Raw genomic sequence first — 123,085 nt, 5'->3', positions numbered from 1 at the left:
GGTGTGTGTGTCGGACGGGACCCCTGCGCCCAGTCTGGCGTGGCTGAAAGAGGGGAATGTCTTGACCCCGCACGCCCCCATCACCCTGCTCAATCACAACAGCACCCTGAAGATCTCCCACACGCACGTCAACCACACGGGACGGTACACATGTGTCGCACGAAACCTTGCGGGGGAAGCCCGGCGACACTTCAACCTCAAAGTGCTCGGTGAGAGAGAGAGACAGAGAGACAGATGAGAGAGACAGACAGATGAGAGAGAGAGAGAGAGACGGAGAGAGAGAGACAGACAGAGACGTAGAGACAGACGAGAGAGAGAGACAGAGGGAGAGAGAGACCGACGAGAGAGAAAGACAGACGAGAGAGACAGATGAGAGAGAAAAACAGACAAGAGAGCGAGAGAGAGACATGACATGCAGATTGTCTATATTCCTTCAAATTCTTTGAAATTTGAAATTGTTTTGATTCCTTCATTAGTTTGTACCTGTGCAATTGAGTGCGTTGTTCCATTATTACTGGCTAATTCTGAACTTAGCCATAATGATACATATAGTATAGTTCACATATAGTATAGTTCATAATAACATACAGTACTGAGAGAGACAGAGAGCCAGAAGAGATGTCGGTGGTGTAAGGATGTGTTCGTGTCCCCGCCACCCAGACCCTCCGCGCATTAAAGGTTCGGGGACGCCCACTGAGGTGGCGGTGGTGGTGAATCACCCGGTGGAACTTGAGTGTCTGGTGGAGGGCATCCCCACCCCCACGCTCACCTGGACGAAGGACGGACGCCCGCTGATCCAGACGGACGCCGTGCGCCTCCTCCGTGGGGGGGAGGGGCTTCGCATCGCCTCTGCTCAGGTCCGACACACGCTAACCGCTCAGGGGGGTGGGGGAGGTGGGGTAGAGGGGGGCAGGGGGGGTATATGGGGAGGGTAGATGGGGGGGTAAATGGGGGGTGGCAGCGGTGAGTTCTCTCCTAACCTCCATGACTCGATGTCACCACAGTACAGACGAGTCACAAGCCGGGTTTCCATCCAAACCTTTCGAAAAAATAATGCGCAATTTCCAAGTTTCGGCAGAAAAAAATGCGAATTAAGCCTTGTTTCCATTCATTACAGTTATGCGAATAAACTTTAGATCACGTGAGAGGACGCCAAACAATAGTGGTTTTACGTCCATCTGGCAGTTACGCATTTTTGCACGTTGAGGTTTTGAAACATTTTTTTTCTTTTTCTTTTCTATACATGGAGAAGTTAAATTCAATTTTTGCTCTCTCCAGAACTGTTTTTGTATGCATTTGCCATCTTTACATCGCGATCATGTACAGAACCACATGACTTGAGGCTTGATACGTCATCGTTTATGCGAAAAACCCTTTTCCATCCAGTTTTTCCGAATTTTGGCGATGCGATAGTCTAACTTTTCCACCTCCTCCTAGCGTAAAAATCTTTTTGCGATATTTGGGGCTTTTTTCGAATTTTTGACTTTTTCCATCCAGCTTTTTTCATGCGCATTTTCAAAATGCGCAAAAACTCAGTGGATGGAAAACCCTCTATAGAGACATTCAGAAAAATACAGTATGATATAAAATTGAATTAGAAACCCATTAAAATTATCCTAAAATTCCTTTAAAATGTAAAAGTGAGAGACTGAATTTCCCAAATTCCTACAAACATCAAGATAAGGGAGACAAGGGAGTCTTAGATTGACCCTTCTGACCACTGTGTGCTGATAAGTGGGCAGAACCCTCTAACGCCTCTGGCCACGTTGCTTGCCTCCGACACACACACACACACACACACACACACACTTGTAGGTGGAGGACGCTGGGAGGTTCAGCTGTTTGGCCAGCAGCCCCGCCGGAGACGATGACAGAGAGTTCCTGGTCAGAGTACACGGTGGGTTCTCCTCTACACATGTGGACACAGCTTCAGAACAGGAGTGGTGGTGTGTGGTGACGTGGGACGTGTGGTGACGTGTGGTGACGTGTGGGGACGTGTGATGACGTGTGATGACGTGTGGTGATGTGTGGTGACGTGTGGGGACGTGTGGTGACGTGTGGGGACGTGTGGTGACGTGTGATGACGTGTGGTGACGTGTGGGGACGTGTGGGGACGTGTGGGGACGTGTGGTGACGTGGGACGTGTGGTGGTGTGTGGGGACGTGTGGTGACGTGTGGTGGTGTGGTGACGTGGGACGTGTGGTGGTGTGTGGGGACGTGTGGTGACGTGTGGTGGTGTGGTGACGTGTGGTGACGTGTGGTGGTGTGTGGTGACGTGGGACGTGTGGTGGCGTGTGGTGACGTGTGGTGACGTGGGACGTGTGGTGGCGTGTGGTGACGTGGGACGTGTGGTGGTGACGTGGGACGTGTGGTGGTGTGTGGTGACGTGGGACGTGTGGTGGTGACGTGGGACGTGTGGTGGTGTGTGGGGACATGTGGTGGTGTGTGGTGACGTGGGACGTGTGGTGGTGTGTGGTGAAGTAGGACGTGTGGTGACGTGGGACGTGTGGGGACGTGTGGGGACGTGTGGTGACGTGTGGTGACGTGTGCCCACAGTGCCCCCCAACATCGCTGGAGACAGCAGTGAGCAGGACGTGGCCGTGCTGAAGAATGGGCAGCTCACCCTGGAGTGCAAGTCAGACGCCGTCCCACCACCTACTCTCACATGGATCAAAGATGGGGTGGCCTTAAAGGTACACACACACACACACACACACACACACAACCCCACACACATTCTACACAGCCTCCCCACACACACACACTCTTCACCTCCCCCAACACACACACACACACACACACACACACACATTCCTAAGGATAGGTGTTTTCCCGACTACCTTTTACATTTTGACATTTAGATTTTCAGCATAAAGCAAACACTTGTATTTAAAGTGCTGTGTTATTCACTCATAGAATAACACAGAATAGAATAGAATAGAATAGAATAGAATAGAATAGAATGTGTCCTGTATGCCAGTAGAGTGAGTCAGAGATGCTGTTGATCTAAAATACTGCTGAAATGGAGGAATCAGTGCTGCTACCTATAAGAAACACAAGTTCTCTAAGACTATAGAGCAGTAGTCTCACTGTTCCTGTCCTCAGACGTCTCCGCGGGTGCGTGTCCTGTCCGGCGGGCATTACCTGCAGATCAACAACGCTGAGTTGGGAGACGCCGCACGCTACACCTGCCTGGCGAGCAACGTGGCCGGGGAGACCAGACGTCATTTCAACCTCACTGTGAACGGTAAGTGAATATGGGTAAGTAATGTGGGAATTTATAGATTTCAGACACAAATGCTGATCAGTGCGTGTGTGTGTGTGTGTGTCTGTCTGTCTGTGTGTGTGTGTGTGTGTGTGTGTGTATGGGTGTGTGTGTGTGTGTATGGGTGTGTGTGTGTGTCTGTCTGTGTGTGTGTGTGTGTGTGTGTGTGTTGTATGGGTGTGTGTGTGTGTATGGGTGTGTGTGTGTGTGTGTCTGTCTGTGTGTGTGTGTGTTGTATGGGTGTGTGTGTGTGTGTATCTCCAGTTGCTCCCACCATCAAGGCTGGTCCTCAGGCCGTGTCTGTGCTGGTGAACCGTCCCCTGGTCCTGGAGTGTGTGGTGAGCGGAGTGCCCACCCCTCGCGTCACCTGGAGGAAACACGGAGCCGTTCTGGCTGCAAACAGCCACAGGTGGGCTTCACCATGGAGACCAGTCCTCACCGTTAACCTCCATGACTACGCCACATCGGTTGACCTCACAACTGTCTCCTCTACCTGGGCAGGTACGCCTTCTCAGAGGATGGCTCCCTCCGCATCCACTCAGCCCAGGTGACCGATACGGGCCGGTACCTGTGCATGGCCACGAACACAGCTGGCACGCAGCGCAAGAGAGTGGACCTGCAGGTGTACGGTGAGGCCACGCCCACTCCTGCACTGGACCCACCCAGTACCAAAGCAGCCTAAACTATACCACTATGTCCCTGGTTCCGCTTCGGTCCTCCGTGAGGTGGCTAACAGCCTTTATGGGTTTTGGCACAGTTGGACTTAATGATTTCAACGTGTGTATAAAGAACTAAGGGAGTGATTTTAACACATAAATCGTGACAGATAAATCGTCGTCCTTTTATAGCTTTGTCATCTGAGTTTTTGTGGCCCCCCCTCTCCTCATTTCTACCCCAGTTCCCCCCTCCATCGCTGAGGGCTACACTAATGTTACGGTGATGGTCAACGTCCAGACCACTTTGTCCTGTGAGGCCACTGGTATACCCAAACCCTCCGTCACATGGACCAAGGACGGACGGCCTCTCAACACCGACCAGAACCAGAATATGTACAGGTTCAGACAGGTTTTCTTCCTTTTATTGTCTCTCTTACTGTCGAATATATTATCTAAATCTCCTCAAGAAAGATCCAATATTCCTGTAGGGTACAAGTGTCATTTGCTCAGTATCTACAGTTGTGATCAAATTTATTCAACCCCCACTGAAATAAAGTGTTTTGGCCAGTTTGACATTGATTTTGATCATTTCAGTCATCTTATTTACAATTATATCAAAGAGGCACTTATAAATTAGACAAACATAACATAATATTTATGATGGAATAACCACAAATGTCTTTACTGTGCTCACATCATTATCAGTTTTATTCAACCCCCTAGTGACATTATTTTTTAGTACTTAGTACAACATCCTTTTCCAGTTATGACAGCTTTCAAGCGTGAAGCATAGCTTGACACAAGTGTCTTGCAGCGACCTATGGGTATCTTAGCCCATTCTTCATGGGCAAAAGCCTCCAGTTCAGTCACATTCTTAGGCTTGCGCACTGCAACTGCCTTCTTTAGGTCCCACCAGAGGTTCTCAATTGGATTTAAGTCTGGTGATTGCGATGGCCACTCTAGAATGTTCCAGCCTTTCATGTTCAACCATGCTCTAGTGGACTTGTATGTGTGCTTCGGATCATTGTCCTGTTGGAAGGTCCAACGTCTCCCAAGCCGCAGGTTTGTGACTGACTCCATCACATTTTCCTCCAAGATCTCCTGGTACTGAAGGGAATTCATGGTACCCTGCACACGTTGAAGCTTTCCTGTACCATTAGAAGCAAAACAGCCCCAAAGCATAATTGACCCCCCGCCATGCTTCACAGTAGGCAAGGTGTTCTTTTGTTCATAAGCCTGGTTCTTCCTTCTCCAAACATAGCGCTGGTCCATTGTCCCAAACAGTTCTAATTTAGTTTCATCTGACCACAGTACACTGTCCCAAAACCTTTGTGGCTTGTCCACATGACTTTTGGCATACTGCAGTCAACTTTTCTTGTTCTTTGGAGTCAGCAAGGGGGTGCGTCTGGGCGTTCTGGCATGGAGGTCTTCGTTATGCAGTGCGCGCCTTATTGTCTGAGCTGAAACTTCAGTGCCCACATCTGACAGGTCTTTTTTCAGTTCCTTAGCAGTCACGCGGGGATTTTTCTCCACATTACGCTTCAGGTAGCGCACAGCAGTCGCGGTCAGGATCTTCTTTCTGCCACGACCAGGTAACGTTTCCACTGTGCCCTTTAACTTGAACTTGCGAATGATACTTCCGATAGTGTCTCTTGGAATATTTAACAACTTCGCAATCTTTTTATATCCATTGCCATTCTTGTGAAGAGCAATAACCTCTTCTCTTGTCTTCTGGGACCATTCTCTTGCCTTCACCATGCTTGGAAACACACCAGTAGATGTCTAGAAGGAGCTGAGTATCACAGTCCTTTTAAATCTGCCTAATTGGTGCTTATCATGCTTGATTGCTGCTCGTTGACATCCACAGATGTTTTCAATACCTGATGGAAAACACTGGAATGAACCTCTGTTCTTAGGAGTGGTAGTCGTAAAGGGGTTGAATAATTGTGTCAATGAAGAAATCACAAAAAGGCCATTTAATACTTTATGACAAAAAAAATTGATGCTATCTTAGTTGCATTTAGTTCTTTAACAAGTCCTTGTAAGATTTCATTATGAACACAATTACAAATGTGCACTGAATTCCATAAAACCCTTCGCAGCATTGGGGGTTGAATAAATTTGATCACAACTGTATATGTTCAGTACGTTCAGTACCTGTATGTTCAGTAATCTAATCATTTCTAATCCGTCTGATCAAACTTTGATATTTTTTGGGCTGGCAGGCTGTTGTCTTCAGGCTCGCTGGTTGTCATAGCACCTACGGTGGACGACACGGCGCTGTACGAGTGTGTGGTGTCCAATGAGGCCGGACAGAAGAGGAGAGCCATCATGCTTACCGTACATGGTGAGAGCCCCCTACCTGTTCCTAAGAGCTATGATTCTGTGTGCAGGATGAAGTTAACAGGTTCGCCTGCCTCTGCAGTGCCACCGTCCATTGCCGATGAAGCGACAGAGCTGGTGGTGAGCAGACTGACCCCTGTGGTCATCGGGTGTACTGCGTCTGGAGTGCCCGACCCTGTCCTGCACTGGAGCAAAGATGGAGTACAACTGGCCAGAGATGGAGACGTGTACAAGGTTCTCCCCTCTGGTGAGTCCTCAAAATCACAGCATCGTAATTCAGCATGCATAATTCTTGTGGGCCACAGAAACACATTCTGGGTGAAGCGTCTAAGAAGTTACATTGCAATATACTGCATCTAAATGCAAGTCTAAGTCCTTCTCGTCTCTCTCAGGTCCTCTGGAGATCACTGCTGCAGAGCTGAGTCACTCTGGCCGTTACACGTGTGTTGCTAAGAATGCTGCTGGATCTGCCTATCGACACGTCCAGCTTGTTGTACAGGGTAATGGGGGCGGAGCCTAATCAAGCCACACCCACACCTACAGCTATTCTTGTATTCTTATTCAAACTGCTCACCAGCTGTCGGCAGGATCAGTATATTTCAAACTGGGGAGGCAGGACGTAGCCGTATTCCATTAGCCTGCTAATATCATGAGTGCTGTCTTAATAACGTAATGGGCCGTTCTGCTTGGTCATTCAGAGTCACCAGTGATCCACACGCAGCCAACAACACTGGACATCATTCTGAACAACCACGTGACGTTGCCGTGTCACGCCACGGGCACCCCACGCCCCACTATCACCTGGCAAAAGGAGGGTATCAACATCCACACCTCGGGTGAGAGTGAGGGATGCTAACCTGGCTAACAGCGACGCTGAGAGCGAAGCTAACCACTAACAGTGAAGCTAACAGCTAAGAGCAAAATACTGGCGGCATGATTTCGTTCACATAAATACCTGACCGGCTTCCGCTGACTGTTGGCAAAATTAGCATGCATGGGTACTTTACCACTTTACCCATGCATGCTAGTTTTGCTAAGAGTCTTAGATTTTCAGTAGCGAAGGGACCGTTCTAACCACCCCCGACACTTTTTTAGGAGGTGATTTCACGATTCTGCCCAACGGTGGCCTGCAGATCTCACGAGCCAAAGTAGAAGATTCAGGAACCTACATGTGCGTAGCCCAGAATGCAGCAGGCACAGCCCTGGGCAAGACCAAACTCAGGGTGCAAGGTGAGGTGGGCCAACCACCACCAGATGGCACATATACTGCTGTACCCAAACCGGCTCCGCCCTTGTTCCCTTGCCAGTCGGGTATCTCATTCTTATGTCGAGTCTTCATTCCTTTCACACAGTGCCTCCAGTCATCAGTTCGAGCACCAGGTCCTACACCGTGGCCGTTGACGGCTCCGTGAGCCTGCAGTGCCACGCCGACGGCTACCCAACACCCGCCGTCAGCTGGCACAAGAACGGGCAGCTGCTGGACGAGACCGTGCACCGCCGCGTCCTGCCCGCCGGCTCCCTGCACCTGGCCTTCGCTCAGGCGGACGACGCGGGCCGGTACACGTGCACCGCGGCCAACGTGGCCGGCAGCAGCAGCTTGGAGATGAGTCTCGTGGTGCTGGGTGAGTCCAAAAAGACGTTAGACATCATACGGGTCTAAGAGGAGGGTTTGATGGATGGATGGATGGATGGATCCTGTAGTTCTCATGATCACCCTTCCTCCTCAGTCCCTCCCACCGTACGTGGAGGCGAGCCCGAGCTGTGGGTGGTGGAGAACACCCAGGCTGTGCTGCCCTGCTCAGCCGATGGTATCCCTCAGCCCAGCCTGAGCTGGGAGAGAGACGGCACCCCTCTGAGCGACGTAGCAGGAGAGTTCACCATCCTTCCCTCTGGAGATCTCATCATAGATGTCGCTCAGGTGGCCGGCAGTTCTCGCTAATAGACATCTGAGAATATCACCGTCCATAATGGTTTTCTAACCTGCAACTTTTGGCATTGCAGCCTGAGGATTCTGGCAGTTACACATGTGTGGCCACCAATTCCGTGGGGCAGGACAGTCGAACTGTGGCCCTGTCCGTGCACACACACCCAGCTTTCTCTGAACTCCTGGGAGACGTGGCTCTCAACAAGGGAGAGCGCCTCCTGCTGACCTGCAGGGCTACTGGCATCCCTCCGCCCAAAATCACCTGGGCATTCAATAATAATATCATCCCAGGTAAAGAGGTCATGTCTCATCAAATAATATTTTATGCTCCAGCAATTATCATCAGACATCTGTAGACATAGTTCAGTGGTGTCAGTGTCAGTTTCTGCCAATCAAGGCATAAATACTTAGAAATATATTTAAGTAACTTGAGTACATGTCTGTTGGTATTTGTCATGTGGCTTTCACCCTACAGCTTTTTGCAAGCCCTTGCATGATGTGTTGACTGAAGCGTTTCATGACGTAACACCTCCGTGTTTGTGCTTGTAGCCCATTACGATCGCATGAATGGCGTGAGTGAGCTGGTGGTGGAGCACGTGCGGAAAGACGACGGGGGCACTTACACCTGCGAGGCGGAGAACCGCGTGGGCTCTGTGAAGTCACTCGGATTCGTCTATGTCAAAGGTACACAACAGTAACACTCTGAATTATACATAACTGCCTCTGAGACACGGCTTTCTGGAACCACCTCCCTAACCAGTCCTAGGAGAGTTCTCCACGGATGGATGGACCCACAAGGATAAAGATCTATCTATCTGTCTCCTGTGGTCCCCTCCAGAGCCTCCTATAATAGACGGAGATGCCCATTCAAATCACATCGAGCCTCTGGGCGGCAACGCCATCCTGAACTGTGAGGTGCGGGGCGACCCTACACCCACCATCCAATGGAGTAAGAAGGGTATCAGTGTCCAAACCGACGCCCGCATCCGCCAGCTAACCAACGGCTCCCTGGGCATCTACGGCACTGTGGTACCTCCAACCACGCCACCCACCTTCACCGACGCACACTGCAGCACACACCTTCTCTCTTAGTTAGCTGTACCAGTCAGCTAGTACCTAATAGGCGTTGTGTGTTGCGTTAAATGATTCATGCACCTTTTTCGTTAGAACACTGTGGAAGTTCTAATGTTGCAGAAACTCATCAACGTAATTTTTCTTCTTTTTTTTCAGAGCGAGGATGCAGGTAGCTATGTTTGCATAGCTACGAATGACGCTGGCATAGTCGAGAGGGCCGTCACGCTCACCTTACAGAGTAACAGCATATATGTCTCCACATTATACACACACACACACACACACACACACACACACAAACATAACCTCCAATGAAGAAAATAGTGATAAGCCAAGTTACAGTTCCTGGGGCTTCTCCAGTGCTGAGCTAGTGTCTGTCTCCCGCGCAGGCTCCCCGGTCTTCACCGTGGAACCCCTGGACACAGTGGTGGACTCGGGTTCCTCTGCCCTCCTTAGCTGCCAGGCCCAGGGTGAGCCCAAGCCCGTCATCGAGTGGACACGTAACGGACGCCCCCTGCTGGGCGACGAACGCATCGCCACGCTGCCTGACGGGTCCCTGCGGCTGAGTGGCACTCAGAAAGAGGACACGGCGGAGTACGAGTGCGTGGCCCGCAACCTGATGGGCTCAGCGTTGTCTCGCGCCACCCTGACCGTGCGCGGTGAGCGTCACCGCCCCCTCACGACGTCGGCCATGTCGGGACGTCAGCAGTTCGTTAATCTTGCACATTCAATTTTGTTTCCAAAATCTCCAAAAAGTGCTTTACATAATACTACATTAAGATCAAATAAAGGATGTGTTGACAATAGATAATAGATCAAATTTACTAAAATAGAGAAGCTATAAAGAACATATTTCTAACATTCTCAAGAAGTCTCCCAGAGTTTTGCTGTAACAGAAAAAGATCAACCAGCAGAGTTAGTAAGAGAGGGAAGTAGCCTCATATATGTGTGTGTGTGTGTGTGTGTGTGTGTGCGTGTGCGCGTGTACGCGTGTGCGTGTATGTGTGTGTGTGTGTCCGTGTGTGTGGGTCCCAGTCCACGGAGGCTTCTCTGAGTGGATGGAGTGGGGGGCCTGCAGCGTGTCGTGTGGTCCAGGTGTTCAGAAGAGGCTCAGGCAGTGCAACAGCCCCTTCCCATCCAACGGGGGGCGCCACTGTATGGGAGCAGCCTCGGAGACACGCAGCTGCCAAGGCAAACCCTGTCCAGGTCAGATCCACACCTCCCACTTAAAGGCACGTGTAATAGTAGCCGCTTGCCTGTGCGTTCACCATTGTCCACGTGTGTGTTTGTGTCTAGTGGACGGTCAGTGGTCGGAGTGGTCGTCCTGGGACGAGTGTTCCCGTACCTGCGGTCAGGGTAACAGGACGAGGGTGCGGGCGTGCAGCAGGCCTCCTGCCCAGCACGGGGGCCGGGCGTGTGTGGGGAGAGCGGCAGAGGCTGTGGTGTGCAGCATCAGGCCCTGCCCCGGTGAGCACGCCACACACACGGATGTGTGATAAGAATACAGGAGCCTGTTTGGTTCACACATGTGCACGCTGGTGTCTGACGGAGCTGTTTTGAATGTCTCTCTGTCCACGTTTGTCAGTGGCCGGGAACTGGGGTGCCTGGCTGCCGTGGAGCCCGTGTAGCGAGACCTGTGGGGCAGGTACGGCCACGCGGGTACGGCTGTGTAACAACCCCCCGCCCTCCTTTGACGGGCCGCCGTGCGAGGGGGCAGACCTCCAGACGCAAGTGTGCACAGAGAGGAGCTGTCCTGGTGAGAGGCCCGGGGGACCGCCACGCTCACACCGCTTCACTGGTCCACACGCTGTGCTGCTCTGAGCTTCTTATTAACCCGACAGGTTCTCGAGATGGTTCTCGGAACCTCAAAACAGGCCACAGGTTTAATGTCTTACCAGCTGAATCAGCCAATCAAAATGTCTCGTTCCTTGGTCACCTGGTTCAGGTTAATGAGGTTCAGGAACAGGACATAACAGGACATAACCTCAGGATAGAACAGGACATAACCACAGGACATAAACCCTGGACATAACAGGATATAACCTCAGAACATAACAGACATAACTTCAGGACATAATCACAGGACATAAACCCTGGACATAACAGAAAATAACCCCTGGACATAACAGGACACAACCTCAGGACATAACCCCTGGACATAACAGGACATAACCCCTGGACATAACAGGACATAACCCCTGGACATAACAGGACATAACCCCTGGACATAACAGGACATAACCTCAGGACATAACAGGACATAACCCCTGGACATAACAGGACATAACCTCAGGACATAACCTCAGGACATAACCTCAGGACATAACAGGACATAACCCCTGACCTGGCTAGGTTATCTGTTGCTAAACCGTTAACTGGATTCCTTTAGGCAGATGTGTTATATTTGACTCATGCTAAACAGCTAATGATGATGCATAACTGTTCCTACTCTACAGTTGATGGCAAGTGGTCATCGTGGGTAAGTTGGGGAGCCTGCAGTGTTTCCTGTGGAGGCGGGACCAGACAGAGGACACGCCTATGTGCCAGCCCCGCCCCCCAGCATGGAGGCAGGCAATGTGAAGGAAACGACATCCATGTTGACTTCTGCAACAGTGAACCATGCCCCAGTGAGAGACACACACACACACCACACACACACCACACACACACACACACACACACACACACACACACACACACACACACACACACACACGTGCCTCTGTTTCAGTCCATGGCAGCTGGGGTCCGTGGAGCAGCTGGGGCAGCTGCAGCAGGACGTGTAATGGAGGACAAGCTCGCCGCTACAGGTCATGTGACAACCCACCACCAGCCAATGGGGGACGAGCGTGTGCAGGAACTGACACGGAGATCCAGAGATGTAGTACAGCTAGCTGCCCTCGTAAGACACACACACACACCATCACATACACACACCATCACATACACACACCATCACAAACACACACACACACACACACACACACACACACACACACACTATCACACACACTACAACACATACACACCATCTTCATAAAGGTCTTCAGTAGCCTTTCAATATTATATTCAGGGCGGGCAGGCAGGCCTGAATTAGATCATAGGACCATTTTAGATTAAATCATAAACGTGTGTGTGTGTGTGTGTGTGTGTGTGTGTGTGTGTCAGTGGATGGTAATTGGGGTCCATGGCAAACATGGGGCGAGTGTTCCTCCTCCTGCGGTGGTGGAGAGCGGACAAGGCTCCGCCTCTGTAACAGCCCGTCTCCTAGCAACCAGGGACGGCCCTGTCCAGGAGACTCCACCCAGCTCACCAGGTGTAACGTCCAGCCATGTCCAGGTGAACGCCACACGTCTGCCATTTTCAATCAGAAACAAAACAGATGCACTTAACTGTGTGTTCAGAAATGAGCCTCCATGTTCCTCTAGGTGGTCCTCAGAAGGCCAGAGGGAGCTTCATTGGCAACATTAATGATGTGGAGTTTGGCATCGCCCTGATCAACGCCACCATCTCCAACACCCCCTCAGGGGAGAAGGTGGTCCACGCCACCATCACTAACGTACCCAGGGGGCTCGGTCAGTAACCGCAGATTCTGGGCTTTCATGCGTGATTAATGCTTAGTATTACCCAAAAAAAACATCTCAGATGAGAAGATCAGAAGGAGTGAATAACTCCTCTGGTATCCAGAGTCGTGCTCTGGTCCGGGCTCATCAGACGGGTTTTGTTCCCCAGGCCCTGCTATGAGGAAACTGGTCTCCCTGCTAAATCCCATCTACTGGACCACAGCCCAGGAGCTGGGCGAGGCCGTCAACGGCTACACCCTCACCAAGGGCTTCTTCAGACGGGAGACGCAGGTGGAGTTCGCCACGGGTGAGCGGCAGGGATGCTACACCACGCACACGCAGCTCGATGCATTTGATAATGAATCACGCTGAGCTCTTTGAGACCAGGAAAGCGCAATGTAACCTTGTAAATAAATGGTGGCTGCCTCATTCTGAGCTATTACCCCTATCCCTGCTCACGTTTTTTTCTTTCTTCTCACGTGTGTTTGCTCACGTGTTAGGGGAGGTCCTGAGGATGACCCACGTGGTTCGCGGGCTCGACGCTGATGGTGCCCTGCTGTTTGACGTAGTGGTGAACGGTCACGTCCTTCAACTGCCCTCCAACGCGGACATCAACCTCAAGGTTGGGGCCACTAGTGATCACGCAAAAGTGAAGGGTGTCAAAAGACAGAAATACAGAACCCAAGGGAGCGTCTGCCTTTGAGCGTGGGGTGTGTGTGAGGGTCTCCTCTTAGTGCTGGGCGTTTTGTGTCCGTCCCCAGGACTACGCTGAGGATTACATCCAGACGGGCCCTGGGCAGCTGTACGCTCTGTCCACACGCATGTTCAGCGTGGACGGTGTGAGCGTACCCTACTCCTGGAACCATACCATCTCCTACGACCCCTCCAGGGGCAAGATGCCGTATCTGGTGCAGACTCTCCACGCCTCTGCCATCAGCGCTCGATACCGCCCCCTACAGGAAGTGCTGGAGTTCACCATCCACGCCACCATTGCGAAGGGTGAGGCACACGTCTGGTGCTGCTGGGGGCCGAGGTCCTGTTATGTTATGTGTGTTCACTGGATCTCTCTGGTTCTGTTGTGTACAGGGGAGCGCAGTAACCAGTGTCCCGCTGGCTTCCTGCTGGACCCGTCTGGACCCTACTGTGCAGGTACAGGCCTTCAGTCACAGACGTTCCTACTCACAGAGCAGGAAGACATCGCCAGACAAGGACTTTACACCACAAACATTAATTTGATACGTTCATGGCGTAAGAGATCACAGTGGGATGATTTTAGTCTGGATGGTATTTAGTCCCGTAGTAGACCCACCGTTGTGCATCGGTGGGGAGTAAGATTGTGTGTCAATGAGTTGCTTGTGATTCGCCGAGTGCTTTTCATTTGTTCCCGTGGTGATGAAGATGAGGACGAGTGTGAGGAAGGCAGACCCTGCTCCCATACCTGCCACAACGCCGTGGGCACGTATTACTGCTCCTGCCCCGGGGGACTGACCATCTCTGCAGACGGCAGGACATGTCAAGGTTCCGACACACACACACACACACACACACACACACACACACACACACACACACACACACACACACACACCATTAACACATAGAGAATTACCTGCAAGCAGTGTTGCTGAGTGATATGTTATTTAATGTAAATAAAACATCTTTATATTCTGTCTCAAGACATTGATGAATGCTCACTGGGCGGGCACGTGTGCCATGACGGACAGGACTGCGAGAACACCATTGGCTCCTACCGTTGCGTGATGCGCTGTGGGCGGGGTTTCAGGAGAACCGCAGATGGCTTGAGTTGTACAGGTTCGTGTTATTACCCTGTCAGGAGGACACTCCAGCTAGATGAAGGTGTTTCAGGGCCACGCCCCTTTCAGATGCTCCAATCCTCACCGTGGTGGCTTAGGGATCGTGTGAGAAGTTCCATCATTTTCGTTGTTGTTTGCCAGACGTAAACGAGTGTCAGGACTCCTCCCCGTGTCACCAGCACTGCCTCAACACCATTGGCAGCTTCCGCTGTGCCTGTGACCCCGGCTACCAGCTCAGGAGCCGCCGCTGCATTGGTCAGTGCCGCCTCTAGCCCCGCCCCCACCTATAGCCCCTCCCCTCCCCATTTAGGGACCGTCCCTCCCTGCCACTGACCTTCTCCTTTGTGACCAATCCTGGTGTGCTGGGTTTACTTCCTCCCTCCAGACATCAACGAGTGTCGACAGAGAGTGTGTCGCTCGGACCAGCAGTGTAAGAACACGCGTGGCGGCTACACCTGCATCGACCTCTGCCCCTCGGGCATGACCAAAGGAGCAAACGGCACCTGCGTAGGTCAGTGTGCACCCACCAACCCCCCCCCCCCCCCGATGCCCCAAGAGACGCTGGGGCAAGATACATGCATGAGCTTTTCCTCTTTCGTATGACGCTATTAAGAGTCCCAGTCGTACAGGTCTTGCGGGGCGTAGTTCTGAAGTTGCGGGCGTAAGAATGAACGGACGGGTGTTGTCACGCTGGCGTCTGCTGTGTGTTTCCCCGTGCAGATGTTGACGAGTGTCGAGACGGCTCGCACCAGTGCAGGTACAATCAGATCTGTGAGAACAGCAGGGGGGGCTACCACTGCAGCTGCCCCAGGGGTCACCGCTCACAGGGCGTGGGCCTGCCCTGCCTCGGTACGTACGGAGCCCCGCCTCCACTCACGCATTGGCTGCCAGCTGTTTCCTGCCTGCCTACCTGTCTTCCCCGTCTGTCTCTGCCCAATCAAACGCGTCGTACTGTTCCACCTCTGTGCCTGCTAGACACACCCCCCCCCCCCCCCCCCCCAGAGATCACTGGCTGTGTATTTCTGCACACCTGCCTGCTTGCTTGTATCGGCACATTGCTTGAGTCCATGATAAACCTGAGAAGCATCTTGAATGGAAGAGAACACTATGCCAGTATTCAGAACTGGGGGAATGGTCCTTGTTGAGGTGTAACTACCCGTGTTGCCCCGTGCGATCGGGCCCACACGGTACATGAGGTGGGAAGAGAAAGATTCACACTGGTACGTCTGTTCTCACAGCAAGGCCTGCACTATCTGTCCTGTCTCTGTCCTGTTCTCTATCCTGTTCTCATGTCACATTTAACCTTTAACCTTTGACTCTTGCTTGGGGCCTTGATCACTGTGCTTTTTGCTCTGGCTTGTAGGACAGTTAAAGTCAGTCCAGTCTCCGGTTGGTCCACACTGACACCGAGAAGCAGATCCACGAGAAATAGATTTAAAGCACGTTTTGTTTTTAAGATGATGAATGAAGACTAGAGTTAGTCAGGCATCTAGTCCTGCCTGTCACACATGCTGTTTTACGGGGTGGTTACTGATCCCCTGTTTCATGTTTCTCTCCCCTCACTGTGTTTCTGTTGTTCTATTCTTCCTCCTGTTCTGTTCTTCTGTTTCCCTGTTATCACACTGTGTTGATCTTTATTCTGTTCCATGATTGGCCTTTGCTTTTCTTTGTTTTTACCCATCACTCTCCCTCTCTCTCTTTCCCTCTCTCTCTTTCCCTCTCTCTCTTTCCCTCTCTCTCTTCCCCCTCTCTCTCTCCCCCTCTCTCTCTCCATTCCCCTCTACCTCTCTCTCTCCCTTCCCCTCTCTCTCTCCCCCTCTCTCTCCCTTCCCCTCTCTCTCCCTCTCTCCCCTTCTCTCTTCCTCCCTCTCTCTCTCTCCCTCTCTCCCTCCCTCTCTCTCTCCCTCTCCCTCTCTCTCTCCCTCCCTTCCCCTCTCTCCCTCCCTTCCCCTCTCTCCCTCCCTTCCCCCCTCTCCCTCCCTTCCCCTCTCTTTCTCTCTTCCCCTCTCTTTCTCTCTTCCCCTCTCTCTCTTCCTCCCTCTCTCTCTCTCTTCCCCTCTCTCTCTCTCTCTCTCTCTCTCTCTCTCTCTCTCTCTCTCTCTCTCTCTCTCTCTCTCTCTCTCTCTCTCTCTCTCACACTCCTCCCTCTCTCGCTCTCCCTCACGCCTTGCTCGGAGAGCAGACATTAACGAGTGTGAGCGTGTGCCCACGCCCTGCGCCTACCGCTGCGTGAACAGCCCGGGCAGCTACAAGTGCGTCTGCCCTCCAGGGCGCCACCTGCTGGGCGACGGCAAGTCCTGCGCGGGGCTGGATCGCCTGCCCAGCTACGAGAGCCTCTCGTACGGCTTCCGCACCTCACAGAACTCCCCCGAGCGCGGTTCCTATGAGCATCGCTACCACAGCCTGGCTTCTCAGAGCTTCCACTCCTACGCTGCCACCAGGGGGCGCAACCGGGTCGGTGGTGCCCCTTCGCGCTCTCGGAGGGCCGCTGCGCCTTGCCCTGGGGGCTTTAGGGCAGGAGGGGGCCGGTGCAGAGGTAACTGAAGCACTGCTTCTGCAAGTCTGGGGTATTACGGATAGAATATAGTGAGAGTGGTGGTTGTATTTATGGTGTTTTGGGATATTTTGGCTCCGTACTCACTGGAATGAAACAATATACATAAAGTAAAATAAAAACCTCTTGGCTTTGATGTCCATTCATATCTGGGGAACCACCAGATTCAAGTTCCTGCAGGAATTACAGCTGTTTTTTTTTATCTAAGTAGAAGGAACCATCAAAGGTTTCTAGATCTTTGGTGATTCTAGATGTAGCATTTGCATCTGGGGCCTGTTGCTCGTCTCTCATCATTTCCTGTAAAACATGATATCAAATCAGAAGACGAGAGAACTTTGCAAGGACCAACGTGGCATGACAAAGACCAACACTGCACCACTACCAGCTTCTTCCCTTTTATTGATGCTAAAAGCCTCCGGTTCTAATAGCACCATCTAGTGGAGATTTTGCCTGCTAACATGAGTGAGCAAACTAGCTGTAAGCATGGCTTCATATCTAAAAATGGTGAATATATGGTGGAATATATGGTATATGGTTCTGTTTTGGGGGACTGGCCTATTGAACTTTGTGTGTGTGTGTGTGTCTGTGCAGATATCAATGAGTGTGAGCAGAGGGACACATGCCAGCACGAGTGTATGAACACACCAGGTAGCCACAGGTGCTTATGTCCCAACGGCTATCGCCTCATGACCAACGGCAAAACCTGCCAAGGTGAGTTCGGGTCACTCTGAGGGCAGCGGGTCGCTCTGAGGTCAGCGGGTCGCTCTGAGGGCAGCGGGTCGCTCTGTCCTGCTGCTGTGTGGAGCTTCCTGCTGGGGACATGGGGCTTAATTAGTCAGATGGGGGGGGGGGGGGGGGGGTGAATTTTTCCTATTTAAATTGAATAATGAAATAAGAATTGAAATCGTTGTCTATTGTCAACCCTCGCGCCGAGAAGACGTAGATGAGTGCCTGGAGCAGAATATACAGTGTGGCGTGAACAGAATGTGCTTCAACACGCGGGGCAGCTACCAGTGCATCGACACGCCCTGCCCACCCCACTACCAACGAGATCCAGCCACAGGGTAGGACCAGGCCTGCCCCGGCACCGCACTTCCTCATAACACTCCATAACGTGTGGGAGTATTTACCATAACAGACACAGACTAAACCAAGATAACACACACACACACACACAAATAAAATCTAGTCCTTGATCAGCACTGTTGTCTTAATTTGTTTTCCTGTTTAGATTCTGTCTGAAGAACTGCCCCCCCAACGACCTGGAGTGTGCCCTCAGCCCTTACGCCCTGGAGTACAAACTTCTGTCTCTGCCCTTCGGCATCGCCGCTAACCAGGACCTCATCCGCCTGGTGGCCTACACCCAGGACGGGGTGGTGCACCCCCGCACCAGCTTCCTGGCGGCGGACGAGGACGCCACTCTGCCCTTCGCCCTGCGAGACGAGAACCTGAAGGGTGTGCTCTTCACCACGCGGCCGCTGCGTGAGCCCAGGGCCTACCGCATCAAAGTGCGCGCGCTGTCCTACGGCCTCGACGGCGGCATCGAGTACCAGACAACCTTCATCGTCTACATCGCCGTCTCTGCGTACCCCTACTGAGAGCACTTTACCACGACCAGCAAAGCAGGGGCAAGGGGGAAATGCGAGAGAACACAAAACTGTGTGTGCACGAGTGTGTGTGTGTGTGTGCACGTTTGTGGGTGTAAAGCAATCACGTGTAGTTGTAGATCCTCCACTTGAAGAAAAACCCGCTGATCGTTTCTGAGATCCATCATTTGGAGCGGAGTTGTGCTGCGTTGCCCAGTGCACTGATAGTTAACAAAAAGGACCTAACATGAACCCCAGGGGCACTCCAAGGAGAGACTGCTTGACACGTGTCTGGACGGTGTAGTGACTCCTGGTGTGAGCAAGCTGGCCAAAGCAGCTAAGCCAGTCCTGCGTGATCCGGACAAACCACCCTGCTACATTGTATAAAAGGCCCACTTTACAGGACAGCCAGGTGGCGGAGAGAGAAAAAGGTATAATTGTATGTGTATGTCTACCTATTAACTTATTGGGAAGTGCTTGAAAACCAGAATGCGAGGCAGTATTTTTGGCGTGTGCACGAGGCAGCGGTGTGTGCACGAACGGTTCTGTGGAGATGTTCTGTGAAGGCTGAAGTTCTGGGTGTGATCCAGAGAGAAGCTCTGTAGTGCTCGTCCAGAAAAAAAAATCAGGGGTGAGCAACATAATCAAAAATAACAAACATAGAATATCCGTCTCAGGTAAGCACTGCCTTCCCTTTAAAAAAAGCTGTTTTGTCTATGACATGGCTTTATACTTTTAATTATGTACAGGAATTAATGTTTTCAGCACAAGCTCATCATACCGGGTTAATATGTTAAATACGATTTTTTTTTTACAATACACTAAGTCCATTAACAAAGATGTATTCTAATTTTATTATTTGTATATAAGCAGTTGGTTTTATTTCTGTAATATGTTTCTATATTGTGTTGTATTCATTTTTTAAAGCAGACAGTAAATGTCCAATCCACAGCTGTGTCCTCTGTTCCCTGTTCTGTGTAAATGGGACACGATGTCCTGTGATCATATGTATAAATCTTTATTATTCCATTTCAAAAACACAAACATTAAAAAGGAATATTCAGTAAGGCAGTTTTAACACCAGTTTGGTTTGTAGACCATTTGCACATGTTCACAAGAGTGTGAAACTCTACTGCATCAGAGAGACAGGTCCGTTAGATCGACTTCTTCAGACACATTTTGTAATCACTAGTTCTCAAAAGAAATGTCGACAGTGATCGTCTGCTTTTAACAGAGAGAAGTTACAAACAGCTGAAAACATGATTTAGTAGACAAAAAACACTTACGGTCAGATCAATAATGACTTTTACGGACTTGTAAGTGCTAGGCAGTACCACGGCTTAAGACGCATACATGGCAAGAGGTGACGACACGGATGACCAACACGATCATTACTAACCTACGATAGCGTTAGCGGTGTTAGGGAAATGGCTGCTTCATAGGACCCCAGGAAGTCGTCCTGAATGAATGCCTGTTCCGAGGGAAGCATTAAAAATTGACCTAGGAAAATAGTAACAGTGATCAGCCATTAGGTGAAGACTCTGCTGTATACTTCACATGTACTGCAAAACAATGTTGGATTGTGTTCCTGTTGTGTAGAAAGCAGCTAAAGCCCTTTGGTTGTTTTTCTGAGCGAATACTGATGAGTTGGGGTTAAGGGTCACGAGTGAGAGGGAGCCCAGCAGACCAGTGGGCCACTAATCCTAATCTGGCCCAGGTGTTGCCAGGAGACTCCCAGGAAGTGACGCAGTAGCCCCAGTGATCCAGCGGGGTGTCCCGCTCAGTGGCTGTGCAGGTCAGGCTAGGACCACAAGCCCAGGACAACCAGCAGGGAGGATAAATACACGTTTTGAGAACAATCGGGGCTCCTCAGGAAGTGTAATGGTGGAAACTTTAAAATCACACAAAAATCAAATCATAATGAGCTACTTGCATTCTTAAGGTGACGAGCCTCAAGGTTTTTCCTGAGAGAAGCTAAATCTACCATAAAGTTAATGGCACCAATATGAGAGAGAGAGAGAGAGAGAGAGAGAGAGAATTTTGTGGGACCACAATACAGAGATGGAAAGATGGAGAGACTGGTTTGGTGAGAGCAGGATTGATGGGGGTTGTTTGTAGCACCCGGTGGGAGTTGTCTTCTTTGTTCTGGATGTACCAGCAGGTGGCGCTCTTGTTGTTCAGTCCTAAAGGTCAGGGAGATGCGGACGCCGCTTAGACGGTCTTCCTGGCGGTCAGCACCCTGACGATACAGCCCACACCTCCTGCACAAAGAGCCTGGAGACAACATGGCCACCATGAGCATCTGTTCAAGCACCAAGATCTTCTCGGTGAAGTGTGTGGCCTGGGGTGCAGTACCTTCTCGTGCCACTGCAGGAGGATGGCGCTGCTGTTCTCCGACGGCCGCTCAAAGCCCTTGTAGATGTACTTCATCAGCAGGTCCACGCTGTTCTTGTCCAGCGACTGAACCCCCTTCTCTACGTCACTGGCTTTGAAGGCGCTGAGAACCTTTAGCACCAGCCCCTCTGCACGGTCCTGGAGGATTGGAGATTAGGTACACACCTCAGCTATGGGCCCTGCTCAACATCAGTGTGTGCTTTGACAGAGTTGATCGTGTAGATGGTGTTCAACAGCATTACTGACAGGTCACTCAACCAATCACGGTTCCCCAGACTCACCTTGACATTCTGGTTCTTAGTATTGATTGGTGGGTTTTTGAGGACCGCCTGCAGAGCCTCCATGAGGTTCCCTTTAAAGAAGTTGTTAGGGGGAAAAACATTCAAAGGGCTGGGAACACAAAAACAATATGGCCTGAACAGCAAGCCCCCATTTCAAAATCAACAAGTCAACAGCAAAGCAAACTTATTTCGTCACAACAACAAACATATTTTAGCCCGAACCCATGAGGAGAAATCTGAGGGCGGTCAAAATCAGGAAATAAAAGTTAATGTCTCCCAAAACTGACATATATGGAGATGACATGAACTTCCTCAAAAATACCAGAGTGGCTCCGCATTCAGGGCGTTTTTAAACGTGTTTAAAGAAACGTTTGCGTGCTTCAGAAACACCACCAGACACCTCCGCAGAAACAGCTGTGAGGAGCCGCCGCGTGCGCGAGGGCAGCCTGTTCTGGAACGCGCTCGCGGGCAAGTCCGAACGCGCTCGCGGTCATGTCCGCACGTCCGCGCGCTCCACAGCACCGTTCCCCGCAAGGTCTGCAGCTGCATTGGGCGTGACTGGACGGACGCCTTCGCAGCAAGCCGTGCGCTTTAATTCAAAACGGCTGTTGAGGACAAAACACTACAGTGATTGTTGCAGCATAACGCAAACATCTGTAATGGGCCGGTCACGACCACAGACTGGCGTTTTGGCCAGGAACAAAAGCTCGAGTGTGTGTTTTTTTGTAGCAGACACGCTGGCTGAGCTGAATGGCCTAGACGTATTTCTGTTTGATGAATTGTTATGTCTACAGATCATCAGAAGCGGAACAGCCATTTCTAACATCGTCTAACTGACAAATCTGCCTGTTAAGACTTAATGTGTCGTGTTAATGATCTATCCAAAGATCGTTTTGACGGAATACTGCACTCATCTCGCAGCTAGATAAAACCAAATCACTGCAAAAACACAGGATGCTTAATTCACTAACTAACGCAGCCACAATAACGATCTTAGATACACTGGCATCTACAAACCGCGTCAAATACCAACACTGTCTAATATAACAGTCCTCGCGCCTAATTATACGGGTTAACGGCAAAGTGCAAACACACATCATGATGTCTGGTCTGATCGCCACCGTGGTCTGATCATGGAAGGATATTGTCTGATGAGTGAGTCCACCTCCGCTTCATCCGGACCCAGCTGGTTCTCCCCTCCATCCTCCTCGTCCACAAACTTGTTCTCGTCGTACTCGTCCACGTCCACCTTGCGGAACCGATCGGACACGGTGTTCTTCGACATGACGCGAGCAGGTCAGAAGGCCTTGGGCGGATGATCTGTGCTCCCCGCTCGTCCGTCGCGCACACGATCCCACCGCTCTGCGCTCGCGTCCGCTCGACGTGCGCCCGCTTCCTCGCTTTATCTCGCCACAGCCCATTTTCCTGCTCGTCGAGGCCACCTAGTGGTGAAATACGAATAATACAACGAGCCGGACATGCCACTGTTCTGTTCTGCTATGAGTCATTATTAGACATGTCGCCGTGCATATCAAGGCCTCAACAAGGTAAAACCTTTTCCATATAAAATCTCTTTAAAAACCTCATTATTGCTTAACTAAGAGTATTAGAAAACACATTTTTATTCACCAGATTGCCTGCGTTTATTCACCAGATACGTCCAGCTCTTCGCTTGAATATCAGGCATATTTAATCTGATAAAATAATATTCATTACAATTTGTCGAAAATTCCAACCTCATGAGTGCAGCAAAGTTGCATCTCACGTGTTCTACCACTAGAGGGCGCGTAAGAGTCTGAAACGAGTCTGATGTGGGGGTCGTGGAGGCTTCACAGCTCATTAAGGTCACGTGATCTTTTCTGGAGCGTTTCTCAGATTTCCTCGTTCCTTTCAGGTATGCATACTACTACTACTACAGCGCCATGCTTCACAGAGGACTCCAACGTTGCTTGGAAGAGCTTCCACTCACAATTTTGCCTTTACAAATCAGTTGCTAGGTCCACAGGACCAACCAGAAGGTGTTGGTTGTCCAGAAACACCTTCAGCGGTTCTTCTTGAGCAGACCTGAGAGTATTCTGGCCGTCGCTCACAGGCACGCAGAGGACAGAATAACAAAGCCTCTGAATTTACTAAGGAAAAGTTCCTGGTGGTGTTCAGCAAACGTGATGCACGGATGTGTCTGCCGTGGGGGTGACTCTACACACATACACACACACACACACACACACACACACACACAGAGGAAGATTATTCATGAACTGCTGATGATCCTCAGTCCTGATCTGGGCTTAATCTGTGTCTGGAGAGTGGACTATTATCTGGCTAATCCTGTGTGTATATTAACAGTCTGCAGTGTTACAGCCGCATGCCTGGTGTGGGCGTGGCCCCGGGACTCTGCAGTGACCTGCCTTGGCTTCCTACAACAGCTAGCAGACCTTTGCTGAGGCAGAACTCGCCTTTCAACACTGAAGGTTAACCATGTGCGAAAAGAGGTGCCACAGAAAGCCAGAAAAACAGTGAACCAGTATGAAAGCAGAGATCTCATGTACTGTGTGTGTGCTTGTTTGTGTGGGGTGTGTTTGTGTGTGTGTGCCCAACAGAACCTGCTCCAAACTTTAATGTCAGTTAATGATCTACCAGTGAGCAGAGGCCTGTGTTAGCAGCTGCTCTGATACACACTGAAGAGATCACTCTTCACACAGACGTGTGTGTATAGCCCAACATCACTCTGAAGGGATCACTCTCCACACAGACGTGTGTGTAACCCAACATCACTCTGAAGAGATCACTCTCCACACAGACGTGTGTGTATCCCAACATCACTCTGAAGGGATCACTCTCCACACAGACGTGTGTGTAATCCAACATTACTCTGAAGAGATCACTCTCCACACAGACGTGTGTGTATCCCAACATCACTCTCCACACACGTGTGTGTATCCCGACATCACTCTGAAGAGATCACTCTCCACACAGATGTGTGTATCCCAACATTACTCTGAAGGGATCACTCTCCACACAGACGTGTGTGTATAGCCCAACATCACTCTGAAGAGATCACTCTCCACACAGACATGTGTGTATCCCAACATCACTCTGAAGGGATCACTCTCCACACAGACATGTGTGTATCCCAACATCACTCTGAAGGGATCACTCTCCACACAGACGTGTGTGTAATCCAACATTACTCTGAAGAGATCACTCTCCACACAGACGTGTGTGTATCCCAACATCACTCTCCACACACGTGTGTATCCCGACATCACTCTGAAGAGATCACTCTCCACACAGACGTGTGTGTATCCCAACATCACTCTCCACACACGTGTGTGTATCCCGACATCACTATGAAGAGATCACTCTCCACACACACGTGTGTGTATCCCAACATCACTCTGAAGGGATCACTCTCCACACACACGTGTGTGTATCCCAACATCACTCTGAAGAGATCACTCTCCACACACACGTGTGTGTATCCCAACATCACTCTGCATGCTTTCACTCAAAGGCCCGTGGCACACTCGATTACTCATGCCTTTAACATACTTTACTCTGGACAAACAGGTCTCTCTGTCAGTCCACATGTTGAATCTATTAATAATTATTGTCTGAAGTCGTCAGTGTCCCGTCAAAAGGCTTTTGTGTCCTACTTCACATCTGGTTCCTGTTTTGGTTCTGACCTTCTCTGATTTCTTCCACTGTCAGTGTTTCGAAGTTTCATTTGTCTTCAGAGCAGTTTGTTCAAAAGTATCTGTCCCGCGAGCGACGGTCATGTGTTGTTTTTAGAAATGCTGCTACATCAGACTTTCACAATATGATAAACAACAACTCAGCTCAGATGACACAGCAGTTTATTTCTGCCCCTCACCCCCACCTCAGTTCCGCCACCTGGAATCGTTAAATGGTATACTAAAAATAAATAAATAAATATCCACACTGTAACTTTATAGGGGTCGTGGTGCTGGAAAATAATGTCTAAGTATTTCTTATTACGCGAACTGCTTTATTTTTAATCGTGGGTCTTAAAGTGCTTCATGTGATTTAATGGTCGTAAAACGCAAGAACGTAAAACCAAGACGACTAGTTCCCCGTGGACGTGTCACTTTGTTTTGGCTCATGAGGTTAGTTCAACAAAAAAATTCGGAACCTAATAAATGAATGGACGTGACATTCACATGTCCATTCATTCATTCACGCACAACCAACCATATAACAAAGTCTTCTGGCTGCTGGGTTGAACTAATGCTAAAGAGTTGCTCCAGCGGGAAGATCTGACGAAAGGTGAAAACGCAAACGTTTAATTGTCTATTAATAGGCTCGTAGTAAGCCTCCGTGTTTGCAGCGCGACGCAACTGCACGCTAAAAGTAGACACGGGATGCGCGCGCGCTGAGATAAGGCTGCAGGAATCCCAGCGCGCGCGCGGGCGCGCGGACACCGGGGTGCGCGAGCGTCGCGGTCGGTTCTGCGGACAAACGCGTCGTAGGTCGTCGGTCACTCCACACGGTGTTGGTCTGGACCTCAAAGAGGAGCCGAGGCGCAGATACAAGTCGGAGCGCACACGGGAGACGGCGTTAACGGTCCCGACGGCACCAACGGCGGTTCGAGTGTAGACGGGTGTACTCGGACTGGGTCGGTGTCAACACATGGACACACAATAACTGACTTATTTTTATAAAGAGTCCCACAGGTCGTGAGTTTTGCGACTGCTGGGTCCGGGCGGGTACCCGAGGTACTGTACCGGGAGACCGGGCTGTCCCATGTCCCGGTGGACTTTCACCGTCCTGCGTCGCCACCATGTCGTCCGGAGCGGAGAAGAGACTCGAGTCCCGTCTGAGGAAACTAGAGTCGCTGATTAAGGACCAGCGGTCCGCGCTGAACCTGGAGAGTTTATTGGTAAGAACCAGCCGGTACTTTGTTCAAACTGTCTAAACCAAGTCATTAATGACCCGGTCCCACCGGCCCGACCTCGTAAACACATCATAACTATTAAATGTTTAGTGTTTACATGTAATACATGTGTGTGACTACATAACACCACATTACATTATGGGAATGAAAGATTTGGACTCCTTCAGAAACGGGAGTGCAGCGTCTTTATTACTGCTGTTTTAGTGTCTACGTTCAACTGTCTGGTGGGTTAATGTTGGCTTAGAATTGAGAGAAAAGTCAGACAAAAAATAAATCTTCATAAACCAGTCTTACAAGGCGGCATTTACCACCACCCCGGTCAAATATCTCAGCTACCTGACCAGTTCTCATCTAGTATTACACTTCCCTAGAGAACCTCGAGTCTATTGCATACAACACAGAGTCAATGAGGACCAGTCCATATGTAAACGAGGCATTTGACCACACAAAAGCAGAAAGCGAGATAAAGGCATATAATAATCATATAGACACATTGGCGGAAGTGGCAAACGTGTGTTTCTCATTCTTATCTCCCTTTAATCTCAGCACGCCCTTGTCTAGAACGTGCCTACCCTGGACTGCTCTACCAATGTGTGTGTGTGTGTGTGTGTGTGTTAATTAACCACAAAGCATCATTCCAACTTAATTACCCCCTGTGCAATTAATAACGACTGTGCCTTGCTTTGCGGCACCTTTAAAGGCGTGTAAACTGTGAGGTGAAACAAGACTCGTGAGAGGGGGTTGCATAGTGAACTTTTCCGTAACGAAATGGCACGAACGTCTGTGTAGTTTCTACTTATACAGGCAAATAATGATGTTTCTATGCAAACAAGTTACAGTGTTCACACAAACAAGTCACCATGTTGTGCTTGTGACAACAGCTTGTGCTGAAAGCAGAAAGTTGCTTCCAGTGTTTTACAGTGAACACCGTGGGTCTAGTGCAGGATACTCTCTCATGTTGTGACATGCCATCAAAGCCAACAGCATCAAGCCTTTGCTGCTAAACAAGTGGAATGTTACTTTAGTACTTCACACACACACACACACACACACACACACACACACCTCACTTTTTGATGGCACAATTATGGTTATGTTCTTAATAAATGATGGCCAGCCCCACTACGTTTAGTAGTGTATGATGTATTTCCGGGTGCGCACGCATGATCAGACGTAGAAGATCTAGCCAGTCCCCTGATGACCCATACCAGCTCAGCTGTGTAAAGGTCAGCTGACCACCCCGTCTAACACAAACTCAAGCTTATCTGTCCAGTCCAAAGTGCTGCTGGGAAAACATTAGGAGACACAGCACGGTTTCAGTCTCTGTTCAACCCTGACAATACTGGTTTGGTTTTTAAATCTATTTAACCTCAGACATACAATCATTTCCCCACTAACTCTGGCTTATCTGAAACGACAGATCGATGAAAATGTAAGTTTTTCGATAATACGTTTCACTGATCCATTTGTGTTGGAACGCTGGACTGAGATGTGTTGCTAGTGGAGTTTGTTTGGAGGCACGTGGGAGGTTCCTCCATCGTGGTCAGCTGCTCTGCTTTCCCTCAGTCGGCCTCCATGATGGCTGAGCAGACCCCCCCACCCCACCAGCCCCCACTTCACCTCTTTATTCTTGTTGCCGAGGGAAACTCCCATTCAGGAAGCTGAAGTCACATCCTCCAATTGAGGAGAGAGATAACTAATTCCAGCATTCTGCACACTTACCACTTCCTTCCGCTGTGTGTGTGTGTGTGTGTGTGTGTGTGTGTGTGTGTGTCCACCGTACTATGACTCTTGTGTGGGGGAGATGTTAATGATGTGGGCGTGTGTTTTTCAGAAAGGTGAGTCAGGGACAAAGATTGCAAACAAAGGGGCAGAGCTCTGTGTGTGTGTGTGTGTGTGTGTGTGTGTGTGTCTGTGTGTGTGTGTTTTACTTACAGAACAAAATTATCCAACAGTGTAACCAGATGCAAGAAAAAAACAGACACAAGAAAAAAAAAGAAACCTCAATTTTGTTTTTGCTTTTTGTAAAGCTGAGACAGTAAAAACCTTCATTCTTGTTTACTGATGTTAGGGCCATGTGTTTATGGCTGGGTTTAGGGTCATGAGTTTAGGGGCGTGGTTTTAGGGCTGGGTTTAGGGTCAGGGTTTTAGGGCTGAGTTTAGGGTCATGGTTTTAGTCTTGAGATTAGGGTCATGGTTTTAGTCTTGGGTTTAGGGTCAGGGTTTTAGTCTTGGGTTTAGGGTCATGGTTTTAGGCCTGGGTTTAGGGTCATGGTTTTAGGCCTGGGATAAGGTCAGGGACGTAAAACAGGACCTTGTATCAAAAAAGAAATCAAGATTCAAGGTTCTTTGCCTTTTGTACAGGCTGTAAATAGGAAACCTTACCGAGCAGTTCAGGCAGGTTGTGAGGCTGGAGGGTTAGTCAGCAGTGTCGTGTAAGCCTTGCCTAGAAGCCAAAGCTAACTGCCCTGTATCATGTTACTGTCAGTGTGCTCTTCTTAGTAAACCATGGGTAGCTATTCCATAATCCCATTTCAGTCTCTTTCCAGAACACCCCACCAGTCTGATAACTGCTGAAGATAAGCTTCGACAGTGCAGAAAGAAGACCTTAGTACAGGAAGACCTTAGTACATGAAGACCTTAGTACATGAAGACATTAGTGCATGAAAACCTTAGTACAGGAAGAAGTTAGTACAGGAAGGCTTTAGTGCATGATGGATTTAGTACAAGAAGGTCTTAGTACAGGAAGGCTTTAGTGCATTATGCCTTTAGTACTATAATGATTTAGTACAGGAAGATCTTAGTACAGGAATGCTTTAGTGCATTATGGCTTTAGTATTGGAAGGATTTAGTACAGGAAGATCTTAGTACAGGAAGGCTTTAGTGCATTATGGCTTTAGTACTGGAAGGATTTAGTACAGGAAGATCTTAGTACAGGAAGGCTTTAGTGCATTATGGCTTTAGTACTGGAAGGATTTAGTACAGGAAGATCTTAGTACAGGAAGGCTTTAGTGCATTATGGCTTTAGTACTGGAAGGATTTAGTACAGGAAGATCTTAGTACAGGAAGGCTTTAGTGCATTATGGCTTTAGTATTGGAAGGATTTAGTACAGGAAGATCTTAGTACAGGAAGGCTTTAGTGCATTATGGCTTTAGTATTGGAAGGATTTAGTACAGGAAGATCTTAGTACAGGAAGGCTTTAGTGCATTATGGCTTTAGTACTGGAAGGATTTAGTACAGAAAGATCTTAGTACAGGAGGGCTTTAGCGCAGGAAGGATTTAGTGCATGTGCCTTGTTGAGGGGATAAATGTGCTCTTGATTTGTGCAGGACTCCGTGAACGCGTTGGCACTAGATCTGAACCACTCTGCACTGAGGAAGAACAAAAACATAGATGTCTTCTTGAACAGATGTAAGTCTCCTAACACACACGGTGTAACATACTGCTAACACACGTATCCTCACACGCTGGCTGAGAGTGAGGGTGTAGATGGGTGTAGATGGGTGTAGGTGGGTGTAGATGGGTGTAGATGTGGACACCTGACACCTGAGTGTATGTTGGTGGTGTCCGTGTAGACGAGAAGGCCATCGGAAATCTGAGGGAGCTGCAGGTGAGACTCGACGACTTCGACCGCATCAAATTGATCGGCAAAGGAGCCTATGGTGCTGTACAACTGGTGAGTAACTGTGTGTGTGTGAGTGTGTGTGTGTATGTGTGCGAGAGTGTGCGAGTGTGGGTGTGTGGGTGTCAGTGTTGGGAACGTTACTTTAAAAAAGTAATTAGTTATAGTTACTCACTACGTGTTCAAAAAAGTAACTGAGTTAGTAACTGAATTACTCTATAGTAAAAGTAACTCGTTACCAGAGAAAGTAACTATTTGCGTTACAGTAAAAAAAAAGTTATATGCCAATGAATAAGGATTTTTTGAAAAAGCAGTTTTCACAGTCAGTTGAAATGAGTACATCAGAAAGGTGTTTAACTTTTGATATTTATTGCACATCCACAGACCAGTGCAGGATAAAATCCTTTAAAATCCCAAATTTTATTTACCAAAAATTATTTGGTAAAATAAAAAAAAAAGCAAAAGTAAACAGTTACACTATATAAAGTGCATTTACATCTATCAAATTAAATTAAATTCTCTCAACCTGAGACAATTGGTTTGTCCACAACAGAAGTAAACTTAACAATAAAACCTCTATTCTTAATTAAATAAATCAAACACCCAGTCTGGTAGACATTCAGGAACTTCAAGTATTTTCTTAAATAATGTTTATCGTTACCTTGAAAATGCTAATTTTTCTTCGGCTTGCACCTGACTCGTCATTTCTGCCTCTACTCCATTTGTGTCGTGTGTCACTGGCGTGCTTCGGCGCGCGTGTAAAAACACTGGCTCTGATTGGCTACCATAACGCTGCCTTAGCCAATCGCTTACTGACTTGTTAAGTTAAACAGGTGTTACCCCGAGAACTGTGACCTATCGAGATCTGTTACTCCTCACTCACCTGGGCAGCGGTCCGCTCGCATTACTGTTAGTATATCAATATATAGTAACGCACCGCTTTTAATGACCAGTAACGTCAACGGCGTTGTAACGACAGGAAAAGTAATTAATTATATTATCCCGTTACTGAAAAAATGATGCGCGTTATTCGCAACACTGGTGGGTGTGTGTGTGTGTGTGTGTGGGTGTGTGTGTGTGTGAGAGTATATGTGAAAAGATGCAGTGTCTCCTTTCTAACGAGGTGCTATCCGTCCTCGGGCACTGACATTTCATCTCGCCATGTTAATGCAAGGAAAGCTGCAACATGTCTGCACCTGCCGACAGAGGGCGGGGAGAGGGCGGGGAGAGGGCGGGGAGAGGGCGGGGAGAGGGCGGGGAGAGGGCGGGGAGAGGGCGGAGAGAGGGCGGGGAGAGGGCGGAGAGAGGGCGGGGAGAGGGGCGGGGAGAGGGCGGGGAGAGGGAAGTACGGGGGGCATCTACTAAGAAAAAATCTTAGTTCAGAGTTCATAGTTCTGTGTGTGTGTGTGTGTGTGTGTGTGTGTGTGTGTGTGTGTGTGTGTCTGTGTGTACACACAGGTGCGACACAAGGACTCCAAGCAAGTGTACGCTATGAAGCAGCTCAGTAAGTTTGAGATGATCAAGCGCTCTGACTCCGCCTTCTTCTGGGAGGAACGCGACATCATGGCCTTCTCCAACAGCCCCTGGATTGTGCAGGCGAGAAACCTTCATCATCCTCACGCTGCAGTTCACACGTGCACATGCGCACGTGCACACACGTGCACTAACACTGATCGTCACTGATTTAAAATGCAAGACCTTGTATGGAGCTTACAGAGGCAGGGGTGCAGACGGCACTGATCCACTGATCTTCAATCCAGCACATTCCCTCCGCATATGCCATAAAGATCACAGGAGTGTAAACGGACGTCCTAGATTGTGAGATGATTAGGTTAGTTAGTGAATAATTAGTGCAGGTCAGGTATGAAATCTGAAGTGTGGACGTATGGAGTGTGCAGTGTGGAGTATGACGTATGTAGTGTGGAGTATGGAGAGTGGAGTGTGATATATGGATTTTGGAGTGTGGAGTGTGACGTGTGTAGTGTGACGTGTGTAGTGTGACGTGTGTAGTGTGACGTGTGGAGTGTGGAGTATGACGTGTGTAGTGTGACGTGTGTAGTGTGACGTGTGGAGTGTGACGTGTGGAGTGTGACTTGTGGAGTGTGGAGTATGACGTGTGCAGTGTGGAGTGTGACGTGTGGGGTGTGACGTGTGCAGTATGTAGTGTGTAGTGTGGAGTAGGTAGTATGTAGTATGTAGTGTGCAGTATGTAGTATGTAGTGTGCAGTATGTAGTATGTAGTGTGCAGTATGTAGTATGTAGTTTGGCTTCACTGTGAGGGTCTCCTGCTGACCAGGCTCCCTGCATCTACAGCTGTGCTGCGCCTTCCAAGACGAGCGCCACCTCTACCTGGTGATGGAGTTCATGCCGGGTGGAGATCTGGTGACGCTGACCATGAACTACGACCTGCCGGAGTCGTGGGCGTGCTTCTACACGGCGGAGGTTGTTCTGGCGCTGGACGCCATCCACACCATGGGCTTCATCCACCGAGACATCAAACCCGACAACATGCTGCTGGACCGCAAAGGGCACCTCAAACTCGCCGACTTCGGCACCTGCATGAAGATGGACAAGGTGTGTGTGTGTGTGTGTGTGTGTGTGTGTGTGTGTGTGTGTGTCTGTGTGTCTGTGTGTGTCTGTGTGTGTGTGTGTGTGTGTGTGTGTGTGTGTGTGTGTTGGCTTTTATTTAACTTTGGAGACCAAATAATCTCATGACAATAATAAAATGTTATGGTTTTGTGGTATGTTTGGCTGGTCCCCAAAGATGATTTTGGACCAAAAATGATGTTTTGATTTGCTATATGCGACAAAGTATGTTCTTGTTAAGACTGTGTTGGTGTATAATAGGATTCTTCATTTACAGTAAGACATAGTGGAAATACCCCTCAGAGATGGTACGATATTTGAGACTCTGTGGGTGTGGGAAAGAGAGAGATGTGGCGATAGAGAGAGACTGTGAGAAAGATGCTCAGTGTGCCCTCTTGTGGAGAGTAGATGAAGTGCAGCCTGTGAGTGCATGCCATGCTTGTGCGTGCTTGTTTGTGTGTTCATGCGTGCCCGTATTTGTGTTTGTTTGCATTACTAACAGTTGCTGCTGCTGTTTTTCTGTGTGTGTGTGTGTGTGTGTGTGTGTGTGTGTGTGTGTGTGTGTGTGTGTGTGCGCGTGTGCGTGCGCGTGTGTTTCCAGTCTGGGATGGTCCGTTGTGACACTGCTGTGGGGACTCCAGACTACATTTCACCAGAGGTCCTGATGTCTCAGGGAGGGACTGGTTACTATGGACGGGAGTGTGATTGGTGGTCCGTGGGAGTGTTCATCTTTGAGCTACTTGTTGGTGAGTAGCTCTCCTCCCCTCTCCTCCCCTCCCTCTCCTCTCCTCCCTCTCCTCTCTTCTCCTCTCCTCTCCTCCCTCTTCTTTCCTCTCTTCTCCTCTCCTCCCCTCTCCTCCCCTCCCTCTCCTCTCCTCCCTCTCCTCTCTTCTCCTCTCCTCTCCTCCCTCTTCTTTCCTCTCTTCTCCTCCCCTCCCCTCCCCTCTCCTCCCCTCCCTCTCCTCTCCTCCCTCTCCTCTCTTCTCCTCTCCTCCTCCTCTCCTCTCCTCTCCTCTCCTCCCCTCTCCTCTCCTCTCCTCTCCTCCCCTCTCCTCTCCTCTCCTCCCCTCCCCTCTCCTTTCCTCTCCTCTCCTCCCTCCCCCCTCCTCTCCTCACCCCTCCTCTCCTCACCCCTCCTCTCCTCACCCCTCCTCTCCTCACCCCCCTCCTCTCCTCTCCTCTCCTCTCCTCTCCTCCCCTCTCCTCTCCTCTCCTCTCTTCTCCTTTCCTCCCCTCTAGTCATTTTTGTGTTCTCTCAGGTGAGACTCCATTTTACGCTGATTCCCTGGTGGGAACTTATGGGAAGATCATGGACCACAAGAACAGTTTGACCTTCCCTAACGATGTGGAGATGTCCCAGGAAGCCCAGGACCTGATCTGTGCCTTCCTCACCGACAGGTAGAGACCACAAACCCAAGGAAGGGTCTTGAGAGACACTCCATGTTTCCTCGAGACATCAGCTTGAGGATAGAAGGAGAAATGCTGCTTTATTTACTTTATTAATCTGTTGTGATCTCTCTGTGATCTCTCTGTGATCTCTCTGTCTCCTGCATTGTGAGGCTTCCTGTCAGACACACACACACACACACACACACACCTCATCGTTTTATAATTACAACACTCAGCACTTACTTACACAAACTCTTACTCACACACACACACACACACACACACACACACACACACCTCATCGTTTTTTTAATTACAACACTCAGCACTTACTTACACAAACTCTTACCACACACACACACACACACACACACACACACACACACACACACACACACACACACACACACATACACACACACACACACCTCATCATTTTCATAATTACAACACTCAGCACTTTCACTGTTTTCACATCTCACCACTCCTGATTATCTGCTTGTTCATTCAGTCAAATCACTCACTTCCTTCTCAAACTCTCACCTGTTGACTGTCTCATCTATTACTCACTCTTACTGCGCACACACACACACACACACACACACACACACACACACACACACACACACACACACACACACACACACACACACACACACACACACACACCAGAACGAATAACATGCAGTGTTTGGCTGCTTGAATTTTTTGTGAGCAGAATAAACAAACTAGAAAACAGGGAGAGGTTCCTCCCCCTCCGGGTTCTGGCAGCAGGAATGTCCCACACGTGGCAGAGCAAGGAGTGTGTGTGTGTGTGTGTGTGTGTGTGTGTGTGTGTGTGTGTGTGTGTGTGTGTGTGTGTGTGTGTGTGTGTGTGTGTGTGTGTGTGTGTGTGTGTGTGTGTGTGTGTGTGTGTGTGTGTGTGTTCTGTGCTAGCTCTTCTATGCTGCAATGCTCCTCTCTCAAGACACACACACACACACAAATAGTGGGATATATCCTTACCACACACACACACACACACACACACACACTGCTGAGGGGAATAGTCCATATAAGAGCGGGTTAGACGTGTGTGCAGTGGGTTGAGGGCTGTTTTAGGTTTTGCACTGTGGCTGTGTGTGTGTGTGTGTGTTGACCAGTGTTTGGGTATGTTCAGAGAGGTCAGGCTCGGCCGGACCGGAGTGGACGATATCAAACGTCACCCTTTCTTCAAGAACGACCAGTGGACCTTCGACACTATACGAGACAGTAAGCATCCCACGTGTTGTGTCCTCTGCTGGAGACCGTTCGTCTGCTCGCTCTGAACACAATGGGCTGATTAACGGGGTGAATGTCTGTCCAGGTTTACTATTGATATTGTGCTAGGACTCTTCTTCATTAACACATACACACCCGTCCACACAAACTAATACACATTAATACATTAATATACATTAATACCATCCAGTTCAGTGAAACCTTTAAATTCTGACAACATATGGATTTGTTTGGAGTGTCTAGTCCTCAGTTGTAAAGACATTGTGTTGGGTAATATGGGTATGATATGGTGTGCTGTGTGTTCTGATCAACACTTTGTGATGTGATTCTAGTTAAGACACGCTGTCGAGTTCTGATTAAAGCACATTGTGTTGTGTGTTTTATGTTTAATTGCTGTTGTGTGACGCTACTCCTTGCTGTTTAGGCGTGTAATTGTGTCGAGTTGTTTTGAGTTGCGTTGTGTTGTGTTGTTTTGAGTTGTGTTGTGTTGTGTTGAAACATGTACATTTTTGGATATGGGTGGAACCATCTGGTGGCCAATGCAGTTACTAATGAGAGGACTGAATCAAAACCACCACTAAATACTCCAGTCACCACTCACTAAGGGACCTCTATCTCCCTTTCTCTCAATCTCTCTCTCTCTCTCTCTCTCCATCTCTCTCTCTTTTCCTCTCTTCTGCTCCATCTCTCCCTCCCTCCCTCCTTCTCCTTCTCTTCCTCCCCCTCTCTCTCTCTCTCTCTCTCACTCTGTCTCTCTCCTTCTCTTCCTCCCCCTCCCTTTCTCTCTCTCTCTCTCTCTCTCTCTCTCTCTCTCTCTCTCTGGTGGTGGTTGTGTATGCTGGGTATCAGAGGCCCCCCCACAGTCTCTACCACACGCTCCCAAATGGCTCAATCTGGTTCCTATTTCCCTGTTCCAAAGCTGTTTTTAGTAACTCTAAAGCAGGCAGTCTGATCTTGAGCGGTGTCTGATTTTGAGCGGTGTCGGATCCTGAGCGGTGTCGGATCCTGAGCGGTGTCGGATCCTGAGCGGTGTCGGATCCTGAGCGGTGTCGGATCCTGAGCGGTGTCTGATCTTGAGCGGTGTCTGATCCTGAGCGGTGTCGGATCCTGAGCGGTGTCGGATCCTGAGCGGTGTCTGATCCTGAGCGGTGTCTGATCCTGAGCGGTGTCTGATCCTGAGCGGTGTCTGATCCTGAGCGGTGTCTGATCTTGAGCGGTGTCTGATCTTGAGCGGTGTCTGATCTTGAGCGGTGTCTGATCCTGAGCGGTGTCTGATCCTGAGCGGTGTCTGATCTGGGGCAGAGGCACCATGGCTACACATAAGTGATCGAGGGAGGGATTAGCAGTGGGAGCTTCTGTGGTAGAAGCCAACGTGTGGTGGGCGGGAAGAGTGCTGATGACCTTTAACCTTATGTGTAGGAGGGAGTGAAAGAAGGTGTGTGTGTGTGTGTGTGTGTGTGTGTGTGTGTGTGTGTGTGTGTGTGTGTGTGTGTGTGTGTGTGTGTGTGTGTGTGTGTGTGTGTGTGTGTGTGTGTGTGTGTGTGTGTAGTAGAGCAGTGGCCAGCTTGGCGTTTGGTGGTTTCCACTCCTTCCTCCAACTACAGTGTGTGCTTTGTGTGATACACACACTGAGCCTTTCAGTTAAGGTTATACACACACATGCTCACACATACACACACACACACACACACGCAAAAGGAGGGTCTTTGCATTTTATATTATTTTTTCTCTGACTCTCACACCATCTCCCTCTTTTTCGCTCCCTCTCTCCCTCTATCTCTCTCTCTCTCTCTCTCACACACACCCTCCCTCTCTCTCCCTCTCTCTCTATCTCTTTCTGTCTCACACCCTCCCTCTCTCTCTCTCTGTCTCTCTCTCTCTTTCTCTCTCTCATCCTCCCTCTCTCTCACACCCCCTCTCTCTCTCCCTCTCTCTCTCTCATCCTCCCTCTCTCTCTCTCTCTCTCTCTCTCTCTCTCTCTCTCTCTCTCAGCTATGGCACCAGTGGTACCAGAGCTAAACAGTGACATTGACACGACTCACTTTGATGACATCGAGGATGAGAAAGGGAGCGTGGAGACCTTCCCCCCCGCACGCGCTTATGTGGGCAACCAGCTGCCGTTTGTGGGCTTTACCTACTACAGAGAGAACCAGTAAGTGTGTGTGTGTGTGTGTGTGTGTGTGGGGTGGGGGAGTAGTTCTGTGTTTATTGGTGCTATAGTTTATAGTGCGAGTTTCTGTGATTAGTATTAAATGTAATGACGGTAATAACTGCAGCACTGAGGAAGACAGGAACAGGAAAAAGAACAAAGAACATTCTAGAGTTTGAGGCAGCTTACTCAACAGGCCACTGTAGCTGTGTGTAATGCTGTGTGGTTATTTTTGCCTTTCTGTTTACACACACACACACACACACACACACACACACACACACACACACACACACACACACACACAGCTCCTAAATAAAGTAGAGCTAAAAGTCAGGAGTTATACGGTTTATATTAAATGCAGTAGTTCTCTTCCCAAGGCTGGTTTCTGCATTTCTTCATGCAGTCTACTCCTTCCTCCTCTCACACTCTTCCTCCTCTCACACTCTTCCTCACTCACCCACTCTGTCTTTCTCAGGTTGTTGAGCAGTAACTGCAGCACGGTGGAAGAAGAGGCTGAGGTTTGCATTGACAGCCCTTGTGAAAAGGTGTGTGTGTGTGTGTGTGTGTGTGTGTGTGTGTGTGTGTGTGTGTGTGTGTGTGTGTGTGTGTGTGTGTGTGTGTGTGTGTGTGTGTGTGAGAGAGAGAGATAGAGAAAGGGAGAGACAGAGAGAGAGAGAGAGAGAGAGAGAGAGAGAGAGAGGGAGAGACAGAGAGAGAGAGAGATTGTGAATATACACACACTGCAAGAATCCTGGTGCAGTCCATGTTATGTATGACGGAGCACGCCTGGCGTATCTCTGCACAGACACCTGGTTGACTGGCTAAATGTCAGCTGAGCTCTGTGCGTCTGTGCCTGATTCCCACAGTGCGGGACACCCCAAATGATCACGGTCACAGCGGCAGTGCAAAGATAGTCACGTTAATGAACCCTCTCTGCAGAGGAATTTCCCAAAGTGCTGCGTGTGTAACCAGGATGGCTTCATCCAGACACGCAATCCTGTGGCCAAGGCCCCCAAAACCGTCCGAGAGTGCAGGATAGTGGCGCTCCGGGGTGGGGGGGGGGGGTTTATAGCAGGAGTCCTCTTTGAGTTGCGCTCCTGATAACCTACCTGCAGTTCCACGTCTAAAGAACACGGCTGCCTGGACTTTGCACTGACCACATCTGATGTTTATTATTGCCAGTAAAGTAATTACTGTCAGCGTAGAAAAACGGGCCAGTTACTGAGCAGCACAGTCATGGTGTCGCGTGTCATGGGTGGTGATGACGTGTGCATGTTTTCACTTTAGCCTGAAAACCTGCAGAAGAAACTGAACAAGTTGGAGGACAAGATCAAGAATGAGATGCAAGCTAAAAAAGAACTGGACAACAAATACAGGTGCACACACACACACACACACAGACACACACACACACACACACACATACACACACACACGTTCACCTAGATAACTCATACAGTCTCTGTTTTTGTCTCAACAGATCCACAAATGATCGACTAGACAAACTGTCCAAGGAGCTCGAGGAGGAGGTAAGAGCTACAGGCTGTGGACGGAGTCGTGCAACCATCCCCAGGTCCTGTGAAACGTCTGGAACACAGTGACTCATGCTTCTTCTGCTTATTAAGAACTCATGTCCATGTGATGTCAGCTCTGAGTGTGTGCATCATGACATACAGGCAGATAAACACTGCGTCTAGCACTGCTACTTAGTTCCAGAATCTTTTACCGAATTTACCAGATTACCAAATTTGTCCAGTGTGGCATGAATGTGCTTTGGTAGCAGTGATGCCAGATAGTTACGATTCTGGACACACAGAAGACGTAGATCCAGAAAGACGAGCACAAACGCAGAAGACCATACATCCTTATTCAGACACATTCATCCACCCTTCAGACTAAAGATTTGCTTTGAAGTCCAGCCAGTTTTGTTCAAGATTTTGTAACCATGAAGAACACAACTCCAGTCACGACACAAACAGCTGTAATGCAGCCACCGTACAGTGGCATCAAACAATAGTTAAACTGTAAAAGATTGAATAATAATGACATCTAATAGTAAATACCTTTAATTACTAAGTGTGGCCAGATGTCCTAGAAGTCCCCGAGCATTTGGTATGTCTGTAGCATTCTTCTCTTGCCCTCCGTTGAAACAGTGCTGCGATAACTTAGCCGGCCAGTTTCATTCTGGTTACCCAGATTTTCTGGTTTTCCGTGTTGGCGTTCTCAGGAAGCGTCAGGTGGGTGAAGAATGTGGAGTTGGTCCATACGGCTCATTCCACAGACGCTCTTGATCATAATGAGGCATATACATTCAAAACACTGCACTTAAATGTGCCCTGAAACGCAAGAAGCTGGTCCAACACTAATATTTTCTGTAGGGTGTTGCACACATCCTCTTGAGGAGATTAAGTAGATACGTTGGTTCCATCTGCTAATGCTGGATGCATGGTTTATGTTAGTTTGAAAGCTGATCTCACTCTGGGTTAGTTTGAAAACTTAAAGCCAATTTTCCTTTCAACAGAGTCACTTTGCACTAAGCTAAGCTGTTTCCACCGACTGTTCCATCTGATTTTGACAGTGCATAGTTTGTTGAACAAGTAATTAAATCTGAATTGCCAAAAGTACAGTGAGACACATAGAATGGCAGAATTTTCCCACAAAACACCACTTTTCTCTCCCTCACCTTCCCCTCCCTCCCTCCCTCTCTCCCTCCATCTCTCTCCCTCCCTCTCTCTCTGTCTGTGTAGACGAGTGTAAGGACTAGGGTGGAGGACTCCTTGAGGAAGCTGGAGAGAGAGAATGCTCTACTACAGCACCAGAACACCGAGACTGTGAGGAAGGCTGAACTGGAGACGGAGCGCAAACGCGGCTTGGAGAATGAAGGTGAGCACACTCTCCTCAACACTCACTCCTCAACACTCACTCTCCTCAACACTCACTCTCCTCAACACTCACTCCTCAACACTCACTCTCCTCAACACTCACTCTCCTCAACACTCACTCTCCTCAAAACCTTACTGAATACTCTCCTCAACACTCACTCTCCTCAACACTCACTCTCCTCAACACTCACTCTCCTCAACACACACTCTCCTCAACACACACTCTCCTTAACACTCCACTGAATACTCTCCTCAACACTCCTCAACACTCACTCTCCTCAACACACTCAACACTCACTCTCCTCAACACTCACTCTCCTCAACACTCACTCTCCTCAACTCACTCTCCTCAACACTCACTCTCCTCAACACATTCCAACACACACTCTCCTCAACACATTCCTCAACACACACTCTCCTCAACACATTCCTCAACACACACTCTCCTCAACACATTCCTCAACACACACTCTCCTCAACACATTCCTCAACACACACTCTCCTCAACACACACTCTCCTCAACACACACTCTCCTCAACACTCACTCTCCTCAACACACTCCTCAACACACTCCTCAACACACTCCTCAACACTCACTCTCCTCAACACTCACTCTCCTCAACACATTCCTCAACACTCTCCTCAACACACTCTCCTCAACACACTCTCCTCAACACTCACTCTCCTCAAAACCTTACTGAATACTTTCCTCAACACTCACTCTCCTCAAAACCTTACTGAATACTCTCCTCAACACTCACTCTCCTCAACACACACTCTCATCAACACACACTTCTCAACACACACTCTCCTTAACACTCCACTGAATACTCTCCTCAACACTCCTCAGCACTCACTCTCCTCAACACTCACTCTCCTCAACATGCCACTGAATACTCTCCTCAACACTCTTCAACACTCACACTTCTCAACACGCACTCTCCTCTACACCACCTGAAACCTTACTCCACTGAACACTCAACACCAACTACTAAACACTCACTCTCCTCAACACTCACTCTCCTCAACACTCACTCTCCTCAACACTCAGTCTCCTCAAAACCTTACTGAATACTCTCCTCAACACTCACTCTCCTCAAAACCTTACTGAATACTCTCCTCAACACACACTCTCCTCAACACACACTCTCCTTAACACTCCACTGAATACTCTCCTCAACACTCCTCAGCACTCACTCTCCTCAGCACTCCACTGAATACTCTCCTCAACACTCCTCAGTACTCACTCTCCTCAACACTCACTCTCATCAACACTCACTCTCCTCAACACTCACTCTCCTCAACACACACTCTCCTCAACACACACTCTCCTCAACACATTCCTCAACACACTCTCCTCAATACTCACTCTCCTCAATACTCACTCTCCTCAATACTCACTCTCAACACTCACTCTCCTCAAAACCTTACTGAATACTCTCCTCAACACTCACTCTCCTCAAAACCTTACTGAATACTCTCCTCAACACTCACTCTCCTCAAAACCTTACTGAATACTCTCCTCAACACTCACTCTCCTCAACACTCACTCTCCTCAACACACACTCTCATCAACACACACTTCTCAACACACACTCTCGTTAACACTCCACTGAATACTCTCCTCAACACTCCACTGAATACTCTCCTCAACACTCCTCAGCACTCACTCTCCTCAACACTCACTCTCCTCAACACTCTTCAACACTCACTTCTCAACACGCACTCTCCTCTACACCACCTGAAACCTTACTCCACTGAACACTCTTCAACACCAACTACTAAACACTCACTCTCCTCAACAGTAACCCTCCTAGCAACTTACTCTACTGAACACTCTCCTGAAGATAGACTACTTAACACACACCCTCCTGAAAAAATACTTCTCTTGAACACTCCTGAGCACTCTACTTAACACTCACTCTCTTCAACACTCATGCTACTAAACACTCACTGTCGTGAATCCCGGCTCATCTAAACACTCACTCTCCAGGACAATTTACACTCTGATGAACACTTTGTGAACATTCACTTTCCTTAAGACACTCATCTGAACTTTCACTTTCCTGTTACCGAACAATTACTCTTTAAAACATTTTCAGTTCCACTCACTTCCCAGTTCTGCTGGTTTACTGACTGCTTTGACCATAGAACTACCTGTTTGCGTTGTACTCATGGTGCCAATAACATAGCTCAAGCCCAAAGCCATAAAATTCTGATCATGCTAGGATTCTGCTTGTGCTAACAATCTGACCATGCTGACATTTTGACCATGCTAACATTCTGGTCATGCTAATATTTTGACCATGCTAACAATCTGTTTGTGCTAACATTATACACCACACAAACATGTTAGCACAGCCAGAATGTTAACATGATCAGAATTTTATCAGCTAGACTAGCTGATAAAAATCTGGTCTTGTCAACATTCTGACCATGCTACAATGCTGCTTGCTAACATTCTCATCAGGCTAACATTTTGGCTATGCTAATATTCCTGCAGTGAGCAGCCTGAAGGAGCAGCTGGCCGAGCTGAAGAAGAAGAACCAAAACTCTCAAATCTCCACTGAGAAGAACATCTACCTGGAGAGACAGGTACACAATGGCCAATCAGAATCAAAAGCACTCTCTCTGCATACATGCAGCAGCGCAAAGTATTGGCTGGAATCCAAACTAATGTTTGATAGCGCCTGAATAAAAGTCTCCTGTCTTGTGTGTGCCTCTGGGTGTGTGCCTCTTGTCTGTCCAGCTAGAGGAGGTGACCGTAAGGCTGCAGGCGGAGGTGGAGGAGGCCGGGCGTCTGAGGAAGGCCCAGGGCGAGGCCACGCGTCAGGCCCAGCAGCTGGAGACCTCGCTGCGGGAGCTGCAGGAACTGAAGTCCCAGCTGGAGAGTGGCCGTCTGACCCTGGAGCAGGACAACCTCCGTCTGCAGAGCTCCCTAGAAGCAGAGCGGAGAGAGAGGGGCCTGGGCTCGGACACCATCGCCGACCTGCAGGGTGAGGGGTTAGGGGGCGAGACGGAGGGAGGGAGGTGCTGAGGGAGGTGTGATTGGGGACAGACGGAGGGATTGAGGAGGAAGGAGGAAGGGTGCGGGGGTGAAAGTGAAGATGAGCAAGGGAATGAACGAAGGAGTCATCATGGAATTTAGTGAGGGAGGAAGTTATCGAGGGAGGGAGAGAAGAAGTCAGAGAGTGAGTAAAGGAATACACGTTCAAGTTTATAAGAGAACAAGTGAGAGGGAATGTGTGTGAGGAAAAAATGACATTCGGTAAAGACGTATGACCTTTAGAAATACCTGGATAGATTTCTGGAGTTCTTAGAAGGATCGTCTTCTACGCTGTCTCGTGTGTTTGTGTGTGTATAAAAGTGTGTCTTGGAGTGTGTGGTTAAAATGAGCGTGGAGTGAGGTTGGGTGTTGTATGTCGATCTCCTCTCTCTCTCCGGGAGACACTGGGCCCTTGTGTGCCTGTGCTGTTTGGTGCCGTTGTGTGTTTGGGTGAGTTTGGGTGGAGCTGCTCACGGTGAGAGTAAACACTGGCTGAGTGGTATTTTCAGCCCCCGGTCCAGAGGCAGGTGGCTGACGTCTTGTCTCACGGCAGAGAGAGCTCCTCTCTCGTTCCTCTCTTCTTTGTCTCCAAGCTGCCCTGAACATCTCTGAAGGCACTGGAAAGACTGAAAGACTGGATTAGTCTTTGCTCACTTCTCTCTCTTTCTCTCTTGCTCTCCTTCTCACCCTTTAACATTCACTCACACGCTCTTTCACTCTCTCACTCTCCCTCTCTCTTCTTCGTCAGCTCGTGTGTCGGGTCTGGAGGAGGAGCTGAAGCAAACGAAGAACTCGCTCTCCAAGGCTGAGGGCGAGAAGAGGCAGATACAGGAGGAGCTCACAGACCTGGAGAAGGTGCGCGCGTGTGACTGTGTGTTTGGGTGTGCGTCTCTTATTTGCGTGTGTGTCTCTTTCGGTGAGACCTCTGTGGTCTTGTCTGTTAGGTGAGGTCTCAGCAGGAGATCGACCTGTCCTTCAAACTCAAATCGGCGGTGCAGCGCTTCGAGCAGGAGGAGGCGGAGCACAAGGCCACCAGGGCACGCCTGCTCGACCACAGCAAGCTCAACCAGGAGGAGGAGGCCAAGCCCGAGGTGCTGAGAGGTGAGGGTCACGCGTGCCATCCGTGCAGACACCTCAGTGTGTGTGTGTGTGTGTGTGTGTGTGGACTCACCTGTGTGTGGACTCACCTGTGTGTGTGTGTGTGTGTGTCAGAAATGGAGCGGAGGCTGAAGGAGGAGTGCTCCTCTAAGCAGCAGCTGGAACACACGCTGGTGGATGTGGAGAAGCAGCGCTCGGCCCTGGACTGTGACTACAAACAGGCCCTGCACGAGCTCGAGGAGCTGCGATCACACAAGACCAAGCTCTCCGAGGAGGTCTGTCTGTCTGCCTGTCTGTCTGTCTGCCCGCCTGTCTGTCTGCCCGCCTGTCTGTCTGCCTGTCTGTCTGTCTGCCCGGCTGTTTTCCTGCCTACTTGCCTATTTTGCAATTTTTGGCCTAGATTTATCTCAAGCAGCGTGGTTTGAGCTTTATGCAGTCTCTCCCCAGAAAGCTCATAGCAGGGGAAGATGCCAGCTCCGAACAGTGATATGCACATGATGGCACATTTTATTTAAACGGAATCTCACATGTTCCTATGCTGTGTTTTGCAGCATAAGTAGGAGTTGATTTGGTCATTTGATGCATCGTTTTATCGACAAATAGTTGATAAGTTGTTTGCATGCTTGTGTGTGTGTGCGCGCGCAGGTGGATGTCCTGACTGTGCGTGTGGAGCAGGAGACCCAGAGGAGGAACCTGTCTCAGGCAGACCTGAAGGCTCAAAGGCAGGAGGTGACCACGCTGCGCTCGTCTGAGAAGCAACTGAAACAAGAACTCAACCACCTGCTGGAGCTACGTCTCAGTCTGGAGAAGCAAAACCAGGATCTGCGCAAGTATGTGTGTGTGTGTGTGTGTGTGTGTGTGTGTGTGTTATTCTAATAAGATTTCCATTAGTATTTTTCTTTATTGTATTTGACTTTGTCTCTGTCCAATCAGGGAGAGGGAAGAGGCTGACCTGCACCTGAAAGAGTTTAAAGACCAGCTGGAGGCGGAGCAATATTTCACGGCACGTTCGGCGTTTCTGTGGCTTACCAGTGTGCAGGAGTGTTTGGGTGGGTGTGGGTGTGTGTGTGTGTGTGTGTGTGTGTGTGCACGTGTGAAAAACATCTGCTTGTGTTTGCAGAACCTGTATAAGACTCAGATACGAGAGCTAAAGGACGAGTGTGAAGAGAAGATGAAGCTCTATCAGGGGGCTCAACAGAGAGTGGAGGACCTGCAGGAAGAGAGGTGTGTGTGTGTGTGTGTGTGTGTGTGTGTGTGTGTGTGTGTGTGTGTGTGTGTGTGTGTCTGTGTGTGTGTTCCTGGAGCGTTTAACATCTGTTTCTGGTACATACTCCTGTTCCTGATTACCTGCTTTGGCTAGGTTAGGGTTCTAGGTCAGGGTTCTAGGTTAGGGTTCTCTCAGCTCACACTCCTGACCACAGGAGTGCCTGTTGCCCTCTGCAGGAATGCTGGGAGCCCCTCAGTCCGCCCAGAGCAGTGCGAGCGTTCTCTCTGTCTCGGGCCCTGAGTCCACGCAGCTACAGTGAAGTTAAAGTGTTTGTGTTGCTTTCATTAGGAGCCCCTGATCTCAGGTCTGTCCCTTATATAATCAGAGGAGAATCAAAGCACATATATCAGTCAGCTGTGGCTGAGGCACTGGTCTATACTGGTGCTGTGTGTGTGTGTGTGTGTGTGTGTGTGTGTGTGTGTGTGTGTGTGTGTGTGTGTGGGGAATGTTTTGAAAGAACAGTTGAGTCCACCTAGTGGTCAAGATGCAGAACAGATTTACAATAAATCAATGGATCCATTACAGTACAGGGGAAGTGGTCGCTTACATGTTTGCATGAAACCATGTGTGTGTGTGTGTGTGTGTGTGTGTGTGTGTGTGTGTGTGTGTGTGTGTGTGTGTGTAGGGACTCCCTGGCAGCACAGCTGGAGGTGAGTCTAACAAGGGCAGATTCAGAGCAGCTGGCGCGCTCCATCGCGGAGGAACAGTATTCAGACCTGGAGAAGGAGAAGATCATGAAGGAGTTGGAGATCAAAGACATGATCGCACGACACCGCCAAGAGCTCAGCGACAAGGACCATACCATCAGCTCGGTGAGGGAGGGGGGACAAGGAACATACCATCAGCTCGGTGAGGGAGGGGAGACAAGGAACATACCATCAGCTCGGTGAGGGAGGGGGGACAAGGAACATACCATCAGCTCGGTGAGGGAGGGGAGTCAAGGACCATACCATCAGCACGGTTAGGGAGGGGGGACAAGGAACATACCATCAGCTCGGTGAGGGAGGGGGGACAAGGAACATACCATCAGCTCGGTGAGGGAGGGGGGACAAGGAACATACCATCAGCTCAGTGAGGGAGGGGAGACAAGGACAATACCATCAGCTTGGTGAGGGAGGGGAGACAAGGACAATACCATCAGCTTGGTGACGGAGGGGGAGACAGAGATAGATAGAGAGAGAGGTAGGTGTGGGGGACCATGGTGTAACAAGTCAGGACTGACCTTTGTTTTCTCTCTGTGTCCCGGTGTCTTGTGCTTGGTTAGCTAGAAGAGTCCAACCGCACTTTGACCGTGGACGTAGCCAACCTGGCCAACGAGAAGGAGCAGCTCAACAACCAGCTGAAAGATCTCCAGCAGCGTGAGTGCCCCAGTGTTTGAAGAGCGATCTCGCTCTCTCTGTGTTAGCCTCCTTCAGTTTGTGTTCGAGGAGCGCTCTCTCTCTGTTTTGGTTAGCCCCCTTGCGTTAGCATTTCAGGAATGCTCTCTTAATGATATGTTTTGGTTATGGGCCTTCAGCTAGCTGCAGAAACTCCTCAGGACTGTTTGGTTTATATCAGCTTGCGCTTCAGTGAGATGTTTGCTAGATGTTTGTTGGTGTTCTACACAGTACACTAGGATGACACGTAAAGCCGTAAAGTTTATAGAATCTTGTAAACGTATCGGAACATTTCCCTCGGGAGCGTTGGACGAGGGACGGCTCGCACGCCGAGGGAACGTCGAAGGAACCGTGGAGTAATGTTTGGTGTTTGTAAACAGAGCTGCAGAAGATGAAGGAGGAGGAGAAGCAAGTGAGCGCCATGAAGCTCAGCTTCGAGCGGCAGCTGCAGTCAGAGCGAACGCTCAAGATCCAGGTGGGTGGAGCTGAAGGTCTAAGGGCACGCCCTCGCTGGGTGTGTCAGCCTCTCACGGCCCTGTTAACACGGCGAGTGTCGGGCCGTGTTTCGGCACCGGTGCACTTTAGATGCTCTGATGATCGTGTTGTGGTTACGGATGTTTATATGGGTGCGTGTGATTCAGTCGGTGATCCGGTTGGGGCTTGTTCAGATCTTTAGTGTGTGATGTTCGTATATGTCTTTCCTCCCTGAAAAGGCGGTTAACAAGCTGGCCGAGATCATGAACCGGAAGGATCTTGTGCGCGGTGGTCACCGTGGCGATGACATCGTGCTGCGCCGGAAGGAAAAGGAGAACAGGAAGTTGCAGTTGGAGCTTCGATCAGAGAGAGAGAAACTGAACAGCACCATCATCAAATACCAGAGGGAGATCAGCGAGATGCAGGCGGTGAGGGAGCCCACAGGAGCGCTCAAACACGGCTCAGACACGGCTCAGACACGGCTCAGACACGGCTCAGACACGGCTCAGACACGGCTCAGACACGGCTCGAGCACGGCTCAACTGCAACTCAAATATGAGCTAAATGCAATTTGAATACCATTCAAACGTGACCCAAAAACTACCCAGATACTATACGAATGCAACCTAAATCCAAAAACTAAATCCAAACTGAAATATGAATACAACCTGAAAACATGCAAACACCAAATAAACCCAGTGGAAGTACAGCGCAAATACAGCAAATACACTTTTGCACACAAACTAATAAATAATCATAATTTTTGCTTAGATACATCACACCAAGTCTATTTACACAACCTGTTCATGCTCAGTTTAATCCTCTGTGGTATATGTACATTATTAAACACCAGCACTTCAGTCCTTCAGTCCAGTAAGGTCATTTCTATGGAATTTCAAACCCAACCAATAGTAGTAGCTGATCTTATGTGTGTGCATGTGTGTGCGTGTATGTGTGCGCGTGTGTGTGCGCGTGTGTGTGCGCGTGTGTGTGCGTGTGTGTGTAGGTGATAACGGACGAGTCGCAGGTGCGTGTAGAGCTACAGATGGCTCTGGACAGTAAGGACAGTGACATCGAGAGGTTGCGGAGTCAGCTGACCACTCTGAGCGTACACTCACTGGACACCACCAGCATCAGCAGTGTAGGCAACGAACAGGACACGGACGAGCCCTACCCAGGTACGCACACACACACACACACATACACACACACACATTTACACACATATACACGCATATACACACATACAGTGGGGAAAATAAGTATTTAGTCAGTCACCAATTGTGCAAGTTCTCCCACTTAAAAAGATGAGAGAGGCCTGTAATTGACATCATAGGTAGACCTCAACTATGAGAGACAAAATGTGAAAAAAATTGAGAAAATCATTTTGTCTGACTTTTAAAGAATTTATTTGCAAATAATGGTGGAAAATAAGTATTTGGTCACCTACAAACAAGCAAGATTTCTGGCTGTCACAGACCTGTAACTTCTTTTTTAAGAGGCTCCTCTTTCCCCCACTCATTACCTGTATTAATGGCACCTATTTGAAGTCGTTAACGGTATAAAAGAAACCTGCCCACAAACTCAAACAGTCACACTCCAAACTCCACTATGGTGAAGACGAAAGAGCTGTCGGAGGACACCAGAAACCAAATTGTAGGCTGGGAAGACTGAATCTGCAATAGGCAAGCAGCTTGGTGTGAAGAAATCTTCTGTGGGAGCAATAATCAGAAAATGGAAGACCTACAAGACCACTACTAATCTCCCTCGATCTGGGGCTCCACGCAAGATCTCAGCTCGTGGGGTCAAAATGATCACAAGAACGGTGAGGAAAAATCCCAGAACCACAAGGGGGGATCTAGTGAATGACCTGCAGAAAGCTGGGACCAACGTTACAAAGGCTACCATCAGCAACACACTACGACGCCAGGGACTCCGATCTTGCAGTGCCAGACGTGTCCCCCTGCTTAAGCCAGTCCATATCCAGGCACGTCTGAAGTTTGCTAGAGAACATTTGGATGTTCCAGAAAAGTATTGGGAGAATGTCATATGGTCAGATGAAACCAAAGTAGCACTATTTGGTTAAAAACACAACTCGTCGTGTTTGGAGGACAGTGAATGCTGAGTTGCATCCAAAGAACACCATACCAACTGTCAAGCATGGGGGTGGCAGCATCATGCTTTGGGGCTGTTTCTCTGCAAAGGGACCAGGACCACTGGTCCGTGTACATGAAAGAATGAATGGGGCCATGTATTGTGAGATTTTGGGTGCAAACCTCCTTCCATCAGCAAGGGCAATGAAGATGAAACATGAGGAGATCTGCATGGAGGAATGGGCCAACATACCAGCAACAGTGTGTGCCAACCTTGTGAAGACTTACAGAAAACGTTTGACCTCTGTCATTGCCAACAGAGGATATACAACAAAGTATTGAGATGAACTTTTGTTATTGACCAAATACTTATTTTCCACCATTATTTGCAAATAAATTCTTTAAAAGTCAGACAAAATTATTTTCTCAATTTTCTTTTCACATTTTGTCTCTCATAGTTGAGGTCTACCTATGATGTCAATTACTGGCCTCTCTCATCTTTTTAAGTGGGAGAACTTTTAAGAACACATATACACACACACACACACTCTACACACACACACTCTACACACACACACACATACACACACACACACACACATAATGTATGTATATATATGTATGTATATGTATATACACACACAAACACATATGCACATATATATGCATATATATATAGACACACACATGTATACACACACACACACAAAATCCTACCCAGTGAAAAAACATTGTCAAGGTCCCCATCAAAGCAGGACGACCCCCGATCCTCTTCTGTGCTGTTTTCATCTTCACCATCATTTCATTTCTTTCTTTCGTCCTGTTTTCTGTTCATCATCTCTTTCTTTCCCTCTTGGTCTTCTTTCGGTTCTGGTTCTGGTTCTGGGTTCTGGGTTCTGTCCTGGGAACCTCTTCTCTGAACATGCGTCTTTCTTCCCTTCCCTCTAACCGCTGCACCCTGCACTTCACCTCCGGCCCTCACGGTGGCGCTGTAGTGCGCATCACTCACTCCCAGACCTCAGAGTCCATGTTGTTCACGTACCAGCGGAGCTCCAAGTCAGTGTGTATCGACACGCGCCCCAGTCGCCCCGCCTCCTTCCTCCCCTCCGACTCCGAGGAAGAGGAGGAGGACGAAGAGCGGCCACGACCTGTACTGGCTCTCACCTACGAGAAGCCGGCGGACGGCGAGTCCGCAGGTGACCCTGCATGGAGGCTGATTTAAGGGCTGGAACACATAGCGTTTGTTTGTGTGTGTGTGTGTGTGTGTGTGTTTGTGTGTCCCCTCACACTAACACCGCACACAACTTGCACTCAGACAGTCTTAGACCAGCAGCCTGTATTGCGTGTGCAGTGACTAATACCGTGTGCTGTCCTGCGGTGTGATATAACTATGACGTGTGAGACGGTGCTGTCCTGACACTGGTGTGACTGCGTGTGCGGGCGACTACGTGGACCGCTAAGACTGCATGTGTGTGGCCCGGCGCGTGTGTGTGTGGCCCGGCGCGCTTGTGTGTTGCCCGGCGCGCGCGTGTGTGTCCCGGCGCGCGCGTGTGTGGCCCGGCGCGCGCGTGTGTGGCCCGGTGCGCGCGTAACCCTGTTTCTTTCCCGTATTTCAGACACCAGTCTAGAGGGTTGGCTCGCTCTTCCCAGTAAGAACTCCAAGAGGTTTGGATGGGACAAGAAGGTGAAAGGCCTCATTGTCACAAACATAAATGTGCAATTTTAATTGAAACTTTAACTCTTGCTCTGTCTAACTACATGGCAATGTGTGTGTGTGTGTGTGTGTGTGTGTGTGTGTGTGTGTGTGTGTGTGTGTGTGTGTGTGTGTGTGTGTGAAGTATGTGGTGATGAGCAGTAAGAAGATTCTATTCTATGACTCTGAAGAAGACCGTGAACAGTCCAACCCATTTAGGGTGCTGGACATAGAGTAAGTCAACAAACAAACATACTCGCATACATACAGAAATGTTGCTGTGTGTTTACATTACATAACTTTCTCATTTTGTGCAATAAGTCTGAAAGTATGGTGGCTGCCAAGGGCCACTAGGTTCACATTCATAATCTAGGGAATGAATGGCTGTGATGGTCCAAACCCGGGCTGCCCCTGGGGCAAATGTGCACTAACACAGTTGTTCCGCTCTGTCCTGATCCCCTCAGTAAACTCTTCCACGTACGACCCGTCACTCAGACCGACGTTTACCGCGCAGACCCCAGAGAGATCCCACGTATCTTCCAGGTGATTAGACACACGCTGACACGGTGTCCCCACAGCGCTGCAGGACAACTCTTTGTACAGGACTACATGTCCGTTGTCCGATTATCTACCTGGTTTTCCTGTCTCTCTCTCTCTCCCTGTCCCGCTCTCTGTCTCCCTGCTCCACTCTCTTCTGCCTCTTTCTTCGTCTCCTGTTTCTCCCCTCCTCCTCAACCCTTCCTTCCCTCCTTTTCTCTGTCCCTCTCTCTATCCTGCTCTCCTCCGTCCCTCCCAGATCCTCTACGCCAACGAGGGCGAGTGTAAGAAAGACCAGGAGGCCCCCGTGGAGCCGTGGCAGGCGGAGCGCGCGCCCTCCATCACCCACAAGGGCCACGAGCTGGTGCCCACGCTCTACCACTTCCCGTCCAGCTGCGAGGCGTGCGCACGCCCCCTCTGGAACGTCTTCAAGCCGCCGCCCGCCCTCGAGTGCCGTCGCTGCCACGTTAAGTGCCACAAAGACCATTTGGACCGCAGGGAGGAGGTTCTGGCACCCTGTCGAGGTCAGGAGGTCACCCGTGCACACACCGCGCTCTGCGGCCGCTCCCAGCGAGCACACGGACGCGGCCGATGGCCTGTCCCGAGTGCCGTCGTAATACTGTCCATAGATGTGTGAAAATTACTGCCCTTCGCATGTTCACTACATAAAAAAAAAAAAATCACCTCTGTGAAGGCATAAGTAATAATGTATTCCTTGTCCATGTTTCACAGATGTAGTGTGTGTCCCAGAGTGAGATTTAGTGATTTAGGATCATGTTTCTGCCTTCATCTTACACATGTTCGTGTGTGTGTGTGTGTGTGTGTGTGTGTGTGTGTGTGTGTGTGTGTGTGTGTGTGTGTGTGTGTGTGTGACCCCCCTGCAGTGAACTATGACCTGTCCACTGCCAAGGAGCTGCTCCTATTGGCTAGCTCCACGGTGGAACAGCAGCGGTGGGTGGGCCGGCTGCTCAAACGCATCCCCCGCAAGCCGACGCCCAGCCCCGCCCTCACGCAGTCTCCGCCCCTCGAGCTGCCCGCCAGCTCACCCCCGCTCTCCTCGCCCCGCTTGTCGCCGCGCAACTCGCCCAAACTCGCCCCCCGCGGGGCCATCAGGGTGCAGAGCAGGGGGCAGCCGCCCTCGGCCAAGACCAGGTGAGGGGGGCAAATTCACACCTTGTTCTGGGGTAATTCAAGCAGAAGAATCTTCCACGGTAGTTTAGTCACACCGCTGAAACATTAGCGCTGTCTGTACCACACACATGTTGTTGTCTCGTTTATTTCAGTGTTAGAAACTCAAATAAGAGGGAATCCTAGATTACAGCATTTAACCTCATAATCCTGCCATAATCCTTCTCACCGGCTCATAAATGAGCCCTGTGCGTGTCATTCTTTCTGCCTCTGTCCCACGTATATATGTTGCCTTGAGCGTTTGACACCAGCGGTTTATTAGAAATGGCTCATAAATGTTTTGGAGCACAAGACCCAAGTCTGTAAACACGAGTAAAACTCGAGAGCTACAGGGGTCCACGGTGGAGTGAATGTGGACAGTCGTGCTGCTAAATGCTCCTCATTTCTGTAATGCTCTACAGCCAGGGAGGGAGTCCTGTCTGTCCTGGCCCCGGTGGGGTTGCGGGGAGTTTGTGCTGGCTTGGCACAGTCACACGCTGCTGAAACAGACTGACGCTAACTTTAGCCCTGCAGTCCTTTATGTGCAGCGTTGAGAACTAACGACCCAGGGCTGGAATCGAGCGCTGAACTCACACAAGGTTGGAGCCCAGCTGGTGTGATCAAAGGGTCATTTCTCTCTTTTGTTCACAGCTTACATTTACCAAGAACATTTGTAAAAACTTGGAAAAATTATAGTAATAGTTATAGATGTCAGTCATAATTGCTCTGGAACCTCAGGTATTCTAAAACCACGTAAAAGGTTTGTGTGGCTACACACATCGTTTGGCCATTGGTCCATTATATGATTCTTGTCCCCATAGCCACACTTCTTATCTTATCTTCTTATCCACATATATACTATTGTGCTTCTCAATCTTTTGAGCACACCTACATAGGCTATCCACATTTTCACCAAATCTAAACTTCTGATCTGAATGCATAATCAGACTCCACGCCTCTGGCTTACAGACCAGTCTGAACAAAGTCAAATGTTGATTCTATAATCTGAATCTTTGGCCTCTGACCTCTAACCTCTCCTAGCTCTGGCCCCATGCTCCGAATCATTCTCCACTGACCTCTTCACCCTTCACCTTTCACCTTCCCCCTGCGCCTGTGTGTGTGTGTGGAGAGTAAGTACCACAGCGCCACCTGTCTGCTTTACTGTTGCCTGCTGCACTTTTAAACCCCTCACCCAGCCTGACCGCTCCAGTGTCTGACCTGTCCAGTGCTTGTGAGATATTGAGGTCTAATTGCAGTACATTTATACACTAACGTTTGAGACAGCACCTAACCTCTCATAACCACATTACATCTTATTCAAAGCTGACCACCCATTCAAATAACCACCCCAGGCTGATTCTTCTGATTTACCTAGAAACACTGCATATACCTCAATATATAACCTCACCCAACTTGTACACAGAGTGGGCTAATGCTAACAACCCCACCTTAATTAAGTCAGTGGATATCAAACATTTAGTTGCATAATTTCTGATCGGCGAGGTTTTTTCATCTGCCCCACACAGTCCTAAAACTCTGCAATGTTTTACTCGTGCGGGTGAACGTGTCACAGTGCGCGAGCAGCGGGTTAGCTCTGCCTTACGTCTGCCTGTGGGAGAATGGGGGGTGGAGCCTATCGGTATCCCAAGATACTCCTCTCCTGTTCCAGCATGTTAGGGTTTGACCTGCAGGACTGGGGTTGGACTCTTCATCATGATGACGATGATGATGATGATGACGAAGATGTATTTGACTTCTGAAGCCGTGCACATCGGCAGGGTAACCGTAGTGACATCTTAACCGCATGTCGGCGTGTACTGTGGATTAAAGTTTGGTGTGTGTGTGTGTGTGTGCGTGTGTGTGTGTGTGTTGTAGATTAATTTCTGTGGTGTTGATAACGCAGAGAAATGAGTGAAACCAGAGTGCAGTGCACATTTGCTGCAGTGATGATGTGTGTGGTGTAATGATGTGTTACTGAGAAAACACATCAACATTGATGCATCTGTGTGTGGTTTTGAAGTACTAATACTCGGTAGACTTGGATGGGTTTCCGTAGTGAACATAACGGTGTGTCATGGCGACTGGATACTGGTGACCCCTCTTAACTTGTCCTGTTAGTGTCCTGCAGACAGGACACCAGGCTGTTTGACGCGTTTGATACGTGACTCATGGTTTTCCTCTTCTGAACGGCACAGCACGTCGTGTGCTAGTGAAGGTTTCATCTTCAGTATGTCCTCCATCTTCTGCTCTTGCAGTTGACTCTGACCGAAGCTGGATCAGACGCTGGATCAGACACTGGATCAGACGCTGGATCAGACGGCCCTGCTCAACAAACTCGCAGAAGATCAGACACTACAGGCGAGAATGCCACACGTCTGGGCGAAAGACCAAGAGGAGCTCTCCAAGAACAGGGGCATGGAAGAGCCTGCAGCGTAACGTTTTAGCACCGCCCACGTGCTACAGTCCCGCCCACACACTCCCGCCCACGCCCCACACTCCTGCCCACACCCCACAGTCCCGCCCACACTCCCGCCCACGCCCCACACTCCCGCCCACACCCCACACTCCCGCCCACACACTCCCGCCCACACCCCACACTCCCGCCCACGCCCCACACTCCCGCCCACACCCCACACTCCCGCCCACACACTCCCGCCCACACCCCACACTCCCGCCCACACCCCACACTCCCGCCCACACTCCCGCCCACACTCCCGCCCACACCCCACAGTCCCGCCCACACTCCCGCCCACACCCCACAGTCCCGCCCACACCCCACACTCCCGCCCACACCCCACAGTCCCGCCCACACCCCACACTCCCGCCCACACCCCACAGTCCCGCCCACGCGCCTGGTTAACCTGAAGAGTAACGTGCCTTTTTTTCAAATCCAGGCTTGACTTTCAGTCTGCCATGAAACGTTCCCAGAGATGTCAATGTGAAAGTGTTCGAAAAGTATTAATACACTGTTTAGTCTGGCTATGTGGGTGCTTGTGATTTGTGTGTGTGCGTAAGTGGATGGTGTAATTTTGTATGTCTGGTTATGGTCTGTACAGAGATACTCAAGGCATCTCTTGGCAGTATAAATACGTACGCTCAAATATTCCTACAAGACCAACACCAAGACCTTTAATTACAAACAGCACATTGTTCGCTTGCTGAATACCAAGTAATATTTAATGAGAAACGCTTCAGAAAGAGACACGTATGGAATTTTGTATTTGTATTTGAAGGAAATGATAAATGGTAAATGGTAAATACGCCTTATTGTAGGACATGTTGCAGCTTGTTTCAAAGAATGCAGTTCACTGCACATTTATTTCATGCATTGCTAATATGTAAGTATAATATGCAAGTACACCTACAAATACAAAGTAGAACATTCAGCTCTGCTCCAGTTTGCTGTTTCTCCATGATTGATGCATTAGAAATGACAAGACATTACTCACTGACAAAATATTGGCTCCAGAAGTATTTTTCTTTTCTAAAACTATCAAGAGCTGGAAATAAATAAATGTTATTATATTATTGTTATTACTTATTTATATCATTTATTATATATTTTATTAATTATTTTCACGCACTTTTTAAAAATCATAGCTGCACAAGATCTATAGAATAATAGAGCTAGATGCAGGAAAAATTATATTGTTTAAATACCTTGTATTAAAGAAAGTACATAAAACTCCCAGCAGGACGATGGTACTGGTGGCCATTATCTGTGGTTACTCGTTACCCTGTTAGCATCACAGTGACACTGCAGCTAACAGAGAAATGCTAATTGTGGACAGCAGGTCAGCCACATGTTGAAAAATGCAGAAGACCTTTGAAAATTACATTTTCCTTGAACCATTCCTTTAAGACTGCAAGTATAACAAAAAATTAAAACCTGGTCTAATACCACCAAATTCATCCAAACAGTAACTCATAATGAGCATAATGAGGTCTATTGAAGATCAGACGTGAGTGCATTTTGTTTTTAAATGTTGGACCCATGAATGTCTGACATTCGTAGTTGTAAGAATGTAATTTTTGGAGATTGGTGAGTATTCCACTTTAGAGCTGGTGGAGAACACCACCCTGTCTGAGGTAATGTGTTAAGAGTGGAGCCGCTGGTACCAGAGCGTACGGGTGCCTGGGGATGTCCTGCACGCCGGGCCGGCTCACGAGTTGGGTTGGTCGGTCTCGGTCAGGACTGGAGTGGAAGGTCTTCGTTCACCTTGTCGCCATGGCAGCCTGAAGGCTTATCTGAGCTTGTCAACGTTGCATTTGTAGAAGATGACAGTGGCCAGGACCCAGCCGTTGAGTGTTGTCATGACTCTTTGGTCCAGGTAAGCACCTCAGACTGTATATACTTACAGCAACACTATGGTTAACACTCACCATTGCCAAATCAATGGTCCAGGCCTTGATGGTGAGAAGTTTTGATGCCCCGATAAAGCTGAGCTTTAGTTAAAGCCAACACTTCTTATTAAACGCAAACCACGCAACCATTGTGATTATCGCGAAGTCATTTTGGTTTCTTAACAAATTATCTGATTTAAATGAGTGTCGTGGGATTGGACAGCGATGTGTTCAAAACACTTCTGATTGGTCAAGAGGATACATGACGCTGTAAATGAGACTCTGTCTTAGGTTTCCACGGGAGTGAAGGATCAAGAGAGAGGACAAACGTCTGGAAGAGACACGATGGCTTCAGAGTGTGATTCTTCTCCCGAGTCTTACTTACACAACACTTGCCATAATGCTAACCAGCAAACACATCCAGTGACCCAAAGTCAGGGTTACCTTGGGCAATAAGAACAGGATACTCCAGGTAGGCAGATAGAGGACATTCATGATACATCTCATATGTGGCAAACACAACATACCTGCAAAAACGAGACACTCAGACGTTTCTGTGAGTACTGAGATCAAAAACGTACAAGCATTACATCCACCAACAAAGAATGCGCGCGCACCCTGACCGTGCACGCGCGCGCACGCTCTCGTGCCTGCTCGAAAATAAAAGTTCCATTTGACCTTTTGAATCCCAGAGAACAGCTGCACGGCTATACTGAGGCTGTGAAGAATGTGCTTCCTGCCCCTTCACCCCCCCCCCCCCCCCCCCCCCCACCACGAGCAAAACGAATAAGGGGTAATTACACAAATGGGCTGCTTCAAAATCAGTTACAGCAACTTACAATTAAAAATAATTGCATAATTGGTATAATTGAGATATGTATAATTCCAAAACGTCTGCCGAGACATTTAATTGCACATCGCCAATTAACTGATTTTTAATTCAATGAATTAATGTACTGCTTTCTGCTTCTTGTGAACACACTGGACCCAGAAGTCCACAGGAACTACCCGCATTAACGCACCTGAACGTGCGGCCAGCACGACTCACGTTGGAAACGAAGCGACCTGTTTTCACGAAGTGCATCTTCCACAGCGCATAGCTGGATAACCCGGCGTTACTGGGCCCTAATGGGGTCCGTTTGTCACGGCAGGGGTTCCGAAGCGCACAGAAGAGACCGCACACGTTTGACACCCAGTCAAGTGTTACAAAACGGCATGCAGGAAGATAGTAACCCTGATAGTTCCAGGAGGAGCGTCTCCAGACTGATACCTGTAGACGACCTGGTCCGGGTTAATAACGCGATTTGCGGGAGCTTAATTATCATACAAATTAACAGGGTGCTCAGGTTGAGAATGTTGAGCAAAAACTCTGTGGCCATCTTTAATGAGTCTGGAGAAACGTATACACTACTGCATGAGGCACTTTAGCGAGAACATTCACAACATTGAGAGAAGATGGTGGTTCACTGTAACACAAGGACTGAAGAACTGAACGCAGTGCTTTTGAGACGTGCTGATCACCGCCTGCACCTTCAGTTATTTATGGAAGCGAGATTTTCCTTTTATAAAAGTATCAATAGGGGGCGCTAGATCTTTACTGATTGTCATTGAGGATTTTTGATGTCCTCCTGCATGTACAAATAACTGCTATTACATTGCATGTACATTAGTTTTTTATTAATGACAGGTGTATTATGACGGGTGAGAAAAAACCTCACAGCCGACGTTAGCTTGTTTGTTGCTATGGTAAGTCTACAGGCTCAGAAACGTCTGTTCTCGAATGAATGAAGGATTCGTGTGAAGGATGTGTGTGTGTGTTTGTGTGAGAGGGAGAGGGAGAGGGAGAGGGAGAGAGAGAGAGAGAGAGAGAGAGAGAGAGAGAGAGAGAGAGAGAGAGAGAGAGAGAGATTTACAGCTCTTTTAAAGCAGGCAGTTCTCTTGACAAGGTTACTTATGAAAATTAAACCTTGTTCTGAGAGCTGTCAGGGATGTAGGGGGGCACATGGACTCCTGCCTATCAGAACACTCCTGTGCTCCATCTTTCAATTCCTGAAATCTGATTTCTCTTCTTTTGGTGTCCTAGGAACTCTCTTAATCTCACACACACACACACACACACACAGACTGTGCATTGGTCAATCCCTTAACTAAACAGTGGCAGGAGTTCAGGACAGAGTTCTAATGACAGACACCATCTTCCCACTGTGAGTTACTAATGAGATCATTAACACCACAACTAGCCCTTCCAAACCTCAGTATCTAGACCTTTCACACATTCATATGCATTAAAATGTCCCTTCATCCAACGCTGACTTTAATGTTAGAGTTAAAGACATTATAGCAAATTCTAATTAGTGTGTCCTTTTTATTATATGCTAATGAAGTTAATCAGAGACCTGAATTCGCAGTGATTCTAGCAGCAATACACAGCCTAACACACACCTACACACAGGCTAACACACACCTACACACAGGCTAACACACACCCACACACTGCATACCTCTTACTCTAACACACATATGTAGAGCAGACTAGCCACAGCATACCATGCTAACATCACTAATTTCTGAATACCCAAGTCAAACATGACTGTAACTTAATATCTCACCTTATTAACAATTCACATTATTAAAACTCACATTTTTCACATGTTGGTGATGGTTATTTTACATCCACCTAACAATCATATAATGGTATTGTCACGTGGCCCCGCCTCCCCCCTGTCAGGCATGGCTTTTGTTTTGTTCTCTGTGTTTGAGTGTCTTTTATTTTGAAATCCCTAGTTGAAATCCACAGTCTCTGTCTTCACACCCCTGCCTTGTTCTCCGCCCCTCGTTATTGCTTTCAGGTGTGTCTTGTTGGGTTCCTTGATTAGTTAGTGTATTTAAGTCCTGTGTTTGGTCTCTAGTGTTGTTGGTTATTGTAAGTCGTGAGTACTGGTTTTTGTTAATGACTTTTGTGATTCATGCTCCATTTTTTCATTTTTGTGTTAGTCATTTATATTAAAACACTTAAAATCTGCATATGCGTCCCACCTGCTTAGCCCAAACAGTTACAGGTATTGTGATTTTTGTGTAGTATAAGCATGGGCATGGTAGTGGGGGGGAAAAGTGGACCTGACTACCCAGGGCCCGAGTAGGGAGAGGGGCCCATTTTGCTCATGTATCTCAATTTCTGGCACTTATAGGGGCCCACTGACATTGAGAGTGTACAAGGCCCAGAATTTGCTGCTATACGCCCCTGAGTACAAGTTAGTATAACTGTTAATAAATTTTTTTTATTCTTATGTTTGCCTCATCCGCCGTGGATATTTCCCAGTCTTGTGTTTTCGGAGCCAGTCAGACATTGGTTAGCACATGCGTGGTTAGCACATACGTAGTTAGAGGTACTGAGAGAATGTGGCTGAGATTATGCCATTAAAACACGTTAACCACTCTGGTCTTCTGACCTTTTGAGGGTGGAGGCTCATGTAGCATCATGTACTGGTCTTTGAGAGTGGAGGCTAATGTAGCGTTGAAGGTGGAGATATTCAGGTGGGTTGTGGACAACACTCAGGTGGGGGGTGGAGATACTGGGGTGGAAACACTCAGGTGGAGATATGCAAGTGGCGGGTGGAGAGTTAGCGCATACGTAGTTAGCACATATGTAGTTAGAGGTACTGAGAGAATGTGGCTGAGATTATGCCATTAAAACACGTTAACCACTCTTACCACTCTTGGTCTTCTGACCTTTGAGGGTGGAGATATTCAGGTGGGGTGTGGACAACACTCAGGTGGGGGTGGGGACACTCAGGTGGAGATACGCAAGTGGGGGTGGAGACACTCAGGTGGGGGCTGGAGACACTAAGGTGGAGATACGCAGGTGGGGTGGAGACAGGTGGAGACACTCAGGTGGAGATATTGAGGTGGAGATACGCAGGTGGGGTGGAGACACTCAGGTGGGGGTGGAGATATGCAGGTGGAGACACTCAGGTGGAGATATGCAGATGGGGGTGGAGATATTGAGGTGGAGACACGCAGATGGAGATCCGCAGGTTGGGGTGGAGATAGGCAGGTGGAGACACTCAGGTGGAGACACTCAGGTGGTGGTGGAGACACTCAGGTGGAGATATGCAGGTGGGGGGTGGAGATACACAGGTGGGGTGGAGATATGCAGGTGGAGATATTGAGGTGGATACACGCAGGTGGAGATACGCAGGTGGGGGTGGAGACACGCAGGTGGTGGTGGAGATACGCAGGTGGAGACAAGCAGGTGGGGTGGAGATACGCAGGTGGAGACACGCAGGTGGGGGTGTGGTATAACTGAGGTGGAGATACGCAGGTGGAGACACTCAGGTGGAGGTGTGGTATAATTGAGGTGGAGACATGCAGGTGGGGGTGTGGTATAATTCCAGTGACTCCCCTCCTGACAGAGCCAGGAGATCCAGATCTGAAATGCTGGTTTTATCTCATGTGTTCTGACAGGCCACAAAAAGGCAAATAAGAATGTGTCAGATTACATTTGAATGTATGACATGAACAGACTAATGAACTAACGAGCACGATTCCTCCTCTGTGTTTAATGGAGGGTGGACAAGATTCACATGGATATTGGTGTTAATGTTTTGTAAAAGCTACCTAGGAAAGAAGACATTGTACAGGCTGATACCCAACACTGCCTAACAGTGTAAGTCCATAAATCACAACCATTTGATACTGTTTAAGGGTGTTTCAGGGTTGCGAGTGTATGGGTATTTCATGATTGTGAGTTTAGGGGTGTTTTGGGGTTAAGTGACTTTAGGGGTGTTTCAGGATTGAGTGAGTGTAGGTGTGTTTCGGGGTTGAGTGAGCGTAGGGATGTTTCAGGGTTGATTGACTTTAGGGGTGTATAAGGATTCAGTGATTGTAGGGGTGTTTAAGGATTGAGTGATTGTAGGGGTATTTAAGAGTTGTGAGTTTAGGGGTGTTTCAGTGTTGATTGAGTGTAGGGGTGTTTCAGGGTTGATTGACTTTAGGGGTGTTTAAGGGCTGAGTGAGTTTAGGGGTGTTTCAGTGTTGATTGAGTGTAGGGGTGTTTAAGGTTTGAGCGATTGTAGGGGTGTTTAAGGGTTGAGTGAGTTTAGGGGTGTTTCAGTGTTGATTGAGTTTAGGGGTGTTTCAGTGTTGATTGACTTTAGGGGTGTTTAAGGTTTGAGTGATTGTAGGGGTGTTTCAGTGTTGATTGAGTGTAGGGGTGTTTAAGGTTTGAGTGATTGTAGGGGTGTTTAAGGGTTGAGTGAGTTTAGGGGTGTTTCAGTGTTGATTGACTTTAGGGGTGTTTCAGTGTTGATTGACTTTAGGGGTGTTTAAGGTTTGAGTGATTGTAGGGGTGTTTCAGTGTTGATTGAGTGTAGGGGTGTTTAAGGTTTGAGTGATTGTAGGGGTGTTTAAGGGCTGAGTGAGTTTAGGGGTGTTTCAGTGTTGATTGACTTTAGGGGTGTTTAAGGTTTGAGCGATTGTAGGGGTGTTTAAGGGTTGAGTGAGTTTAGGGGTGTTTCAGTGTTGATTGAGTGTAGGGTGCATCTTTGCTGGTCGTACTCACCAGTGCCATCACCAGATGGAATAGCACATAACAGAAACTAAACCTTATGACCTCTAGATGGAAAAGCTTTGGACATGATCAAATGATCAAACTGTGCTTTCTCACTTTCTGTGTGTGTATGTCTGTGTGTGTGTGTGTGTGTGTGTGTGTGTGTGTGTGTGTTTTGGTGTATATATGGCATAAGAACACCATCTGAATTGTGTGTCCTCCCCCTTGTTATCTGCCCACTGCTCTGTGACCAGCTGACTGCTTTATGGGAACATCAATAGTCTTTATGGGAAAGCTGGGTAGGGTTGATTTCACTGGAGACACCCTGAGGTACAGGTTAAACAATGCAAACAACCTCCCTCTACACCTGTCAAACACTGTCTTAGGCGTTCTGGCAATAAGCTCACCAATATTTTGGGAGATGCTGTGCTTTTCATGTAGTCAGTATGGATCTGGTATTTGTTTATTGCACTAGCTCTCAGACACAGTAGGCTGTGTGTGACTATACAGTAGGTACCTTGTAATGCTGAGAGTTGAAGCAGTACGCTAGTGTAGATGTTTAATGGAGCGATTTCTCGAGGTATAAATAAATAATAATAATTATAATAATTAGAGGAAATAAGAGAAGAATTAAGGGTGGGGTTAACAAACCATGAGATAGGATGGAGACACAAAACAGAAACAAAAACACAGCTATGTGGCCCTGGACTGATGGGAAGCACAATGCTAGGGGGGTAAATGTGGTAGTTCTCGTCCCCTTAATGTGCTGTGTTGAGTGGCCAACAGGATCAGCAGGCCAGGATGAGTCGGTTTGTGACACTACTGGAGGAGCAGGAACAGAGGGAGATCTGGGGCTGAAGTCAGGATTACACGTCCAGGAGGAGAATGAAGAGCTGGGACAGGGCTAGAGTGCGCAGGAGCAGAGTGCACAGGGGTAGAGTGCCTCTTTATCACTGCAGGATGATAGAGGAGCAGAAACATCTTCTGGGTCTGTCCTCCGAATCCTGAGGCTGAGGGGAGGATGATGATGGTCTTCTCTGTACTCCAGACGATGCTTCCACATGGAGGAAGATTAAAGGTACATGTCTGCTCTCTCTCGTCCCCTGAGATCTGCTCTCTTTCTGCACTCTGTCACTTAGGGACAATTTACTCGGTCATTCATGGCCAGTTTACTTAATTAAACATTTCCTGATTTATCCAGTGTGGAGAAAGTTGCAATATTCAATATAAAACTGCAGCAATAAACAGCTTCCCCGCACAGCGATGTGAATATACTTTTTACTGAATATAACACCATCCCTAAGAGCAAACTCAAATTGCTTTCGAGAGGGAGGGGCCAGTTTCACGGCGTGATTAAAGAGCACCACTTACACACTTTTATAGTCCAGGACCTTGTGCAAAAATGACCTTACTGAATGAAAAGTCAATCGCCACTTTCATTCACTCTGCTTTATGTCCCACTGGACCCGGATGACACCAGGTCCTTGTCTCTCAAGCTTTTAAGTGCTGAAATGTTCAGTTACCAGCAGTGGCTGTGACAGATTACACGATTTGCTGGTCTGACCAGCGGGGAGGGTGTGAGTTATTAAGATTCCTTCCACCGACTCGTCAGCGTCCTTGTTTAGGTGGACGACGCGGGTCAGTTTGCTTCACTGCGGAAGGAAAGACATGGCACAGAGCCGTGTGTGCATTAGTCCATGCCAACAGTCTTCTCTTCGTTCATAGCGTTTCTCTCTTCGTTTATAGCGTTTCTTTCTTCATAACTCACTCACCACAAACCACAAAAAATTGATTTTTGGAGCGTTGACAGTCCTTTACAAAAAGGTCAAGCTACACGTAGGCCTGTCATCCAGCGTCTGCAGCGTGCATATAAACGCGGGATAAAGGACGTAAACTAAGCTTTTCTTGTCTATAATTCACTAAACTAAAGAAAACATTGATATTAATCTGGGAATAAAGAAGGACAAATAAATAATCGTTGTTTAGAGGGAAAGGCTGGTGCACCTTATTAATGAATATATACCTGCATCACAGAGAGAAGGAGAGGAAAGTTGTTTTTTTTTTAACATATTTTTCATATTTTGGTCTCTTGGAAGTTGGTAAAGGTCGGTCTTGATGGACATTATTATTGTTCTCCCAAACTTAATCGCAGAATTAGTCAGTCGCTTTAACAGAAGAAAAGAGAAAGAAAAAAATCTAGTTTTTAGAGAAAAGAACACACGACTACCATTCTCTCTCTCTCTCTCTCTCTCTGTCGTAATTTTCTCTCTCTCTCTCTCTCTCTCTCTCTCTCTCTCTCTCTCTGTCATAATTTTTAATATCAAACTCTGCAATCAGGCTGTAGATTACCGACATTCTCTGTGTTGGAGCTGGCTCTCTCCGTGTGGAAGGAGACGGCTTCATACACCCCGTCATTATCCGCCGACTCTCTGATCTAAATTATAACAGCCGCCATTGTCTCGTCGTGCATTCAGATGTATCTGCATATTTTAACGCGGTCATTAGGTTTGAATATTTCAGTTATCCCAGAGCGGCCGTCTGCACTACACAGTTCACATATGGATAGAACCTTATTTTGACATGCAAATGATTGACACCTGCAATTTTATAAACACGGGCGAGCATGTGTTAAATTAGTTATATTATTGCTATTTAAAACTGTGATGGTCATCAGTGTTAATGTTGTTTGATTATCATACCCATGTTAGCTTAAAACCTCTTAAGGAGGCACGTAAAACACATAGCACACAACCATAACATATATATATATACATATCTTGTTTCTTCGAAATTATCCAGGATAAAGAGAAATGCCCTGAGTTTATAGAGAAGGAAAATGTGAAAATGTGGCTCTGTGCCTGGATCACAGTTCAGTGGACCAAAATGTAACTATATGAGCAAGAAAGCGTATTTTCAAATGTCTTAAAGAATAATTAAATCCAGCAGTGTTTGTGTGTGTGTGTGTGTGTGTGTGTGTGTGTGTGTGTGTGTGTGTGTGTGTGTGTGTGTGTGTGTGAAGGGAATATGCTAACTGGGCTTACTGATTGCTGCTATTAGCAATGACGTCTCATCTGTCCACCCACATGTCACATCTACACCATATCTGGGTCTGCAGCCGTCAGTACACACTAACCAGCACAAAGAAGACCACTCTAGCCTTCCAACACACACACACACACACACACACACACACACACACACACACACACACACACACACACACACACACACACACACACAGTTACTCTCCATCAGGCTTTTAGCACACACGTCCAACTCCTTGTCCCCCTGTTGTCTGACACAGTCTGAAAGACGGATGCTCAGAGCACTGCTGCAAACCTGAACCTCTCTTCAAACTGCACACGCACGTCACACATCTCAGATGCTCGTAAACGTCTGTGCAGAAACGTATTTAGTCAAAGAGCTTTGCTGGAATGTGCAAGATATACAGAGAAATAAACTTTAATTTATAGTGAACAGCAATATTTCAAATCTCATGAGTCTGACAGACTTCATTTACATTATTAGTATATTTAATACCTGCTGAGTTTAATTCAAACTTTAGCACATGCTAATATAGGACAGTTATTGTTCTTGACACTGAAACAGAGTCCAGCACAGTTTTAGTGAGTCCACCGCTCACCCACTTATGTTGGTAAAGAACTGATGGGTTGAAGCAGGTGGGTTTGAGCAGGGAAAACACATAAATGCACTGAACTCTGGTCCCTCAGGACAGGAGCTGCTCACGTCTGCCTTAGAGGACATGAACTCGTGAATTATCCACAGGTCAAAAGGTTAAACAGCCAATAAATGACTCTTTCCCTAAGGAGTCAATGGTACCAATTTATGTCATACAGACACTACACAAACATACACACTAGCTGGTAAAGACAGTTAATTTTGTTTAGTTCTGTCACTCATCTGGAATATGAGTTTAGTGTTTTAATCTGAAGTCTTTTCTGCAAATTCTTACAAACAAATCACACAATGGCAAAATTTGGAAACAGAATTTGAAGAAGCATATAAATGCAATAAAAGGACACGGCATAGAACTGTAGCAATATTGCACTGTAGTATTCACACTGTAGTATTCATACTTTAGTATTCACGCTGTGCTATTCACACTGTAGTCTTCACACTGTAGTCTTTACACTGTAGCATTCACACTGTAGTATTCACCATGTAGTGTTCATGAAGTAGCATTCACACTTTAGTATTCACGAAGTAGTATTCACACTGTAGTATTCACGCTGTAGTATTCACACTGCAGTATTCACACTGTAGTATTCACACTTTAGTATTCACGCTGTAATATTTGCGCTGCAGTATTCACACTGTAGTATTCACACTGTAGTATTCACACTTTAGTATTCACGCTGTAATATTTGCGCTGCAGTATTCACACTGTAGTATTCACGCAGTAGTATTCACACTGTAGTATTCACACATTAGAATGTTCTCAGAATGTTCTACAAAATCTTCTTGGGAACTGTGTAATAGGTCAGAGCAAGACAACTTTTTTGACTGGAATTATGTGAAAAGTTGTCTAAATGTTTGGGGTCATGAAAGAAAAGGTTTACATTGTTTTTTTTTTTACATATTAATTAATTACTTTGTCAGAGAAGACTATATTGAAGAATTAATTAAGAAAACAAACATTATTGTCAAATTTTCAAACAAATACAGCTGTAGCTATAAGCTTTAATTAAAGTAATGTAAAGAAAATAATATGTAACTTGCCTAGAATACTCTGTGGTCCAAACACAGATGGAAATGACAAGCCATAAATACAGTACTATAATTCTAATATAGCTCCATGCCAACATTCAATGGTCTGGAATATTGCTCTACGTTAGTTATGGTTGCATATCTGAATGGGTGGGCCTCGCCCCCCGTCCTGGAGCTGTGGCATGGAGATATCGTTCTGTGGAACCCGACTGGCTCCGCCCCACAACGAGGCAGCAGGGCCAATCGGCTGCCTGGCCTGCCGTTGCTCCGCCCCAGCTTCTTTCGAGCGCAGCGCCAGTAGTTCGATCTCGTGCTTGGCGGCGACGTCGAGCACGCGCTGTTTGCTGTAGAAGATCACAAAGTTGTTGATGATGGGATGGATGGGCAGCGCTATGGCGATGATCCCACACAGGAAGCTGACGGCAGCGTTGCACCTGCCCAGGGTGGTCCTGGGGTAGACGTCGCCGTAGCCCACCGTGGTCATGGTGATGATGGCCCACCAGAAGGACTGTGGGATGCTGGTGAACAGGGTGTCCGGGTGGCTCTGCTCCAGGGCGTAGCCCAGAGCTGAGAAGAGGAAGATGCCCATTCCCATGTACATGAGCAGAAGACCAAGCTCCTTCAGGCTGCTCTTCAGAGCGTACGTCAACGTCTGGAGACCCGAGGAGTGGCGCGCAAGCTTGAAGATGCGTGCTACACGCATGACCCGTAGCGCCTGGACGCCCTGCTGCACGCTGGCCAGCTCCGTCACGGCCGTGCCCAGGTGCGTCAGAACCAACACCACGTAGAAGGGCATGATGGTGAGGAAGTCCACCATGTTCATGAAGGAGAAGGCAAAACGCACCTTGTTGGGTGCTGAAGCCAGACGCAGCACGTACTCTGCTGTGAACCAGACGATGCACACCATCTCGATGTACTCCAGGGTTGGATTCTCCATCTCGTGGCCCCCGTCGTCGTAAACATGCAGCTCAGGAATGGTGCTCACACACATGACCACGGAGGATAGCAGGATGAAGAGGAACGACAGAATCGCCATCGCACGTGCCAGATAGGAGGACTCTGGCTTCTCCATGAGTTTCCACAGGAACATCTGGCAGCGTTTGCCCATGCTGGCTGACGCGGTTCCCTCATCGTTGTGCAGAATCGTGCGCACTTTCTCAGCTATTTGTGCCAGTTCCTCCTCCACTTCATTCAAACCACCTTTACAACATTCGTCGAGGAAGTCCACATCAACTCCCCAGAACTCCATTTCCTTCTTAAAGCACATGGGGCAAATCCCTTTCTTCATGTGCACTTCTCCGTAGTAATACAAGTCTATGATGCATTTGAAAACATCCGGGTCTCTGTCGAAGTAAAATTCACCTTCTCTCGCGTCATAGTCGTCACACAGCTCCCACAGGTCACTGGCATCGTCCGCCGAGCGCGCGGCCAGCTGGGCCAAGCGCGTGTCGGGGTAACGGTGCAACAAGTCAACGCACACAACTTGTTTGACACCGCCTACGTTTACCACCATCTCCGTGTCCTCACTTGCCTCCGATCCGTTACAGTCGGCGTAACGTGTCCTCGGTGTCTCCCACATTATAGCTGGTGTACACAAAAAAGTATTTTAAAAAATCTTGATCACGTAACTTATGCGCGTCTGGAGTCACAGTATGGTGCGTGCAAGCGTTTAATAAATAAAATCTGTGGTAGAAATAAGCGATGATATAAGTATATCCTTCCCCTGGTGGGGGACCATGATGATAACGCGTTCGGCTACAGCAGTTTAATGAAGAGATGGAGGTCAGCTGTCTTAACGTCGCAGGTCCCGGTCCCGAGTGTCTCCGCCAGCCCGTCGCAGGTCCCGGTCCCGAGTGTCTCCGCCAGTCCGTCGCAGGTCCCGGTCCCGAGTGTCTCCGCCAGCCTTTCGCGGTTCTGTGCGTCTCCAGCACCAGTCAGAAGGTCCAAGAGGCAGAAAATGAAAGAGCAGTGTGAGGTAATGTGTGATGTGACGAAGAGATCAACATGTCAGTGTGTTTGTGTGTGTGTGGGGAGGGTGTCGGGGGAGGGGGTGAAAGAAAGTTAGATCGACAGCGACAGACAGCGACAATGTTGAGTAATTCAAGTTTTGAGACCCGACAGCTTACATCAGGTTTACATATACCGTAGATGTACAATTTCAAGGTTTAAAAATTAACGTCGGAATTACATTCAGTTACACAGACAAGTTTAATTTTGCCAATTCAATGTTTAGTGTCTAACATCTGAGCAGTTCACCGACGTGTCCCCACTCCCCCCCCCCCCCCCAAAAGTTCAGTGATTTAGCATTTAAACTAAATGTCCCTCCCATAATTCACAAATGGGAATAACAGCGAACAGCACTAATATTAAACGAGTATTAGTGCCGTCTGCCATGAACTTAACCCAATCTGTGCGCAATTACGCACATGGCACAATGTGCGATTGCATGTGGAAATGGCTCCCCCTATGGACAGACAGCGGGAATTGCACACTGGTAAAATTGTTCTTAAAGTAAAATTCTATGGCTTCATTTCGACCTTCAACTAATATTTTTAGATGGTGAAGTATTTATATATATTAACATTTTAATTACATTCTTGTATTGTATTTGATGACAATACAACAATGAAACAAGCTAACTTTTTATTTTAAACATTTAAAAGATAAATGAAAGTTAATTTTAACTCTTCAAGCCCAGGGGCAAACGTCATCACCTCATTGGTAGGATCTTCTTTATAGCACTGACCTATCAGGAGATGCAATGTGAGACTAATGCAGGCAACATATTTTACATTCAGACAAACACGTGCACACACTCGCTCACAAGCTCATACACACACACACACACACACACACACACACACACACACACACACACACGCGCACACACATGCATGCGCACACACACACACAGACACACACACACACCCTTTGAACTGATGCAGGAACTCTTGAGATTTGCTTTTTGAGATGACCCTGGAGAGATACATAAACAAAAATAAAATGTAAACATACACAAATAGTAAACACAATACAAATAGTAGAAACAAACAAATAGTAAATACAGGCAGACATGTAGAAAACACAGACAGACAAATAGTAAAGACAGATAGAAGTCTGTTTTGTCTACTTCTAAACTTCTACCTTTGTGCCACACACACACACACACACACACACACACACACACACACACACCAACTCTATCTCTGCCATATTTATGATATAGTCAAATAAATGTGAGAATGCAGTGTATTACATAGTAGAGTACAGTAGAATGGAGTACAGTAGAGTACAGCAGAGTAGAGTACAGTAGAAGAGTGGAATAGAATAGAGTACTGCAGTACAGAGTATAGTAGAGTACAGTAGAGTCATAGGTCATAGGGAGTTTTTCCTTGCCACTGTCGCCTTTGGCTTGCTCTTTAGGGATCTGCACCCATACGATTGTAAAGCTGCTTTGTGACAACATGTGTTGTGAAAAGTGCTATATATATAAATTTGACTTGACTTGACTAGAGTACAGTAGAGTATAGTAGAGTACAGTGCAGTAGAATAGAGTACAGTAGAGTAGAATAGAGTATAGTAGAGTACAATGCAGTAGAATACAGCAGAGTACAGTAGAGTAGAATAGAGTATAGTATAGTAGAGTACAGTGCAGTAGAGTATAGTGGAGTACAGTGGAGTATAGTAAAGTACAGTAGAGCGGGGTATAGTAGAGTGCAGTGGAGTACAGTAGAGTAGAGTACAGTGGAGTAGAATAGAGTATAGTAGAGTACAGTGGAGTAGAATAGAGTATAGTATAGTAGAGTCCAGTGCGGGAGAATAGAGTATAGTAGAGTACAGTGGAGTAGAATAGAGTACAGTACAGTGGAGTAGAATATAGTTGAGTACAGTGGAGTACAATAGAGTAGAGTATAGTACAGTAGAGAAGAATGGAGTAGAGTGTAGTAGAGTACAGTAGAGTCATAGGTCATAGGAAGTTTTTCCTTGCCACTGTCACCTTTGGCTTGCTCTTTAGGGATCTGGACCCATACGATTGTAAAGCTGCTTTGTGACAACATGTGTTGTGAAAAGCGCTATATAAATAAATTTGACTTGACTTGACTAGAGTACAGTACAGTACAGTACAGTAGAGTAGAATAGTGTAGAGTACAGTGCAGTAGAATAGAGTTCAGTAGAGTATAGCAGAGTACAGTAGAGTAGAATATAGTAGAATACAGTGGAGTAGAATAGAGTTTAGTAGAGTTCAGTGGAGAAGAATATAGTAGAGTACAGTAGAGCAGAGTATAGTGGAGTACAGTGGAGTACAATAGAGTAGAGTACAGTAGAGTACAGCAGAGCACAGTGGAGTAGAATAGAGTACAGTAGAGTATAGTAGAGTACAGTGGAGTAGAACAGAGTAGAGTATAGTAGAGTACAGTGGAGTAGAATATAGTATAGTAGAGTACAGTGCAGTAGAGTATAGTAGAGTACAGTGCAGTAGAATAGAGTACAGTGGAGTAGAATAGAGTATAGTAGAGTACAGTAGAATAGAGTATAGTAGAGTACTGTACAGTAGAGTAGAATAGAGTATAGTATAGTAGAGTACAGTGCAATAGAATAAAGTAGAGTATAGCAGAGTACAGTGGAGTAGAATAGAGTAGTTCCCCTTGGTGTTGCCCTCTTTACACTCTTCCTCTCTCTACTCTTCTTCTGTGGTTTCCCTCTTTCCTCCCACCAGGGCGTCTGTACCCGGCCTGTTCCATCGTGTCCATCAACTGCCACAAAGTGTCCGAGTGGACACGTGGACAACAGTGATGCATGTTGTACATACCAGAACACCAGGAGGGCCATGTGTGTGGGTACATATCTGGGTGTATGTGTGTGTGGGTGTGTTTATTTACCTCACCTTCCTCCGCATGTCTCTGTGCTGCTGCATAATATATTTGTAGTGGACGATAAGTGATTTGTTCTCCTTGAGAGACTTTTCAGATTGATGAGGTCATCCTGCTTATATTCCAGTTTCTCCTGATTGAGCTGGTAGGTGGACTCCATGTTTCTCGAGAATCCACTCATACACATGAGAGTGTGGCCACACATACACACATACTTGATCCCATAATGCATCTCTGTGGGCCTGATCCGTGTCTGGTATCTACCTCTTCTCACCTCACGTCTCCTGCAACTGTAAGCACCTGCACATCTGTATCTAGCACCGCCTGGTGGGGCTACATTCCTCCATGTCATCCACGGCACACAAACCACAACACACACAACACACATATATGTGCACTTCAACACATACACACACACACACACACATGCGCACACACGCCCGCACACACACACACACACACACACACACACACACACACACACACACACACACACATATATTCAGTCACTGGCCAATAAGTTTTGCACTGATCATTGGCAGTACTAAATATCAGGTTTAATCCTGCAGCGTATGTATTTGAATATTCCAGCTAATATTAGGTCAACGCCACAGCCGATACTGTAATATGTTATGAAGCCCAACTTTAGTTTCAACAGTACAGCAGACATACTTCCTGTCCAGTTTTCTCATTGGCTAACACCAAGTGGCCACAGAACACGGTATCAGTCGCAACTCTGAATCACCTGATCCTCAAGTGTCGAATTTTCATCCAGCAGATTAGCTCTAATGTTCACTGTGTTGTAAACTGCTCTTTCTACACCTGCATTACCGTGTAGAAGACAGCAGAGGGAGACAGCTTTTATAAACCTCGTTATTATCCGCTGACTCTCATTTAAATTATAACAGCAGCCATTGTCTCGACAAGCAATCAAATGTATCTGCATGTCTTAGTGTGGTCATTAGATTTGAATATCTTAGTTATCCCAGATCAGCTGTCTACACACACTTCACATATGGATAGAGTCTTTTTTAGCACAGGCATGACTGACACCTGTCAATGTAGGAGTAGGGTGAATCTGATCATTGTTTTATTATTATAATTATTTTAAAATGTCAAAGTGTCAATGTTTTGGTGAAATAACACACTGTCTAACAGAAATGTGTAAGCTAAAGACCTACTCTGGGCTTGTGTATAAAGAACAGGAAGCACACACACACACACACACACACACATACACACACACACACAAATGTGCAGGTATTGGGTCCTCCAAGACTAGGATCGACCACAACTGCGTCAGAGAGACCAGGTTTTTCACAGTATTTCATATCTATGGTTTTGCTTCTCCGAAATGATTCCACATTCAGATAAATGTCCTGTATTTATAGAGCAGGACAAAGACGGAGGCTTCTGTATCCAGAGTGTGTCTGTGGTAAGCGGAGAGTCATGGATTCCCTGCCCTGATCACAGGTATGTGTGCCACAATAGTAAAACAGTCCTAGGTGAAGTTCAGGACATGTGAGGTCATGTTGTCCCCTCCTCTCTGTCTTCTGTTTAACATAAAGGTCTGTTCAGTCAAGTGGGGACGCATGAGCAGAGTGTGTGACCGGCCAACGTTGGCCTGAAACCTACACCAGTGAGCACAATACTGATCGATATGTAATTAAGACAAAGAGATCCAGACAGACTGCTGGGTGTATGAGTATGAGGTGTGCTGTTCGTTAAGGTCATGGCCCAACGTTTGGGCTTCTCAGCTGTAGGAGGAGGTGTGTCTGTGTGCTGACATCACAGCAGGCAAAACGGGGGTTTGAGTGTTTGAGAGGCCTTACGTGGTGTGTTCATGTACCATACGTTGGAATGAAATGGAAATAATTAGGAGAAATTCATATTTGCCAATGCGTAAAAGAATGATTTTGCAGTGTTTGCATGTTTATGTGTGTGTGTGTGTGTGTGAGAGAGAGAGAGAGAGAGAGAGAGAGAGAGAGAGAGAGAGAGAGAGAGAGAGAGAGAGAGAGAGAGAGAGAGACTGAAGGGAATATGCTAACTGGGCTTACTGATTGCTGCTATTAGCAATGACATCTCATCTGTCCACCCACATGTCACATCTACACCATATCTGGGTCTGCAGCCGTCAGCACACACCAACCAGCACAAAGAAGACCACTCTAGTCTTTCAGCATGCACACACACACACACACACACACACACACACACACACACACACACACACACACACACACACACACACATATGCAGGTCACACATCTCAGATGCTCATAAAAATCTGTGCAAAAAAATTACTTGGTCAAAGAGATTTGCTGGAATGTGCATGATGTGCAGAGAACTACACTGAACAGCAATAATTCAACTCTCATGAGTCTGACAAACACTTACATCACTGCTGCATTCAGTACCTGCTGAGTTTAATTCAGAATGTAACATATTTTAATCTACGAATTGCTTTAGAGTTGCACAGTGTTTGAACAGAGTCCAGCACAGTTTTAGTGAGTCCACTGCTCACCCACTTATGTTGGTAAAGAACTGATGAGTTGAAGCAGGTGGGTTTGAGCAGGGAAAACACATAAATGCACTGAACTCTGGTCCCTCAGGACAGGAGCTGCTCACGTCTGCCTTAGAGGACATGAACTCATGAATTAGCCAATAAATGACTCTGTACCAAATTGCATAGTGCAGACACTGCACACACTTAACACACACCAACTAAAATAATGGGCAATTTGGTTAAATAACTATAGTGAAACAACAACTGAGACAAGTGTTTTTTACTCTTTTCAACAGGTGAGTTTGTTGTTTTGTGGTACATATCTTCCCCACTTCTAGCAGTTTAAACGTTCAGCTTTAAATTTTCCTTAGCTTTAAAGAGCGCTTGTCCCCATAACACAACTCTACCACTCTCATTCTGAACGTATAGTTTTTAACATCTAAATTATATTTTATACAAATCACATGATGGCAGACTTTGGAAACACATAATATGAAGAAGAATAGAAATGCAATAAAAGGACATGACACACAAATGTTGCATTATTCCACTGTAGTATTCACACACTACCATAACACACTCAGATATCTACAGAATCTTCTTAGGCACTGTGTAATAGGTCGAAGCTTGGCCAAGTAGGTTAGCGTTAGGGTTAGACTTGTAGACTAGTTTTGACTGGCATTATGTGTAATTGTGTGCTTGTGTAAATGTTAGGGGCATGAAGGTATTGTTAAAGCATTTTCTAAAGATTCATTTATTACTACCTCAGATTATTTAAAAATATTTATTAATAGGACTCAATTAATTATTGTCAGGCTTTCAAACAATACAGCTGTACCTATAAGCTGTAATTAAAATAATACGTAACTTGCCTAGAGTACTCTGTGCTCCAAACACAGGTGCAGAACAATCACTCGTAAAATAAGATAATAAAACAATAATATAGTTCCATGCTGACATTCAAAGGTCTGGAATATTCTTCTACTTTAGTTATGGTTGCATATCTGAATGGGTGGGCCTCGCCCCCCGTCCTGGAGTAGCTGAATGTAGGTGTCGCTCGGTGGAACCCGACTGGCTCCGCCCCACACCGAGGCAGCAGGGCCAATCGGCTTCCTGGCCTTCTGGCGTCTCGCCATGTGTTTCTCCTTCGAGCGCAGCGCCAGCAGTTCGAGCTCGTGCTTGGTGGCGATGTCGAGCAGGCGCTGTTTGCTGTACAAGAACACAAACTTCGTCATGATGAGGTGGACGGGCAGCATGATGGTGATGAGACCGCACAGGAAGCTGACGGCTGTGTTGCACCTGCCCAGGGTGGTCTTGGGGTAGATGTCGCCGTAGCCCACCGTGGTCATGGTGATGATGGCCCACCAGAAGGACTGTGGGATGCTGGTGAACAGGGTGTCCGGGTGGCTCTGCTCCACGGCGTAGCCCACTGCTGAGAAGAGGAAGATGCCCATGCCCATGTGTACAGTCAGCATTGCCAACTCCTTCAAGCTGCTCTTCAGAGCGTGCATTAGCATCTGAAGTCCTATGGAGTGCCGCGCCAGCTTGAAGATGCGCGCTAAGTGCATGACGTGTAGCGCGTGCACGGCCTGCTGCACGCTGGCCAGCTCCGTCACGGCCGTGCCCTGGTGGGTCAGTATCAACACCAGATAGAAGGGCATGATGGCGAGGAAGTCCACCATGTTCATGAAGGAGAAGGCAAAACGCACCTTGTTGGGCGCTGAGGCCAGACGCAGCACGTACTCGACGGTGAACCAGACGATGCACACGATCTCGATGTACTCCAGGGTTGGATCCTCGTGGCCCCCTTCGTCGTAAACATGCAGCTCGGGAAGTGTGTCCACGCACATGACCACGGTGGAGAGCAGGATGAAGAGGAATGACAGGATCGCATTTGCGCGGGCCAGAACGGAGGACTCGGGCTTCTCCATGAGCTTCCACAGGAACAGCTGGCAGCGTTTGCCCATGCTGGCTGACGGGTTTTCATCACCGTTCACAATGGCACTCACTTTCTCAGCTATTTCTGCCAATTCCCCCTCCACTTCATTCAAACGTCTTCTACAACATTCGTCGAGGTAGTCCACATCAACTCCCCAGAACTCCATTTCCTTCTTAAAGCACATGGGGCAAATCCCTTTCTTCATGTGCACTTCTCCGTAGTAATATAGCTCTGTGATGCATTTGAAAATATTTGGATCTCTGTCGAAGTAAAATTCACCTTTTCTTGCATCATAGTCGTCACACAGCTCCGACAGGTCACTGGCGCCGTCCGACGAGTGTTTCGCTAGCTCTGCTAAGCGCGTATCAGGGTAGCAGTTCAACACATCAGCATAGAGAACTTGTTTCACTCCACCTATATTTACTGCGATCTCTGTGTTCTCACTTGCTAGCGATCCGTTACAGTTGGCATAACGTGTATCCCACATTTCAGCTGGTGTACAGGAAGAAGTAGATCACATAACTTGCATCTAGAATGACAATATGACCCGTGCAATAATTGAATAAATAGAAAATGTAGTAATATCAGAAAATACACATAGAAACGTTAAACAAACTTTTCCCAAGTGAAGGAACATGATTAGCGCCTCGCTTCCTGATGTGGTCATCTGAGCATCACAAATCCAGATCCTGTAATTGTGCTGAGTTTTTTACAGCAGTGTTGGGGTGATCCCAGCCATGGTCCAAGAGACAGAGACAAGAGCAACATAAAGTCATGTGAGAGTTGATGAAGGACTAAAAATGTTTGTATGTGTGTAGTGATGCGGGAGGCGGGGTGAGACAGAGAGGGAGGGTGAAAGAGAGACATAGATAGATAGATAGATAGATAGAAGAGAGAGAGAGAGAGAGAGAGAGAGAGAGAGAGAGAGAGAGAGAGAGAGAGAGAGAGAGAGAGAGAGAGAGAGAGAGAGAGAGAGAGAGAGAGTGGAGTGAGTGTGGGTACGGGAAAGAGTAATCCAAGTTTTGTGATTGAACGGATCAGATCAGGTTTAGAAACATTTCAGGTCTACCATTACAAGTTTTAAAGATTTATGTTGCTATTACCACATTCAAGTTTATTTTAGGTTCCTAATGCAAAATGTAGCGTCTAGTGTATCTGATCATTTAGATTTTCACCTCTCCACCAAGATGTTTAGTGCTTTCACTTTTAAACTAAAATGTCGACGCTGTAGCCGCTCTGGGATCGTGGGGCTTTACGCTGAGACCCCAGACAAACGTATTTTTGTTGCCTTGTACTTGTGACAATGTACAATGACAATAAAACATCTTTCATAACCTTTCATTCCCTCCCATTGTTTGAACTGACTGAACAAAGAGAGCTGATACAAGGTGATATTATCACCCCTGTGGTCAATTACGCACCACAAAGTACAATTACATGTGGACATTTCTCCCTCTGCTGACAAAGAGTAGACATTGCAATGTAGTAAATAAATTCATAAAAATTGACTGCATCCTTTAATGGTATGTAAATGCTTATTCATAAAGTTACCATGGTAATAATTAGCACTCCAGTGTCAGCTGGCTGCTGGGCTAAATTCACCTGTGCCCAAAGTGACAGCCAATCAAACCAAGACACAGATGATTGACTAACCCCAGTCATGAGACCTGTGGTATGCTGGAATCTGTGTCAGTTACATAAATATGTAACATATTTATAACTTACACAAAGATGCATACTGCGTGGCTAAATCATGGCAGAGCAGCAGAATCTGCACGTCTGAGTGGAGTGAGGTGTAAAGTTTGTGGTTGAGTGTCCAGTCATGTAAGAACCCTGACCTGGGGCAGCTCCGGCCTGTTCTGACCCACTACATCCAGGCCTTGTTGAGTTTTTGAAGGAGCTGTTTGTTTTATCTCTATAGACAGTGTTTGTATTTGGAATTTTTGGTTAGATCTGTGACTCACTCCCTTCCAACTCCTTTGAGGAACAACATTTGTTTTAGCTCTGCTGTGTGATTAGTAGGACAGTGTTCTTTAAAAGCGTCCTCTCAAACCTAAACCCTTCAACTTTCAGATTGCTGAATTATTGTTAAATGAGGCCACTGATATGCCAGGGATCATAATGTAGGTCAGATTCTCTCCTTATTTGACTTCAAGATATGGATTTCTGGGTTTGAATTCTCTGTCTGATGTGAATCGATGTCGGCGAGCTGATTATTCACTTTGTAGACCTGGGTCAGGAAGGTTTGTAGACCTGGGTCAGGAAGGTTTGTAGGCCTGGGTCAGGAAGGTTTGTAGACCTGGGTCAGGAAGGTTTGTAGACCTGGGTCAGGAAAGTTTGTAGGCCTGGGTCAGGAAGGTTTGTAGACCTGGGTCAGGAAGGTTTGTAGACCTGGTTCAGGAAGGTTTGCTCACTGATAATCATGGTGATCTAGACAAGCAATAATTAGTGAACTATGCTACTTGATTATTCAGCCCAAGAGTCTGTTCCATGCACCCAACTGGCTGTGGAGGAATTATTTAAGTGGCATGTATGTATATTTTTTTCACACATGCATTGCCCCTCTTGGCAGAGAAGTAACTCAGAGGACTGGCCATAAACTCTACGTCACTGCCATGGTGTCTGAAGAGGAGATTTGTGATCAGGAGTCTCCTGACCCATTGCAACCAGGGGGGTCGCCGACTTATTTTAACAGGGGGGATGCATCCCCCCAGTTGTGTAGTGGGAGTGTGTAGCGGGGGAACAGCGACCCCCCACTTATTTTAACTGGATGTTGCTCTTGCTGAGACTGTTACGTCAAACGCTAGGTTTATACATGATGCGTTAGTAGTTCGCCAACTCCTGGCGATCGATCCCTCACGCTTAACAATTTAGAATCGCTACACCGCCACACCAAAAACGACCCCCCACTTATTTTTTTAGGACTACACCACTGATTGCAACAACCTTCTTTCAACCCAACCCTGGAGGGAGACAATGACCTACTGATTGAGATGATTCTGGTGACCTTGGCAGCTTCACCGTAGCTATCGCTACTAGCTATAAGTAGATTTATGCAGTGTTTTCTTCCATATGGATACGTCTGAATTCCTACAATCAATACATTTTTGATGTTTATTGGACATTAGTACCTTCTGATTCACAATGAAGTCAATACTTGGAATGCAAATTTGTATTGCACAGTGGCAGTTGACACAAACATTAAACATTTCTTTGGCTTTGGGTGGTAAATGTGATGATCTGTGGCACCATAATGTCTAATTCTTGGGGGAAAAATCAACCAATCTGTCTTACACATGCATAAAATTATCAAGCGTAAGTGTGCAGTGTCTGTCGTCAGCCCACGTGGCATTTGATTCTTTTTGTTCTATCGGCCTTACACACGTGTATTTGACTTCCCTTCTCCTCACGTCCTCAACATTACCTGGTTTCCCTTCTCACGTGTGCGCTGCTTTGTTTCTGCTTGTCGTCTCTGGTTATTACTCGAGTTTGTAAGTAGGCCTACTTTTGAATTTTGCTTTCGCTGTTTCTGTTGATGTGGTTCAGTTGTTTTCTTGATTTGTTGCTTTGCTTGAACGTCTTTTGCTTTCCTTTTAGTTAAACGTTAACATACGTTCATTTTTTTGCAGTTTTGGTTATCTTGAAACCTCGACTCTCGCTTGCGTCCTGCCTCGTTTCCTTGCCTTCTTTTACAGAACTCTTCATTTTCTCCTGCAGAACATTTTGTTAAATGTATCTCATCTTCTGAGCCAGAATTTCCCATTATGTAGCTACCATATCACACGTTCATGTGCAATTATGCATGTTAAGAATGATGTAGTGAGTGTTTGATATACGGGAATTTATTTTTCATGATTTATATGTTCTAATCCCTTGTGTAAGTGGTTTCTGTGACGGGCAGGGTGAGCAACTAAAAAGGAAGCGATCACGCCCAGTCTCAGGGAAATAGGATGGTTTAATAGAAAGTTTGCAAACCAAAAACCCGTGCATTGTTCCGAATGAAGGAAATAATAACCAGCAGTCAACTGTTACAAAGACAAGACATATATAGACGAACAAACGACCCTCAGGTGAGACGGATCACGGGTCCCGCCCACCTGAGGGACGAACATCATGTGACCAAAAACAGGACATCTGCCGCTGTAAACGGGGGTGACCGGCAGGGGGCCCCCCCACAACGTGACAGACCCCCCCACCAAAGCCGCACTCCCCTCCGGATGTGCGGCTTACAGCGGCAGCACACAAAACACAACAAAGGGGCGGGAGGGCGGGGACAAGACAGGGACCCGTTCCTTGCCGTCCTGAGCTGAAACACAAAACACATAAAGCTCCTCATCATCGGACGCTGACAAGGCAGGGACCCGTTTCCTGCAGTCCTGGAGCTGAAAACATAAAACACACACACACACACACACACACACACACGTTAGCTCGCCTCCTGGGCGGGACCCTGGACCGACTGGGCCGTCAACAAGACGATAACCACACCCCGGTTGGTCACAGGGCCCTCACGCCCTAACCGGCTTTAGGCTGCTTAAGCCCCACCGCTGTGCGCGGACCGGGAGCACATGGCCCAACAAACGTCACAGGGGTGATGTGTGCAGGCCGCCACACTGGGGTGCGGCCACGGCTTCCACCGACAACCTCCCGAACCTACCTCTTCGCTCGGAGCTGACCCCTGCCCTTTTCGCTAGGGGTCACCCCAGACTCCTGGGGAGTGAACCCCTCCCGGGGCCCCTCATCTCAAGGTGGACTCCTCCACCCAACCCAGGAGCGCCAGAGACCAGGGCCCTGGCAATGCGCATCAGGTACACGCTGGTCACCCCAAGCTCAAAGGGGAGGGTCTCCTCCTGGAGACTCCACTAGGTCCGGGAGTGCCGCAGTCCACCACCAGGAGCAACCTGCAACACATCACACACACACGCACACAGACGACACACAACACATAACGCGCCCTGCCCTGACCTTTGGCCCCCCTTTACCCAGGGGGGAGGGGACCCCTTTTTGGCATGAGGAGACACCCTGCCCATACACCCCAGGCATCCTCTGCCTACATAAAGGGGTACAGGGGTTCCTCCCTGCTCAGGGGTCCCTCCCAAAGGTCAGGTCTCCTGATGGAGTTGCGCCTTCTGAGCCACATGCCGTGGCTCAGGAACCCCATAGCTCCCCCCCAAAAACATATTTAGGGGGGGCCTCTCCGGGGAATAACAAAACAAAAAACACAGACACAACATAAAACATATACGCACCTACGATGCCCTCCGTACCACACCCAGTGGCACGGGACCTCAAATGGACTCCTCCCCACACACAGTGAAGAGGGGCGCAAGAGAGGAATTACACAAAACAAAATCACGCTACACGCTAGGACAAAACGAACACGCAAAGACAGAGAATACAAACAAACGGACAGGACCCACCGATGCGCACGCTCTGTAGAGCGTGACGCACCTACTCCAGCTCTTTCTCTCCCTCACCATTTTTGCAATGGGATCCGAAAATCTTTGGAGAGAGAGAGCTATGCGCGAGCGGCTATGCGTCACACCCACAGCGACGCGGACTCGCAGTCGCTCACCCCTGTCACCACAGGATATCGGGTGAGCGAGGCGAAAAGAGCCGAGAGACTCTCGCGTCTAATGCGGTCTAGCGTGCGGCACGCACCGGTGGACCCGTCTACATAAACACACACACGAACACCACCAGCGAAACACACACACCACGGCACACTCACACACTCGCTCATGTCCGCGTCGTTATTAAAACAAAACACTACAATGTACACACACACACACACACATATATACAGACGATAACGGACAACGGACGAGCGTAATGTGTGGTACCGGTAGTTTCGCTGGGTGAGAGCGGAGTCTACTGGTCCCCAGCTCTAGTCACCTCCGTGTTACTTACGGGTCTCAACACAAACAACATTTAAACACGGCGGGACGAGTGGGGACAGACTCAACACACTCTCGGACAAACACGACAAACACACAGCACGCAGACAAACACTTACCACGAGACATGACCATGAACGAAGGAGAAAGTAAAGGAGATTGGCGGCTTCCGAAGGGTGGCTGGTTATTCTGTGACGGGCAGGGTGAGCAACTAATGCCCGGTTCACACTACACGATTTTAGGCTGGTTTTTCAGTCGCCGACTGATCGGCGACAGAAACTGTGGTCGGAGGCAAATCGGCAATCACTTGTCGCTCGCTCAGTCGTGTAGTGTGAACTGCTGAAAGACGCTCGCCGAGCCGTCGCCGACTGGTCGCCGACTCGTCGCAGACGACCGGCAGATATCTAGCATGTTTAATATCTAGCCCAGTCGGCGACTGAGAGTCGGCAGCAGCGTCTAGCTACAGCCAATGGGAACGCGGAGAGAGAACCGCGGCACCGCTGAAGATATCTGAAGAATGTAAAAAAATTTCAAGAATTCTTTCAAAACAGTAACCCAGCAAACACACAATCCTCACCTTTCTTACAACTTTACTACAACACTGTGTTTAAGTTATTGTGACAGCACTTGAGAAATAGTGCGATTGATTATATATATATGTTCACTGCAACGGAGAGATGAAACAATTCTGGCAACTTGGGACCAGCCCCGTCGACAGGGGGGGACAACCGGGTCTGTTGTCCCGGGCCCTAGGGCCAGGGGGGCCCATCAAAGAGCCCAGCAATTTATTTTTTATTTAAAGTCTATAATTTTTAAATAATCTTGAAATCTTTCATTAATATAAAATTATGTACTCATAATAAGCTCAATGGCTCAAATATATATGTTTTTTACCTATCTGCATATTTTCCATTAAGTGCATACACCCCCGCCTCCCACTGGAAAATGGTTTGATCCAGCACCGACTGTAGCCGGCCGGTATCCGCCCAATAGCGGGAAATACAGTGGTGGATAGTTAAAGTAAATACAGAAATCTGGAGCGCAGAAAAGAAAGGAAAAACATTTACCTGACGAATTTTAAAGTTGCATTGTGTTCCAGGTTTGAAAAGTGCTGGAATTTAGGGTAAAGTAAAGTGCTTGAAATCGTAACTACTTCGTTTCACAACAAATAGCTGTCTGACTGAACAGAATTATTTCGTTTAACGTGCTGGGAAATATTGGTACAAGCGCTTGAATTGAACCCTGCAAACATGACTTTGTTCATTGCGCTGAAGCGCGGCGCGCGCGAAGTTACAAAATTCGAGAGGCGCACGACCTCGCGTGCGCCGCGCTTCAGCGCGATGAACAAAGTCATGTTTGCAGGGTTCATACACCTTGTGGAATTCAAACACTTGTATGTCACTTTCAAGGTCCATTTCAATATTTCCCAGCACGAGCAAAGACACTGTCAGACGTTCAAAAGACGTCCACTGAAAAGCCAGAATGAAAGTTTTAGCGACGTCTTTTTTAAACGTCTATTACTGCCGTTCAGTTGCAGTTTTTGCACGTCCTGACATCCAATAAAGGTCCTAGTCAGACGTTCAGATAGAAAACTCGTCATAGACGTTCATGTTAAGTTAAAAGGTTAAGGTCCTAGTCACACTGTCAGGTTTTGAACCAGTTTTGAAAGTCCACCAGACATGCAAAAATGGGTCTGGACTGACCGACGTGATACAGACTTGATTTTAACGTCTTTCTGACGTCGCATGTTTGTTGGGATAAGTTAAATATTTATACATATACTCGAAATTATTCGCTTTTTTATCACATTATTTAATGGTTGTTTATTTTCAAAACGCCCAATCGTAACGTCTTCACGTTCTCTCATGTTTCATCCTGGAATTACAAGATGCTCGTATTTGTTAACACAAAAGAACTGTTCAGTCAGACAGATATTTGTTGTGAAATGAAGTTACAATTTCAAGCATTTTCAAACACAAAACAACATTCATTTGTTTGTTTATAAAAAAAATAAAAAGTCTTTAAAACGGAAATTAGCACCGTATCTGACTTTGGTATCGAAAATGGTATCGAATTTCAATATTTTTTTAAGTATCGTATCGAAGTTGTAATTCTTAGTATCGTGACAAGCCTATTACACAGTAAAAAAATAATAACGAAAATGTGGAGTACATGTACATTGTTTTTTTCTTCTACGTGGTGTTGCTGGTTCTCGCGAGAGTTTCGTTGTGTGTTCTCGCGCGTCGCCGATCAGTCATGTAGTGTGAAAGCCACAACAACTGAAAGACTCGCGATTACAGCACAACCAGTCATGTAGTGCGAACGGCACAAAAACCTGACGACTGAAAAGTCGTGTAGCGTGAACCTGGCATAAAAAGGAAGCGATCACGCCAAGTCTCAGGGAAATACGATGGTTTAATAGAAAGTGTGCAAACCAAAAACCCGTGCATTGTTCCGAATGAAGGAAATAATAACCAGCAGTCAACTGGTACAAAGACAAGACATATATAGACGAACAAACGACCCTCAGGTGAAACGGATCACGGGTCCCGCCCACCTGAGGGATGAACATCACGTGACCAAAAACAGGACATCTGCCGCTGTAAACGGGGGCGACCGGCAGGGGGCTCCCCCACAGCGTGACAGTTTCTTATTAAAGTATTATGCGCTTTGTAAAAGTAATTGCACGATGGGGAAAATACGGTAGCACGATATATTACGCACATTAAAATACACAGACAATCTACATTTATGAATTAGGGAACACTAGGCTGCTGTTAACATAGGCCCTTTTCACAACAAAACGGAAATACGTCACCGCCGGGTAAAACAAGTTTCGGTACTCGCAGAAGATAGTTGTTGTCAATTCACCTCAGCATGGAGCGTGTGTTTACTTCATCCCTGTCGTCGCTGCCGAGACTGAATTTTAAATACGTTTCCAGTATCGTTGGAGAACATTCAACAACGAACGGTTCCAAGTTAAATAGAGGCTACAAATTGTTTGTAGAATAATTTATTCACTTATACCAGGGTAAGCTAACACCAGCTAGCACTAGCTAGGTAACTAACTATTATTTAAGGTATAGCTGGTTCCATTAGTCATCCTACGGAGTGGTAAAACAGTCTATATTATTATGATATATATTATATTACATATGATACTGACAGCTTTAGTTAACAATATCTAGCTAGGTTAAGCTGGGCATACACTGTGCGATTTTTGGCCCATTTTCAGCCGATTTTTCACTCGTGCGACTATTTTTGCAATCGGGCCGAGTTTCGGCTCAATCGCGTGTCGTGCATCGTATAGTTTACACGCGTAAACGAGGAGCGATTCACACCTCACGACCAACTCCCGATCAGAAATCGCAGCGTCGCAAGAATATCAAACATGTTTAAAATTCAAATCGCTCCTCGTGAGAGTATCGCACTGTTGAAGCAGCTCCACGAGCCGACTCTCCCTGCGATTTAGTCCTACAGTTTGAGCTGGAGCTGAGTACATGATTTAAAATATCGTACAGTGTACGCCCAGCTTTAGCAAGCCAAGGGACATCAGCTATTGATTGTTTGGTTTACATCAGTATCAATAAAGTTCATGACACACACCAAGTTATTACGTGTTATTGTTTATTCAGTGTCCAATATAGTCGACAGCAAAGTGATGGTCAGAGCTGGATGCTACCGAGCAGAGCTGGATGCTAGCGGATCACAGCTAGTTTCAGAGCCGTTTCAGTGGAACAGTTGCTGTCCGCATTTGAAAGAGCAAACTCTCGACTAGTAGATGTTCGTGGTGTACTGCCAGCCGAGAGCTTGCTCTTTTCTAGCTAGATGCTATCGGATCACGGCTAGAAGCTATCGGATCACGGCTAGAAGCTATCGGATCGGGGCTAGAAGCTATCGGATCGGGGCTAGAAGCTATCGGATCGGGGCTAGAAGCTAGCGGATCACGGCTAGATGCTAGCGAACCGGAGCTAGAAGCTATCGGATCGGGGCTAGAAGCTATCGGATCGGGGCTAGAAGCTAGCGGATCACGGCTAGATGCTAGCGGATCACGGCTAGATGCTAGCGAACCGGGGCTAGAAGCTAGCGAACCGGGGCTAGAAGCTAGCGAACCGGGGCTAGAAGCTAGCGAACCGGAGCTAGATGCTATCGGACCGGGGCTAGATGCTATCGGACCGGGGCTAGATGCTATCGGACCGGGGCTAGAAGCTAGCGAACCGGAGCTAAAAGCTAGCGAACCGGAGCTAGATGCTAGCGGACCGGGGCTAGATGCTATCGGACCGGGGCTAGATGCTATCGGACCGGGACTAGAAGCTAACGAACCGGGGCTAGATGCTAGCGGGTAACAGCTAGATGCTAGCGGACGTACGCGTACTCCCAGCCGAGAGCTTGATCTTTCAAACGCGGACAGCAACTGTTCCACTGAAACCGGCTGGGAACAGTAACAGTACCGGGGACAGTAACAGTACCGGGGACAGTAACAGTACCGGGGACAGTAACAGTACTGGGGACAGTAACAGTACTGGGAACAGTAACAGTACTGGGAACAGTAACAGTACCGGGGACAGTAACAGGGAACAGCACCAACTTTTAGCCGCGAGCTTCCTGCTATGTAGTCTGCAGCAGTGAAATGCTGGCTACACACAAAGATGCTCCGTATCTCCGTAAGTTTTCCCCTTCATCCCTCCTAATTGCACAAACCCATTTTCTTTTCTGCTCGTCGTCAGCCGGAAAACCGTAGAAACTGAGATACGACTGTTTTTGCTTCGAGATCGAGCACCCTGGTGCACTGCAAAAGCTCTTGTTATTGGACTCTGCCATTGTTTAATGTGTAACGGAAGTAACTTTACCCTGCAACGAGAGCTTCCGGAAGAAAAAATGCGGAAGTGTGAAAAGGGCCTATTACGTTAAATCTGGCAATACGTTAAAAAAATTCTATCTCTTCAATTTACATTCTACAAATAATATTTCTAGAGTTCTGCTGTTTGAGACGCTGTGTTTCAGTCACAAGTGATTTGTCTCGGTGGAAACAATTATGTTTATTAATATAATAATACAAAAAAGAGTTGTGGTTGTAAATGAAAGATCTGGTTGAAAAAAAAGGTGAGAAGACAATCACTAAAAGTATGTGTCCTCCTCCCAGTTGTCCCTCTCTCCCACCTGGACTCATGCGTACACACACACACACACACACACACACACACACACACCTGGGTTTACAGTACAGAGCTGTGAAGGATCGGAGAGCCCTCAGCACATCGTTTGGGTGGATGAGATCAGTCTCCTTCTCCTCTACTGACTCACCATGGTTCCCCACCAAACCGTCCTGCTAGGAAACAGCAGTGGTGGTGTAGAGACCAGCTAACGATGCCAAACGGCTACAGAACCAGATGAACTAGGAGGTTTCTCTCACCTCTGCCTGGTCCTTATGCTGGTGTTTATATTTCATTAAGAAATCTGCCATTTTATTCACATCCTCTTCACTGTCGATACCCAGTGCCTGCAATAATTTATACATCATTTAGATCAATCTACCTGTACTTACACCAGCCTTGAAGAGCACAGCTGACACTGGCATGCATGGCCCAGTAGAGGGCGCCTAACTGAGTACAGGGACAGGTTATTTCACATTTGTATTTCACCTTCATATTAGGTTGACACCTTACAGATTTGTTTTAATGTCCTAAACTAACAAAGGTAACATGAATAACGTCTAAAGAAATATATTGCTTTTATCTCCATTTTGGACTTAATAAATGTTAACATCCATTAGGCTGGTCATAATGCTTGTAAGTGACAAGGAAACTAATTGTTCTTGTAAGGGTTTGTTGTATGTCCATATTTCACCACGATGTACCATTCTGCAGACTTGACTCTCTATCAGTGGCGTGCACAGACATTTTGGGGGGCAAGTGCTCAGGGGTGGGAAATGGGCACTTCATTATAAAAAAAAATACACGCATATGTTGAAATTTGACTTTTATTTGTAACATTTTCTAAACGTGAGTTTTCAATGGAAAAAAGTCCAACTGATAAAACTGATAAAATCCATATCCAATATTAACTATATACAGTCATTGTTAAGTCCTTCAGTTAACTTCTGTTTACCCTCCACTGTCTGCAGGCCTTGTTGCATATATTTTGCAATTAGTAAATCAATATAGGCCTACAATTAAGACAGTAAAAAGACCAAAAAGTAGGAGAAGGAATTATAGGCTACTGAGTGTTGTCATTACACGAATGCAGATGGGCATTTTTCACAGGTAATGGGGAACATCCCGTTTCTTCTTTCACAAACGAATGTGTTAATTTATGTTGCCTAACAAAACCTATACAACAGAAGACGTTCAGCTTAACACATAGATTTGCAAACTCTACCTTAATTATTTGTATGTGGTCATCCTCACGTTATCTATCATTGATTTGGGCTAAAGCGACTAGTTTATCAGGTGACCAGTCGGCTAAAAATGCTTAGTAGTTTGGTGCTGTATGAGACATTTTACTGCACAAGAACATGATTTCACGTTGGGCTTAGAGGCCAAACGGTAGATTTGACTTGATGTGTATGTGACCTGGCTGGTGGGGACGGGAGAAGAAGTCTATCTGTGACCGTGTGTGCTGTGCTGAAGACGCTTCCTTCACCTCGCTGAACTGAACTGCAGCGCATCTGGTGTTAAAGGAAGAGAGAGGACGGGTGTGTGCGAGGTGGTGGCTCATTTCAGGGCATTGTTTTTAATCGCTCAGGGTTTCAAAAGATCATTTCAAACCAACCTCAGTAAAATGATAATAATAATAAAAATAATTTTAAAAAACCCAAAAAAACCCAGAAGTTTCAAAAGGGCACTTTCGTTGATAAAGGGCAGAGTTGGTGGTGCTTTAGCACCACCTGATGTCTATGTGTGCACGCCAATGTGCGTGAGTGAGAGAGAGAGAGAGAGAGAGAGAGAGAGAGAGAGAGAGAGTGTATGGGGGGGTTAAGTGGTGTGATTCTGAGGAACTGGGGTGAGTTTCCCGAAACGTTCGTAGTGCTAAGTACTTCTTAACCTCATACGTTTCATACGAGGTTACGAAGTACTTAGTGCTAAGAACGTTTCGGGAAACCCACCCTGTATCATTTCAGAACACACACAGGGATGGAGAGGTTGTGTCTTCTGCTGGTTGTGCTCCACATCACTGCAGGTGGGATCAGTTATTTCATCTGTTCTCTTAGAGACAAACTGAGACTCAGTTCTGAGTTCAGTGTTGTTCACATTAGTGACATGGTGTCTGTCTAGTTTAGACTAAGTGTGTGTATAAATGTCCTTATTAACAACAGTATTAGACTACAACTACTGAATCTGTTCAACTAAACATGTAACAGAGATGAATTATTGGATTGTTTATAACCTGCATTTGGAGGCTTATAGCCAGTAGCATTGTAATATTTTCCCTCTGAGTGAAATTAATGTGGGAGCTTTCTGTCTTTCTGCAGGCTGCATGCTCTCTGATGATACGACCATGGAGGTCAAAGGTCACACAGGAGGCTCAATCCTGCTGTCCGGCTCCTGCACTGACCTGCAGACACAACCTCAGAGTTTCACCTGGTGGACTCAGAGTAGTGGACACTGGACTGAAGTGTTCAGTGATGAGCACTACAGAGACAGAGTTCAGTGGTTTAATGAACTCTCTCCTGGAAATCTGTCTCTGCTCATAACTGACCTGAGAACAGAGGATGAGGGAGAATACAGGTGTTATACTGGGAGTGAACACGGATATATCAAATACTTCACTCTGCGTGTTTCAGGTAAACCACTGAAATATACATGACAACATGTGTAGTCGTGAAAAGATCATTTGAAGTGTGAGTGTGTGAAGATGACTGACAGATCAAAGGCTCACCTATGTTTACTGTTTATTATAATAGTTTATTGTCATCAAAATGAAAACTGAACACAATTAGCTTTGTCGTTTTGTAAAATATACCACTGAATATTTTACTATATATTACCGAGCACGCCAACTTGGGGGGCCGTTATCCCGTGCGTAAGGGTCAGAGGGCCCCAAAAATTAGCCCTATACATTTATTTTATATTTTAATTCAATTATTCTAAATCTAGTATTGGATTGTTTCATTAATCTGAAAATCAGCTCAAAACATTTTTTTTACCTATCTTCATAGTTTCCTTTAACTGCAAACACCCCCGCGTCCCACAGACAAATGGTTTGATTCGCACTGACTGTTGCTGGTCGGCGCACAGCAGCGGGAGTTTTAACATTTCTGATACTACACACATCTGATCTAGAGAGATGATGCATAAAAATTGATAATTTTGGAGCATAAAAGTCAAAAATCACAGAAAGATCACAGAGGTGAAGGAGATTATATGAAGAGGTTTTTAAAAGAGCGCAGGGTTTGACTCTGTGAGTCCAGAGATGACGGTAAATAAACAACAACAACGTTGTAGCTCCGTAAAGTTGGAGACCCGATCCGTTTGTAGTGAAGAGACCGAACTCTTAATCCCTGACCCACACAGACCAGAACACCGCAGACACACAGAACTGACCACTGAATTGAGAATATCTGTAAATTTGTGGGTTTGCTACAATTTTTATTACAGTATTTTGTGTTGTTCAATAAGACATTAATTTAAATGATTATGTGATTGCTTGATTGAATAATTGAAGAGGTAGTAAAGGCTGGTACATGTTAAGACTTCATGCCTCTGGGCCCAGCAAGTCTATCAACTGACCTGTATAAGAGTGATATTTTACCTGAGGAACTGGTCTAGGGTGGAGAGAGGTGACTGTGTCTGTGATGTTTTTGGTTTCACATGTTATTTGTTTGTATAGTGAGGGAAACTGGGACACATTCATGGACATCAAGAACGTCTCCAGAAGTGTCTCATACAGTAACCGTCACATCTGGAGTTAAAGATGCATCAGATCTTCAGACTACAGGTGATCTCCCTCTAGGTCAAACCACCTTCTATTTAATCTTCATTCAAGGCATTCTATCATGTGTATATTATGTGTGTATGTGTGTGTGTGTGTGTGTCTGCATTTGTGTATGTGCATGTTTGTGTGTTTGTATATGTGTGTATGTTTGTTTGTTTGTTTGTGTGTGAAGTGTGGAGAGAGGTGACTGTGATGTTTTTGGTTTCATATGTTTTTGTTTGTATAGTGAGGGAAACTGGGACACATTCATGGACATCAAGAACGTCTCCAGAAGTGTCTCCTACAGTAACCATCACAACTGGAGTTAAAGAACCATCAGATCTCTGTTTCTCCCCAGTACGCTACATCATAGGTCAAACCACTTTCTATTTAATCTGCACTCAAATAGCAACATACCCTCTATCCAGTCTAACTGTTCTATGTGTGTTCACACAGTTCTCAGCATCTTGATGGTTTTAGTACTCTGCATACTCGGGATAGAGGCATTCATCCATTGGAAACACAGAGGTAGTGTACACACACACACACACACACACACACACACACACACACACACACACACACACACACACACACACACAGAGGGCAATATGTTTCCATGCCATTTGTGGGTGTTTGAACCGTTAGTTCACTTTCAGTTTGTTTACATTTGTTTTTTTCCATTTTCTTGTAATACCAATAAGACACAGTGCACTACATGGAAATACAGAAGTGTACATACACTATTAAACGTTACATACTAATTAATATCATGTATATGAACCTTATTGTAATTTCTGGTGTCTTGTGCCTTTAGGAGAGAGACGTGGACAGAATGTGGACACTGAAACATCCAGATGTTAATGGTCATGACGGTCAGGTTAGCTCACATGATGGACTGAATTTAGTTCAGCCATGATGGAACAATTTTCATTCTTTGTCTTAAAGGTCAAAGATGGTTATTAATAAAGTGGGTCTGATCTGAGGTCAGATAAAAACTCATGAGTGATCAGAATCTTTGTCTGCTCCTCTGGGAACTAAATGAACATGACTTGTGCAGTAACAGCTGGTTTCTCCTGGTTCTCCTGGTGCCGTGTTGCTGTATTATTTAATGCACTTGTACAGTAGCTGCTTCATTTAGAACAAATGAAAACGTGAAATGTTTCTTCTGTTTTAAAAAGTGCTGCGTCATCACCAGACCTGAAAGACTCCTATTAGAGAGGAGAAGATCACACGTGGATCTGGACCAGCACGCTCCAACAGCACATGAAAACTCGAGATGTTCCAGTGGGAGGAGATGAGCAGGATGTAGAGCACATGTGTCAAACTCAAGGCCCGCGAGCCAAATGTGGCCCGCTGCATCATTTTATGTGGCCCGCATGAGCTTAAAAAACCAAAAAAAAATTCAAATACGTGCAGTGACCAAAATTGTTACACGTGAAGTGACGGCATCTTAACACTGCAGTTTCTGCATCAATGTGATTTTCCCAATAAGTGTAATTGATAAATACAAATAATGATCCCAAAATGTCCAGGAAGAGAAACATAGATGCAGATAGAAGTGTGTTTCAAGAAAGATGAGAAAGAGAATGTTTGTGCTTCAAGGATAAAAACCGGTATGTCTTTTGTGTTATGAAGCGGTGGCGGTTGTCAAAAAGTACAATCTACATCTGCATTTTGAGCCCAAAAACGGAGCTAAGTATGCCAAAATTAGGCATCAAGAAAAACAACAAATTTCTAAAGAATTAAAAGGCAAACAATCGCAACAGAATGTGTTCGCGAAAGCCACAACCACAGTTATTTGATATTTCAAGTTTTGAGCAAAGTAAATGTGATATCTTTGATGTTTGATGTTATTTTTCTTTATTCACTTGGATAGTTTGATCGTTGATTGATGGAGTAATGTGGGTTTCATAACCTAAAAAATGAAAAGGATTTATGTTATAACAGCAACAAGCAAACATATATTTTTATATCTGTGTGTAACTTGAGTGTCACGGCCCCCCCCGATCCCTCCAGTTTGGGCGTGTGTTTACGTTGTCTACGTCTGGTCGTCTGCGTCTGAGTCTCACCACACTTAATGTTAAAACTTGTAAATCTTGTAAAGCTTTGTGACAACATGTGTTGTGAAAAGCGATATACAAATATATTTTATTTGATTTGATTTTATTAATGTTGTATGTGTTGTATGTGCGCTACTGCGCTATTTCGTGTGTAAATAAAATAACGTTGGCCAAGAAACGCTGGATCTGTGCCTCGTCCGGCGCCTTGCGCCAAACGTCACCGAAAGGCCCAGCAGAAATAGGCCCAGCAGGCACCACCATGTCTCTTCCCAATGTAGGTTCCCACAAGTTTGAACGTGCTATATGATGTATATGTGTCACGGTGAGAGCTCCGCACCCCTCCTTGTGGGCGTGTTATGTCGTCTGCGTGCAGTTATGTCCATGTTTGTAGTTCCGTGGCTGTGGGTTGTTTGTGTGCGTGTTCGTAGTCTCACCTGTGCCTTGTCTCGTGATCACTGGGGAATGTGTTCAAGCACTTATTTATTGTGCGTTCGCGCAATGTCTCGTGCTCGTCTTTGTCTTAAAGTTCGTGCCTGCGTGAGTTGACTGTTTTTTGTGTTTGCGCTATCGCGCTGGACTTCACCAGAGTCTTCCTTAAACGTTATATGTTTCACTGTTGCTTCGGTCGTCGTGCCTCCTCCTTCGATCGTCACAATATGATGTTATTTGTTAGTGTAATTTGATGTTGAGAAAACCACTGTCAAGAGTGGTTAATTAATGTTCTGAGAATGAGGAAGTTGAGTATTTTAGTGTAAAATCTTTGACTTTGGTGCGTTAGCGTCACTTGAGGTCTGTGGAGGAATTTTGGTGAATTCAGACTACAGAACACAAATATGTCATTGTGTATGAAGACTGTCTCCTTAATACGTTGTGGTGGAAATTTCAATATTTCCTTTCTTTCCATGCTGTATTGTATATGATAATCATATTAGTCACATGATAGATGTATGAGCTAGAGCTTTTTACCTATATATGTGTTAAACATGTAAGTAGGACATGTCGGTGTCTGGTGTGGTTCAGTAGGCCTTAGAGGAATACTGTCTTTCCTCTGCCACGTCATGGGCCCACTCTGGGTGTGTGATGTTCCTAGAGTGACCTCGCTCTTATCCATACTGGAGACACCAGCTGGTCTCCTAGTCTCAACATGGAAGTGGCCACGTCGGCACTCAGTCCATCATGACATCATGAGGAAGCTGAGTGTGGAGGGGGCATGTGAGGGGAGGGGCCAATATACATCGGTCAAATCATGTGTTAATTATGTCATGTTTACCCAATCATAATTAATCACCTCATGTTCAACTCGTGGACACCGTGTGTCCTTATGATTAAAGTATAAAAGATGAGAGTTTGGAGAGGGAATTAGCTCTTTTTGCAAGTGCCTTGTGCGTTTGTAACAGGGGTCTATGGAACTAATCCATACTTGCTTAATTAATCCATACTTGCTTAATACATTTATTTTACTCTATTATCTTACCCAACTGCTTCTGACTTTTATTGTGCTTACCATTTAAGGGTTTCAGAATTTCAACCACATTTTGGCACCCCAGATGGGACTCCGCGACTGAGGACGGCACACCTGAGGGGGAGATCTAAGCGCTTAGTTCCTGAAGGCCTTACTTCATCCAGCCAATGACAAATTACGTTGAGCGGGACTCGCAGGTGACTGCCTCCTCAGCGCCTGAGTTTTCCCGGAAACGAACAATTGAACCCTGTTGAGTACAAATAAAGTGTTTAGATAAACTTATTGCAGAGGCTGTGACTTCTCTCCTGTGGGTATACACAGGCGACGCCAGACGCAGTTCGTAGGGAACTGTCAGGATCAGGGGATCTAACTCGACAAGAGTCGAGAGGTTTGGCGGTCGAACTCCATGGGGGGTATAGAGGTGGCACCATTGGTGGTTACCAGGCAGGGTAACTGAGTGATTGGGAGTTTCACCCTCGGCTGGGAGTCGAGCACCAGGTGGCCGCGCATAACTGTGGGCTGACAAGCACACAGCTCACAGAAAACCAGTGAGAGTGAAGGTCGCGCTCTGTGTGAGTGTTTGTTGTTCTAGAGAGCGTGAGTGAGTAGTTATCTCTCTACTCAGAAGCAGTAGTAAGATGGGTGGGTGTCATGGTCGTCATACTGACGGTGAAGCCGGTAAGGCACAGCATAAGAGTCAATTTCAAGTATGGGTTTCAAAGTGTGATTTTCCAGGGGAAGGGAGTTTTAACATGGATCGGGTGGCAGCATTGAAACGAAATTTGATAAGAGAACAATTTAATGGGTTAAAAGTCAACTGGGAAGCATTTGACATGTGGGAGAGGGATGCAAAAAGGCGGGAATATAAGTTAAAATTAAAGACCAAATATGAGATTCAACACGGAGTTTCTAAATCTCAAGTGTGTCAAGTGTGTTGCAGATCCAGACCTGTACGGACGTCCCAGGCGACCCCAGCCTGTCCCGACAGCCCCACCTCCTCCCTGCAACGACGCAACCCCAAGACCAGTGAAACCTCCTCTTCCTCCTCCTCTTCTTTCTCCTCCGAAGCGCCCGGTCAGCCCAGTGACGTCGCACACGAGATCACATGATGTGCAGGATGTGACAGACGGGCCAAGCCGAGAAGATGCCCAGCTAATGGTCTGTGACAGCGAGTCGTTCCTGCCCCCACCTCCAGAGGTTCCGGCAACAACCAAAGATCAGGTGACGTGCCCAATGGTGGGGGTGGCGGGGCAGGATGAGCCTATGCTGGTTATGAGAACATGGACTTTAACGGACTCAAAGGAAGTTTTAAAGCAATTCGGACACCCCGAGGACGTGGGGGGGTTGCAGGTTTGCGGATGAACTGGAATTGTTTTGCTGTGAGTCCAGACCGACATCACATGAGTTGCGACGTCTTCTTTGCCTGAAGCTGAGAATAGATGTGGCAAAGATCCGGATGGACTGGCCAGCTGAAAACAGACGGCTGACCAACACAAAGTGGACATGTGTTGAAATCCAGCTGAAGAGGGTGAGTAACCAGAGGACACAGAAGCAAGAAAAATAAAGGCATCAAACATACCTAGCCATGGTTCAAATGATGACGGGCGGTGGAAAAGGTAACGGAAGAAAAGACTGGAAGTGGCAGAAGAAGGACAAACGTGAGAAGCAAGTTTGGCAAAGTCAAGGTGCGTCGACTGGTGACGATCCGGAAGGGTCAGGTAAGACAAACTGTTCCCGTGCTTTGCAATGAAGAAATGCTTTCGCTAACACATGCTGATACTGTTGATAATGATAAAATGCTTTGCAATGAAGAAATGCTTTGCCTATGCACATAGATGCCACATAGATAAAGTGATAAAACCTGCTACTGAGTTTTTGCAAAATAAATGTTTTGCCAAGTGATTTGCCATGTGAAGAGATATATCAACACATTTGAACACCATATGCACTCTGTGTGCTGATAACGCTGATGTTTTCCCATAGCAGAGATAAGCGAGTTTCTGTCAACAGCAGACGCCTCTGAGCTGTCAGAGCGGGCGGGAGCAGTACACAGGGAGGGGGTATTACTGCAGTACACAGGGAGGGGGTATTACTGCAGTACACAGGGAGGGGGTATTACTGCAGTACACAGGGAGGGGGTATTACTGCAGTACACAGGGAGGGGGTATTACTGCAGTACACAGGGAGGGGGTATTACTGCAGTACACAGGGAGGGGGTATTACTGCAGTACACAGGGAGGGGGTATTACTGCAGTACAGAGGGAGGGGGTATTACTGCAGTACACAGGGAGGGGGTATTACTGCAGTACAGAGGGGGTATTACTGCAGTACACAGGGAGGGGGTATTACTGCAGTACACAGGGAGGGGGTATTACCGCAGTACACAGGGAGGGGGTATTACTGCTGTACACAGGGAGGGGGTATTACCGCAGTACACAGGGAGGGGGTATTACTGCAAAAAAATTGGCAGGCCGCCAATTGCATGCTAAGTAATTGTGCAAACCTGTCTTCTGTCTTATCACTAGTTCACAGGTCGGTGTAAGATACCTTGCCTAAGCCATGAGAAGGTCTGCAGCACAACCTGAAGCCGGGGTGAAAGGAGGGTGTTCGGGGTGCCTCAGGTGAGTGGGAGGAGTGCAGATCGGGTGTGCACGCACTCCAAGCACAACAGCTGTCAAGAAAGGTCAACGATCACCCACCATGAACCCTGTGCTCTTGCTCATCCTGTGATGGAGCACAGTGACCCCTCCACGCTCAGCTTCCTCGTGATGGCATGATGGACTGACTGTCGCCGTGGCCACTTCCAAGTTGAGATTAGGAGGGACCGGCCGGCACATCCAGCGAGGTCAGTTTAGGAACATCCGAGGAACATCAGATTAGGACTGAGCCGAGGCCGTCCAGAGAGAAGACAATACACATCTGTGGCCTACTGAAGCCACGAGGATGGCTTCAGTGCCATGATTAACACACATATATGCAAAAGAGCTCTAACATATACATCTAATGTGTTTAATACATATTAAGAAAGCCTGGCATAAAGGGAAATCATAAAATTTCCATCACATCTCTGTGGTGTCTCTTTATCTTCACTGCTGATACACGTCTTCAGTGGTTATTTTAGCAGATCTAGTTTTGATCTGCATGTTCTCGAAAACATGAAGCGGATTCTATTGTGCTGCTCGCTCCAAGTTGTCGTGTACTTTTTGTACTTTTTAGTTTTACTGTAACTATAAAAATGTTTTTGTCGTGAAAAACTATGTTGAGTAACAACACTCAGAGAACTCAGAGAACTGAAAAGTCTGATACATGATCCTGTCTGGCAGCGTGATAACACTTCCACTATATGAATGAACACTGACCACAGATGTGCCAAACACAGACATCTCACCCTGCAGAACTAATTTAAGTGAAGCAGCATTAAGAATTAAAGAATTAAACCCCACCAACCACCACCGCAAAACTGCTACAGCAGAGCAGAGTCACGCAAGCGGACAGCAAGAGTTCGTTATTAAATGTACATTTACAATGTTTCTTGTAAAGGGTTGTTATGAACGAATAAATGGTCATTGGTCATTAAATGTAAATTGACATGTTCTGAGAGCCAAATGTACAGTTCATGTACATTTAATTGGCTAGCTGGGTTATGTGTGTGAGCGAGCGAGAGAGAGAGAGTGTGTGTGTGTGTGTGTGTGTGTGTGTGTGTTGTGTGTGTGTGTGTGTGTGTGGGGGGGGGGGGGGTAAAGTGGTGTGATTCTGTCTGAGGAACTGTATCATCTCAGAACACACACAGGGATGGAGAGGTTGTGTCTTCTGCTGGTTGTGCTCCACATCACTGCAGGTGAGATCAGTTATTTCATCTGTTCTCTTAGAGACAAATCTGAGACTCAGTTCTGAGTTCAGTGTTTTTCACATTAGCAACGTGGTGTCTGTCTAGTTTAGACTAAGTGTGTGTAAATGTCCTTATTAAGAACAATATTAGACTACAACTACTGAATCTGTTCAACTAAACATGTAACAGAGATGAATTATTGGATTGTTTATAACCTGCATTTGGAGGCTTATAACCAGTAGCATTGTAATATTTTCCCTCTGAGTGATAATAATGTGAGAGCTTTCTGTCTTTCTGCAGGCTGCATACTCTCTGACGATAAGACCATGGAGGTCAAAGGTCACACAGGAGGCTCAGTCCTGCTGTCCTGCTCCTGCACTGACCTGCAGACACGACCTCAGAGATTCACCTGGATGACTCACAGTAGAGGAACCTGGACTGAAGTGTTCAGAGTTGAGCGCTACAGAGACAGAGTTCAGCGGTTTAATAAACTCTCTCCTAGAAATCTCTCTCTGCTCATAACTGACCTGAGAGAAGAAGATGAGGGAAGCTACGTCTGTGAGTCCTGGAATAAACACGGACATTTCAGACGTAGACTCTTCACTCTGCATGTTTCAGGTAAACCACTGAAATATACATGTCAACATGTGTAGTCGTAAAAAGATCCTTTGCAGCGTGAGTGTGAAGATGACTGAGAGATCAAAGGTTCACCTGTGTTTACTGTTTATAATAAATTTTCATGTCACATTTTTGTCAGCAAAATGAAAACTGATCATTATTTGCTTTGTCGTTTAGTAAAATATACCACTGAATATTTTACTATATAAGAACAAGCCCGTAACCTATCTTCATATTTTCCTTTAATTGCAAACACCCCTGCAAATGGTTTGATCCGCACTGACTGTAGCCGCGGGAGTTTTAACCTTTCTGATACTAGATTTTTTTCAGCATGAGAAATCGGAGGAATGGCGTGTGAAGTCAAATGCGTGCGTCTCATGCTCATTGCATGAGAGTTGGCAACCCTGCATTTTTTAAGACTGCAGGGTTTGACTCTGTGAGCCCAGAGATGATGGAAAATAACCAACAACAACATTGTAGCTCCGTAAAGTTGGAGACCCGATGTGACTGTGTCTGTGATGTTTTTGGTTTCATAAGTTATTTGTTTGTATAGTGAGGGAAACTGGGACACATTCATGGACATCAAGAACGTCTCCAGAAGTGTCTCCTACAGTAACCGTCACATCTGGAGTTAAAGAAGGATCAGATCTTCAGACTACAGGTGATCTCCCTCTAGGTCAAACCACCTTCTATTTAATCTTCATTCAAAGAAAGCCATTCTATCATGTCTATTTTATGTGTTTGTGTGTGTATGTGTGTGTTTGCTTGTGTGTGTATGTGTGTGTTTTCGCTTCTACAGGAACCGTCACATCTGTAGTTAAAGAATCACCAGATCTTCAGACTATACTCTGTTTTTCCCCAGTACGCAACATCATAGGTCAAACCACTTTCTATTTAATCTGCACTCAAATACCAACAGACCCTCTATCCAGTCTAACTGTTCTATGTGTGTTCACACAGTTCTCAGCATCTTGATGATTTTAGTACTCTGCATACTCGGGATAGAGGCATTCATCCATTGGAAACACAGAGGTAGTGTACACACACACACACACACACACACACACACATTCTCAATCTCTTTCTCGCACACACACACACAGAGGGCAATAGGTTTCCATGCCATTTTGTGGGTGTTTGAACCGTTAGTTCACTTTCAGTTTGTTTACATTTGTTATTTCTTTTTTTTCCATTTTCTTGTAATACCAATAAGACACAGTGCAATACATGGAAATGCAGAAGTGTACATACACTATTAAACGTTACATACTAATATCATGTATATGAACCTTATTGTAATTTCTGGTGTCTTTTCCCTTTAGGAGAGAGACGTGGACAGAATGTGGACACTGAAACATCCAGACATTAATGGTCAGGTTAGCTCACATGATGGACTGAATTTAGATCAGCCATGATGGAACAATTTTCATTCTTTGTCTTAAAAGTTAAAAATGTTTATTAATAAAGTGGGTCTGATCTGAGGTCAGATAAAAACTCATCAGTGATCAGAATCTTTGTCTGCTCCTCTGGAGTCTAAATGAAAATGGCTTGTGCAGGGTTGCCAACCTTTCAAGATCACTTGGAGTGAGATTTGAACCCTTGGGGGGGTGGGGTGTAAAATGGACACAAATTAAGTATTATATCGCGATCTATCAATCGCCAGTGGTTGGCGCCAGAGTGAACTAGTAACTCATTGAATCATAGATGTGGATCAGAGGTAAATAAACTAGATTTTTTTTCGGCGTGAGAAATCGGAAGTGTGGCGTGAGTGTGTGTGTGAAGACGGTCAAATGCGTGTGTGAGAGTTGGCAACCCTGGTTTGTGTATTAATTACCACGGTTGTAATTTCTGGGCTCATCAGTCATCACCTGTATTTGACCCTGAGTTGGTGTGCATATGCAAAGAAAAAACCAACCTCGGGCCTCAGGGCTTCATCTCGCTGCAGTTCTTCACAGTCCAGCTGTATTACCGACAGAAGCTGTTGTTCAATGATGGACAGTAGTAGCAGTTGAGCTACCCGAGCACTTTGTGGTCACACTACACAGACTCTTCATGCCCACCAAGCTCTATGTGTTTAAGATGACGTCATCTTCAACATGACAATTGGCAACCCTACTGAGAGAGAAGAACAGTTTAAGAAGACTGCACAAAATGAGGTGTGGATGTGGCCAGTTTTAATCACCTGTCCCAAATGCCTCTGCCCTGCAGATGATTAGCTACGTTCATTCTGCCATTGAGCCGTCCAGGACCAGACTGAGCTGTCCAGGCCAGGACTATCTGCTGGTCAATGACTAGTTAGCCACATGTTCTCAAAGCACATAGTGTGTTGACCATCCCAAAGTGCCTTCACTCAAGTGAACATGTGAACAACAGTGATGTGTGTTGTACATCCCAGGACACATTTGTGTGGGCACATATCTGGGCACATGTGTCTGCAGGTGTGCCTGTTTACCTCAGTTAATGATTGGTTCGCCTCGCAAAATTGGTTCTCCTGATTGGAGCGTTTGATCTTCAGGTTGTTGAGGATGTCCAACATTCTGGATGAAGTTGTTCTCCAGTTTCTCCCAATTGAGCTGGCAGGTGTTCTTCATCTTCACATCGTTTGGGTGGATAAGATCGGTCTCCTTCTCCTCTACTGACTCACCATGGTTCCTCACCAAACCGTCCTGCTAGGAAACAGCAGTGGTGGTGTAGAGACCAGCTAACGATGCCAAACGGCTACAGAACCAGATGAACTAGGAGGTTTCTCTCACCTCTGCCTGGTCCTTATGCTGGTATTTATATTTCATTAAGAAATCTGCCATTTTATTCACATCGTCTTCACTGTTGATACCCAGTGCCTGCAATAATTTATACATCATTTAGATCAATCTACCTGTACTTACACCAGACTTGAAGAGCACAGCTGACACTGGCATGCATGGCCCAGTAGAGGGCGCCTAACTGAGTGCAGGGACAGGTTATTTCACATTTGTATTTCACCTTCATATTAGGTTGACACCTTACGGATTTGTTTTAATGTCCTAAACTAACAAAGGTAACATGAATAACGTGGGTAAAGGGCGGAGCTTGTGTCAATCATTTTTTACTGCAGCCAATCATCTTAACAGATCTGCCAAATGAAGGCAGAAACTGCACGGAGAAGCTCTTAAACAGAAGTATATGCCGCTCTTACACAAAAGTAACTGAATAAAAACATTAGAAGAGCCATGACTTTAGACATTTTTTTAAATCAAAGTTTAAAATACTTCTCACTTGTTATTCTGGAACGGCACTTTAATGTTTTTTTTTCCTTTATTGCACGTATTGCATCATTTGTACATCATATATATATATATATATATATATATATATATATATATATATATATATATATATATATATACGCGTCTGAGTATCCTTCACGTCCCACCATATCCCAGGATTCATTACTCTATGAACAATAAACAGGCGACATGGCGGAGTCTAGTGTACGGGCCGAAGAATTCGTTTTTAAATATAGGTATTTTTTTAATATGGAAATTTATACTGCAATAAGATGCTTAATAACCTCTGTCCTAGAACATACATGTGCATTTATGTGCAGGTTCATCGTTAAATCCACTTCTGAAAGTCCTTAACCGCTTCTTCACTGTGGTGTACTGAGGGATTAGTGTGAACTTTAAAACATTTATTCCGCCCTCTGACTAGTGTGTGTGAATAGCACTACCAATGGCTTTATTTAAGGTATAAGTTTGTATTTTATGAGGATGTGGCGATGCATCAACGCCTAAATGTCACCACCAGGCGGAGCCATAAAACTATAACCCTATTGACAGGGTTTTATCCTGTAAAACAGCAGTATTATAATGTTTACATTTTAAATGCAACATTTCGTTTTTTTTTCAGTCAGTTTTGTTAATCGCAATACACTCATTCAGTTCTCTACACACAGAATTTTCATTATTTTAACATTCAAACAAGTTCGTGAATATTCTCCACTCTAACGTGTGAGTAAGTGTGAATTTCAGACATCTCTGTGGTGTCTCTTTATCTTCACTGCTGAAACACGTCTTCAGGGGTTATTTTCATAGACGTAATTTTGTAATAATAAGTGGGGGGGACATGGATCGTCGCTATTTAAATATTTGGTTTTAACCGTAAAAACTGGGGCGGACTTTTGAAAAAGTCCCCCCCCCCAAATTACGTCCGTGGTTATTTTAGCAGATCTAGTTTTGATCTGCATGTTCTCAAACATGAAGTGGATTCTATTGCTGCTCGCTCCAAGTTGTCTTGTGTACTTTTCGTACTTTTTAGTTTTACTGTAACTATAACAATGTTCTTGTCGTGAAAAACTATGTTGAGTAACAACACTCAGAGAACTGGGCTGTACATTAAAAGTCTGATACATGATCCTGTCTGACGGCACGATAACACTTCCACTATATGTGTGAATGAACACTCACCACAGATGTTCCAAACGCAAACATCTCACCATGCAGAACTAATTTAAGTGAAGCAGCATTAAGAATTAAAACCACCAACCACCACCGCAAAACTACTACAGCAGAGCAGAGTCAAGCAAACGGACAGCAAGAGTTCATTGATAAATGTACATTTACAGTGTTTCTTGTAAAGGGTTGTTATGAACGAATAAATGGTCATTGGTCAATAAATGTAAATTTACAAATGTTATGAGAGTCAAACTAAACTGTTCGAATATCATAGCAGTTCATGTACATTTAATTGGCTAGCTGGGTTATGTGCGTGAGAGAGAGAGAGAGAGAGAGAGTGTGTATGGGGGGGTTAAGTGGTGTGATTCTGAGGAACTGTATCATCTCAACACACACAGGGATGGAGAGGTTGTGTCTTCTGCTGGTTGTGCTCCACATCACTGCAGGTGGGATCAGTTATTTCATCTGTTCTCTTAGAGACAAACTGAGACTCAGTTCTGAGTTCAGTGTTGTTCACATTAGTGACGTGGTGTCTGTCTAGTTTAGACTAAGTGTGTTTAGAAATGTCCTTATTAAGAACAGTATTAGACTACAACTACTGAATCTGTTCAACTAAACATGTAACAGAGATGAATTATTGGATTGTTTATGACCTGCATTTGGAGGCTTATAGCCAGTAGCATTGTAATATTTTCCCTCTGAGTGATAATAATGTGGGAGTTTTCTGTCTTTCTGCAGGCTGCATGCTCTCTGACAATACGACCATAAAGGTCAAAGGTCACACAGGAGGCTCAGTCCTGCTGTCCTGCTCCTGCACTGACCTGCAGACACGACCTCAGAGTTTCATCTGGTGGACTCGGAGTAGTGGACACTGGACTGATGTGTTCAGTGATGAGCGCTACAGAGACAGAGTTCAGTGGTTTAATGAACTCTCTCCTGGAAATCTCTCTCTGCTCATAACTGACCTGAGAGAAGAGGATGAGGGAGAATACAGGTGTGAGAGTGAACACAGATATTACAGAGACTTCACTTTGAGTGTTTCAGGTAAACCGCTGAAATATACATGACAAGCATGTGTAGTCGTGAAAAGATTGTGAAGAGTGTGAAGATGACTGAGATCAAAGGTTCAACGGTAAACAACAACAACGTTGTAGCTCCGTAAAGTTGGACACCCGATCCGTTTGTAGTGAAGAGACCGAACTCTTAATCCCTGACCCACACAGACCAGAACAGCACACAGACGGAAAAACCACCGCAGACACACACAATTGACCACTGAATTGAGAATATCTGTAAAATTGTGGGTTTGCTACAGTTTTATTACAGTATTTTGTCTTGTTCAATAAGACATTAATTTAAATGATTATGTGATTGCTTGATTGAATAATTGAAGAGGTAGTAAAGGCTGGTACATGTGAAGACTTCATGCCCCTGGGCCCAGCAAGTCTATCAACTGACCTGTATAAGAGTGATATTTTACCTGAGGACCTGGGGGGTGTTCCAAGAAGTGGGTTAAGCGAGAAAACCCGGGTAAGTTAACTCAGAGTTCACGGAAACTCGAGGTTTTCTGTTCCAGAAACCGAGCTTAGAGAGAACCGGAGTCAGTTACTATAGCAACTTATGCTCTGAAGCTAACCTGCTCGCTGGCAGGTTAACTTGGACCTGACCCAGAGTTACAAACACGTCATCATGACGTGTCCTTTCCTCGAAGATCATGTGGATATTGAAACTCAGTTTATTCGCTGAGTTCTTCATCGGGAACGCCTTATAAAACCCCGAATAGACATAGGCCTACTATCATTTTCGGATTATTTTTTTAATGAACGTTATCGTTTTCAGCACAAACCATTACTTACATCAATAACTTTATTATTATAATAACATTTCAAATATTACACATCGCGGATCAGCCCTAAATTCTCTCCAGATTGTTATATATCGGTCTTCGTTTTTTGCTAGTGGAAGTTTTCTTTATAGTGTAGGAGATGCGGAATATGTCAGCAAAGCTACTGTATGTCGGTCTGTCCGAAAACTATGTCCGGCATCAAAATGACTAGTGCCCGGTTTTGTGGTGTTTCCTGGGCTTAAGCCAGTTATGGACATCAAAGAGGAATTCCACAGCATCATTGGTTTGTCTTTAATTCACACGGACAATAAAGAAATTAAGCAAAGGAGAGGCAATATATAACGAACTTCATTCCATTTACATTTTTAAGGATTTCCTAGAGTGATTGGCTGTATTGATGGAACCTACATATGCTACCTATTCCAGCACCATTAGAACATGAAAATTCATCCATAGCATTAATGTACAGGTACTAACCTTTATAATCCTTAATGAGTAATGTACTTATCTTTAATGGTAACAAAAATAACGTAGCTATTGTAACTGACCGTTCTTCCCATCAAGATCATATGTGATGCTTCCCACCTCATCACAAATGTTGAAGCCAGATGGCCAGGATCCGTGTATGATTCCACACTGTACAACAAATCTGAACAGAGTAGGCCTGCGGTAGTTTTGCTAGTTATTCACATGCAGTGTAATAGTTAAATCATTGCAAACCCTAGTGTGATTATAGGACATGACGGCCTCCTTCATGGAGACAGAGGGTATCCCTGCCTCTCCTATAGGCCTACCTTATGACTCCCTATTCAGATCCTGCACCTGGACCACAGTCAAACCAGGGCAAGAATTTAAATGACCCTAGGAATCCTCAAGGCCAGGTTCCAGTGCCTGAAGGGGCTCAGAGTAACCCCTGATAGGGCGTGCCACATAATAATGGCATATGTGGTATTACACAACATTGCAACCATGAAGAGCGACAGCCTACCATCTCTGACATGCCCACAGACGAGGAACCTTACATGCATGTGGGTGACAACAGAGATGGTGGAGTTGTCAGAGACTCCATCTGCAATCACTGCTTTCCACATTAAATCATGCACCACCACCCACCCCACCATCCACCCTGTAACCTTTTAATATACATTACAGTCAAATTCACTGTTATGTTTCATTATTTCATTTTTCCTGTAAATAAATATATTTTATAATATATTTTAAGAATAAGATATAGTTATGTACAGCCATACAACTTTGTACAATATTCTTATACTTCATTTTTATCTGATGCCATGTGTGTTTCACACCACTCAGATTAGACCTGGAATTAGTAAGTGTTCAATAAAAAAATATTTAAAAACTCAATACAGTATTATAAAGGTGGAGAAAATAATAATATAATCGCACCCTTCTGCTAAATATAAAAATATCATTTTCGCTCACGCATTAACTCTGTTGGCAATTTTTTGACATGCTGACTGCCTTTCTCTAGCAGCTACCGCAGTATTACATTTACGTTTAATAATATCTAAATATTCTGCATATGCAGTCAATAATACTTCAAGCTACAGTGGTGTGAAATACGATGTTCGGCTGATTTTCGCGTTTAAGTCTATGATAAATCCTATTTATCGTTCCATTAAGAATGCCTTTCATAGTTACGCGTGAACGCGCTTCTGTCTGGGTCAACCTACTCAGAGTTGAGCGACCCTGATTACTTTAACTCCGATCCGCCGTTTTGGAACCTAAAACTCTGAGTATGTCAGATCAGGGTAAGACAACTCCGAGTTCAGGGTTAAGTTTAGAGTTTGTTAAACCCGCTTCTTGGAATACCCCCCTGGTGTAGGGTGGAGAGAGGTGACTGTGTCTGTGATGTTTTTGGTTTCATATGTTATTTGTTTGTATAGTGAGGGAAACTGGGACACAATCATATACATCAAGAATGTCCTCAGAAGTGTCTCCTACAGTAACCGTTACATCTGGAGTTAAAGATCCACCAGATCTTCAGACTACACACTGTTTCTCCCCAGTACGCTACATCATAGGTCAAACCACTTTCTATTTTATCTGCACTCAAACACCAACAAACCGTCTATCCAGTCTAACTGTTCTATGTGTGTTCACACAGTTCTCAGCATCTTGACGGTTTTAATACTCTACATACTCAGGATAGAGGCATTCATCCATTGGAAACACAGAGGTAGTGTACACACACACACACACACACACACACAAACACACAAGTCTATACACACACACACACACACACACACACACACACACACATTCTCAATCTCTCTCTCTTGCACACACACAGAGGGCAATATGTTTCCTTGCCATTTGTGGGTGTTTGAACCATTAGTTCACTTTCAGTTTGTTTACATTTGTTATTTCTTTTTTTCCATTTTCTTGTAATACCAATAAAACACAGTGCACTACATGGAAATACAGAAGTGTACATACACTATTAAACGTTACAAACTAATATTATGTTTATGAACCTTATTGTAATTTCCGGTGTCTTTTCCCTTTAGGAGAGAGACGTGGACAGAATGTGGACACTGAAACATCCAGACATTAATGGTCAGGACGGTCAGGTTAGCTCACATGATGGACTGAATTTAGATCAGCCATGATGGAACAACTTTCATTCTTTGCTTTAAAGGTCAGAGATGTTTATTAATAAAGTGGGTCTGATCTGAGGTCAGATAAAAACTCATCAGTGATCAGAATATTTGTCTGCTCCTCTGGGGACTAAATTAAAATGACTTGTGCAGGGTTGCCAACTTTTCAAGATCACCTGGAGTGAGATTTAAACCTTTAAGGTGGGGTAGGGGGGTGAGGGTTTGTTACCCAGTTGGGGGGGGGGGAGGGGGGTTAAGTATTATATCGCGATCTATCGATTGCCAGTGGTTGGCGCCAGAGTGAACTAGTAACTCATTGAATCATAGATATGGATCAGATAAATAGTAAATAAACTAGGTATTTATTCGGCGTGAGAAATCTGAAGTGTTGTGTGAGAGCGTGTAAAGTATGCATGTGTCTCACGCTCAATGCGTGAGAGTTGGCAACCCTGGTTTGTGTACTACGTTCACCACTGCACCAGATTAATTACCATGGTTATCAGCCCCGTCGACAGGGGGAGACAACCGGGTCTGTTGTCCCGGGTCCCAGGGCCAGGGGGGCCCATCAAAGAGCCCAGCAATTTATTTTTATTTAAAGTCTATAATTTTAAATAATCTTGAAATCTTTCATTAATATAAAATTCTGTACTCAAAATAAGCTCAATGGCTAAAATATATATGTTTTTTACCTATCTGCATATTTTCCATTAAGTGCATACACCCCCGCACATGAAACTTTCTTGTCCCGGGTCCCAGCAAGACTGTCAACGGGCCTGATGGTTGTAATTCCTGGGCTCATCAGTCATCACCTGTAGTTGACCCTGAGTTGGTGTGCATATGCAAAGAAAAAACCAACCTCGGGGCTCAGGGCTTCATCTCCCTGCAGTTCTTCACAGTCCAGCTGCATTACCGACAGAAGCTGTTGTTCAGTGAAGGACAGTAGTAGCAGTTGAGCTACCCGAGCACTTTGTGGTCACACTACACAGACTCTTCATGCCCACCAAGCTCTATGTGTTTAAGATGGCGTCATCTTCAACATGACAATTGGCAACCCTACTGAGAGAGAAGAACAGTTTAAGAAGACTGCACAAAATGAGGTGTGGATGTGGCCAGTTTTAATCACCTGTCCCAAATGCCTCTGCCCTACAGATGATTAGCTACGTTCATTTTGCCATTGAGCCGTCCAGGACCAGACTGCTCTGTCCAGGCCAGGACCAGCTGCTGGTCATGGACCATCTGCTGGTCAATGACTCGTTAGCCACATGTTCTCAAAGCACATAGTGTTGACCATCCCAAAGTGCCTTCACTCAAGTGAACATGTGAACATATCTTCACCGTGTTGGTGTCTGTTGTTGTATGATTATTGTGCGATAGGTATGGTGGTGGGTGCCTGCATGGGTGAGATGTGCACATGGCACAAGGTGTGCAGGTGTATATGCGTGTGGAGATGTATATATGGTATGAATGTGTGTGGGTGTACATATGGGAGGAATGTTTGTGGAGATGTATATATGGTGTGTGGGGGTATACGTGTGTGAGAGTATGTGTTTAGGATGCCTACTCTCGGCGGTGAGGGTGGTGGGGGCCAGGATTGGATATGGTGACGGGGTGGGATGACCCCCTCAGTCTCCTTAGGTTGGCCGCTCCCTGCCTCGGGTTGGGGCAGCGAAGCTCGGTGCCTAATGAGCCAGCTAGTAAGCAGGCTCTCCTCTTCCAGAGGACCATTTCCTCTGGACCTACGCATTTCCACCCACCCACCCCGCACACATACATACGCACACAGTCCTTGTACATTTAGGATTCTGGGGGCAGGCATGTTACCCAGAGGTTGACGAGGTGGGCCTGCTGCCATGGTTCACTTGTCTCCTCACCACTGTCTGTCCCTCAGTTTTTACTGCACCTTAGACATTGAGGGCCTTTGAGGGGACGGTGTGGACACGCATTGTCCAGTGGCCCAGGCCCTTGCCCACGTTTGTCCTAGCACCTGTCCCCTCAGTTTTAACTGCACCATAGTATCACACACTATCACACATGCATATACACCAACACCTACACACAACACTGGGGGTGGAGGGGTGGGAAGGCCTTCCTTCACCCGTTTCCTGCTCCCTGCCGGGGCGGGGGTGGGTCGCTGGCGTGGGGCTTGGCTGGGGGCGTCCTGGAACTGCTACCGATCCTTGCTGGTCCAGCTCTGTTTCCTCTGGTTCCCCTGGACCTGCACTCCTTGGCTGTGGGGGCGCTGTCCGGGGTCTCCCTCTCCCGCCTGCGGGGGCGGGCATGCGGGGGTCACTGGGAAGTGCGGCCCTGGGGCTCCACAGCTCCTGGGGGGGCCGTGGGTGGGTGGGATTCCCGGGCCTTTCTCTGCCTACCTCTGGCCTCTGGGGGGATGTTGTCGCAGCTCTCTACCCTTGCTGGCAAGTACATTCTGTACATTTATCCTATGTTGCACTTTTGTGTTGCACATAAACACACATTCATACATACATATACATCACAGTCATTTTTGCTGTATGTCTTGGGTACACTTTCTGCTCTACTTTGCAGTGGTCGTTTGAGCTGGTTGGTGAACGTGTGAACAACAGTGATGTATGTTGTACATGCCAGGACACATTTGTGTGGGCACATATCTGGGCACATGTGTCTGCAGGTGTACCTGTTTACCTCAGTTAATGATTGGTTCGCCTCACAAAACTGGTTCTCCTGATTGGAGCATTTGATCTTCAGGTTGTTGAGGATGTCCAACTTTCTGGAATGAAGTTGTTCTCCAGTTTCTCCTGATTGAGCTGGCAGGTGGTCTTCATCTTCACACACAGAAAAATCACAGACAACAATTCAACAACAACAGACAACAACTTGATCTCGTAATGAGTCTCTCCAAGCCCGATCACTTCCTCATGTCTTCCACATACAGGAAGAAGTAGATCACATAACTTGCATCTAGAATGACAATATAAAGCGTACATAGTTGAATAAATAAAAAAATGTAGTAATATCAGAAAATACACATAGAAACGTTAAACAAACTTTTCCCAAGTGAAGGAACATGATTAGCGCCTCGTTTCCTGCTGTGGTCATCTGAGCATCACAAATCCAGATCCTGTAATTGTTTTGAGTTTTTTACAGCAGTGTTGGGGTGATCCCAGCCATGGTCCAAGAGACAGAGACAAGAGCAACATAAAGACATGTGAGAGTTGATGAAGGACTAAAAATGTTTGTATGTGTGTAGTGATGCGGGAGGCAGGGTGAGACAGAGAGGGAGGGTGAAAGAGATAGATAGATAGAGAGAGAGAGAGAGAGAGAGAGAGAGAGAGAGTGGAGTGAGTGTGGGTACGGGAAAGAGTAATCCAAGTTTTGTGATTGAACGGTTCAGATCAGGTTTAGAAACATTTCAGGTCTACCATTACAAGTTTTAAAGATTTATGTTGCTATTACCACATTCAAGTTTATTTTAGGTTCCTAATGCAAAATGTAGCGTCTAGTGTATCTGATCATTTAGATTTTCACCTCCCCACCAAGATGTTCAGTGCTTTCACTTTTAAACTAAAATGTCGACGCTGTAGCCGCTCTGGGATCGTGCTGCTTTACGCTGAGACCCCAGACGAACGTATTTTTGTTGCCTTGTACTTGTGACAATGTACAATGACAATAAAACATCTTTCATAACCTTTCATTTCCTTCCATTGTTTGAACTACTGAACAAAGAGAGCTGATACAAGATGATATTATCACCCCTGTGGTCAATTATGCACCACAAAGTGCAATTACATGTGGACATTTCTCCCTCTGCTGATAAAGAGTAGACATTGCAATGCAGTAAATAAATTCATGAAAATTGACTGCATCCTTTAATGGTATGTAAATGCTTGTTCATAAAGTTACCATGGTAATAATTAGCAGTCCAGTGTCAGCTGGCTGCTGGGCTAAATTCACCTGTGCCCAAAGTGACAGCCAATCAAAACTGACATATAAATGAGGCCACATGTAGACTCAAACCAAGACACAGATGATTGACTAACCCCAGTCATGAGACCTGTGGTATGCTGGAATCTGTGCAAGTTACATAAATATGTAACATATTTGTAACTTACACAAAGATGCATACTGCGTGGCTAAATCATGGCGGAGCAGCAGAATCTGCACGTCTGAGTGGAGTGAGGTGTAAAGTTTGTGGTTGAGTCTCCAGTCATATAAGAACCCCGACCTGGGGCAGCTCCGGCCTGTTCTGCCCCACTACATCCAGGCCTTGTTGAGTTTTTGAAGGAGCTGTTTGTTTTATCTCTATAGACAGTGTTTGTATTTGGAATTTTTGGTTAGATCTGTGACTCACTCCCTTCCATCTCCTTTGAGCGCTGCTGTGTGATTAGTAGGACAGTGTTCTTTAAAAGCGTCCTCTCAAACCTAAACCCTTCAACTTTCAGATTGCTGAATTATTGTTAAATGAGGCCACTGATATGCCAGGGATCATAATGTAGGTCAGATTCTCTCCTTATTTGACTTCAAGATATGGATTTCTGGGTTTGAATTCTCTGTCTGATGTGAATCGATGTCGGCGAGCTGATTATTCACTTTGTAGACCTGCGTCAGGAAGGTTTGTAGACCTGGGTCAGGAAGGTTTGTAGACCTGGGTCAGGAAGGTTTGTAAACCTGGGTCAGGAAGGTTTGTAGACCTGGGTCAGGAAGGTTTGTAGGCCTGGGTCAGGAAGGTTTGTAGACCTGGGTCAGGAAGGTTTGTAGGCCTGGGTCAGAAAGGTTTGTAGACCTGGGTCAGGAAGGTTTGTAGACCTGGGTCAGGAAGGTTTGTAGGCCTGGGTCAGGAAGGTTTGTAGACCTGGGTCAGAAAGGTTTGTAGACCTGGGTCAGGAAGGTTTGTAGGCCTGGGTCAGGAAGGTTTGTAGACCTGGGTCAGGAAGGTTTGTAGGCCTGGGTCAGAAAGGTTTGTAGACCTGGGTCAGGAAGGTTTGTAGACCTGGGTCAGGAAGGTTTGTAGGCCTGGGTCAGGAAGGTTTGTAGGCCTGGGTCAGGAAGGTTTGTAGACCTGGGTCAGGAAGGTTTGTAGGCCTGGGTCAGGAAGGTTTGTAGACCTGGGTCAGGAAGGTTTGTAGACCTGGTTCTGGTTCAGACAAGAGTCTGTTCCATACACCCAACTGGCTGTGGAGGAATTATTTAAGTGGCATGTATGTATATTTTTTTCACACATGCATTGCCCCTCTTGGCAGAGAAGTAACTCAGAGGACTGGCCATAAACTCAACGTCACTGCCATGGTGTCTGAAGAGGAGATTTGTGATCAGGAGTCTCCTGACCCATTGCAACCAGGGGGGTCGCCGACTTATTTTAACAGGGGTGATGCATCCCCCCCAGTGGTGTAGTGGGAGTGTGTAGCGGGGGAACAGCGACCCCCCCACTTATTTTAACTGGATGTTGCTCTTGCTGAGACTGTTACATCAAACGCTAGGTTTATACATGATGCGTTAGTAGTTCGCCAACTCCTGGCGATCGATCCCTCACGCTTAACAATTTAGAATCGCTACACCGCCACACCAAAAACGACCCCCCACTTATTTTTTTAGGACTACACCACTGATTGCAACAACCTTCTTTCAACCCAACCCTGGAGGGAGACAATGACCTACTGATTGAGATGATTCTGGTGACCTTGGCAGCTTCACCGTAGCTATCGCTACTAGCTATAAGTAGATTTATGCAGTGTTTTCATCCATATGGCTACGTCTGAATTCCTACAATCAATACATTTTTGATGTTTATTGGACATTAGTACCTTCTGATTCACAATGAAGTCAATACTTGGAATGCAAATTTGTATTGCACAGTGGCAGTTGACACAAACATTAAACATTTCTTTGGCTTTGGGTGGTAAATGGGATGATCTGTGGCACCATAATGTCTAATTCTTGGGGGAAAAATCAACCAACCTGTCTCACACATGCATAAAATTATCAAGCGTAAGTGTGCAGTGTCTGTCGTCAGCCCACGTGGCATTTTTTTTACACACGTGTATTTGACTTCCCTTCTTCTTACATCCTCAACATTATCTGGTTTCCCTTCTCACGTGTGCGCTGCTTTGTTTCTGCTTGTTGTCTCTGGTTATTACTCGAGTTTGTAAGTAGGCCTACTTTTGAATTTTGTTTTCGCTGTTTCTGTCGATGTGGTTCAGTTGTTTTCTTGATTTGTTGCTTTGCTTGAACGTCTTTTGTTTTCCTTTTAGTTAAACGTTAACATTACGTTCATTTTTTTGCAGTTTTGGTTATCTTGAAACCTCGACTCTCGCTTGCGTCCTGCCTCGTTTCCTCGCCTTCTTTTACAGAACTCTCCATTTTCTCCTGCAGAACATTTTGTTAAATGTATCTCATCTTCTGAGCCAGAATTTCCCATTATGTAGCTACCATATCACACGTTCATGTGCAATTATGCATGTTAAGAATGATATAGTGAGTGTTTGATATACGGGAATTTATTTTTCATGATTTATATGTTCTAATCCCTTGTGTAAGTGGTTTCTGTGACGGGCAGGGTGAGCAACTAAAAAGGAAGCGATCACGCCAAGTCTCAGGGAAATAGGATGGTTTAATAGAAAGTGTGCAAACCAAAAACCGGTGCATTGTTCCGAATGAAGGAAATAATAACCAGCAGTCAACTGGTACAAAGACAAGACATATATAGACGAACAAACGACCCTCAGGTGAGACGGATCACGGGTCCCGCCCACCTGAGGGACGAACATCATGTGACCAAAAACAGGACATCTGCCGCTGTAAACGGGGGTGACCGGCAGGGGGCCCCCCCACAACGTGACAGACCCTCCCCTCCGGACGTGCAGCTTACAGCGGCAGCACACAAAACACAACAAAGGGGCGGGAGGGCGGGGACAAGACAGGGACCCGTTTCCTGCAGTCCTGGAGCTGAAAACATAAAACACACACACACACGTTAGCTCGCCTCCTGGGCGGGACCCTGGACCGATTGGGCCGTCAACAAGACGATAACCACGCCCCGGTTGGTCACAGGGCCCTCACGCCCTAACCGGCCTTAGGCTGCTTAAGCCCCACCGCTGTGCGCGGACCGGGAGCACATGGCCCAACAAACGTCACAGGTGTGGATGTGTGAAGGCCGCCATACTGGGGTGCGGTCACGGCTTCCACCGACAACCTCCCGAACCTACCTCTTCGCTCGGAGCTGACCCCTGCCCTTTTCGCTAGGGGTCACCCCAGACTCCTGGGGAGTGAACCCCTCCTGGGGCCCCTCATCTCAATGTGGACTCCTCCACCCAACCCAGGAGCGCCAGAGACCAGGGCCCTGGCAATGCGCATCAGGGACACGCTGGTCACCCTAAGCTCGAAGGGGAGGGTCTCCTCCTGGAGACCCCACTAGGTCCGGGAGTGCCGCAGTCCACCACCAGGAGCGACCTGCAACACATCACACACACACGCACACAGACGACACACAACACATAACGCGCCCTGCCCTGACCTTTGGCCCCCCTTTACCCAGGGGGGAGGGGACCCCTTCTTGGCATGAGGAGACACCCTGCCCATACACCCCAGGCATCCTCTGCCTACATAAAGGGGTACAGGGGTTCCTCCCTGCCCAGGGGTCCCTCCCAAAGGTCAGGTCTCCTGATGGAGTTGCGCCTTCTGAGCCACATGCCGTGGCTCAGGAACCCCATAGCTCCCCCCCAAAAACATATTTAGGGGGGGCCTCTCCGGGGAATAACAAAACAAAAAACACAGACACAACATAAAACATATACGCACCTAGATGCCCTCCGTACCACACCCAGTGGCACGGGACCTCAAATGGACCCCTCCCCACACACAGTGAAGAGGGGCGCAAGAGAGGAATTACATAAAACAAATCACGCTACATGCTAGGACAAAACAAACACGCAAAGACAGAGAATACAAACAAACGGACAGGACCCACCGATGCGCGCGCTCTGTAGAGCGTGAAGCGCCTACTCCAGCTCTCTCTCTCCCTTACCATTTTCGCAATGGGATCCGAACATCTTTGGAGAGAGAGAGCTATACGCGAGCGGCTATGCGTCACACCCACAGCGACGCGTCTCTCGGGCTCGCAGTCACTCACCCCCGTCACCACGGGATATCGGGTGAGCGAGGCGAAAAGAGCCGAGAGACTCTCGCGTCTAACGCGGTCTAGCATGCGGCACGCACTGGTGGACCTGTCTACATACACACACAAACACCACCAGCAAAACACACACACCACGGCATACTCACACACTTGCTCACTTCTGCGTCGTTATTAAAACAAAACACTACAACGTACACACACACACACACACACATATACAGACGATAACGGACAACGGACGAGCGTAATGTGTGGTACCGGTAGTTTCGCTGGGTGAGAGCGGAGTCTACTGGTCCCCAGCTCTAGTCACCGCCGTGTTACTTACAGGTCTCAACACAAACAACATTTAAACATGGCGGGACGAGTGGGGACAGACTCAACACACTCTTGGACAAACACACAGCACATAGACAAACACTTACCACGAGACATGACCACAAATGAAGGAAAAAGTAAAGGAGACTGGCGGCTTCCGAAGGGTGGTTGGTTATTCTGTGACGGGCAGGGTGAGCAACTAAAAAGGAAGCGATTACGCCAAGTCTCAGGGAAATAGTATGGTTTAATAGAAAGTGTGCAAAAACCGGTGCATTGTTCTGAATGAAGGAAATAATAACCAGCAGTCAACTGGTACAAAGACAAGACATATATAGACGAACAAACGACCCTCAGGTAAGACGGATCACGGGTCCCGCCCACCTGAGGGACGAACATCACGTGACCAAAAACAGGACATCTGCCGCTGTAAACGGGGGCGACCGGCAGGGGCCGCCCCCACAACGTGACAGTTTCTTATTAAAGTATTATGCGCTTTGTAAAAGTAATTGCACGATGGGGAAAAATACGGTAGCACGATATATTACGCACATTAAAATACGCAGACAATCTACATTTATGTATTAGGGAACACTAGGCTGCGACCGGAAAAGCAATTTTTTAAGTGTTAAAATTGAGACTATTTTAGTATTATATTGCCATCGATTCTTATTGTTGACTTGTAACTCCTGCGGTGGCCCAAAAAACCGCACCCCGCGACCCCAGAATTTTTACCCGCAGAAGGAGTTTCAAACAAGCCCAATTTGGCGTGAAAACCGCGAACCTGGCAACACTGGCTGCAGGTCGGAGCCCCGGTGGGCGTGGGTAAAGGGCGGAGCATGTGTCAATCATTTTCGACTGCAGCCAATCAGATACTAGACTTTTGTTGTCAATCAGTTTTTATTAAGCCAATTATCAGTCAGAGTTAGCTGTCAATCATTTTTTACTGCAGCCAATCATCTTAACAGATCTGCCAAAATAAGACGGAAACTGCATGGAGAAGCTCTTAAACAGAAGTATATGCTTACACAAAAGTAGCTGAATAAAAACATTAGAAGAGCCATGACTTTAGACATTTTTTAAAATCAAAGTCAAAGTTTAAAATACTTCTCACTTGTTATTCTGGAACGGCACTTTAATGTTTTTTTTTCCTTTATTGCACGTATTGCATCATTTGTACATTATATATATATATATAAATATGCGCCTGAGTGTGAGAGAGGGAGGATTTAAGTGTAAATGAGAGCAAATAAAAAAGTTACAATAAATGTTTTTTAGATTTAAAATCTTTAAGATGTTCAGCTACATTTAAGCTTGTACACCTGAGAAAACAAAAACAACAGATATACAAATTGTATATTGCTGTCACACTTATCCAGAGCAGCTTGCAATCTTCATTTGTGACATCTAGAGAAAAAAGTCTGGAAAGACCAAGAAAACTTCTACCAACAAAAAATAGTTTTATATGATTAGAAAGTTAGAATATTATTTTCTCTCCTCTTATCAGTTATAACATCAAAACCTTGTATCTACACTTATTTTCCATTTTCCATATTTTCCATTCATTTTTAGACGTCTACATGACCACCACTGAGCAGGTGGATCATACTCTCACTTCAGTGACACTTGACCTGTATGTTGTGGTGTACTGTGCACAGCTTAGCTGTGTTTGATTCACTCACACCAGTGCAACACATACTAATACAGCACCACCATGTCACTGGTCACTGAAGCTGAAAATGATCCACCTGCTTTGTGGAGGTCCTGGGGCCTCACTTATAAAACTTTGCGTGGAATCTGGAGTGAAAATGTACGTGCGCTCAAAACCAGGAAATTGCGTGCGCACAAAAAAAAACTGATTTATAAAACCCTGCGTACGCACACCCGCACGTTGTTTCCTCTTTATAAATCACAACCATCTTCAAACTGAGCGCAGCTGAATCAGCCGCACGCTCCGCCTCCGCCCCGCCCACTTTTACCCATAAATGGTCAATGCAAATCACTCATAAATATTTAAATGGAAGCTTGCCCCATTCTTTTTGAAGCGGAATAATGGATGAGAAAAAGACGAAAAAACGAAAATTTGGAGAATGTGAAGTGGAAGTCCTTGTTTCAGAGGTCGAGGCAAGGAAAAATGTGTTGTTTGAGTGGCAACATGTGGCTGCAGCTGTTAACAATGTAAGCTCTACAAGCCGCACTGTTGCAGAAGTAAAAAAGAAATGGTCGGACTTGAAAGTAGATGCAAAGAAACGGATTTCTTTGCACAGGAAGAGTGCAAGTGCTACTGGTGGGGGAAAGGCCACACTTTCTCCGTCTCCTTTTGATGAGAGGATGGCATGTTTAATTGGGGAACCCCTGTTAAGTGGCGTGGTGACTGAAAATGAGGGCGATACAGACTTGGCTGATGAACCCATCACTGGTGAACCAGGTAAAAACAAATTATCCATAATCGTACATAGTTTTAATAAAGACGCAATAATCAGACTTTTTTTCCTAGAATGGTTTATTAAATTATTTAACCATCACTGTTTTTTAGAGAGGACTGTGGGAGTCAGGGCCGGCGCCAGAACATATACAGTGAGGGGGCGTCAGAAAATTTCGGCGTTCAAAGTTGTTGAGCTATGGCGGCGGCGAATGTTAAGTTGATGAGCGGGGGGGGGGTTTGGCAAACGTAAGGTCTTATTATTTACATTGAGGGGGCGGGACACCTCGCCTGAGGGGGCGACGCCCTGGTGGGAGTGGACAGCAGTCATTCAGCTGAAGACTGCTAACCCGGCCCCAGCGGTGTCTCCGGTGCCCGGATGCCTCCAGCAGTGCACCACGTGCTTTAAACGGAGGTCGTGTTCTGACTGAGGCTGTTTTACAAACACAAATAAACACAATTACAGCAATTGACAATTTACCAAATGAGCTTAAAGAGATTAAGGGGATACTGTCTGAAATGTCAAGTACATTAAAAGAACTTGTTAAAAAAAAACCTTTGCGTTTCTCTTCAATTATTTATAATCGACACATCACGTCCTCGCGCAGTCTGACTGCTTGAATATTACGTGCGTCAGGTGGGTAAACATGTGGGTCTGGTTCAGGGTCATTTGCTTGTTGGTCGGTCATTATCAGGGCGAGACCATTCTGCTGTGCCATGTTGTGTAGCACGGCACATGCTCTCACTATCCGGCAGACTTTTTCTGGGTTGTAAAGCAGTCTCCCACCTGATGCATCTAAACAGCGCCATCGGCCTTTTAGCAGCCCGATGGTGCGTTCTACAACAGAGCGTGTCAGAGTGTGCACGTCATTGTAGCGTCCTTCTGTTCTTAATCTTGATCTATTCGGGATTAACTGATGCGTGAGGATGGTTTGCGCATTTACTTGCAATTCTCTATTTAACCAGATGATGTCACTATTTCCCCACTCTCTCTATCTCTCTCTCCGCAATGTTTTACATGTTTACGGCAGCTCTAGAGTTTGCTTAAAACTACGCACGTTTTTACGCCACGTACTTTTTTATAAATCACAGTTTTTGCGCAAGATGTTGCGTGCGCACATTTCAAACCCATTTTTGTGCGTACGCACGCTTTATAAATGAGGCCCCAGGACTCCAAAGGGAACCCATCCTCCATTGGGTAGCCCAGCTAAGAGCCGTTCATATTTATAGTTCCATATGTAGGCTGAGCAGTCGCTCCAGTGTGGATGTTGGGCCTCAGGTAGCAGACAGCATCGGTGTGTCCGCTGGTGGCATCAGCACATCCACCAGCAAGCCAGACCATTTTCTAAGTGCTTTATCGAATTGTTTTTGTAGAAGCATGTAACCAAGATACAAAATGCAGGTTAAAGTCACACACTGATGAAGAGCACTGGACAAATGCTAATAGTGTACTCTTTAACTCGGTAGCCACAGTCCTGTGTATATGTATATAATGATTAATGATTTTAGAGTATCCAATCAATCTAACTATGTTTTTTTTACCTGTGGGTGGAAACCAGTGACCATGATGAGAACGTAGAACCTTCACCTAGATAGAGACAAACCAGAGACCATGGTGAGAACATAGAACCTTCGCAAGTGTGGCCTTTCCCCCACCAGTAGCACTTGCACTCTTCCTGTGCAAAGAAATCTTGGTGCTAAGTGGTAAGGTCTCTGGTTTGTCTCTATCTAGGTGAAGGCTCTATGTTCTCACCATGGTCTCTGGTTTGTCTGTCTAGGCGAAGGTTCTATGTTCTCACCATGGTCTCTGGTTTGTCTCTATCTAGGCGAAGGTTCTATGTTGACACCGATGCTGTCTGCTACCTGAGGCCCAACATCCACACTGGAGCGACTGCTCAGCCTACATATGGAACTATAAATATGAACGGCTCTTAGCTGGGCTACCCAATGGAGGATGGGTTCCCTTTGGAGTCCTGGGGCCTCATTTATAATGCGTGCGTACGCGCAAAAACTGTGATTTATAAAAAAGTACGTGGCGTAAAAACGTGCGTAGTTTTAAGCAAACTCTAGAGCTGCCGTAAACATGTAAAAATAAATAATTGGTAACTGAGTGATTGGGAGTTTCACCCTTGGCTGGGAGTCGAGCACCAGGTGGCCGCGCATAACTGTGGGCTGACGAGCACACAGCTCGCAGAAAACCAGTGAGAGTGAAGGTCGCGCTCTGTGTGAGTGTTTGTTGTTCTAGAGAGCGTGAGTGAGTAGTTATCTCCCTACTCAGAAGCAGTAGTAAGATGGGTGGGTGTCATGGTCGTCATACTGACGGTGAAGCCGGTAAGGCACAGCATAAGAGTCAATTTCAAGTATGGGTTTCAAAGTGTGATTTTCCAGGGGAAGGGAGTTTTAACATGGATCGGGTGGCAGCATTGAAACGAAATTTGATAAGAGAACAATTTAATGGGTTAAAAGTCAACTGGGAAGCATTTGACATGTGGGAGAGGGATGCAAAAAGGCGGGAATATAAGTTAAAATTAAAGACCAAATATGAGATTCAACACGAGTTTCTAAATCTCAAGTGTGTCAAGTGTGTTGCAGATCCAGACCTGTACGGACGTCCCAGTGAAACCTCCTCTTCCTCCTCCTCTTCCTTCTCCTCCGAAGCGCCCGGTCAGCCCAGTGACGTCGCACACGAGATCACATGATGTGCAGGATGTGACAGACGGGCCAAGCCGAGAAGATGCCCAGCTAATGGTCTGTGACAGCGAGTCGTTCCTGCCCCCACCTCCAGAGGTTCCGGCAACAACCAAAGATCAGGTGATGTGCCCAATGGTGGGGGTGGCGGGGCAGGATGAGCCTATGCTGGTTATGAGAACATGGACTTTAACGGACTCAAAGGAAGTTTTAAAGCAATTCGGACACCCAGAGGATGTGGGGGGTTGCAGGTTTGTGGATGAACTGGAATTGTTTTGCTGTGAGTCCAGACCGACATCACATGAGTTGCGACGTCTTCTTTGCCTGAAGCTGAGAATAGATGTGGCAAAGATCCGGATGGACTGGCCAGCTGAAAACAGACGGCTGACCAACACAAAGTGGACATGTGTTGAAATCCAGCTGAAGAGGGTGAGTAACCAGAGGACACAGAAGCAAGAAAAATAAAGGCATCAAACATACCTAGCCATGGTTCAAATGATGACGGGCGGTGGAAAAGTTAACGGAAGAAAAGACTGGAAGTGGCAGAAGAAGGACAAACGTGAGAAGCAAGTTTGGCAAAGTCAAGGTGGGTCGACTGGTGACTATTCGGAAGGGTCAGGTAAGACAAACTGTTCCCGTGCTTTGCAATGAAGAAATGCTTTCGCTAACACATGCTGATACTGTTGATAATGATAAAATGCTTTGCAATGAAGAAATGCTTTGCCTATGCACATAGATGCCACATAGATAAAGTGATAAAACCTGCTACTGAGTTTTTGCAAAATAAATGTTTTGCCAAGTGATTTGCCATGTGAAGAGACATATCAACACATTTGAACACCATATGCACTCTGTGTGCTGATAACGCTGATGTTTTCCCATAGCAGAGATAAGCGAGTTTCTGTCAACAGCAGACGCCTCT

At 46.7% G+C, this 123,085-nt stretch overlaps 5 protein-coding genes and 3 long non-coding RNA genes across 14 annotated transcripts in view; 4 read left to right on the top strand and 4 right to left on the bottom strand.

The window, feature by feature from the left end:
- hmcn1 (hemicentin 1) overlaps positions 1-19,730 on the top strand; it is an 88,828-nt gene extending 69,098 nt beyond the window's left edge. For 2 of the 3 annotated variants that reach the window (XM_077016327.1, XM_077016326.1), the window contains exons 68-107: positions 1-209; positions 661-857; positions 1,816-1,897; positions 2,557-2,693; positions 3,106-3,247; positions 3,530-3,674; positions 3,767-3,894; positions 4,164-4,320; positions 6,147-6,268; positions 6,347-6,511; positions 6,657-6,764; positions 6,963-7,100; positions 7,360-7,494; positions 7,617-7,886; positions 7,992-8,182; positions 8,266-8,479; positions 8,738-8,872; positions 9,027-9,217; positions 9,419-9,500; positions 9,652-9,921; positions 10,298-10,468; positions 10,559-10,729; positions 10,848-11,018; positions 11,719-11,889; positions 11,994-12,164; positions 12,431-12,601; positions 12,691-12,837; positions 12,995-13,132; positions 13,326-13,447; positions 13,587-13,824; positions 13,912-13,974; positions 14,224-14,343; positions 14,503-14,637; positions 14,781-14,894; positions 15,025-15,150; positions 15,360-15,488; positions 16,822-17,175; positions 17,785-17,904; positions 18,131-18,257; positions 18,425-19,730. The exon at positions 1-209 is cut by the window's left edge and continues 70 nt beyond it. In XM_077016327.1, the coding sequence (XP_076872442.1) occupies positions 1-209; positions 661-857; positions 1,816-1,897; positions 2,557-2,693; positions 3,106-3,247; positions 3,530-3,674; positions 3,767-3,894; positions 4,164-4,320; positions 6,147-6,268; positions 6,347-6,511; positions 6,657-6,764; positions 6,963-7,100; positions 7,360-7,494; positions 7,617-7,886; positions 7,992-8,182; positions 8,266-8,479; positions 8,738-8,872; positions 9,027-9,217; positions 9,419-9,500; positions 9,652-9,921; positions 10,298-10,468; positions 10,559-10,729; positions 10,848-11,018; positions 11,719-11,889; positions 11,994-12,164; positions 12,431-12,601; positions 12,691-12,837; positions 12,995-13,132; positions 13,326-13,447; positions 13,587-13,824; positions 13,912-13,974; positions 14,224-14,343; positions 14,503-14,637; positions 14,781-14,894; positions 15,025-15,150; positions 15,360-15,488; positions 16,822-17,175; positions 17,785-17,904; positions 18,131-18,257; positions 18,425-18,791 (6,544 nt within the window). In that variant the 3' untranslated portion in view covers positions 18,792-19,730. The remainder of the gene's footprint in view (positions 210-660; positions 858-1,815; positions 1,898-2,556; positions 2,694-3,105; positions 3,248-3,529; positions 3,675-3,766; positions 3,895-4,163; positions 4,321-6,146; positions 6,269-6,346; positions 6,512-6,656; positions 6,765-6,962; positions 7,101-7,359; positions 7,495-7,616; positions 7,887-7,991; positions 8,183-8,265; positions 8,480-8,737; positions 8,873-9,026; positions 9,218-9,418; positions 9,501-9,651; positions 9,922-10,297; positions 10,469-10,558; positions 10,730-10,847; positions 11,019-11,718; positions 11,890-11,993; positions 12,165-12,430; positions 12,602-12,690; positions 12,838-12,994; positions 13,133-13,325; positions 13,448-13,586; positions 13,825-13,911; positions 13,975-14,223; positions 14,344-14,502; positions 14,638-14,780; positions 14,895-15,024; positions 15,151-15,359; positions 15,489-16,821; positions 17,176-17,784; positions 17,905-18,130; positions 18,258-18,424) is intronic. The other variant, XM_077016328.1, reaches the window with a different exon arrangement.
- Positions 19,731-19,781: 51 nt separating this feature from the next.
- On the bottom strand, positions 19,782-22,866 carry LOC143522617 (actin-related protein 2/3 complex subunit 5-A-like). The gene is made up of 4 exons (XM_077016335.1): positions 22,601-22,866; positions 21,455-21,528; positions 21,135-21,311; positions 19,782-21,053 (listed from the first exon to the last, which is right to left on the bottom strand). The coding sequence occupies exons 1-4, from the start codon at positions 22,737-22,739 to the stop codon at positions 20,991-20,993; spliced, it is 453 nt and encodes a 150-aa protein (XP_076872450.1). The 5' UTR covers positions 22,740-22,866; the 3' UTR covers positions 19,782-20,990.
- Positions 22,867-25,829: 2,963 nt separating this feature from the next.
- Positions 25,830-56,547, top strand: LOC143522616 (rho-associated protein kinase 2-like). 5 transcript variants are annotated; one of them, XM_077016332.1, is made up of 34 exons: positions 25,831-26,354; positions 29,700-29,781; positions 29,946-30,046; positions 31,451-31,588; positions 32,306-32,566; positions 33,180-33,324; positions 33,838-33,976; positions 35,127-35,218; positions 37,220-37,379; positions 37,855-37,924; positions 38,667-38,755; positions 38,860-38,908; positions 40,127-40,262; positions 42,766-42,857; positions 43,012-43,258; positions 44,057-44,163; positions 44,253-44,409; positions 44,521-44,681; positions 45,052-45,236; positions 45,340-45,409; positions 45,527-45,630; positions 46,299-46,485; positions 46,938-47,031; positions 47,430-47,524; positions 47,763-47,951; positions 48,530-48,701; positions 50,612-50,812; positions 51,233-51,300; positions 51,455-51,543; positions 51,774-51,852; positions 52,106-52,370; positions 52,731-52,998; positions 54,683-54,792; positions 55,269-56,547. In XM_077016332.1, the coding sequence occupies exons 1-33, from the start codon at positions 26,256-26,258 to the stop codon at positions 54,771-54,773; spliced, it is 4,482 nt and encodes a 1,493-aa protein (XP_076872447.1). In that variant the 5' UTR covers positions 25,831-26,255; the 3' UTR covers positions 54,774-54,792; positions 55,269-56,547. The 5 variants fall into 5 exon arrangements, with proteins under 5 accessions (XP_076872444.1, XP_076872447.1, XP_076872446.1 ...); XM_077016329.1 differs by having other exon boundaries at positions 25,830-26,354; positions 45,340-45,630; XM_077016334.1 differs by lacking the exon at positions 50,612-50,812 and having other exon boundaries at positions 25,839-26,354.
- Positions 56,548-57,291: 744 nt separating this feature from the next.
- LOC143522618 (uncharacterized) lies at positions 57,292-57,981 on the bottom strand. The gene is made up of 3 exons (XR_013133076.1): positions 57,885-57,981; positions 57,620-57,801; positions 57,292-57,454 (listed from the first exon to the last, which is right to left on the bottom strand). It is a non-coding gene; the product is annotated as an uncharacterized LOC143522618 (long non-coding RNA).
- Positions 57,982-66,163: 8,182 nt separating this feature from the next.
- On the bottom strand, positions 66,164-69,640 carry LOC143522613 (voltage-gated potassium channel regulatory subunit KCNF1-like). Its single transcript, XM_077016324.1, has one exon. It carries the CDS (start codon positions 69,210-69,212, stop codon positions 67,758-67,760), a length of 1,455 nt encoding a protein of 484 aa, XP_076872439.1. The 5' UTR covers positions 69,213-69,640; the 3' UTR covers positions 66,164-67,757.
- Positions 69,641-75,996: 6,356 nt separating this feature from the next.
- Positions 75,997-77,726, bottom strand: LOC143523607 (voltage-gated potassium channel regulatory subunit KCNF1-like). The gene has a single exon (XM_077018165.1). The coding sequence runs from the start codon at positions 77,434-77,436 to the stop codon at positions 75,997-75,999; it is 1,440 nt and encodes a 479-aa protein (XP_076874280.1). The 5' UTR covers positions 77,437-77,726.
- A 16,270-nt stretch (positions 77,727-93,996) lies between these two features.
- LOC143522404 (uncharacterized) lies at positions 93,997-98,962 on the top strand. Its single transcript, XR_013132979.1, has 3 exons — positions 93,997-94,096; positions 95,335-97,002; positions 97,810-98,962. It is a non-coding gene; the product is annotated as an uncharacterized LOC143522404 (long non-coding RNA).
- A 768-nt stretch (positions 98,963-99,730) lies between these two features.
- LOC143522403 (uncharacterized) lies at positions 99,731-101,131 on the top strand. The gene is made up of 4 exons (XR_013132978.1): positions 99,731-100,392; positions 100,531-100,608; positions 100,692-100,763; positions 101,054-101,131. It is a non-coding gene; the product is annotated as an uncharacterized LOC143522403 (long non-coding RNA).
- Positions 101,132-123,085: the final 21,954 nt, after the last annotated feature.

This window comes from Brachyhypopomus gauderio, chromosome 9 (genome assembly GCF_052324685.1).
Source record: "Brachyhypopomus gauderio isolate BG-103 chromosome 9, BGAUD_0.2, whole genome shotgun sequence".
In the NCBI taxonomy this organism is placed as follows: Eukaryota; Metazoa; Chordata; class Actinopteri; order Gymnotiformes; family Hypopomidae; genus Brachyhypopomus; species Brachyhypopomus gauderio.
This window is presented reverse-complemented; position numbering and strand designations above follow the sequence as displayed.

Bases quoted from the DNA above. Each gene is read 5' to 3' on its own strand.
- LOC143522617 (XM_077016335.1), bottom strand. From the start codon at position 22,739: ATGTCGAAGAACACCGTGTCCGATCGGTTCCGCAAGGTGGACGTGGAC. The intron at 21,529-22,600 runs AATATCCTTCCA...ACAACTTCTTTA, and splicing joins GGTGGACTCACTCATCAGAC to AAGGGAACCTCATGGAGGCT. The intron at 21,312-21,454 runs GTGAGTCTGGGG...CCAATCCTCCAG, and splicing joins CTAAGAACCAGAATGTCAAG to GACCGTGCAGAGGGGCTGGT.
- LOC143522616 (XM_077016329.1), top strand. From the start codon at position 26,256: ATGTCGTCCGGAGCGGAGAAGAGACTCGAGTCCCGTCTGAGGAAACTA. The intron at 35,219-37,219 runs GTAAGCATCCCA...TCTCTCTCTCAG, and splicing joins CTTCGACACTATACGAGACA to CTATGGCACCAGTGGTACCA. The intron at 51,544-51,773 runs GTAAGTCAACAA...TGATCCCCTCAG, and splicing joins TTTAGGGTGCTGGACATAGA to TAAACTCTTCCACGTACGAC.
- LOC143522613 (XM_077016324.1), bottom strand. From the start codon at position 69,212: ATGTGGGAGACACCGAGGACACGTTACGCCGACTGTAACGGATCGGAG.
- LOC143523607 (XM_077018165.1), bottom strand. From the start codon at position 77,436: ATGTGGGATACACGTTATGCCAACTGTAACGGATCGCTAGCAAGTGAG.